At 46.3% G+C, this 144179-nt stretch overlaps 1 protein-coding gene across 3 annotated transcripts; it reads left to right on the top strand.

The window, feature by feature from the left end:
* Positions 1-2205: 2205 nt before the first annotated feature.
* Positions 2206-108694, top strand: SYK (spleen associated tyrosine kinase). Of its 3 annotated transcripts, none has more exons than XM_047762813.1 (14): positions 2206-2376; positions 51059-51504; positions 54182-54342; positions 71664-71799; positions 73823-73904; positions 74738-74781; positions 76576-76644; positions 86067-86154; positions 87786-87963; positions 92107-92316; positions 94023-94212; positions 102578-102718; positions 103365-103477; positions 107814-108694. In XM_047762813.1, the coding sequence occupies exons 2-14, from the start codon at positions 51103-51105 to the stop codon at positions 107884-107886; spliced, it is 1887 nt and encodes a 628-aa protein (XP_047618769.1). In that variant the 5' UTR covers positions 2206-2376; positions 51059-51102; the 3' UTR covers positions 107887-108694. The 3 variants fall into 3 exon arrangements, with proteins under 3 accessions (XP_047618769.1, XP_047618771.1, XP_047618770.1); XM_047762814.1 differs by lacking the exon at positions 2206-2376 and adding an exon at positions 10957-11404; XM_047762815.1 differs by lacking the exon at positions 76576-76644 and having other exon boundaries at positions 2210-2376.
* Positions 108695-144179: the final 35485 nt, after the last annotated feature.

Here is a 144179-nt window from a genome sequence, read left to right on the forward strand (position 1 = left end):
TCTTCTGGCAGAAACAAAGGTAAATTCTCTCTGAAAGAAAGTGGGCTTCACAAATAATTTTTCAAAGACACAAGGAAGTCAGGCACCATGAGTGATAACCAGTGCTAATACTCAGACAATATAACCATATAGGAGTTCCTGTTGTGGTGCAGTGGAAATGAATCTGACTAGGAACCATGAGGCTGCAGGTTCGATCCCTGGTTAAGGATCTGTAGGTTAAAGATCTGTAGGTTCGCTCAGTAGGTTAAAGATCTGGCGTTGCTGTGAGCTGTGGTTTAGGTCCCAGATGCAGCTTGGATCTGGTGCTGCTATGGCTCTGGCGTAGGTTGGCAGCTGTACCTCTGATTAGACCCCTAGCCTGGGAACCTCCATATGCTGCAGGTGTGGCCTTAAAAGGACAAAAGACAAAAAAAAAAAAAAAAAGAAAAGAAAAGCATATATTAAAGACTTCATAAGGTAGAATTAATAGAGGAAAGTCATATATAAATATATATTTACTATTTTTAGAGAAATAAAAAAATAAAGAATCTTCACTGAACAGAAGTCTTTGAAAAGAAACTGTTGGAAGTCCCTAAAACCATTTAGGTACAGGGTTTTGTTAGGAGGGCTTCCAGGACTCAGCATATAATCAGAGCTAACATTTGTTACAATGGAAGATAAAAAGCAAAGTCAGCAAAGGGAAACAACACTTGGGGTGAAAGAAGAAAGCCTGGGAGAAATGTGTTGACTTTTACGAAGATTTTTCTTTCCCTAAGTATTTGCGTGATAATTTTAACATTTAAAAAATCATTAATACATGTTAATTAACCATTAATATTATTCAAAGCTCAGAAGGACTGCAGCAGAGCTAAAGGCTGTTAGAGATGGAGCCCAAACTAAATCTCACCTCCAATTAGAATTTCCTAAGGAAACATAATCTTAGTAAAAGCAAGACTGGTCACCTCCTGCCCATTTCCAACAGTATTGCCAGAGGTTTTGCAGCAGAAAAATAGACCAATGGCTATTTCCTTCGTTATATGCGATAAAATTAAGTCCATTGGATAACATATAACCCTAATAAAAATCCTTCACTTGGGTTAAAAATTTAGTGGCAAAAATAAATGGAAGAGAATGTCCCACTGGAAAAGGCTGAGGGGCTCCAACAGAATGTAAATGTTTCCTATCAACTTAGTTTTCTCCATGGCAATTATAATCTAACAAGTATAAATTTTACTTCATTGATTGCATTTTGGCTCAAGGTATAGGTTTTTGTTGTTGTTGTTTTGTTTTGTTTGTTTTTTTGGCTGCCCCGTGAGGCACGTGGAAGCTGCCCAGCCAGGGATCAAACACATGCCATAGAACAAGCTGCTGCAGTGACAATGTGGGATCCTTAACACAGTGCTCCACAAGGGAACTCCAAGGTACAGCTTTTTAAAACAGGCACTGCCAGCCGGTGTTACCAAGAATGCAAGGGTCTGGAAACCGTATAATGGGAAAATTTTAAAGAGAGCCAACAGAAAAAAGGAGGGGAAACAGCTAGGTGTTTTCAAACCATTTTAAAGACTAAGGAGAAGGATGAAAATTTTATTACCTCCAGGTGTCAGAATTGGTTGTGGGTAAAAAGGAAGCAAGTTAAACTCACTGTCAAGAACCTTGTAGTAATTAAATGCCTCAGAAAACAGCCCTGTTGGACAGACTGAGCTCACCCAAAGGTGTGCTGTGAAATCCGACCTTTACCTAAGGCACTGGCCACCTGGCAGGATTGCATGGGCCTTCTGGTCCAGTCAGCAGGTGCGTCTTGGTTTGGTGTCTGGGAATCGACCACACAGTGAACAGGATTCTCTTCCCAAGCAACTGTACCACAAATGGGCATGCCCCTGAGTGCCTGCAGCCCTTGTAAGGATCAGGCAGCCAAAAGGTCACATGGCAGGAGGCAGGCCTGTTGTTGGCCATGTGCCCTTTTTTTGTATATGAAGGCCCCTTGTTTGAGCCTTCTGCTCCTGGACTGGGGTGTGTGTGCGGGGAAACCAAGGCGCACACCCGGCTCCTCTCCCTTCACCCCTCCAGCCTGCCACGCGGACCCCGCGGGTCAGGTTCTCGCGTGCTCTGGCTGGCGCTGCCCTGCCCTGGGCGCTGGGGGCGCACGGGGTACACGGGGCGCACAGGACGCACGGGCGGCGGGGCGCGGCGGCCGGGAGGAAGTGCGGGCTTGCCCGGGCGCGTTAAGGAAGTTGCCCAAAATGAGGAAGCACCGTACGTTGGGTGGCTGAGGCGACTCCGGCGGCGGGAGCAGCAAGGAGGAGCTGGCCGCCCGGCGCTGCGCCCGGAGCTGCCCCCGCGATCGCGCCCGCCCGGCCACCAGAGCCCCGAGCCCCGCCCTCGCCTCACCTGGCATAGGTAGGTGTGGCCGCGCGTTCCCTCGGCTTGACGCACCGGGACGCACCTTTGGACTAGGGGAGGCGGCGAGGGAGGAGAGGATGTGGCCCTTCCTCCTCGGCCCAGGTCTGTGCACCCTGGCACACCCGGGCAGGTACGCTCAGGCCCTTTGGCCTTTGAGAATCAAAGGGAAAATTTGATAGAATTTTCCGGATAAAAAACAGTGGGGTTGTGCCAGCTTTTCTAAACCTGGTTAGTGCGTCTCTGGGGATCCCGCTGCTGTTGGAGGAGTCAGGGGCTGGCCGGAGGCTGGGGCGTAGCGGCGAAGGCGCTAGCCGGGTTCCCGAAACTTAAAGCAGCGAGCGCAAAAAGTGCGGAAGCGAGTGGATCCTGGGAGGCGAGCAGGAATCCACAGGGACAAGAAACTCGGTCTCAGGTCTCACATTTTCGTTTGGCCATTTACAGAATTACTGGAAAATTCCACTGTATTTATCGAAGTGACTCACTGTAGAGATAGTTGTGCATATGCCTGCAAAGGTTTTATTTATACATTTCTTTTATTCCAGAAAGAACGAGCATTTGCATAAAAACATGAAACTTTCTGAATCACGACTAAAATGTAGCACGATCGCTTTTTCCTTTTACAATTTTCGTGGTGAAATAATTTAATTAGCTAGTGAATGATTTGGGCTACGGGAAAGTTTTAGGTAGTAAAATGTGAATTTGAGTTAAAGATTTTTTTGGCGATATGGCTTCAAAACCTTAAAACCACCTTCATAACGATTCATAGGCGCTTCATTTTTTGATTTGTTTGAGTAACAAGAACTAGAAAGACAACCACTGGAGAAGTTAGAGTTGCAAACTTTTGACCTTTTGCGGTGCAGTTCCTTGGGGAAGGGGGTCTTGTTCACTGTGCCGTGTATTCTCAGTCACCAGCCCAAGCTGTTCCCACTGACTCGTGATCAGAAGGCCTGTGGAATCCTGCCAGGTGGCCTCTGGAGAAACCCTGTTGCAGTTTATTTTAATGAGTTTGCCTGACTCGCCAAAGATTCCCATTGAACCCACGTTGACTGGAGTTGTTCTTTTTCTTCAACCCCGGAAGCACTTCAGTGTGTAGCTAAAAAGACCTGAAAATGTCCCACCACATCTGAATCTTCATATGAAAAATAAAATTGTGAGATGATGGAGAATTCCTGAAAGAAATGGAATTGATTCTAGTGTTTTGTTTGTTTGTTTAGGAAGAGCAAATGCATGGCTATTACACAGGCAACATTTTAGTTAAATGCAATTTAAATTTAGTGATATACCTCCACACCTCACCCCTCCCTGAGAAAAAAAGCACCAAGCAGTGAATGGATAGGTTTGTCTTTGAGCTAAAGTTTAGATATCAGTAAAGTATTAGGTGTTTTAAGTGAGAAGTCTTGTCTATTAAAATGATTTTATCAAGTTATTTTGTTCTGTCTACAATGAACCTTTGTTTTGATCTGTTTAGAGAAATTCTGCAGTGAAATATAAACTGATTTGTATTGTTTGTGTTTGAAGCGCTCAATATGTAGGATTTTATTAATAGTCTTAATAACTAGAATGTTTTTAGTGTTTTAATCAAGGATGAAAAGGGGTTATATTTTATGTCTTTACCTTTCCTGAGGGGTGAAATTGTAAGAAAGATCATTTTAATCACTAGATTTGCATTTCAGAGTAACTTGCTTTAGCCTGCTTTAGGTTCCTATTTAGTATTCTAAATGCACATCTGATTTCTCTGTTTTTAAACCAATGCATCACTTATGCATATCCATAATCATTATCCCAAACCCTCGTGCCAAGATATGTTTTGGAATGTAGGATTTTTCAGGATTTAGAATTCAAATTTAGAGTCTGGATTTCAGCCTTGAGAAAGATATTTCTCAGAATTTAGGAAGGTGTGCATCCATGCTGCTGCCATATGTTACACACCACTCCAACGCAGCCTGGGCAGTATCCTGTAATCCCACATGTTATTATTTCTGCACCAGCAGTGTGACTAGTCTCTCTAAGCAGAATAAAGAGAGGCTGCAGATAACTCAGTGTCAATTCACAGGTGTTGTCCCTAAATGAGGTTCCCTATAAAACTTACTAAAAATCTTGTTTTTCAGAGTTTTTGGAGTTAGGGCTACAGGGCTGAGTCTGCATTAGACTCCATGGAGCCCCCGTTTGCTTCTGAAAGCAAATTGCATTTCTGTTGCCCAACAACTCACACTTTCCAGTAATTAGATGGGTTAGTTTCCCCCTTTTCAGAAAGTCTGAAATGACAAGACTTCACTGAGTTTTCAATAGTAACAATCAAAATCATACAGAATCTCCAAGTAAAAAATAGGATATTTTATCCTTATGGATAGACCTTCAAACAGCAACATTTTTGATGGTCTGATTTTAGGGAGAGACTGTAGTAGTTACTTAAAGGAGGGGTATTATATCAGTGTTTACAGCCGCAGTGTGTCCGTGGGAGAAATACTGTTTCCTGTTCACTTTGCAGCTGGTACTATCTCTGCCTGTTATCTGTGACTAAGGAATGGCGGGGGACTTTTGTATAATCTGAGCTAATTCTTGCTTTTGCGACTTTCACCATATAGATTTTTTCCGCCTGTCCCCTAACTCACCTGCCCCTCAACACTTTCTTCCACTCTGGGTTTGCTTTAGCTGCAAATGAGTGAGAGAAAATTAGGAACTTAGGCCTTTGGGTTTTAAAAATTGTCTGCACACTGAACATTGCTTTTCTTTTAAAGCAATTGAAATCAAAAGGCAGAGCCTTAAAGAGAGATTGGAATGAAATTGCCTGACTTAATTATGTGTTACCATCTTACTCTTCCACCTTGAAATTGAACGTCTGATTTTTTTTTTTCCACTCAGAAAAAAAGAGGGGTTTTTTAAACTGAGGAATTATGGGAAGATTAAAAAAAAAAAACTAACCTGATTGGAATTTAAATAACAGGTTTATTCATTCATTTTGACTTTATATTAGCAGGGAAATTTTCTATTAGCTTATAATTTTGTCTGGCAAAATGGTAGCTTGCATCAATTTTAATGTTTTTTGCCTTTAAGAATGAATTACATAAGTTGTCTCCTATGAATCCTGAAAAGTGATTGAATTGGAATCTTAGGCATAGTCAGATTCAGCCTCTACCAAAGATACCAGTAGAAGGAAGAATATTTAGTTTCTATTACAGTAGGTTTAACAATTCAAAAAAGGGAACTTTCAGAGTTCCCTTCCTGGCTCAGCGGTTAATGAACCCGACTAGGGCCCATGGGGATGGGGGTTTGATCCCTGGTCTCACTCAGTGGGTTAAGGATTCGGCGTTGCTGTTGCCGTGAGCTATGGTGTAGGTTTCAGATGCAGTTTGGATTTGGTGGGGCTGTGGCCAAGCAAGTGCAGCTCCGATTGGACCCCTAGCCTGGGAACTTCCATATGCCGTGAGTGCAGCCCTAAAAAGCCAAAAAACAACAACAAAAAAACCTCCAAAAAACAAATCAAAACAAAAACCTCATTCTATTTCTCTCTCTCTTCTTTTCATTTTTGGCCACCCCATGGCATATGGGGTTCCTGGTCCAGGAATCAGATGCAAGCCGCAGTTGCAGCTTATGCCGAAGTTGCAGCAACATCAGATCCTTTAACCCACAGTGCCAGGCTGGGGATCGAACCTGCGTCCTGGCACCACAGAGACGCTGCTGATTCTGTTGCGCCACATGGGGACTTCAAAAATGACTCTCATGTGATTCTTTTATTTCTGGGAAACCAGGTCTTTATTTTTGGTGGCTGCCAAAGGCTGATGATCCTGAAGGTGAACGTGATCTAGAATATGGGTGATACCTCGATTACCAAGCAGGGTGGACCAAACTCTTTTATGATAGATGGTATCTGATAAGCAGCATCCTCTGTCCTGGGGGGTACCCCGCTCTGGCACTGGAGTCCTGGCTCCTGAAGCTGGAGATGGCAGTACCCCTCAGTGCCGGGCTGGAGCCCTGGAGGGGAGCACAGGTGTGGGAGGATTCTGGGCTCCCAGACTGGCACTCTTGATGTGAGCAGGCAGCACAATTGACCAGAAAAGGGTGGGGCTGGTGCCTGCATAAGGGAGGCCCGGGCCTAGATACAGTCAGTAGGAGAAGTGTGGAAAGATGGAAGAGGGCTAAGGGCCCAGTTTCAGGAAGAGCCACCATTGGTTTGTGTAGTCACACTGGGAGCATCTGAATGTCTAACAGTTAAACCTTCTGTGTTCCCACTTCATCTGTCTTAATTGCTAAATCTTCATGCTGTCCTGGTCAGTCTGACTATTTATTTATTTATTTATTTATTTGCTTTTTAGGGCTGCACCCGTGGCATACAGAGGTTCCCAGGCTAGGGGTCAAATCAGAGCTACAGCTGCCAGCCTATACCACAGCCACAGCAACGCTGGATCCGAGCCGTGTCTGTGACCGACATTGCAGCTCATGGCAACGCCGGATCCTTAACCCATTGAGCGAGGCCGGGAATTGAACCGGCAACCTCATGGTTCCAAGTCAGATTTGTTTCCACTGCACCACGACGGGAACTCCAAGTGTGGTAATTTATTAAATCTGTTTAGATTTGGTTGTCATGGAAATGTTCTAGTGGGACCAGAGTTAATCTGTTTTTTTAAACTTAATTTTGACTTATAACAATACCTTCCCAAGGTCCAGTCCTGCTCCCCCAAAGTAATCTATTAATCTTTTCGGCTATTTCTTCTAGAATTTTCTGCCCTATTTCCTGATGATACGCTTGCTCACTTGCTTTCTTTTCTTTTCTTTTCTTTTCTTTTTTTTTTTAATGTATCAGTTTTAGGCAATGTCTGCTGACTTCCTACTCTCAGAGGCAAGTGCTTGGCAGTCCTAGTCTCGATTACCCAGGATAGTCTTTCAATAATTTGGGGTTGGAGTTCCCGTCGTGGCGCAGTGGTTAACGAATCCGACTAGGAACCATGAGGTTGTGGGTTCGGTCCCTGCCCTTGCTCAGTGGGTTGACGATCCGGCGTTGCCGTGAGCTGTGGTGTAGGTTGCAGACGCGGCTCGGATCCCGCGTTGCTGTGGCTCTGGCGTAGGCCGGTGGCTACAGCTCCGATTCAACCCCTAGCCTGGGAACCTCCATATGCCGCAGGAGCGGCCCAAGAAATAGCAACAACAACAACAAAAAAGACAAAAAGACAAAAATAATAATAATAATAATAATTTGGGGTTAAGATGCTGTTTGGTGTTTACTTTGCTGTGCTTATGTTCACTGCTAAAGCACAGTGTATAATATAGTTCCATTTTCTTTCCTGTACCCTGCATTGTTTTTCCTGGGGTAAACTCATTTCATTTTGTGTTTTCTCAGTTGATCCTATGCCCAGACTCCCCGACATGAAGCTAAAACTCTCCTTGACTCAATTTCCCACTGAGTCAAATATACCAACAGCAATCTATCTGTTCCATTTCTCTATTTCTTTCTTTCTTTCTTTTTTTTTTTCCTGAAACCCTCTACCTCCTTGCACCAGTATGACAGCTTCTTGTTACATACATATTCATAACTGAAGCATATTTTGTGGGAATTGGTTGGTGAAATATATTTTCTGCAAGTTGGTTATCATACCCTGTATTTGCTTTTTGGGGTCTTAATATACCTCTTATCAACATTCATGTATCTTTTAAATCCATTGTAAATCCATTGCCATTGCTGTTGAAAACATTTCCTCCAAACTTTTTATTGCTATGGTCGTTTGTTTATACATTTTATTACTTTTTGTAGCTTTCGGAATTTTATAACTTCTGCCATTGGGATGTATTCTAAATCATGCTTAATGAAAGATTGTTTTCAGCTCCAGTTGAGCAATCATCATTTACATCTCTGTATTTGCTCTGACCCTGAAGTTTTTATTATCTGAGGGTTGGAAATATTATTTTCCTGGGAATAGGGAATCCGCAGGGCTTTAATCAGAGCGCTGGCCTTGATTTCCTTGATTTCTGAAGTGGGTGCTGTGCAATTTTATTTATTTATTTATTTATTAATTTACTAATTAATTAATTAATTTATTTTTGTCTTTTTGCCTTTTCTAGGGCCGCACCCGTGGGATATGGAGGTTCCCAGGCTAGGGGTCTAATCTGAGCTGTAGCCACCTGCCTACGCCAGAGCCACAGCTACGCAGGATCCGAGCTGCATCTGCAACCTATACCACAGCTCATGGCAACACCAGATCCTTAATGCACTGAGCAAGGCCAGGGATCGAACCCGCAACCTTATGGTTCTTAGTTGGATTCGTTAACCACTGAGCCACGATGGGAACTCCGGTGCTGTGCAATTTTAAATTGTATTCCCAAGGGAAGCTCTTTCACTCAATAAGTGAAATACTGTAGACAGAATGAAGTGGAGTATGCTGGAGAACTGTTATGGGCTGGCTCAGAGCTGCTGTGCAGGGATATGCATGGTCAGGGCCAGTGTCCCCACTTCACTGATTGTGCACTCTTCTGTGGCCATGGGATGTGGTTTTGTTTTTTTTTTTTGGTCTTTTTGCTATTTCTTAGGCCGCTCCCATGGCATAGGGAGATTCCCAGGCTAGGGGTCTAATCGGAGCCGTAGCCACCGGCCTACGCCAGAGCCACAGCAACGCGGGATCCGAGCCGCGTCTGCAACCTACACCACAGCTCACGGCAACGCCGGATCGTTAACCCACTGAGCAAGGGCAGGGACCGAACCCGCAACCTCATGGTTCCTAGTCGGATTCGTTAACCACTGCGCCACGACGGGAACTCCTGTTTTTATTTTTATTTTTATTTTTTTTCTTGCTGTTTTGGGGCTGCATCTGAGGCACATGGAGATTCCCAGGCTGGGGGTCACATCAGAGCTACAGCTGCCGACCTACACCACATCCACAGCAACGCAGGATCTGAGCTGTGTCTGCGGCCTACACCACAGCTCATGGCAACGCCGGATCCTTAACCCAATGAGCGAGGCCAGGGACCAAACCCACATCCTCACGGATCCTAGTTGGGGTTCTTTTCCTCTGAACCACAACAGGAACTCTGATGTGGTAGTTTTTAAGCCATCTTGGAGACCAGGCCTCCTGAAGTCCACTTGGGGAAACCCTGGGCGACCTCTGCCCAGGCTTGGGTGGAGGCAGAATGCTGTGGTTATTTTCAGCTTAAATGCTAAGAGTATTTAATGACCTGATTCCTGTAATGCTTCAAAGTCACATTCCCGGGATCTTTTTATCAGTAGTGGTTGAGAGTAGGGGTCTGAGGTCCCTTTGGACTCAGATCGCACTGTGTTTTCAAGCTACTCTTTTAGTCTTTGTAGATGGAAGGATTATGGAGGGTTTCATTGTCATGCATGGTGGAGACCTGGCGTGCCGTGCCCATACCTGGCCTGTGGTTGAACTGGCATAACTGTCACCGTCTCTCCCAGGAGGGTGGCCCTGGGAGTCCGCCCCTTGACTGGAGGCTAATAATAGCTCTCCCAAATAGGTCACAGATGAGTAAGTGCTGTTTCTGAAGTCAGTTTCTCTGCCCTCCAAGATGGGAGAACTTGCTATCATTTTCTTTTTGAAAAGTGTTACATTGTGTAACTGATGCTCAAGTTCTTATGCATTAGTGAAGGATTCAGATATGATAGGCAACCTTGAAACCTTCCTTGACGACTACCCCCCGCCCGACCACCCCCACTGAGGGAGGGCAACTTGGTGTGTATTCTCCTCTTTCATCTTGTGCATTCATGCATGTATGCATACATGTGTATGTTTTTAGAAGATACAGTGCTGGTGTGTGTGTGCATGTGATCTTAAAACCAGTATCATCCTACAACATTATTTTTTTAATCAACAGGGTTGGGGAAGCCCTTCCGATCAGTGATCATTATTTTATTCCAAAGTGGAAAATATGGTTGGTCGTTGATAGATAGTTAAGATTTTTTTTTTTTTTTAGTCATTTGTCTTTTTTAGGACCGCACCCACGGTATATGGAGGTTCCCAGGTTAGGGGTCTAATCGGAGCTACAACTGCTGGCCTACACCACAGCCACAGCAATGCAGGGTCCGAGCCACGTCTGCCACCTGCACCACAGCTCACGGCAACGCCAGATCCTTAACCCACTGAGCAAGGCCAGGGATCGAACCTGCAACCTCGTGGTTCCTAGTTGGATTCGTTTCTGCCATGCCACGATGGAAACTCCAGGATTTTTTTTTTCCTAATTTTGGATATGATAAACAAAGCTGCAGTGGATGTACTTTTTCTTTTGTTCTTTACCTATTTTTTACACTTTTCATTGAGTTTCATGAAACTGATGGGTTAATCTTTTTCTTAAGACAGACCTTCCGCCCTGTTCAGCCTGTTGTTCCATCCATCTAGTAGATTGTTTATATTTTGGCAAGCACGTGGGTGATCAAGCAGAGAAGGCAGTTAGTTCTTTATTTTTTAAGTGATACATTAGGCTCTTGTCTAATTTTTGTTTTTACTCATGGTGTAGCGTGGATGTTCCCCTCTTGCTCCGTGGCCTCCATCTCCCCTGGCACCTCATCATCTGTTTGCCCACTCAGTGCCTTCCCTTTGTTCCCTTTGTGGGGTTGGCTCTCCTGATGTGCTTGGTATTTCTAGGATGTGTGCCGGTCTTGTTTTTGAGGTGCCCCAGGAGGCAGTCTTTTAGGGCTGTGTGTGTCACATGGCCCTCTTGTAACCTGTCCCCCAAGAGATGGGAGGGGAGGGTGAGATGTGAGCAGGGTGGGATGAGCCAGTAATGAGTGTGCGTGTGCAGATCCGCTCTGTGTTTCACGGCCGGGGCCATCCTTGCCTCCTCAGAGGCAAGTCTTTCCTGCAAAGGGGTGTCTGTTGCTTTTAGGGGTACCGGCAGCTGAGGAGTTGAAGAGGACACGGCCTGCCTGCTCCCGCTCTGATCCTCCCCCACCCAATCCCACCCAGACTTTGTCATTTCCAAAGCACCACAACCTGGGTCTTTGCAGCAATCCCCTGCTGCCCGCACATAGGCTACGGTTTCCCTCTTCCATCGGAGCCCATCTTGCTTCACGTCTACAAGGATAGTGGTAAGTTTCTAGCCCGCCAGCAATAGGTCTCCTTTGCTCCCCAGCGTGGTTATGGATTTATAATCTATGGTATTGTTTTTAATGCTGTCTCTTTCCTCTCTCTGCATTTGTAGCTGCCACGTATGCTTGAAGGGGAAGTCCACCACTTCCTTTTTTTTTCTTTTTTTCTTTTTTTTAGCAACACCAATCAGCTGATGGTCATAGCTGTGAAGGAAGTGACAGCAAGGAGGAGGGGAGAGGAGCTCTGTAGAGTAGGGGTGGATGACAGGCTTGGGGTTTCTTTAGTCTTCTGTGCTGCCCTGGGAGCTGGGCCAGCCACTCTGTAGCTTAGGCAGGAAGTGTGTCTAAAGAGAGGGCTGTGGAGTTCCTCTTGTGGCTCAGCAGGTTAAGAACCCGACAGAGTGTCCATGAGAATGCCGGTTCGATCCCTGGCCTCACTCAGTGGGTCGCCTCAAGGTGCAGTGTAGTTCGCAGATGCGTCTCCGATCTGGTGTTCCTCTGGCTGTGGTGTAGGCTGGCAGCGGCAGCTCCGATTCGACGCCTAAGTCTCGGGTGAGGCCTTAAAAAAAAAAAAAAAAAAAAAGGAGAAGCTGGTATTATTAAGTCCATACTGATTATTAGGAAACTACTCATACCAAATCGTAAGTTTCTTAGAAGCATGTTTAAGGATGTTTCGGGATGCCCGGGGCGTTAGAGGGGGATGGAGTCTTAGGGAACATCTATTTTTTTTTTTTTTAGGGCTGCATCTGCAGCTAAAGTTTTTCTATGTATTTTCTTTTTTTTGGGGGGGGCATCTAATTCAACCTTCTGGGAGGCACTGAACCCCAGGAAGGTAAGTGATTTGGGCATGTCCAGCCCTCCGTGATATTGCTGGGATCCAAAGCCTAAAACCAAGGTGTTTCTAATCCAGAACCAGAATTCCTGTCCACTTTTCTAATGAGGAACATCATTATGGGACCTTCTGTCCTTCCCCATGGTGAGAAGGTTTCAAGTCCTATCAGTGGAGACAGGATCTTGAGAAGGCAGCCCGGGGTGGGGTGGGGTGGGGGTGGGGGGCACAAACTCAGTATGACAGGTCTATTTCACCCTTACAAATAGTTTTAGAAAGGTTATTATTCTCTTTAGAGCTTGTGTTGAGAAATTAAGCAATAAATTGTGTTGACCCTTTAAGGAGGAATTAGATAAAACATCCTGCATCAACAAGGGGTTCATATGAGAACATCCAGGCAATGCTTTTACCTATGTCTCCTTCCAACACAGATTGAGCTGATTTTCAAATTTACCACCCAAATTGAACTACAATAATTTGCTTGTGGCACAACAGGATAAGGATTCAGCATTGTCACTGCAGCCATTTGGGTCGCGTGTGTTCCATCCCTGGCCTGGGAATTTCCGCAGGCCCTTGGCGCAGCCAAAAAAAAAAAAAATGCAAGTGAACTAAAGTGATGTGAGAAGCTGGTTTAAAAGGATGCACATCAGGGAGTTCCCGCTGTGGCTCAGTGGTTAACGAATCCAACTAGGAACCATGAGGTTGTGGGTTCAATCCCTGGCCTCGCTCAGTGGGTTAAAGATCCGGCGTTACTGTGAGCCGTGGTGTAGGTTGCAGACGTGGCCCGGATCCACGGAGTCTTGCTGTGGCTCTGGCGTAGGCCGGTGGCTGTAGCTCCAATTAGACCCCTAGCCTGGATCGTCCATATGCCGCGGGTACGGCCCCAGAAAAGACAAAAACAAAACAAAACAAAACAAAAAAACCCAAAAGGATGCACATCAGGCCTGCATCTCTGTGGCTGTCCCCACACAGGGCAGAATTGCTGCTCTCTGCGCACATCTGTCACAAGGGTTTTGAGGGTCGCAGTCCACGGGTCCTGAAGGTTGGAGCAGAGCCGGAGGGAAAGGGAAATTACAAATGCAGTTCTGTTCCGTTGTGGAAACATTTGTGATACCGGTGGGATTTCAGTGTTTCCGTCAAAGACAGGGAGCTTGACAACTGCCGAGAAAGGATACCTTCTCAAAAGAAGACAGGAAAGTCATGTATGATTTCTTGGGAGGCGCCAAGACCTGCGTGATACTCTTCCTCACTTATCCCTTCTTTTTTTTTTTTCTTTTTTTGCTTTTTAGGACCGAACCCTCAGCATATGGAGATTCCCAGGCTAGGGGTCGAATTGGAGCTGCACCAGCTGGCCTACCCCACAACCGCAGCAGTGTGGGATCCGAGCCACATCTGCAACCTGCACCACAACTCACAGCAACGCCAGGTCCTCAACCCACCGAGCCAGGCCAGGGATCAAACCTACATCCTCATGGATCCTAGTCTTGTTCCTCAACCGCTGAGTCATGAAGGGAACGCCTCCCACTTATCCCTTCCAAGAAAACTTTGGATAGTGTCAAGATGTATTAACAGAAAATTGGTGGACTGGTTTGCCAGGGTGGCTGGAACCAAGTGCCACATTCATCTTCCTGCAGTTCTGGAGGCTGGAAGTCTGACATGAAGGTGTGGCCAGGTTGGTTTCTCCTGAGGCCTCTCCTTGGCTTGTGGACGGACAGCCTCTTCTCTCGGTGTCTTTACACGCTCTTCCCTCTCTGCATGTGTGTGTGTCCTCATGTCCCCTTTTTATAAGGACATCAATGATGAAGGATAAGGGCCCACCCGAATGATCTCATTTTCGCTTACTCAGCTCTGTAAAGGCCCTATTTTCAAGGAAAGTCCCATTCTGAGGTTCTGGGGGTGGGGCTGGGGGTCCGGACCTCAGCATATGAATTCGGAAGAGGGGCTAATTCACCCAGGTAGTTAAGTGGAGTCTGGCCTCTCCTTAGGGTGGCCTTGCTGTGTAGCCATCAAGAGCTTGAGGGAGCTCTCTGGTCTCACCTTGGAGAGATTTCTAAGCCAGCTGAAGGGAGCCTTGTACACAGATGGTTACACAGCGTCGTGAATGTGAATACCACGCAAAACCAAGCAAGCCAAAATATGCTCAAGATACAGTTTTTCTTCCACCTTAGATCGACTTTTTTTTTTTTTTTTGGTCTATTTAGGGCTACACCTGTGGCACATGGAGGTTCCCAGGCTAGAGGTCGAATTGGCGCTGTAGCCCCCAGCCTACACCACAGCCACAGCAACGCCAGATCTGAGCGGTGTCTGTGACCTACGTCACAGCTCACGGAAATGACGGATCCTTAACCCACTGAGTGAGGCCAGGGATCGAACCCACAACCTCATGCATGCTAGTTGGGTTCATTGCTGCTGAGCCATAAGGGAAATGCTGGCAAGTTCTTTTTTTAAAAAAAGAAACTTTTTTAAACTTTTTAAAAAACTTTTTAAACTTTTTTAAACTTTTCAAAAAAGATCCAGAGAAAAAAATGAAAAATAAGGATGATGAGAGACAAGTTCTCACAGGATCTTCAGGCAGAAACAGCCATGGCAAGTGGACCAACAGAGCCAAAGTCCATGAGGAAACTAGTGCAAAGCGAGGGTCGCCTTTCCCAGCAGCCAGGGAAGGGAGTGTGGGTCATTAATGAATGGTCTTGGGAAAACTGGCTGATAATTTGGAAAAAATAAAACCTGGATAGGTATACCAAAATAAGTTCCAGACTGAACAGAGAATAAAAATATAGTCGTGAAATCATCAGAGTACTAAAAGAAGATGGGTGAGTTTTAAAAAGAATTATACATACGGTAAAAAAATGTGGAACCATGATAGAAAATTTGATGAGGAGGATTTTCTGAAATTGTAAGCAAGTCCCTATGCAAATGACAAATACACACACATATATATATGTATATATATACACACACACACACACATAAATGAGGGGGAAAAAACCATGAGATATTTTTATTTTCAATGCTTCGAGGCAAAGGACCAATAGCCTGAATATGCAGTGAGTTCAATTCAAATTAGTGACAAAATGAAACACTCCAATAGCAAGGTCAAAGACGGGAACAAGCAGTTTAAAATGCAAATGAGCCCAAAGCAGGTGAATATGCTTGGCCTCCCTGTCATCTCACATTGATTTAAGGGTTTGCCTGTGGTGGGGAAAAGAGACCCTTCTCCTGATGAGTGCCTGTGGGGTTGTTGGGTAATATCTTCAAATGTATTTTGACTCAACAATTTCACTTTTAGGAACTTGTTACGCATAGAAAATTGACAAAAGTGGGGAAATGTATATGCATACTGTAATTCATTGCAACACTTTATTTTGTAATAGCAAAAAAAAAAAAAGGAAATATGTATCAGAGGTGCTTAAAGAAACTATAATATCCATGCATTGGAAACGTATATGGGTCTTTTAAAAAATACGGTGTCTTGGGAGTTCGTGTCGTGGGAGTTCGTGTCGTGGCTTAGTGGTAACGAACCTGACTAGTATGCATGAGGACATGGGTTCGATCCCTGGCTTTGATCAATGGGTTAAGGATCCGGCATTTATGTGAGCTGTGGTGTAGGTTGCAGACGTGGCTCAGAGCTGGCATTTCTGTGGCTGTGGTGTAGGCTGGCAGCTGCAGCTCTGATTCGACCCCTAGTCTGGGAGCTTCCATATGTTGTGGGTGTGGCCTTGAAAAAAAAAAAAAACTGTATTTTGAGAAAGACAGACATTGCACATAATGATATAGGCTACATTGGATTGTCGTTTCCTGCACATAATGCAAGTCTGCCTATACTGGTGTGTGTGTGTGTGTGTGTGTGTGTGTGTGTGTGTGTGTAAATACGCAGAGAGATCCAAAAGCAAATTGTGGGCAGCAGTTGCCTGGGGAGGGCAGTAGGGGAATTGGTTTGGAGGAAAAAAAGTGCAGTGTGCATTTACTGTGCATACAGATGTTTGCAGTGATCATAATAAAATAAAGTTTGCTGGGGCAGCGGGGAGCGAGTGGTAAGTAGGATGAGACTCAGAAAAGAACCCGAATTCAGAAACAAGCGTCAGTCTTGGGTGTTAGGACCAGTCTGTCTCCACACACAAGGAGTTAGGCTTGGAGTGGTTTGCCCAGGGCTATGCAGCCAAGGCTCTCAAGAGGGCCTGGACACAGCCCTCCCTGAGCTTGTCTCCACCACTGGTGCCCAGGCTGCCTCCAGAGTTTCTGATGTGGTCTGGCGTGTGGCCCGCCTGTGGGCATTCAATATTCAGGCCTCCTCCCCTCTCCCCCACCAAGGACAGCAGCCAAGGCTGAGAAGCACTGGTCAGAAGGTGCTGATGGGGTTGTATGGCACACAAGCACATCTTTCAAGCAGGACCCAATTTCCACCAAATTTGAGTTTACTGGTACACTGGGTAGAGTAGCGGCTGTGTGTGCCTTTGATGGTGGAGACGCTGGGCATATTAGATGGTGTATCCCCACTTTGTGTGTGTGTATATGCACGTGCATGCATTTGTGCATGTGTGTGGGAGAGAGAGAGCGGGAGGGAGGGGGAAGAGAGATTGAAAGGAGACTGAGAGAGGGAGAGAGATGGAAGGTGAAAGAGAACTCAGACATTTTTATGCTGCAAACACTCCACTCCTTGGGAACTTGTGTTCATAAAGCCTGGAGGTCCTTGGACATTTAGGAGGCAGGCATTTGAGTGAGAAGGTTAATGTGTAGGAGGTAAGTGTACATTAAAATGACTCGGAGACAATGCGTGTGCAGGTCTGATAGAAAAACCACCCCCAAGATACTAGGAATTATTTCCGTCTTTCAGATTTTTTTTTTTTTTTTAAGGGCCACATCTGCAGCACATGGAAGTTCCTGGGGCTAGGGGTCGAATCAGAGCTGCAACTACCCGCCCACGCCACAGCAACGCCAGATCCAAGCCACATCTGTGACCTATGTGGCAGCTTGTGGCAACACTGGATCCTTAACCCTCTGATCAAGGCCAAGGATTGAAACCCTCTTCTTCATGGATATTAGTTGGGTTCTTAACCTGCTGGGGCACAACAGGAGCTGCTTCCCTGCCCCCCAGGTTAGTTCTTTGCCTTACTCCAAGTCCTCTGTACTTATTTTCTGTCAGTTTGTCATCTGCCTGTTTCATGTGAAGTGTTTTGTTTTCATGAGAAGGACGTGAATGAACAGTCTTCCTCTGGGTGGAGAGGTGGGGCCTAGGTGTCTTGGTATCTGTGGCTTCTGGGCTTGGAAGGCTTTGGCAGGTGGTGATGGAGGGGCTGCTCCTATTTCAGGCCATCTGGGGACAGCCTGTGGCTGTGCCTCCTGGTGCTGACTGTGTCTGTCCAGATATACATGTGAGAGCATTCTGTGGCACTCGCACGGGGGTCCCTGGGGCTCATTGCATGGACCCACATTTATATGTTTAATAAAACTTCTAGGACCATGGCTGTGACACATAAACGTCCAGTTCTGAACGCCCCTTGGGGAGGTGGGGTTGGTGGTGGTATGAAGCAGACCAGACACATGGCTTTGATTCCATCCTTCTTTTAGCCCTTGCCACCTTGTCTGCAAACCAAGGCTGAAAATACCTGCCTCTGGGTGGATGTGGCACTCAGGGAGACTGCCCTGCAAAGCAGTCCTGGCAGAGTGCAGGAAGTCAAGGAGCTTACGTAGTCTCTGGTTACCTGGGGATTGAAAAGGGGGATGATATACAATGGAATACTACTCAGCCATGAAAAAGAACAAAACAATGCCATTTGCAGCAACATGGGTGGAACTAGAGACTCTCATACTAAGTAATGTAAGTCAGAAAGAGAACGACAAATACCATATGATATCACTTATATCTGAACCTAATATAAGGCACAAATGAATCTTTCCATAGAAAAGAAACTCATGGACTTGGAGAACAGTCTTGTGGTTGCCATGGGGGAGGGGGAGGGAGTGTTGGGTTAATAGATGCAAACTATTTGGAGTGGCTAAGCAATGGGATCCTGTTGTACTGCTGTGTAGCACAGGGAACTACATCTAGTCAGTTATGATAGAATGTGATGGAAGATAATGTGAGAAAAAAAGTATGTGTGTGTGTGTGTGTGTGGCTGGGTTACCTTGTTGTACAGTAGAAAATTGACAGAACTATAATGGAAAAAATAAAAATCATTTTTAAAAAAGCAAAAGCTGGTCTGTCGGGGGGGCAAGAAGACTTTATGGGAAGGTCACAGAAACAGAGTTGCTGTTGCCCAAGTGTCACTGAATTCCGAAGTGAGTGTGTGTCTATTGGCTGATGGTTCATCTGGGAACCCTCCTGGGTTTTAACAAACAAGCCTTAGGGAGCGTGCTGTCCTCAGCCGTCTCCTGTCCCCTGTGATTGGCCCAGGACAGCCAGCCCAGGGGGTCCTGGCAGCATGCTCACCCTGCACTGCTGAAACACTCACTGAGTGACATTATCTGGTCCTTGTCATGCACTTTTACGATGTCCAGCAGGAGACCATGCGGCAGACCTTTTGGGAGCTCTGCACTCCCAGTATGGGGCCTTCTGTTCCTTCCTCACATTGCAACATATTATAGAGGATTTGGATACAGTAAGCCAGGTATTTGGAGTAAAATGTGTCTCTTGTTAATTAAAAAAGAAAAAAACCCCTAGATCCCCAAGCTTGGTCCAAAAAGGAGAAGCATATGGAAGGAAAAGGTGTCTGGACCTGGGGTGAATGGATAAGCTTCCCTTTGTCAGCCCCATCCCCTTGGTCCCAGGAAGGTGCTGCGTGCCGCTCCACCTCTGCCCATTGGCCCAGGTGAGGACAGAGGGCCCCTCCCCAGTTTCTCTGCCAAGGAGCTAGAACTGTGCTGCTCAGAATGTCGCCACCAGCCACACGTGGCCATTTATCTTTCAAATACTTAAGAAGAAATAAAATGTAAAAGTCAATTCTAAGTCACAGTGGCCACATTGCAGGGGCCACTAGCCGCATGTGGTCCGTGGCTCTGTGTGTGGAGCAGCGTAGAACAAGCGTCTCCTGGGAGTTCCCACTGTGGTACAGCGGGTTAAGGGTCCCGTGTTGTCTCTATGGTGGTGAGGGATCTCCAGCCTGGTGCAGTGGGTTAAGGAGCTGGTGGTGCCATAGCTATAGTGTAGGTCATAGCGGCTCAGACTTGATCTCTGGCTCTGGAACTTCCAAATGCCATGGATGCAACAAAAAATAAATTAAATAGAACAAACATCTCCATCATCAGAGTATGATCTGGGGGACAGATCAGCCACCCTGTGTTACACCCAAGCCCCACGTGGTCCTTCTTGGAGAGTCAGGGGACACAAGCTTCGACCTCCTCTCACCCTTCCTAGCTCTTGATACCGCTGTGTGTGGACAGTACATCATTGTACCTTTCCATGTGTAGACCCTGGCTGCCTCCTGCTTCCTTGAGGGCCCCTGATCCTGAGAAGTGGTGGTGATGCTGGGAAGCCTGTGTCCTTCAGCTGAGGTCCTGATTCTTGTCATTCTGGACCTTTCATCCTCAACACAGCAACAGCCTCCTACTCACTGCAGTGGCCTCCCCAACACAGACGCACCGCACACACGGTAATAGGTTACTGAGGAGTCACATAGGAACTGAAGCAGTTCCCAGTTGTCTTCTTGGCACCGTCTAATAGGAATCCTGCCTTGGGGAATACTAATTAATGTATCCTTGAGTTTAAGTGCACGTGACTCGGTGTAGTTTATGAAAAAAAAAAAAAAAACCCTAGTTGTTGTGGGGTTTTTTGTTTGTTTTTGTTTTTCTTTTTAGGGCTGCACCCGAGGCATATGGAAGTTCCCAGCCTAGGGGTCAAATCGGAGCTACAGCTGCCAGCCTACATCACAGCCACAGCAACATGGGATCTGAGCCTCATCTGTGACCTACATCACAGCTCACAGCAATGTCCGATCCTTAACCCCCTGAGAGAGGCCAGGATCGAATCCGAATCCTCATGGATACCAGTGGGGTTTGTTGCTGCTGAGCCACGACGGGATCTCCAAAACTAGTTTATGGTTCAAGAGGATGTAGAGGTCATGGGGAAAACTTTGGTACTTATTAATTTCTCTGCAGTAAATCAAATTGCAACATCATTTTCTCAAGATATTTGGAATCCAAGGTTCTGTCCCTTTGAAAAGAAGATTTGAAGAGGGCGTGTATTCCTTTTCCCTGTCAAAGCAAAATGAGGGATATGTAATAACTAATTGTGTGACCATGTTCTGTTCTTTCAAATACAAGAAGACTTATTTGTGGGACCGTGCGCCACACACCTTTGCGAGTAGTGAAAGGAGCACGGCGGGCTGGGAGGCAGGTGCATCCTGGGAGAGACAGCACCCCAGGAGCCTTTGATGGGGAGGGGGTGGCAGAGACCTGCTCTAGCCAGTGGCTGCCTGGTCCCCTCGGCTTCAGTTCTGCCTCACCCTCCTTCTGGGTGGCGTGCCTGTCTCTGGAATTCCTGTGCTGCTCAATTTGAGGAGAGATAAAATACCACAAGAGAAGCAGTTGGAAGGGCTTGCGAATTATAGAACTTCCTTCCATGATTCAGCCTGACATTAGGAAGTGGAACAACGCATGTGCTATTCCCAGTCTGGCTTCACACTCCCAGCCAGCACATACGCACGGTGTGCAAGAGGGGACCCAGGCAAGGGTCTTTTACCTGAATTACCATGTTTGCAGAATCTGTATGTCTATAAAGCAGTGCATGCCAAGGGATTTATTGCACGAAAGGTGATTTCCTGAATCTTGCCTTTAATGTTTCTCCTTTTGAATTCTGTGTAAAATGTTGAATTCTTTACTCTGTCTGTTTTCTCTCTGTCCAGTGGTCTGTGCTGCTGCTCACTCATTGGTCAGTTCTGGATCAGTTGTGAGTCCCAGAACCTTCTGTATAGAGACAGCAAGTAGTTCTGGAGCAGTGATTCTCTGTCCTGGCTGTTTGTGACAATCACCTGGAGAAGTCTTAAAAAAGAAAAAAAAGGAATAGCAATGTCCTGGCCCCACCCCTGGTAATTCTAAATAATTTGGGGCTAGGACTCTGTCACTGGTACTTAAAGTACCCAGGTGGTTCTCACCTGCAGCCAAGGTGGAGAGTCACTGTCCTGGTCCAGAGCTTTGCTCTTGAACTTGCTGTTGAAGAAAGTCAGAAAGAGAAAGACAGATACCGTATGTTATCACTTATCGTGGCATCTGAAATATGGCACAAGTGAACCTATCTATGAAACAGAAACAGACTCACAGACATAGAGAACAGACTTGTGGTTGCCAAGAGGGAGCGGGGAGGGAGCGGGATGGACGGGGAGTTTGGGGTTGGTAGATGCAAACTCTCACATTTAGAATGGATAAGCAATGAGGTCCTGCTGTACAGCACAGGGAACTATATCCAATCTCTTGGGATAGAACATGATGGAAGATAGTATGAGAACAAGAATGTATATGTATGACTGGGTCACTATGCTGTTCAGCAGAAATTGACACAACACTGTAAATCAACTATAATTTTTTTTTTTGGTCTTTTTTGGCCTTTTCTAGGGCTGCACCCCTGGCATACGGAGGTTCCCAGGCTAGGGGTCTAATCAGAGCTGCAGCCACCCGCCTACACCACAGCCACAGCAACGCGGGATCCGAGCCACATCTATGACCTGCACCACAGGTCACGGCAATGCCAGATCATTAACCCACTGAGAGAGGCCAGGGATCGAACCTGCAACCTCATGGTTCCTAGTGGGGTTCCTTAACCAATGAACCATGACGGGAACTCCCATCTTACCTATTTTGGATCTTCTTTGTCTTCCCAGGACTCTTCTCTCTAATTCTTTCACTCTTTGTTTATCTCCATTTCATGTTTCTCAGCCCACTCCATCCTGTCCACCACCTCCTTCACAATGTTACTCTTTTAGCTGTTTGAAATAAAAGCCATCATGTCTTTCCTGCATGTTCCCCTGATTGCCAGCTTATTCCTGATGACTCTTCTTGCCTCCCCAGTTCATCCCCTGACTTTCTTATCTCTATTTCGAGCTACTGCTTTAACAAAGTGACCCTTCTAGGTCCTTTGATTCCATGGCTATATGTGTGGTCGTGATTTCATCCGCCCCTTGGGATGATTTTCTGGCCATTCTTCTTTGTGTGCTATTTGTTTCTCATGTTGCTTCTCTCCTTTTATTCTTTTAGCAATTGTACAGACCCAGGGTAGGTTCCTTCTCTTGGAAATGAATCATGTCAGGGATCAGCCCACGATGTGTTTTAGCCTAACAGAGTCTTTGTTTGTTTGTTGTCAGTAATGCCGTGTGTGTGTGTGTGTGTGTGTGTGTGTGTGTGTGTGTGTGTGTGTGAGAGAGAGAGAGAGGTTGGGTTTAACCTTCATTTCTTCCCAGGGAAGCTGCTAGCCATTAGAATCTCCTTTCCACCCTCAGGAGGTGGCTGGCTCCCCCGTGCCCTGAAGGATTCCCAGCTCTGCAGGCTTTGAGGTCTGCAGCAGCCCCCCCTGCCTTGACCATCCTCCCTAAGGGTCTTCATGCTCCCAGGACCAGCCATTGTTGTACTTGGCTGCTCCCCTTGGGTTGTTGTTCAAGATGAGTGGGGTCTATTAGTTCCATGGCATTTCTCTTTCTTGTTCTTTTAGGGTCATAATTTCAGAGAGAAGGGGTGTTGGGGTTGTGACATCTTTACTCTGCCAACATCCAGGCTATCTGATATTTTGATGTTTGGGCTATCTTAGGACAGGACAACTTAGAGTGTTTGACATTTTCATGGGACAACTAATTTTCTGCAGGAGCAGTTAAGAACAAACAAATAAACAGAAAACAGCTGCAGAATGACCAGAAAAGTTTGTGGGAACACTGTTTGCTTCTGCCAGCCTCTCTGATCTCCTTGTGCAACCAGGGCTGTTTTGTGGGCTGGTTTCTTGATCTGTTCATTACATTGACTTTTTGGCCACCTCTCACCTGGAACACCACTGGGAACGATGCTAGGTGCTGGGGTTATAGCAGTAGCCAAGTTTATGATCAGGTTGAAAGAAAGCGCAGGCCCAACACCAGGCCTTAATCAGACATAACCTCATTTATTCTTTTTTTTTTTTTTTGGCTGCATCTGCAGCATGCAGAAAGTCCCTGGGCCAGGGATCAAACCCTCACTACAGCAGTGACAAAACCAGATCAGTAACTCACTGAACCACCAGAAAAGTCCTAACTCATTTATGCTTCACAGCCACCATTTAAAAAATTCCGAAAGTACCATACCACTCATAATTAACGAATTCTGCCTGTTTACCACTTTTGCCTTTATTTCTCCTAAAAGAAGAACATTCCAAATAAAGTAGAAGTTGTACTCTTTTTGTGGAGAGTAACTTGCTCAAGGCCGGAGAGCTGGCTGGGTGCAAAGTCCGTTTACTCTCTTAACTTCCTTTGCTGCATTGCTTTGTGTTCCTGGCATTGATTGTGCAATGTTAGCTGTGAGGCTCATCTGCAGCAAATATCAACACCTACAATGGTAAACCAGACAGATTTTTCTCACGCTGTAGACTGAGAAGCCAAGGTGAACTGAGATATGGATTCTCCAGATATTAGTGTCTCTTCATCCTTGTCTTGATTTTTACAGTAAGCCCTACCTTTCTGTCTAGTTTCCATTGACGCCCCTTGTGACTAGTCTAGAAGCCACTCAAAGTGGATAAGGCTTGGATTGAAGACTTATATTTAGCATTCCATAGGTTCTATATGTGCAAATCCACCTACTCGCCAACATGTATTTGTAACCCCCATGGTGCTTCTGTGGTTCTCTGTGGACGTGTACAGAGCAGCAAAGTATTTGAGTCGACTAAATCGCATGTTCCCAGTGAGACTGAATAAAGGGAAGCTCTGCCTTAAGACCTCATCCTGTAAACAGTGTCTTTTTCATGATAATTGAGTAGCACGTTTTTGGGGTGCTTTTTGTTGGTGATTTTGCAAACTGCTGAAGTGCTGTCTCCTGTTCTGTGCACAGGAAGGCTGTGATGTGCCTTATGGGGGAAATACGTTGGATAAGCGTCATTTAGGCATGAGTAATGGGGCTTTTGCTGTGAGTTCAGTGTTCATGAATCAACAATATACATTAAATGAGGTCTCTTTCAGCAGAAACACACATAAAGCAAGGTTATGTATTTCTCTCTCTCTCTCTCTCTCTTTTTTTTGTCTTTTGTCTTTTTAGGGCTGCACCCATGGCATTTGGAGGTTCCCAAGCTAGGGATCTAATCGGAGCTACAGCTGCCAGCCTACACCACAGCCACAGCAATGCCAGATCTGAGCCACATCTTCGACCTACACCACAACTCACGACAATGCCAGATCCTTAACACACTGAGTGAGGCCAGGGATTTAACCCACAACCTCATGGTTCCTAGTCGGATTTGTTTCCACTGTGCCATGACAGGAACTCCAAAGCAAGGTTATGTACTGATCGATTGATGGAAATGTGACCTGGTGTTCTGAGGAAATTAGCTGTGTATTTCCCTTCCTAAAAGCAATGGCTCAGTGTTTGTTGATTCAGCATGCATGCCAACTTTATAGAAATAATTACCACAAATAATGAGAACTGGCTGTATTTTATTTCTCCTTCTTGTACAAATGAGGGAAATAACTTTTAACACCCAGTTAAATGTGACTCTTTTTTTTTTGTCTTTTTGCCTTTTCTAGGGCTGCTCCCATGGCATATGGAAGTTCCCAGGCTAGGGGTCTAATCGGAGCTGTAGCCACCGGCCTACACCACAGCCACAATAATGCTGGATCCGAGCCACATCTGCGACCTATACCACAGCTCACGGCAATGCCAGATCCTTAACCCACTGAGCGAGGCTAGGGATCGAACCTGCAACCTCATGGTTCCTAGTCAGATTTGTTAACCACTGAGCCATGATGGGAACTCCTGTGACTCTTTTTTATCAGCCATATTTTGGAAAGAACCAAACTATTGTATCATCCAGTGAAAATCTCTCAGTCATGCACTTTGTATTAGTTAATTAAATTAGCAGGTTTTTCCTGAGCTCCTACTATGTGCCTGGCACTGCTCTGGTACCAGGAGGATACCGGTGAACAGGTTCAGAGGTCAGAGCTCCACCATCAGGATTAAAAGTCCTGACACTTCATCAACTTGATTTCTCTTTAAATTTGGCAGGAGATCCCATTGTGGCTCAGCGGGTTAAAGACCCAACATAGTGTCCGTGAAGACATGGGTTTGATCCCTGGCCTCACTCAGTGGGTTAAGGATCTGGTGTTGCCATGGTTGGGGTGTAGCCCTGCAGCTCTAATTTGACTCCTAGCCCAGGAACTTCCATCTGCTGCAGGTGCAGCTGTAACAAGAAAACAAAATAGAAAGGAAACCCGGTGAGTTCGCAAAACAAGAATCTGATTCTCAGATCAGGGAAAAGAGTAGTTTTTCCTGGCTGATATTTTTAAGTAAATATGTTTCCCATATCCAGGGACTGACTTCATGGCAGGAGCCCTTCCAGTTGTACAGCTGGAGGCTGGTAATGATATACTGTAATACGTCCCCATCAGAAGGTCCTTGTGACTCAGAATGTCCATCACAAGTCATATTTGGCACAGGCTGACTTAGAACCCTGTTGGGCAGAAACCCCTCTGCCCAGCAGGGCAATCACAGGTGTCTTCCTGCAGTGGGGTCTTTACTGCATCACATAGCTCAGATGCAAAGAGGCAGTCCACCCTCAGAGCGTGCCCGGGGAACCAGTTATCTCTTTGAACAACACTCAAGGCTGAACTGCAAGATCCCACCAGAGATAGGCCCAAAGCTTTGGTTTTTATTACCTATTTGTAGTTTCTCCAGTCCAGATGCAATTTGTAAAGTAAAATGCTAATTAGCATGAGCAGAAGCAGTGCTGCCTAAATAGCCGGGCACCATGCAGCCCATGAGAAGAGAAGGACGTCCTGAGGTTGGGCAGAGCCTGTGCCTTGGGTGGGAAATGCTGACCCCAAACAGTTGTGATAAAGAACATAAGTTCCTTGGAGGGTAAGATGTTGGTCATTTTAGTGGTTGGAGGTTTCTGTGAATAGAATAATATCATAATAGAGAATTTTTGGTTGAAAGCTCAAGGTTTTTAAAGTTGTACCTTATTCTTTGATCCTCTCCACCACTTTATATGCTAGGAGGGTGTTTGGGTCCAGTTTTTCCAATAAGGTCCATAAAGCACAGAGCGTCTTTAGTGATTATTGTTGCTCTGTACTACAGAGGTGTGTCTCTGTACACTCCTGGGTATCATTCAGGCAAAGTGGGGGCTGGTGGGGGACATGCTTCAGATGTGTCTTTAAAAGACCACATTATGGAAAGTGAGTTTTCTGCTCACTTTATAATATTTTTGCTTGAAAAAATTACGTTCTTTTTTTTTTTTTTTGTCTTTTTAGGGATACACCCACAGCATGTGGACATTCCCAGGCTAGGGGTTGAATCAGAGCTACAGCTGCTGATCTACACCACAGCCACAGCAGCACCGGGTACAAGCTGTGTCTGTGACATACACCACAGCTCACAGCAATGCCGGATCCTTGACCCAATTGAGCAAGGCCAGGGATCGAACCTGTGTCCTCATAGAACTGGTCAGATTTGTTACCACCAAGCCATGATGGGAATGCCTGTTGTGATAATATTTTGTTGTATTTTTTTTTCCTGAAGTGCATTCCAAGTAAACTATGGATGTTATAAAATTCCACCCCTAAACACTTCAGTATTCCTCTCTCTCTAAAAAAAAAAAAAAAAAAGACATGATAATAATAATAGTTACCCCACCTACCGCAATCAACATTAGGAGAATGCTTATAAATATGGTGTTGTCCTGTGCTTGCTCATGGCAGCAGAACCAAAGAGGCTGGTGTGAACACATCATCCTAGGAGTGAATCTGCATAAGGAGTCCTTTCCAGCAAGTAGTGAGCATGTGCCCTGAGTTGTCACCCTCCCTGCCACTAGGACACTCACCCTCATTGCCAACTTGGGGCATTTACCAGGTGCCAGGCCACAGGCTGTGAGCACTTCACATGGACTATCAGTGGAATCCCCTCATCACTCTTGGAGGTGGATTTTCAACATGAGCCTGTTTCACAGATGAGGAAACTGAGGCTCAGCTCTGTGGCTAGAAGCAGCAGAGCCAGTGTATGACCCCAGGGACTCTGCCTTGAGCTGGGACTTGTGACCCTGTCACAGACCACCTCTCTGCCCCATGTACCCAGGCTCCTTGAAACTCTACAAGAGAGTTCTGCCTGCCTAAAATAAAGCATGGACAGTGCAGTTGGACCTTGTTATTCAGGTAAAAGAGAACAGTGAGCATTGCCTTCAAAGCACAAGGCTCTAAAATTTGCAGTTGTTGTTTCATTGGTTTAGACCTCAAATTTTGTTAAAGGTTGTGCCTAAGGAAAAGAAGGGGATTAAGATGATAAGGTCCACAACATCTCCATAATTTGGGATGAGATTATGGTTTATTAATTAGCCATTAGTAGCAAGCAACACTGGAGAGTGTATAAATGGGACATATCAAGGTTTTCTGACTGTATGATATTTGGGGAGTAGGAAATCTAAATGTTTTTTTTTTTCCCTTCTGCATTCCAGACCTGTGTGAATCATTTGAGGCAGAAGTAGTTTAGGACTGTTTCAGAGCTCCTGGGGAAAAAAATATGGAAAGGGTGAGCACTGTGTGTCAGGGAATGTTAGGTGATTTGGAGTGAAATAAGATGGACCGGATTTGAGACCTTGGAGCATCTTGGCTGCCTTAGATTTGAGATGAGCAATGTGGGTGCCTGTCTGGAAAAACCTGTAATCATATCTCACACACTCACTCATTCATTATTCATCTGACAAAGGTTTATGGACCAGATAATCACATCTGAATCATTCACTCATTCATAAATCATAAGCATGACATGGTTACGGACCATCTATTTTAGGACAATCCCGTCTGGATCATTCCTTCGTTCTTTCACTTGACAGAGGCTTATGGGCCATCTGCTATAGAGTAATCACACCTGATTTCTCATTAACTTATTCATTCATCTGACACGTGTTTCTTGGCCATATCTAATAGGATAGATACCACATAAGCATGAAAGAAAAGAAACACCATCTTCCAGTTTCAGCTCCAACAAGTAAAGAACTTAAAATAGGTGTCATTGCTTTTATTCTTAGAATAAAAAAAGCTGGACTAATTAAGAATCAGTGATTCTTCCTAGAGTATCAAAAGATGGAAGTCTTAGGCCAGATTGCCACCGAGAAATCTGGAAGAGACAGGTGCATCCAAAAAACACCAGGAAATCTGGAAGAGACAGGTGCATCCCAAAACACCAAAACCTGCTTACCTGGAGCAGAAGACGCTGCTAGAGCCCTAAAGAGATTGGAGGTCTTAAATGGTCACTTTGGTGAAATGCTGGAGGCTTAGTATAGACTCACTTGAGAGAGAGAAACTCCAGTGGGTCACAGTCTCAGAAGGGTCTCCACTTCCTTGGGTTTTCCTTCTAGAAACCTTTTTTAAGGGTATCTGGGATATGTTCTTCTGAGATGTGGTAAGATACACAGACACAGAAATGACTGTCATGCAGATATAAGTCTTTATACTCATAGATCCCTAGAAATAGGAGGCAAAGCACACCATGCAGGGCTACATGGAGAAGCACCAGGGTTGGTCAAGAGGCAGAGGGGAATATATGAACAAGAGTCTTTGTTGTGGTTTCTGCAGGAAAGAACAGGTGAGGCAGGGTAAGCAGGCTTTGGGGTGGCTAGTTCGAATGATTTTCATGGACTCTGGTGCTACCCTTAGTTCCCTGGTACCTGACCCTGGGATGATTGGAGCAGGGGGATAGTGGCTCAATATGTAATCGAAGAGGAAGGGTGATTAGTTGGTTTGGGGACAAAAGACACACTTTTAGGAGAGTCCTCTACTCTACATAAATTGGCTAGCTCTGACAGGGGCACCCTCTCCAAGATCAGCAAGGCCCAGATGTCAAAACATCAGAAATACACAAAATAAAAAAGGCATAATTCATACAAACCTTACTAGGTTCTCACAGTAAAAATTTGAGAAAGAGCCCCTCATGACTCGCAGGGAGATAGGAAGAGAAGTCATTATGGAACACACCCAGAGCCTTCTCCATAACAATAGGCTCCTCTCCAGGGAGAAGCCCTTGCCACATCCCAGCTGGAGCAAGGTATTCTTCACACTCCAGGGCCCTCCTGATGTCCTGCATCCTTGCCTAAAGGGTAAAAATTTCCACAACCTATGGTCAACAGGGATTAGGCTTCAAGTAAATTGATGGGAACATGCCAGACAAGGACAAGAGGTATGAGGCTGGAAGGAAAAAGCTAGACTAAAGAAATACTTGTGAAGGTTCTAGCCTCCCAACCTTGGCTCACTAGAAGATTGAGAATGGGAATATTATGAAATGCTTCCCTCTCTCCCTACTTTACCACTACACCAATGGGGTATAGTCTCTTAACAGGGAATTACATCTGAGAGAGCTGCAAGGCCACACTCCTCTGAGAAGGAAGTTGTGGGGAAATCAGTAGAAGGGACAAAGACAAGGATGCAGAGGAGGTGAAGTCTGGAACCTGGAGCTACAGAAGACATGAACTCCTTGTAGATCTTCAATTCCCATCACCTGATACGACAGGTCCAGTTTTCAACAGAAAATTACGAGGCAGGTTAAAAGGGGAGAGAAAATACAGTCACCACAACACAGACACAGAAAGCTCATGGAATGCAGAAGACCAGAAACAAAGAAAGAAGCTTGAAAGAAGCTAGATGGAAGAAAGAAGGAAGGAAGGACAGAAAGAAGGAACGAATGAAGGAAAGAAAGAGAAAGAAAGAGAAGGAAAGAAAGGGGAGGAACTTTCTTAAATACAGAAGAATAAGAATAAGAATTATAGCAGACTTCTTGGAGTTCCCATCGTGGCTCAGTGGTTAACAAATCCAACTAGGAACCATGAGGTTGCGGGTTCAGTCCATGGCTTCGGTCAATGGGTTAAGGATCTGGCATCGCTGTGAGCTGTGGTGTAGGTCGCAGATGCGGCTTGAATCCCATGTTGCTGTGGCTCTGGCGTTGGCCGGCATCTACAGCTCTGGTTAGACCCCTAGTCTGGGAACCTCCATATGCGGCAGGAGTGGCCCTAGAAAAGGCAAAAAGATGGAAAAAAAAAGAATTATGGCAGACTTCTCATCAAAAACAATGCAAACCAGGATTGGAAGAGTGAAAGTTTTGAAGTTTCAAAAGGAGGGGGGAAAAAACGAATCAATCTAGAATCTTATGTCTAAATTTATTCTTCAAAAGTGAAGGAGAAAAAAGATATTCTCAAACAAAATCAGAAAATTCGTTACTAGTTGACTGGCCTTACAAAAAGGTTAAAAGAACTTCTTTAGTAGAAGGACAATGGTATAGATCTGAAACTTGGATCTCTCTAAAGAAAGGAAGAGCATTAGAAAAGGGGGGGAAAAGGAAGGTAAAATAAGATACTTTGTCTTTCATATTCTTTATTTTTTTCTTTTTGGCCATGCCCATGGCATGTAGGAGTTCACAGGCCAGGGATCAAATTCATGCCATAACAGTGACAACACTGGATCCTTAACCCATAGTATCACAGGAGAATTTGTCTTTCATAGTCTTAATTTCTCAAAAAGGTAACTGTTTAAGCAATAGAAGTAATAGCATAATGGGTGATTGTAGCATATGGGTATGAGAAATGAATGGCAGCATTGTCTTAAAGGATGGATGGAGGAGTTGGGAATACTCTTTTATGAGGTACCTGTACTGCATGTGGAGCAGTGGAGTGTTATTTGAAAATAGAATTTAGATACTAAAAGTTGTAACCTCTAGGACAACCACTAAAAATTTCTAAAAGACATGCTGGGAGGATATAAAATGGAATCATTTAAAAGACTTGATTAAAACCAGAGAAAGCAGAAACAAAGAAGAAAAAAGAAAGAACAAACGAGAATAGAGAAAGATGAGTTACAAACATTGTGGATATTAATCCAGGGAAGTCAATCGTCACTTTAAATGTGCAGGGTCTAAATAAGTACGTCACTAAAAGCACAGAGACTGTAAACAAGACTGAATGATGTGCTGTCTATAAGAAACCCACTTTAAATGTAAAAACACATACAAATTGAAAGCAACGGGATGGATAAAGATATTCCATACCAAAATCAAGGAAGAAGCAAAGGAATGCTGGAGTAACCATAATAACTTTAGACAAAACAGACTTCGGAAAATAGAAGGTTATCAGGGATAGAGAGGTGGGTGCCGGAGTTCCTGTTGTGGCTCAGTGGTTAACGAGTCCGACTAGGAACTATGAAGTTGCGGGTTTGATCCCTGGCTTTGTTAAGGATCCAGCATTGCCATGAGCTGTGGTGTAGGTCACAGACGTGGCTCAGATCCTGCATTGCTGTAGCTGTGGCATAGTCCAGCAGCTACAGCTCCAATTAGACCCCTAGCCTGGGAACCTCCATAGGCCACAGGAAGAAAAGGCAAAAAGACCAAAAAAAAAAAAAAAAAGAGGTGGGTGCCATATAATGATAAAGGGATGAACTATCTAAGGAGACATAACTATCTTGAACATATGTGCGCAAAACAATAGAGTCTTAAAACACAGGTCGCAAACACTAATAGAACCAAAAGAATAGAGGAACCCACTGTTACAACTGGAGATTTCCATCACCCTCTGCCAGTAATCGACATATTAGGTAAACGGAACATCAATAAGGACATAGATGACTTGAGCATCACTGTCAGTCAACTTGGTCTACTTGACAAGTATAAGCTCTTCAGTCCGACAATGGAAAAGTACAGGCATAGACTATTTTACTGCACTAGGTTTTATTGTGCTTCACAGATTTTGTGCAACACAATTATTTTGCACATTGAAGGTTTGTAGCAACCCTGCTTTGAGCAAGTCTGTTTGTGCCATTTTCCCAACAGTACTTGCTCACTTCATGCCTCTCTTCACATTTGGGTAATTCTCACAGTATTTCAAATGTTTTCATTATTATATTTGTTATGAAATCTCTGAGAAGTGATCTTTGGTGTTACTGTTGTGAAAAGATTATAACTCCCTGAAAGCTCAGTTGATTATTAATTTTTTTAGCAAAAAAATATTTTTAACTTAAGGTAAGTACATTGTTTTTCAAGACATAATGCTGTTGAGTGTTTAGTAGATCAGTTTAGTGTAAACATAACATTTATATGCATTTCTTGAGAAGCCAAAACATTTGTATTACTTTATCATGATATTCACCTTATTGCAGTGGTCTGGACCCAAACCTGCAATATCTCCAATGTGTATCTGTACACAGTCTTCTCAAGCTCACATAGAACATTCACCAAGACAGAGCAAATTCTTGAAAGACATATAAACAAACTTAAATTGATTAAAAAATCATGCAAATTTTGTTCTCAGAACACAATGGAATTAAACCAGAAATCAGTGACAGAAGATAGCTGTAAAACCACCAGATATTTGGGGAAAAAAACAAACTTCTGAATACCCTGTGAGTCAAAGAAGAACTCTGAAGAGAAATTTTAGAATACTTGGAACTGAATAAAGATGAAAATACAACTTACCAAAATTTGTGGGATGCATCAAAAGCACTGCATACATTATAGCATTAAGTGCATACATTAGCTAAAAGGAAGATATAAAATCAATAACCTGTTTTTCCATCTTAGAAAAGAAAAAAAGAACAAATTTCTCTAAAGCAAGAAGAAGTAAATAATTAAAATTAGAGCAGAAATCACTGACATTGAAAACAGGAAAACAATAAGGAAAGCTGACGAAATCCAAAAGTGATTCTTTGAAAACAATCAATAACATTAATAAACCTTTAGCAAAGGCAAACAGGAAGAGAGAGAGGACACAAGGGACCAGTGTGGGATATAAAAGAGAGGTCATTGCTGCAGATCCCATGGACATCAAACGGACAATAACAGAATGCTGTGCACAATTCTCTTCTCACAGATGTGATAACTTAAGTGAAATGGACTAACTGTTGAAAGACACAAACTATTTTCTTTCTTTCTTTTTTTTTTTTTCCCCACTGTACAGCAAGGGGGTCAGGTTATCCTTACATGTATACATTACAATTACATTTTTTCCCCAGCCTTTCTTCTGTTGCAACATGAGTATCTAGACAAAGTTCTCCATGCTATTCAGCAGGATCTCCTTGTAAATCTATTCTAAGTTGTGTCTGATAAGCCCAAGCTCCCAATCCCTCCCACTCCCTCCCCCTCCCATCAGGCAGCCACAAGTCTCTTCTCCAAGTCCATGATTTTCTTTTCTGAGGAGATGTTCATTTGTGCTGGATATTAGATTCCAGCTATAAGTGATATCATATGGTATTTGTCTTTGTCTTTCTGGCTCATTTCACTCAGGATGAGATTCTCTAGTTCCATCCATGTTGCTGCAAATGGCATTATACCATTCTTTTTTATGGCTGAGTAGTATTCCATTGTGTATATATACCACTTCTTCTGAATCCAATCATCTGTCGATGGACATTTGGGTTGTTTCCATGTCCTGGCTATTGTGAATAGGGCTGCAATGAACATGCGGGTGCACGTGTCTCTTTTAAGTAGAGTTTTTTCCGGATAGATGCCCAAGAGTGGGATTGCGGGGTCATATGGAAGTCCTATGGATAGATTTCTAAGGTATCTCCAAACTGTTCTCCATAGTGGCTGTACCAGTTGACATTCCCACCAACAGTGCAGGAGGGTTCCCTTTTCTCCACAGCCCCTCCAGCACTTGTTATTTGTGGATTTATTAATGATGGCCATTCTGACTGGTGTGAGGTGGTATCTCATGGTAGTTTTGATTTGCATTTCTCTTATAACCAGTGATGTTGAGCATTTTTTCATGTGTTTGTTGGCCATCTGTATATCTTCTTTGGAGAACAGTCTATTTAGGTCTTTTGTCCATTTTTCCATTGATTGATTGGCTTTTTTGCTGTTGTGTTGTATAAGTTGTTTGTATATTCTAGAGATTAAGCCCTTGTCCGTTGCATCATTTGAAACGATTTTCTCCCATTCTGTAAGTTGTCTTTTTGTTTTCTTTTTGGTTTCCTTTGCTGTGCAAAAGCTTTTCAGTTTGATGAGGTCCCATGGGTTTATTTTTGCTCTCATTTCTATTGCTTTGGGAGACTGACCTGAGAAAATATTCATGATGTTGATGTCAGGGAGAGTGTTTTGCCTATGTTTTCTTCTAGGAGTTTGATGGTGTCCTGTCATATATTTAAGTCTTTCAGCCATTTGGAGTTTATTTGTGTGCATGGTGTGAGGGTGTGTTCTAGTTTCATTGCTTTGCATGCACCTATCCAGGTTTCCCAGCAATGCTTGCTGAATAGACTTTCTTTTTCCCATTTTATGTTCTTGCCTCCCTTGTCAAAGATTAATTGACCATAGGTGTCCGGGTTTATTTCCAGATTCTCTATTCTGTTCCATTGGTCTGTCTGTCTGTTTTGATACCAGTACCACACTGTTTTGATGACTTTTTTTGGCTATTTCTTTGGGCCGCTCCCACGGCATATGGAGGTTCCCAGGCTAGGGGTCTCATCGGAGCTGTAGCCGCTGGCCGACACCACAGCCACAGCAACACAGGATCCAAGCCGCGTCTGCAACCTACACCACAGCTCACGACAATGCCGGATCATTAACCCACTGAGCAAGGGCAGGGACCGAACCCACAACCTCATGGTTCCTAGTCGGATTTGTTAACCACTGCGCCACGATGGGAACTCCCACAAACTATTTTCACAGAAAGAAAACTAGTTGAATATCCCTGTCTTTTATGTTTAAACTGATAATTAATAACCTCTCTCCCAAAAAAGCACCATGCCCAGATAGTTTCACTGGTGAATTATAATGTACATTTAAGGAGGGCATGATACCAATTTTCAACAATTTCCTCTTCCAGAAAATAGAAGCAGAGGGAGAGAGACATCGGTATGAACTCTCAGGTGAATTCATATCAATACAGATGGATATATTCAGAAATACTTTATTTATATATTTTTTACCGTCTCGAAGTATCTTTATTTCATGAGAAGAAATACTTCAGATATGGCCTGGAAACAGTGGCATCCTAGTAGCAGCAAGTCCACCTAGTGCCCAAATCGTAGTTTCTAAAACCGTCTCAATTAAAAGGACCAGAGAAACCATAGATTCGAGGATGGGAGCAAGAAATACACAAATAAGCCTGGAGTATGTTGTAGCGCCAGACTTAAGGACGTGCTCAACAAACAAAACAATACCCCACGGTGATGGACGTGAGTCAGAGGGACGCAGGAGCCCATTGGTAATGCTCCCAACAGCCAAGATGGAACAGTTTGAGCCACAAAATGAAGTGGTACCAGATTATATCCTAATGTGTAAAATAAATATTTTAAAAAAGTTATTAAAGTATAGTTGATTTACAGTATTCTGTCAATTTCTGCTATCTAGCAAAGTGACCCAGTTATACATATACATACACTCTTTTTCTCATATCTTCCATCATATTCTGTCACAAGTGATTGGATATAGTTCCCTGTGCTATACAGCAGGACCTCATTGCTTATCCATTCTAAATGTAATAGTTTTCATCTACTAACCCCAAACTCCCAGTCCATCCCACTCCTTCCCCATCCCCTTTGGCAACCACAAGTCAGTTCTTGATGTTGGTGAGCCTGTTTTTTGTTCTGTAGATAGGTGCATTGTGTCATATTTTGGATTCCACATATAAGTGATATCATATGATATTTGTCTTTCTCTTTCTGACTTACTTCAGCTAGTATGAGACTCTCTAGTTGCATCTATATTGCTACAAATGGCATTATTTTGTTCTTTTTTATGACTGTGTAGTATTCCATTGTGTATATACCGCATCTGAATGCATTCATCTATTGATGGACATTTAGGATGTTCCCATATCTTGTCTGTTGTGAATATGCTTCTATGAACATATGGGTGCATGTGTCTTTTTGAATGAAAGTTTTGTCCAGATAGATGCCCAGGAGTGGAATTGCTGCACCATATGGTAGGTCTATATTTAATTTTCTGAGGAACCTCCATACTGTGTTCCATAGTGGTTGTATCAATTTACATTCCCACCAACAGTGTAGGAGGCTTCCCTTCTCTCTACCTCCTCTCCAGCAATTGTTATCTGTAGACCTTTTAGTGATGGCTAATGTCCAGGTCTGTGAGTTGGGGACAACTGTAATCACTACCTTTAGGGAGGTTGTGCAGGGCAGCCAATGCCCTGTGAGGGAGCTGCTTCTCGTTGCCATCCTTATCATCATCATCCTTCTCTCGGTCGTCCTGGTCAGCACTAAACCTCATTGTGGCTCAGGTTTATCACCTGTAAGATGGAAATGCTTTTTGCGAAGAGCCATCATTTTTGCTGGCTTCAGGTGCAGGTGGGTTCCTGTGACTTCTCTGAACACATCTTTGGGAGTCTCCTGGCCGCACCCCAGTGAACCACCCGCAGGACTCCTTTCAGCTTCTCAGGTCCAGAGAGGGTGTCTCTCCATCATGAATCTCTAGGGATGTCTCCTCACCTGTTTCAAAGTGAAGCGTGGCTGGGCTTCTCCCATCTCTTTTGCCAAGTGTGGGAGACGACACAGCCTGGAATGAGACGTTCAGAATCGTGCTTGCTGCAGTGTGTGTGGATGTTTAGGCAGATGCTTGGAACGCTCCTCCGATTTTAACTCAAAGGACCTCCCCAGAGGACCTCTGTGGAACTGTGTCTCCTGCTGGTAGCGAGAGTGACTTCCGCCAGGAGGCTGGGAGCAGGGTCGGGGAGGGCTGACACCTACACTCTGACCCAGCACTTTGGCCTTCCTGCTGTACAGACCATGTCTGCTCCCCAAGTAGCATCTTAAGTTCTCTGATAAGGCCTTTCCTAGAATTTCTCTCCTATTTGGTTTTACCTTTGGGTGAGATCTGATGCATAAAATGTCCTAGGGCTTTTTAAAAATCTAAAATAACTAAGAGTTCCCATTGTGGATTACCCGGTTAAAAACCTGACCAGTGTCCATGAAGATACGTGTTTAATCCCTGGCCTCATTCAGTGGATTAAGGACCTGGCATTGCCAGGAGATGTGGGGTAGGTTGCAGAAGCAGCTCGGATCTGGCGTTGCTGTGACTGTGGCTGCAGGCTGGCAGCTGCAGCTCTGATTCAACCCCCTAGTCTGGAAACTTCCATATGCCACAGGTGCATTGCTAAAAAGGAAAAAGGAAAAAATAAAAAAAGAATGAAACAACCAAGACAATTTTGGTATACCCTTCCTGGCACTTTAAGACAAAGTTCTTTAGCAAGTGCTATTGGGAGAGTGCATTTCCTGGTCCACCCCAACTGTTGGCGTGCTGGGTCCATTGATGAGCTCAGTCCTGGTGGGAGCCACGTCCCTGGGGTGTTGCTTCATTTGTATGTGCAAGGGCAGGAGGCCCACTGCATGGGGATCTGCACTTCTGCTTTCTGGTTGCGGCGCCCGAGGCGGGAGAAGGTCACTTCCCCTAATTATAGACGTGGTGTGGACAGGAAGTGCTCCTGCTAGTAGGGCTTGTCTTCTGCTTTCTTTCCATTTCTGCTGTTCTCCCTTGAAATACTTCTCTCCCTCTCTGTAGGCTTTGCCCCTTCCCACACTCCACGCTGCCCCGGGCTTCTGATTACGGACTTGTGCTCAAATCTGGAAAGGGCAGGTAGGTTAGGATGTGTTGGAATCTAGGAAATCCTAGAAGAACGGTGGCCTCAGATTGCTCCCCTCTGTGGCTGCCCACAGGAAGGATGCCACGCTCGTGTTTTAGCGAGTTCATGTGTGTTTTCCCTCCCATGTGGCCAGCACTCTCCCACGGAACACATGTCCTGAAGAGCCAGGGCTCCAGCGTTTGCCATCCTCATTTTTGCCTATAGTTATCGGGTAATCAAATCATCTTCCTCGCCTTCATAGCACCTTTGACCACCTATTTAAGCGATGCATATGTTTATGTCACAGGCTTATGAAATCTAAGGATACCATCATAAGCATCTATAATATTTTGCAAACGTGAGTCACCCACAATTATTCTTTCAATGACGAGAAAAAAGTGACGATGCGTTTAACGCTACAGGTAGTAAAAATTTCGGTAGGTGTCACAGTCCCCTATTTGTGTGTGTCCTTGCCTGTAAATCAGGTGGTGTGGTGTCTCCAGCAGCTGTCAGGTCCCTGTAAATTTTGTGCAACTGAGGTATGGAGGACAGGAAAGTAAAGGAGTACCAAGAGTTTTAAAACCTTCCCAAGGCACCCCCAGAGGGGACAGGAGAGGCCATGTCACTGTGAAGTCTTGCCAGGAGCCTTTGGAAAAGGGTCTTGGAGAGTCATCAGGAGCAGGACCAGCAGGTAAAACTCAGTGATTTTGCCTCCTGTTCAGCTTTCCTGTGTGGTTTGTTCCTATGGAGAGAAAGACAGTGATGGTATCAGCCACTTTCTTTTTTGTTTTTTCTTTTGAGGGCCGCACCCACAGCCTATGGAAGTTCCCAGGCTGGGGGTCGACTTGGAGCTGTAGCTGCCGGCCTATGCCTCAGCCACGACAATGCAGGATCTGAGCCTCATCTGTGCCTTGCGCCGTGGCTCATGGCAATGCTGGATCCTCAACCCACTGAGCGAGGCCAGAGATCAAACCTGCATCTTCATGGATACCAGTCAGTTTTGTAAACTGCTGAGCCACAGTGGGAACTCCTGCTATCTGCCCACACTTTCAGCGTGGGTTCTTTTGGCTGTGACTTTGTTTTGCTCTTTCCCTGGAACAGAGTGGGTGATGAGGTGGTTTTCGGGGACACCGTGGTTGGGTAAAGTTCACAGGAGGACCCAAAGGGGGCTGAGTCTACCTGGGCCTCAGCCCACTGGCAGCAACCCCAGGACATCACGAGAGGGCGTCACCCAGTGACACCTTGGGTGGGATCCCCCATGGTCCCTGGCTCCCCACTAAGTCTGGCTCACACTTAATAACTGAGTCCTCGTGCATATGTCTGGCCTTGAGGCGAGCACGCCTGTGACTCAGTGCCTGGCAGAGGAAGAGTGCCAGGGTCACCTTCTCTCCTCAATGGCCAGGTTTTCTTGCTGGGGGCTTGGCAGGTACAGCGTGGTGGACTAGGACTTTTTTCCTGGCTCTCTTCCCTGCCGTGGCTGTTGGCAACCCAGTTTTGGCTGTCTCCCGACTCTCTTTCTCCATACATCCTGGAGCGAGACATACTCAACTCCCTTTTCTCTCAGCCAGCCCCACTTGGTTAGTGAAATACTGGATTGCGGCAAAGGGTCTCAAACAGGAAAGCGTTTGAACATCTCCAGGAAGTTTTTTTTTTAAATCCAGACTTGTCATCTCTGTGTTGTACCTCTGGGTCTGAGATGGGTCGGGACCCCTATTTCTAGGGCTGAGTCTGAAGTGCAGGGTGTGGGGAGCAAGAGCTCCCGTGAAGAACCTGAATCTACTTCCCATTGCGGCTCAGAGGAAACGAATCCGACTAGGAAGCATGAGGTTGCGGGTTCGATCCCTGGCCTCGCTCTGTGGTTAAGGATCCAGCGTTGCCATGAGCTGTGGTGTAGGTCACAGATGAGGCTCAATTCTCACGTTGTTGTGGCTGTGGCATGGGCTGGCATCTGCAGCTCAGATTTGACCCCTACCCTGGGAACCTCCACATGCCATGGGTGTGGCAGTAAAAAGAAAAAAAGAGTTATTGTTTATGTATATATAATGTCTGTGATGTATGCTACTTGTGCCAAGAGATAAATATTAGGTAGGCATAGAAAAGAAGTTCTTGAATATTTTCGTGGAGCTTGAAAATCCAGATGTTGGCTAAGATACATCAGTCTTTTCCTTGATGACTTTTAAGGAGCTTCATGTTTTTGAAGGCAATGCCAAAGAACCTGGATTTGCAAGTTTGGATAATGTTTTCAAGTGTGAGAACATCCACTCTCTCTCTCAATATTAGTAAAACATCATGTTCTCCAACCTTAGGTTTTTTACTTTCTGTTTCTGAAATGTGTCTCTCTAGCTCAGACACTCTGCGCTTTACTGCAAATGCAGAACAGGGGCTACTCCGCAGAATTCGTGATGTGTGCTTCTGCCTTGGGAGACCAGGTCTGCAGCAGTGCGACTGGCCCAGCAGGCCCCAGGAGGGGCTGGGGACAGTCCTGCAGGGTGGTCTCCCAGAGGGCCAGCCAGTGTCACTCAGGAAACCAGGCAGATGTGGGGCCGCTCAGGCCTGGTCCTTAGGTTCTGTTTCTCCGTGTTGGGGCCACAGGTCTGTTCCTGTGTTGTTTTTGTATCTTTTATTTTTTTTTTCTAGTGCGATGCTGCTGCAGAAGGCAGCCCTCTGGGCCCTTAGCAGACCAGTGGAAGGCAGTTGTCTGTTTGGGGTGGTCCCACTGCCTTGCCCTGAAATTCACTTACAGTTGAGCCTCGTTATTCATGGATTCCATATTTACAAATTCTCATTTCTCATAACTAATCAGCCAGTCCTTGACTGCCACAGGAAGACTCCCTTCTCCCTCTGGGCCAGGCTCTTTCCTCTTTCTTATGGAAATTAATCAAACCCACAGATGAAGTTTTTCCTTTTACTCAAGCCCTGATACCTAATTTTCTCAACTTGAAGCTACGAAGGAAATTCCTAAGCAAATTTTACCAGGGCTGCTTTGCATTGGGGTGGCTGTGTGGCTTTGAGCATGATAAGCCAGAGTATCTTTTTGCATCTTCCTGATTTTGTTCCCCTATGTGGTGGGCCTATGGCAGAAATGGCCCCCAGATGTTGTTTCCCCAGACTACCATTTACTTCTGCCACTTCACCTTGGTCCATGTTGTGTGGGGAAACTGTGGCCCAGTGATGAGAAATCAGCCACTTTTAATGTGCTAAGCACTGTTGAAAATGTTCTCCACAGGAAGTAGAAGGGTTGCACCCTGTAGTCGAGAGGGTAGCACCTGCAGGAGCCATGGTTTGATGGGTCTTAAGAAAAGCAGAAGCCATGAAGCATAGGTCTGGGCTGGTGACAACCAGGGCAGATAGGGTGGGTTTTTTAAAAAGTACAAAGACAGAGGCTACCCCTTCTGGTTCCACGCCAAGTTTAAAAGCATTGAAAGGAACACAGATTCAGGGCAGAAGCATAATCTGTTGAAGAACACGATCTTATACCACAGCGTCATTGTGTACTGATGGGGTGGGGACCCCATGAGGTGGGGGCTTTTCAGGGCAAGTGAGAGAGGGTGGAGGAAATTCACTTACAGTTGAGCCTCGTTATTCACGGATTCCCTATTTACAAATTCACCTTCTCGCTAAAATATATTTGCAGCTAGCACATCAAGACTCACTGCACTTGTGTGGTCATTTGTGGACGTACTCAGGGCAGTGAAGACATGTATTCCCATCTGAGGTTGAACAAGGAGCTGCTTTGCTCTCTTGTCTTAGCTCACGCTGCAAATAAGCGTCCTCTCCGGGGTCTATTTAACACCATGTTTTTGTTTTGTTTTGTTTTGTTTGTGTTGTTTAAAAGGGCCCCACCAGTAGGGCTGAAGTGCTGTCTGGTGTTCCCAAGGGCAAGAAGGCTGTGATGTGCCTTATGGAAAAAACACATGGTAGATAAGCTCCCTTCAGGAATGAGTTATCGTGCTGTTGGCTGTGAGTGGTGTTCATAAGTCAACAATATGGATGATGTTTCTTTAGACAGGAGCACACATAGAACAAGGTTATATATTGATCCACTGACAAAAATGTCACAGACTCAAGGCTTGTCTTTCCTCAGGAACAATGGTTTAGCGTTTGAGAATTCATTGTTCATAGGGCCTTTTTAGAATATGACTACCATGAATAATGGGAGCTGACTGTGCTTTGTTTCATGCATAAGGTGAAAAGAAAACACAGCCAAGGGTAGCAATATTGGTGTAGTGGAGAGAGAGGAGGAAGAAGGGTAGGGAAGGATGCTGTGAAGGTTGTCAGCCTTTGTAAATCGGTCTGAACTTAGGAATTGCCTCTGATCCTGGTTCCCAGGCTTGGATACAAGGCCCTTGCTGAAATGGCAGTCAGAGTCTCTGACCAGCTTCTGGGAGTAGAAGTGGGGATGAAGGAAGCCATTCTGAGGCAGCAGCTTCTAGGCACTCCTTGGGCACATGTATGTCACCTCCCTCCTTCCTGACCCTAGGGGTTTGTCGCCTCCTCCTCCCTCCTCAGCACCAGAAAGTTTTATTCTGACTCTGCCGGAACCCAGCCTCTGGTGCCCTCCCTCCCTAGCCCCCCCCCCCCCCGCCCCAGATTTGGGGGCCTTGTTTATCAACCGATCATTCAAGTATTTATGAAGCACCCTGTTTCTCTCCCTTGACTCTTCGGCGTGCTGAATCAGTTATCTCTTGCTTCGTAACAGATTGCCCTAAACTTAGTGGTTTGAAACAGCAATAATAATTTATATCCTTCATGATGTCTGGGGGCCAGGAATTTGAGATGGCTTGGCTTGGCTCAGGGTCTCCTATGAGGCTGCAGTCACATGTGTTGCATTGTCTGAAGACTCAGCAGGGCCTAGAGGACCCTCCTCTGAGCTGGCTCCCTCCTGTGATTGGCAGGTGTGTGCTGGCTGTTGGCTGGAGGCCTCAGTTCCCTGAAGAGTGGCTTGAGCATCTTCCTACTTGGCATCTGGCTTCCCCCAGGATGAGCAATCCAGGGCCCAGGGGAAAACTGTTCAGACCTTTATAGGCTAGTGTCACACATCTCATAATCACTGGGCAGCCATCCCTCAGTCATCGTGGGAGGGGCCACCCAAGGGCCTGGGTACCAGGAGGTGAGGATCCATGGAGCCACCTTAGAGCTGCCTGCGACCATTGTAAGGCTCCAACTATAGGGTGGAGGCTTATTCTTAGGGAAGTTTCTGTTCTAGGCAGCAGAGAACAATACAGTAAACATACGGATCCTTATGGAGTATCTGGGCTAATGTCTAGGGGATGCAGACAGGGGAAAAATAGAAGATTATAAAGCTTGAGGTGGGCTAAGGAATGGGTGGCGGGGGGCATGCAGAGCCCAGCCCCTCTTCATCATGCTGACTTCACTCTGCTGGGAACATTTTCTTCCACCCACATCATGGATTCCAGAAGGCATTTTCAGCTGCTAGCCTGGGTGTGAGCAGCTGTTTTCCACTCTGGTTGCCCCCAGAAACATGAATTAAAAAAAAAAATTAGGATTTCCCATCATGGCTCAGTGGTTAATGAACCCGACTAGTATCCATGAGGATGCAGGTTCAATCCCTGGCTTCACTCAGTGGGTTAAAGATCTAGCATTGCCTCGAGCTCTGGTGTAGGTGGCAGATGCAGCTCGGATTCCTTGTTGCTGTGGCAGCTATAGCTCCGACTTGACCCCTAGCCTGGGAACCTCCATATGCCACCTCGGGTGCGGCCCTAAATAGACAAAAGACAAAAAAAAAAAAAAAGAAAGAAAGAAAATTAGCTCAAATCTTATGTGAAACACTTTGTGATGGCAAGCCTGTGTTATTCCTCTTTTTTATCTGTGGAGCTGCTGATAAGCTAGACCTACAGAAGTGATAGTTTCCAAGTGAAATGCATTTTAAAGGGCACGGGTTGTACAGGCAGCCTTGATCCTGGGATGGGAGAAAAGGATCGTGAGAGTCTAATTGGAAGGAGACATAGGTAATATGTCGGGAAGTGCAAAAGGATACAGTGTCGCTTAAGTAAAATGGGGGGAAGATAAGAGGATTCCAGCTAGATTCCATGGAGCTCATCATCTGTCAAGAGAATTCATTTCTGCATGTTCTTGGAGGGCTGCTGGTGGGGCTCCTTGGGCAGCTGGAATCAAAGCCCAGGGAAGAAATAGACTCTTTTCTAGATGTAACTCCTTAGAGGACATTGAATGCAGCATGAAGCTTTCCCTGACTGGCAGGAGTTTAAAGTAAGAAAACATTGTCTGTGGGAGTTCTTGTCGTGGTGCAGGAAATGAATCTGACTGGGAACCATGAGGTTTCGGGTTTGATCCCTGGCCTCACTCAGTGGCTTAAGGATCCGGTGTTGCCGTGAGCTGTGGTGTAGGTCACAGATGTGGGTCAGATCTGATGTTGCTGTGGCTCTGGCGTAAGCCAGCAGCTGTAGCTCCAATTGGACCCCTAGCCTGGGAACCTCCATGTGCCGCCAGTGCGACCCTAAAAAGCACAAAAAACCCAAACAAACCATAATCAGAAAACATTGTCTGTGGTTCAGTTAAAGCCTCCATCATTGTCATTTGGGAGTGTGTTTTGGGGAAGGGTACACGCAAGTACACACACGCACACGCACACACTCCTTTCCAGCCTGGGCTACTGATGCCTTTCCCTTCCCTATGCCTTCTCTCTTTTATTTGGAGCCCTTCCCCCCCACGAGGTACCAGTTGCCATGGGCAACCCTCCACCCTATCACGGCTGCACTTCGTTTCGGCTACTTTGGTGCTACCATCACCACTTTCACAGGTGTAGACCTGTGGTGCTAACATGCCCGGTCACAGGAGCTGCGTTCTCAGCCCATCCAGCTCACAGGCTCTGCTCTGCACCCCAGCTCTGCCGCCTCTGGGCCCTGGCCCCACTTACCTCCACCGGGCTCTGTTCTTTTGCAACCTTCCCTGTCCTGTGCTCAGAGTGATCATGGTAATAAACAAGATAAGGGATAGCCTTTCATCTAATTTGTTGGTGAAGATGCGAGAGCAATGGAAGGAACATATCAGATTTGTCGGCAGGCCAAACCCCTAACACAGTGGCTTCCAGTCAGGGAACATTTGGGGACCGTGCCCCCAGGGAACATTTGGCAGTGTCTGGAGATGGTTGTCACAATTGGAGGATGGGGGGGGGGGGCTGCTGGTCTTAGTGGATGGAGGCCGGGATTGCTGCTACCCAGACTACAGAGGACAAGACGGCCCCACGGCAGAGAGTGATCCAGCCCAGATGTCAGGAGGGCCGAGGCTGAGCAGCCCGGTGCTGATGTAATGCGAGGTGACAGATGGAAACAGGCATAATCGACAAAAGGAGTGAGGGGGCAAGTGGAGCAGTTTTAGTAAGTTAATCAGTGGCCAGGGGTGGGGGTATATCTTGACTGCTTATGAAAAGAGCAGCTTTTCATTCATAAGAAGCCTGATGTGAATACCGGGAACTGAGGCCACCCAGGGCCACCAAGTGCAGCCCAGGAGGGGCCTGGGCACTGGTGCGTTTAGAGCTCATCGGTGGCGGCATCAAAGCCAGCTACACCTTTGAGGGGGTCCTGGACCCAGTGGAATTCTGTGGGTCCAGTTGACCAGGATAGTGAACACTTGCAGATGACGTCTGGTGAGGGAGGACGTGGGGATGTCGGAGCAGGGTGGTGAGCAACCCTTGAAGATGGTTTTGGGGAAGCAGAACCGGAAGAGTTCTGTGTGTGCCGTGGGCTCCCGGAGGGTTGGGGCTGGGGGAGGAAGGTCTGCTGAGAAAGCCTTTTCTTTCTTTCCTTTTTCTTTTCTTTTTAGGGCCCTACTCACAGCATATGGAGGTTCCTAGGCTAGGGGTCAAATTGGAGCTGCAGCTGGCAGCCTACACCACAGCCACAGCAAGGGGGAATCCAAGCCGAATCTGTGACCTACACCATAGCTCACAGCAACTCTGGTTCCTTAACCCACTGATCGAGGCCAGGGATCGAACCCGAGTCCACAAGGATAGTAGTTGGGTTCGTTACTGCTGAGCCACGACGGGAACTTCGAGGGAGCCTTTTCTGTTAGCTGCATCCATGCCATGCTGAAACCGGTCCCTTTAGGATGCAGTGAGCTCTGTGCATACACCGAGCTCCATCAGCGGGGCTGGAGAAATCTCGAAGGGGGTTGGATGGGAGTGCTCCAAGGTTTTCTGACTCTGGCACCAGGCTCTGCACCTGGGCAAAACAGCAGCTGCCCAGTGAGGACTTATATGACTAAAGCCATGAGTATTTCCTACAGAAACTCTAAGGAGAAACGATGAGCACATTTCCACTTAGCACATATTTTTTGAGTACCTGGTGAGCCCGTAAGTTTAGGGGACATAGGTCAACCCTTCCAGACCTTGGAGCTTATACTTTAGGGCCAGAAAGCAGGCTTGTGATGAATGTGATGAAGGAAATCAACCTTTTCAGGAGATGAAGATGAACAGGGGCCTGCAGCCACCTTAGACTTGGCCACCAGCCTGCACGCCTGTGAGGAGGTGACATGAGATGAGACCATGGGCCTGAGAAGGAGGAAACCAATGGGGGTGGGGGGAGTGCAGTGGCCAGGCCAGGAAGAAGGGTGACGTGGCTGGACGTGCTGAGCATGGGCCTAAGTGGCCAAGATGAGGAGGGGGCTCAGGTCAAACCAAGGAGTGCTTGAAGGCCAGGTGGGGAGGGAGGCTTTGGGATGTGACCAGAGAGGGAGGTGGCTTGCCCGTGTCACCCTGCCTGCTGGGTGGGGAATGGACCATGAGGAGGGCCAGGCAGAAGGAAAACTAACTAGGTAAGGCTTCTATCCATGTGAGGGACAGGTGGTGGGCCTTCCACCTGGGAGTGGCAGGGGACACAGAAGCCATGGTTTTGGAATACATTTTAGAGGAGAACTGATGAGCAGTCCCTGGAGACAGCTGGTTTTGTATATAAGTTCATTGGTACCTTTTTTTTTTTTTTTTTTGATTCCACATGTAAGCAGTATCAAATGGTATTTGTCTTTCTTATTTCACTTATGATGATCTCTAGGTCCACCCACGTTGGTGCAAATGGCATAGTTTCATTCTTTTTATGGCTGAATAGTATTGTATTGTATATGTGTGTCACATCTTCTTTATCTATTCATCAGTTGATGACCACTTAGGCTGGTTCCATGTCTTGACTATTGTGACTAGTGCTGCAGTGAACACAGGGACGCATGCATCTTTTTTGAATTACAGTTTTGCCTGGATAGATGCCCGGGAGTGGGATTGCTGGGTCATCTGACAGCTCTGTTTTTCACTTTTTTGAGGAACGTCCATACTGTTTTCCACGGTGGCTACACCAACTTACATTCCCACCGACAGTATAGGAGGGTACCATTTTCTCCACACCCTCTCCAGCATTTATCATTTACGGACTTATTAGTGATGGCCACTCTAAGGGGTGTGAGGTGGGACCTCATGGTAGGTTTGAGCTTTAGCATAAGATGGCTTTACATACGGTGAAAAATAACTGGGAATGTTGAAACAGACCAAAAGAAAAATAGGTAGCAAGTTCTAGGCACTGTTGAGGAGACTGTTATCCCAATGGGTTTTTTTTTTTTTTTTTTTGGTCTTTTTGCCTTTTCTAGGGCCGCTCCTGTGGCTTATGGAGGTTCCCAGGCTAGGAGTCTAATCGGAGCTGTAGCCACTGGCCTATGCCAGAGCCATAGCAACGCGGGATCCGAGCCACATCTGCGACCCACACCACAGCTCACGGCAACGCTGGATCCTTAACCTACTGAGTGAGGCCAGGGATCGAACCCGCAACCTCATGGTTCCTAGTCAGATTCGTTAGCCACTGTGCCACAACAGGAACTCCCCCAGTGGGTGTTAAACAGAGTTTGAGCTACAGACTTCCCCTGGGGTCCAAGGAAGATTTAAGCAATGCCTGTGAGCAAGTGCAGGTGGGGAGGGGGGGTGGTCAGTGGACACATGGAGGGGCGTACACAGCATGGGGAAGCTGCTGTCTAGACCCACTTAGCCTAGTGAGCGAGACCTAGAATCTGAGGAACAGAGCTGAGAACACTGCAGTGTGTGGTAATGCAGCTTCTCTGGACGGTGGCTGCAAACGAGGTGACCACCTCCTGTCCCCAAGACCAGTGTTGTGGAGAAGGTTCCAGGTGTTGCCTGGTGGGACCTGCTCCTGAGAAGGCTTAAGCAGGACATCACAGATGTGGTTCATCCTTCCCACACAGAAGAGCCCAAGAAGCAATCCTCAGCTGTCCTTGAAATAAACCATCGCTGCTGTCGAAACCGCTACCGACAGCAATGGCCCAGTGCATCTTTCTCAGGCCCTCACCCAGCATCATTTCCAACACAGGAAATCACATGGTCAGAAAAGGTCTGCTCGGCCAGGCCTTGCTGACATGGAGGGCGGTCAGGCCTTCAGCCTCCGGGGGAAGCCGGAGAAGTGCATCCTCCTGGGCGGCGAGTCTGAAATGGACCAATCAGAGCCATTCATGGGCCTGGAGGATGGGCCCGGCCAGCTGCCTCTTGGCCTGTCCCCTGTCTTGTCGCATTGATTCTTGTCCACCCGAGAGGCACAGCAGAGGGCCAGCACCCATGTAAACAGTGGCAAACTGATGAATTTTAAAAGTGTTGGTCATTAAGATTTATATAAATTTTAAAAATAGTGATTAACACAATATTGTTTTGGAAGACTCGCAGTTTTCGTTGACCCCCATGAGGGGTGGCTGCTTTGGAAGAAGTGCCAAGCAGTGGGGGGAGCTGAGCACGAGGGTGCATCTGAGGCTGGTGTGCAAGACAGCGTGTCCCACAAGCAGAGAGAGCATGTGAGCAAGGAGGCAGGAGAGGGCAACTGTGGCCTGGGGACCAAGCCTGCTTGGAATGAGGCTGCTGGGCAGAAAGGGACGGGGTGGACTGCAGGGCGCTGTGCTGTGGGGCTGCAGGGCAGATGAAGCAGGAAGCGGGGGCAGGGGAGGTCCGGGCGGCAGGCCAGCGTGTTTATAGCCATGTGGCTGGGGTGATGCGTTAGAATGGACAGTGGTAAAGGATACAGAGAGAACAGAGTACACCCCAAGGCCATTTGGAGGACAAGCCCAAGAGAAGACAAGGACTCTGGAAGGATTCTGGCTTCCTGGAGGGGGCAGCGCCTGGGCTGGGGAAGGCAGGCAGGCAGTGCATGGAGAGCTCAGTCTCAGATGCTGTCAGGGGCCCGGCATCAGCATCACCCCAGTTGTTGGCCCTGCAGCTTGACTGGCCACGGTGTTTAACAGAGTCCAGATGTGACGCATAGGTGCATGGAGGACAGAGAAGTGCCGAGCCTCAGGGGACAGGAGCTGGAAATGCAGGTGGGCTCACAGCCCAGAGCAGATAGGTGAGGCCCTGAATGTCCTATTGCAGGAACAGAGCGAAGCATAAGAAAGGAGTGCCAGGGGCTCACTCTTTGGGGGGGGGGGAGTGAGGGGCGGGGGCCGAACCTGCAACAAAATCGGCACAGAGGGATTAGCCTGAGAAGAAGAAAGAAGCAGAAAAGAAATATTGCTCCCCAAAGACATATCAACTCACTATCTCTCCAGAGATATTTTCTGGCTAAAAGCAGAAGTCTTTGGTCAAAGAGCAATTGTGGGCTGTAATTTTAAGAGAAAACAAAACCTGGCTGAGAGATGAATGTTCAGAAGCTTCAGCAAAGAAAAAGGAAGCATTGCTAGTCAAAAGTTAAGAGAAACAAACAAGAAAATTATTTGTACATTCAAACTGTAATAAAACCCCACTCACTCAGGAATATTGATTTGACAATATTGCCTGGGGAAAATTCTGTTCCTCTACAAGGCAGGTATGTTCTACAGCCCTTTTGGGGTGATTCATATCGAGAAGAGGCTGTTTCACATAGTCGTGTGTGTGTGTGTGTGTGTCTGTGTGTTTGTGTGTCTGTGTCCCTGTGTGTGTCTGTGTGTTTGTGTGTCTGTGTTTCTGTGTTTAACATGAAAGGGTATGTGCTTTGCTCCCGAGATGCACATTTGCAGTCAGTTAGATACATTTCCATTGATGAAAAGCCCCCTTTGGTTATAATATACACCATTTTGGATACTTTTTTGGACTGGCAATATAGATCCTTCTCATCTACAAACACAGCTGCTCAGTCTTCTTGTCAAAAGTGCATTCCCTGGGAGTTCCCGTCGTGGCTTAGTGGAAATCAGCCTGACCAGCATCCATGAGGACACAGGTTCAATCCCTGGCTTTGCTCAGTGGGTTAAGGATCTGGCGTTGCTGTGAGCTGTGGTGTAGTTCGCAGACGCGGCTTGGACCCGGCGTTGCTGTGGCTGTGGCGTAGACCAGCAGCTACAGCTCCAATTCAACCCCTAGCCTGGGAACCTCCATATGCTATGGGTATTGGCCCCCCCCCAAAAAAAAGACAAAAAAAAAAGTGCATTCACTGACTTCACACATCCACCCAAGCGTGTGCCTCGTCACATGTGGAACCTGCACTATTTCTTCAGTATTGGCCTTGAGGATGGTAGGAAGCGGGTGCCAGGAAGTGGTCTGGAGGGGACACCCTGTCGCCAAGGCCTGGGGCTCTGGGAGGATATCAGTTTTCATACCTCAGGGCAGCTGCTTGCCCATCCTGCCTCCTGGCCAAACATTTTACGTGGTACATAAACGTGGCCAGCACTTCTCTCTCTAGTGTCCAGCTATGGGCGATGACACAGTTCCCCCCCCAATGTTCAGGCAGAAGGAGTCCAGCCACAGCTTCAGCGCATGTAACTGACTAGCCTGTTTCTTTCCAACTCTCTTCATCTGGTGAGAACAGAGGCCTTGTCTGGGTTCTGCCCCTGTGCCCCACTGCCCACTGGGAGAGGTTTTGAGCCCTGTTTTGCAAGGGGACTTCTCTTTTTAGTCGGTTAGAATGCTCGGTCCCCACCAAAAAAAAAAAATGGGTCATGTTGGTTCAATGCAGGTTTTCTGGTTCAGTATTGAGAGGGCGTTTTTGGAAACCTAATGATTATGTGGGTGGAAAGGATGAGGGCAACTTCCAGGGCACCCAAGTCCCACAGGGAAGAGCTTCAAGGACTAGCGGGCCAGGACTGGAGGGTAGGTGCTCTCACAACTACCTGCGCCGGGGTCCTGACCTCTGCCCCATCTTTGTTTTGCCAGGTGGACCCCTGTGTGTGCCGTAGGTGTCAGGAGAAGGCGCAGGCATGGCAGACAGTGCCAACCACTTGCCCTTCTTCTTTGGCAACATCACCCGGGAGGAGGCTGAAGACTACCTGGTCCAGGGGGGCATGAGCGACGGGCTCTACCTGCTTCGCCAGAGCCGCAACTACCTGGGTGGCTTCGCGCTGTCGGTAGCGTATGACAGGAAGGCGCATCACTACACCATCGAGCGCGAGCTGAACGGGACCTATGCCATCTCGGGCGGCAGGACCCACGGCAGCCCGGCCGAGCTCTGCCACTACCACTCCCAGGAGCTGGACGGCCTCGTCTGCCTGCTCAAGAACCCTTTCAACCGGCCGCCAGGGGTGCAGCCCAAGACCGGCCCCTTTGAGGACCTGAAGGAGAACCTCATCCGGGAATACGTGAAACAGACATGGAACCTCCAGGTGGGCGGCGGCGGGAACCCCTCGGCGCGCGCTCTCCGGAGTTCCCGGGCACTGGCGTTCACGCAGGCACCCAGCTCCATGAGAGCCAGGCAGTGGGGCCCCAGATAAGCACCCTTCTCCTTAGTCATCCACGTGGGCCCCAAAGTGCCTCACTCCAAGAAGACAGCCTTTCCTCTTTTGCGGTCGCATTTTCGAGGGTGGCCCTTTTGTGCCAGCGATGTGGGTTTCTCCACCGCAGGAAACCACTGTCACCCAATTCATGCTGGGCCTCTTGGAGGAGGCATCCCAAGAATATACTGGTTTTTATTTACCTGAGAGGGTCATACTGTACACACTTTTCGGCTTTGATCCTCTCGCTAGATGACATCTCTTGCAGAACTTTTGGTGGCAGCAGATACATGCTGCATCAGTCAGTTACTGACTGCCTGAGAGTCCCTTCTATGCACCATAACTTATTTAACTAGTGCCATTTAACCAGTACCCATTGATGGACAACTTCGGTGCTTATACATAATGCTGCTAGTAACATCCTTCTAACCCTTTTTGCAATATCTACAGGATAAACCTGAGCAGGTTGCATGTGCCACAGAGAATGATTTGGACATGTTGATAAGCTGTCATCCCGAAAGGTCTCAGAGCTTGTGACAGCTTACATTCCTGCCACACTCTCAACAGCACGGATATCAGGAGCCAGCAGGCTGATCGACGGCCTCCTGCTCCGACTTAATATGTTCAACCATTTCCTTCCGTTTCCTGGATGTATGCCCCGGGCATTTTTCTGTGTTGGCTGATCCACAGGGATGTATGACAGCTCAGGCCTTTTCAGGATTCTGTACACCGATTCCTATATTGCTTTAATAGGTTCCACAATGAATGCAATCTTGCAGATAGATAATAATACTATGAGTTCAGTATTTTTCATTTAGTATTAATTGGATATGTCTTAAACCATCCTTTTTAAAATTTTTAAATTTTTTTTTCTTTTAAAAAAATTACTATTACTGAAGTATAGTTGATTGAAAATGTTTCTTCATGTTCTGTTGTATAGCGAGGGACCCAATGACACACATTTCCCTGTGCTATACAGTCGGGCCCCATTGCCCATCCATTCCAAATATAACAAATATAGCAAACTGCATCCAAAAAACTCCCCAAATGCCCATCCTTCCCACCCCCTCCCCTTTCCCCCCTGGGAACCTCAAGTCTTCTCTCCTTGGCCATGATCTGTTTTTGTTTTTTTAGATAGGATCATCTGTTCCTTTTTTTTTTTTTGCTTTTTAGAGCTGCGCCCGCAGCATGTGGACGTTCCCAGGCTAGGGGTCAAATTGGAGCTACAGCTGCTGGCCTACACCACAGCCACAGCAACACAGAATCTGAGCTGTGTCTGTGACCTATACCACAGATTATGGCAATGCTGGGTCCCTGACCCACTGAGTGAGTCCAGAGATGGAACCCGCATCCTCGTGGGTACCAGTTGGATTCGTTTTCACTGAGCCACAACGGGACCTCCTTCTCTTATTCTTTTTTAAGTCAGATAAGTCAGGTTTGTTGAAGAGTAACTTACAAACCATGAAATTCATCCTCTTTAAAAGTGTCCAGTTCTATGATTTTTCAGCAAACACATGGCACATGTAGTCATCCCCCCAAGTCAAATATGCATTTCTGTCCCTATAGTTTTTCCTTGTCAAGAATGTCATATAAGTGGGCTCCACAGCAAGCAGTCTTTTCAGACTGGCCTTTTATACTTGGTGTAAGGCATTTGTGAGTCAGCCATGTGTCAGTGGTCCATTCTTTGTTATGGCCGAGTAGTATTCCACACTATTGCTTTTGCGTTTGCCCTCTGCCTGCTTTGAACTTGATGCCTCTTTGGTACATAACTGTTACTGCTTTTGTTTTTCACCCCATCTCTGACGCATGAAAAGATTTCCAGACTCACCTTTTCTTCTGTCTTCCCTCCTTGCATCCATCTCCTCCTTTGGGTTGGTTGTGTTTTGATTTTTACTTCTTCTGGTTCTTTTTGTAAGTTAACAATTAACTTGGGTTCTTCATTTTCTGCTGGGAAGGATCTCTGTTTCTCTCCCCCTGGAATGATGAGGAAGAGAATTCACGTGGCTGTCCACCTTTTTTTCTCCTTTTTCTTTCTTTCTGCTTTGTCATTTCTGCATTGTCAAGGGCCCTCTCCTTTCTGTGATCTTACAGGCAGCAGCATGCATGAGCCCTCAGAGTGAAACCTTGCAGAGGCAGACAGAAAAAAGCATGCCATCTTAAGGCTTCCTGATTGCTGTTAAACGATCAGGGTCTAATACAGAACAATCAGCTCTCGGAGGAAGAGGGCAGGAAAACCATTCTTGAGACCTCATGGACTATACCAGAAGGTTTCTAGCTCGATGTGGCTTTTCTTTTTTTTTTTTTTTCTTTCCATTTTTTTTTTAATTACTCAAATGAATTTATCCCATCTTCGATGTGGCTTTTCAAAGGCCAACCTCTGTATTCTAAAATCTGTTTTCTTAGTTATACACTTGAAGGTACTTAAGTAACGTAGTAGATCTATCGGCTTTATCTATCGAATGAGCAAATAGATGAGATTGCATTTTCCCGTGTCAGGCTTAAGACGGACTGGAAACGATTTCTTGTCACTTGCACTGAGCATGGCTCCACTCTCCTCTCCTCGTGGCAGGGTCAAGCCCTGGAGCAGGCAATTATCAGCCAGAAACCTCAGCTGGAGAAGCTGATTGCCACCACAGCCCATGAAAAAATGCCCTGGTTCCACGGAAAAATCTCTCGGGATGAATCTGAGCAGACTGTCCTGATAGGATCAAAGACAAATGGGAAGTTTTTGTAAGTATTCTGTCTTTCCCTTCGCTCCTGAGCACCAGGCCTACTGGGGACAGTTAGGGGTAACTCAGCCTCCCCACTCCTGGACTCCTGGTGACACTGGGAAGGGATCAAGTGCCGTCCTCTGAGACACACGTGTTGGTCACGTAGACATCTAAAATCAAAGCCATCCCATGGAATTCTGCATTTAGCCAGTCGCCCCCAGGGTGAATACTCCTCTTGGGCACTGAGGGACATCATGTAAAGAAAATCTATTCAACCTCATTTTCTGCTTTTCACGACAAACACGGGATGTGTAACACTGTCTCTGGCTCGCCATCCAAGCTAAAGATGCCGCAGTGTGTTTGCTTGCATTGGCCCTGAGATCTCAAACTTGACTTCTCCTTTGACTTGGAGAGGAACGTCCCTAGGGTGGAGAGTAAAGAGAATTTGCTGGGAAAGGTTAGTGCAGGTGCTTGATCGCAAGCACGCATGCAGACACCAGCCTCATAATCTCGGGAATGAGGTGTGGGCGTTCCCTGGTGGGCTAGTGGTTACAGATTCAGTGGTGTTATTGCTGTGGCTCCGATTCGATCCCTGGTCTGGGAACTTCCACATGTTGTGGGTGTGCCCCCCCAAAAAAAAGAAAAGAAAAGAAAAGAGGTGTGCATCTGGAAGTCTGTTCACTGTTATCCTCAGTGGTCAGTGCACCTCCATCCTGGAGGTTCTGGAGACACAGGTCATCTCAGGGTGCGGTCACTGGTCCAGAGGAGGGAAGGAGCTGTCTTGGGCAGGTGTCGACCTTATCCCCCAAGGTGCTTCCAGCTGAGTCACACTCACCTGTGTTGGTCACTGCTCAGTGATCACCACTCCCTCCCCCCGCCCTCCGAAGAGGGTTTGACTGGGTGCCCCATCCTCATCTTGGACACTGACCCAGCAATGCAGCCCCATGACCAGAAATATGGAGTCACATCATGGGCATTATAAACTTTTCCTAGAAACAGAAGTGTTTTCTCTGAATAGCCATCTAAATAAAAATTTTCTTTAGACTTTACCGTAATAGTTCTTATTTAAGAAATAATTTTAGGGAGTTCCCATTGTGGCTCAGTGGTTAACGAACCCAACTAGTATCCATGAGGGTGCAGGTTCGGTCCCTGGCCTTGTTCCGTGGGTTAAGGATCTGGCATTGGGGTAGGTCAGCTTGGATTCTGCGTTGCTGTGGCTGTGGTGTAGGCTGACAGCTACAGCTCCGATTCCACCCCTTCGACCCCTACCCTGGGAACCGCCATATGCTGTGAGTATGGCCCTAAAAAGACAAAAAAAAAAGGAATGATTTTAGGAGTTCCCATCTCGGCTCAGTGGAAACGAATCAGACTATCATCCATGAGGATTCAGGTTCAATCCCAGGCCTTGCTCAGTGAGTTAAGGATCCAGCGTTGCCATGAGCTGTGGTGTAGGTCGCAGACAAGGCTTGGATCTGGTGTTGCTGTGGCTGTGGTGTAGGCCGGTGGCTATAGCTCCGATTGGACCCCTAGCCTGGGAACCTCCATATGCCACAGGCGGGGCCCTAAAAAGACAAAAAAGAAGAAGAAAAGAAAAAAGAAAGAAAAGAAATAATTTTAAACACAGTACTCTTTTTAAAAAAGTGACCTAAAAAAAAATACACAGCAGGCCAGGTTGGCACACAACATGACTGGTATGCAGTAGCAGCTGCTGGCAGAAATCCTGTGGCGGGGAGGCATTTTTTTCCCCCTCAGTGTGGCATTTACTAGCTCATTTTCCCCTGAGGTTTGGACTTTTACCACCTTCTCTGGAGTGATTTCCATCAGCAGTGTCGTGGGACTGCATCGCAGCCTCTTGGTGTGCTCTGTCAGCCCCACGTTGTGTTGTCGGAACAGCCAGGCCAGCTGCCCTCTCATAGGTTCCCACGCCTGCTCCCAGCCAGGCTCGCTGGGGGACAGCTGTGCTCAGGGAGGCCGTGTGCTCCCCCCTTAGACAAAGGGAGCACCCACCCTGGGACGGACTGCAGTTACGGAGTCCTTCCCGCGGGGTCTTCTTGTTCCTCATCCAGGTTTTCCTAAAGAACACGTCTCCTGCCCACTTTCCCATCATCTAAAACAGCTTGTCCCTCCGTGGGTCAGCATTTCCTGGTGTTCGCAGCTGTATGAGGCACTGGACGCCAGTACCGTCATGGGCACTGAGCATCTGCCACGGGGAGCCTACATCTCAGTGGCAGAAGTGGCCACTGGACAACGGAACAAGAGCTGCAAAGTATGTCAGAGCACTTAAGGACGGGACTAGAGCCTGCCGTGGTTGAGGTACCTGGGTTCTGTTTTATGCTGGGTGGTGAGGCAGGAGACATTTGAGCAGGGACCTGAAGGCAGCTGGGAACCTCCTGACACAGGAACAGCATGTGGCAGGAGTGTGCCAGGCCACCAGGAGGCCACCGTGGCAGATGCAGAGTGAGAGGGGGAGGATGGAGATGAGGGCCAGGCTGCCCAGGGCTCTCGGGCAGTAGGAGAACTTTGCTTTGGACAGATTGGTCCATCCACCTTTAGGAAGGTATTAAGGCAGATCCAGCTGAAGCTCAATGGGGTTCCGTCTGGCTGGGTGCAGGGTAGAGCCAGTGCAAAGGTGCAAAGGTGAGCACGCTCACTGACCACACTGTGTGTGTTCGTATCCATTTGACCCAAAGTGCAATGTCCATTTTCCTGTAGTGATTTTGGGACCTGCCCCTTCTTCTCTGTGAGCAAGGAACCTTTTGTGCCTGTTGGAAGAAGGCATGGCCTGGGTGCTGACGTGCAGCCCTGCTGCTTGGCTTCGCTCTGCCCCAAGGTCAGGGCCAGGCACTGTGTCTCCTGTGTGTGCAGGCAGGCTCTTACTGTTGGCAGCAGCAGTTCATTTGTATCCTCTGTTGTCCCCAGTGAGGAGGAAGGCAGATTTCAGGATACGTGGTGCTGCACTTGGTCAAAGGGCCTGACACCAACTGTCTCTTACCCTGATGTTGACAGTTCTTTGTCCATCCGCCCCCCCGCCCCCTTTCTCTTGAGGGCCACACCCGCAGCATATGGAGGTTCCCAGGCTAGGGGTCTAATTGGAGCTACAGCTGCCGGCCTACACCACAGCCACAGCAATGCGGGATCTGAGCCGCATCTACAACCTACACCACAGCTCATGGCAACGCCAGATCCCCGATCCGCTGAGCAAGGCCAGGGACTAAACCTGCATCCGCATGGATACTAGTCAGATTCGTTTTCACTGCGCCACAATGGGGACTTCCTGTCCAACCCCATCTTGCTGCTTGATTTTACCCACTTGGGGTGGATGATAACTGGTTGTCCTTGCTTACAGTCTGCACTGGTCCATTCCCAGCCCTTCTGGACACCGTTTGGCTCCAGTTGGCCACCTGCCATGTGCTTCTCACACACCCTCTGCTCCCCTCATCCCTGCAGACTCCGAGGTGCTTATTTCCTGTGTGACCCTATCAGAGACTTTTCTTTTTTTTTTCTTTCTTTTTTTTTTTTTTGTCTTTTTGTTGTTGTTGTTGCTATTTCTTGGGTCGCTCCCGCGGCATATGGAGATTCCCAGGCTAGGGGTCGAATCAGAGCTGTAGCCGCTGGCCTACACCAGAGCCACAGCAACGAGGGATCCGAGCCACGTCTGCAACCTACACCACAGCTCACGGCAACGCCGGATCGTTCACCCACTGAGCAAGGGCAGGGATCGAACCCGCAACCTCATGGTTCCTAGTCGGATTCATTAACCGCTGCGCCACGATGGGAACTCCCCTATCAGAGACTTTTCAAGGCTGGTGGCCTTCCCAGGACCTCCCTGTAACAGACATTAAGAACCTAGGAGGCTTTCAGATCCAGAAACAGAACCTAATCTTTGTGATTCCTAATCTGGGCTTCATTAGATTTAAAATAAGTTAATGCATATCAAGCGCTTTGTAGAAGGCTAATAAATATAAGTGATTTTGTGTCATTAATAAACATAGGAGGAAAAGCCAAGGGACCCCCATGGCTGATGGAAATGCCTGCACTTCCCATTTAGGAATAACTTGGAGAGTCAAGTGTGAAGATTCATCTGGAATCTCTGATTTACATTACAGTTCAGTGTAGCAAGACACCCTCCTTGGGAAAACAGTACTCTTGCTGCCCACAGAAAACATGGATGGAAAGACAGCATATTTCAAAAAGTCTGAGACCTAGATGAGGTTCTAAATCTTCACTAAGGCAAAAAATAAAGGAGTTCCTGTTGCAGCTTCATGAATATGAATCCAACTGGTATCCATGAGGTCCACGCCTTGGATCCGGTGTTGCTGAGGCTGTGGTGTAGCCTGGCAGCTACGGCTCTGATTTGGTCCCCAGCCTGGAAATCTCCATATGCTTCGGCTACAGCCCTAAAAAAAGCAAATAAATAAATAAATCCTCACTAATGCAGCTTAAAATGCAGATGGTATGTCCTGGAGATTTCTAACCATCCAGAAGGACTGTGCCTGGGGAATGCTGGCCAACTCAGATTTGTTTGTTTTCCTCTTGAATTATGGCATGCAGTCCATGTGCAGTGGCAGAACCCCTGAGCCAGAAGGAACCTCACTGCTAAAGGTCTAAGTCCCTTGATTTTTGCACAAGGACTTGGGCACAGGAGAGCTTACCCCAGGCTGTCAGGCAAATAGGAGCTGAGGGCTGGAATGCAGGGTCCCTGAAGTGGCAGAGCTGAGAGGAGGCAGCAGCAAAAGCCACACCCAGGGTGTGCATAGTGTGTGGTTGCCTCTTCATTGTCAAAAATTTGGTAATATTTTCTGGGTATCAAGAAAGAAAACAGAGGAGTTCCCGTTGTGGCTCAGCAGGCTAAGAACCTGACTAGTGTCCACTAGGACAAGGGTTCGATCCCTGGCCTCGCTCAGTGGGTCAAGGATTTGGCATTGCCATATGCTGCGGTGTAGTTCGCAGATGCGTCTCAGATCCAGCATTGCCGTGGCTGTGGTATAGACTGGCAGGTGTAGTTCTTATTCAATCCCTAGCCTGGGAACCTCCATATGTCACAGGTGCAGCCCTAAAAAGGGAAGAGAGAAAGAGAGAGAGAGAGAAAGAGAGAGAGAGAGAGAGAGAAAGAAAGAAAGAAAGAAAGAAAGAAAGAAAGAAAGAAAGAAAGAAAGAAAGGGAAACTGAGTCCTTCCTGTAGGTTCACAACTCATTCTGAGTAATACATGTATATTTTTAGGATTGTTGTCAACTCTGGGAAAGGAAATTGGAGTAGCAGAGGGGGTCTTCTCTGGCTGAGATTAAATATCTCTTACAAATCGTACAAAACCCTATGGCCACGTGGTCACATTGCTGGGCCCTGCTTGGGCCGGATGAGGCCAAGGGGACGGGCCGTGGTCAGAAGCCTCCGAGCATCCCATGCAGAAATATCTCACCCTATGGTTCATGCAGGGCAGCTTAGAGCTCTGGTGCACAAAAGCTTCCCTAAGCACCCATCATGTCTGCTGTGCACCCTTTATGTCATCACGTAATGTATCTCAGAATGAAAAAGTTCTGAAAATTCCATGTTCTGCAAATGAAAAATGATAGAATTGTCACTATCATCGTGTTTAGTACTCAGGTAAATATTTTATTGATTTTTGGCTGAAAGTCCTTACAGGTCGAGCGAGTTGGACGTGACCTTTAAAATACACAGATAAGGAGTTCTTGTTGCGGCTCAGTGGGTTAAGAATTCTCAGTGTCCAGGAGGATTCAGGTTTGATCCCTGGCCTCACTCAGTGGGTTAAGCCAAAAGCTGCAGCTTAGGCCACCCATATGGCTCAATCCAGCATTGCTGTGGCTGAGGCGTAGGGCTACAGCTGCAGCTCTGATTCAACCTCTAGCCTGGGAACTTCCATATGTCGCAGGTGTGGCACTAAAAATTAAAAAAAAAAAAAAAAAAGCAAATAATGGCTCTCCAAATGCTTGAATCAACATCTCACAGAAAAGGAAGAATTTCAGATTTGTCAAATGAGTCATCAAACCCATATCACCGAGGCCATATTCACTGTCGTTCCTACTTTCTGACTTTAGAAAGATGCTAATTAAAAAAGAAGCTACAGGGGTCCCTTGTGGCACAGTAGGTTAAGGATCTGGTGTTGTCACTCCAGTGGTTCAGGTCACTCCTGTGGCATGGGTTTGATCCCTGGGCTGGGAACTTCCACATGGCCCGAGTGTGGCCCAGAAAAAAAGAAACTGCAGGAATAGCTTTTCATTCCACAAAATATTAATGCATTCCACCAGATGGGTGCCATGCATTGTGATAGGACTGTGACAAACAACATAGGTTTTGGTCCCTGCTCGCACGATGCTTACAGCCTAAGGGGAGATGTTAAATTCAGAAAGATGTGGGGCAAAGCGTGTGGTGGGTGATGGGTAGGTAGGTCCTATTCCATCCATTACGGTTATCGCTTCTAATTAGTGACGCTGTTGACTGTTCCAGTGGTGTCTTTATTTTACTTCCGTTCACTTGTTTACTGTCCATTGGTCTCACTTGTTCTGAATGTCAGCAGTGCATTGCCATGGATTCTACCACTCAGAACAGGGACTCAGTGGTAGGCATCTTTCTGGGGAAAGGGATGTTTCAGCTGTGCTCTGAGCAGTGAGGAGAATAGAATTAGTGAAGAAAGAAAAGAAAGTGGTCCCAGGCTGGAGGACGTGTCATTGCAGAGTCCTAGAGGTCAGCTCTGTGACCCAAGTGTGGCCTGGCCAGGAGTGGGCCAGGAGTGACAAACTGTGATGGGGGAGGCAGTCAGACCAGACAGGAGGTCTCTACTGATCCTAACAGGTGGAGCAGGGAATGGATTGTCCACTTGGGGAGTGAGAGGAGGCTCCTAACGTGATGGGAGCGGGGATAGCACTGTCTTGGGGTCAACAGGACTGTCGCAGGCTGGATGAGCATCCTATTTATGCGCCAACTGTAGGATTTGCCAAATGTTCCTTAACCTGGCTGATTCGATCTAGCTGAGGGTGAGGGGGTGGAAGGGAAGGCCTGGAGTCCAGCAGGAGGGAGGAAAAGCTATAGCAGGACAAGTGTGTGTGTAGCAGGGAGGGGTCGGTATGCCTGAGATACTGGGCAAGAGTGGTGGAAGGTGAGAGGTGGCATCACCGGTGCTGACTGCAGGTCTTATTTTGGAAAGGCCTGGTGAATGCCAAGCCAGTGTGGCCATTTGGATAGGAGGTGGAGGGTGTTGAGGGTGAACCCAGGAGAGAAGGGTTTCGGGGTAGGGGTGACAGAATGTCTAGGGAGTAGGTGCTGCTAAGCCAACCCTCCCGGGCCAAACGGGCGGGGCTCTCAGATAGGGGAGACTCCTGAGGTCCTAAGGAAAACTCTGCCCCCGGGCCTGCCCCCTAGGGAGTGAGGAATAGGGATGAGGGTTCTGCAGAGGGAGAGCTGGCAGAGTCAGGTCTCAGATCAAGCACAGTAGTTTGCAGATGTCAAGAACCAATGTTGCCTATGCAGTAGCTGAGTGAGGTGGGCGGGGGGGGGGCAGGAAGGGGAGAACTGAGGCTGAAAGGTATCCGGGAGAGTGGGGCTCTGAGAGTCAGAGAGGCACACCTGCTGGGGAGTGTGCATGGAGGATGGGAGATGTGGCCTGTGGGCTTCGCTGGTCCTGAGGTCATAGAGTGCTACATCCCCTGCGCCCTTTGCTGGCCTGTGGTTGTGGTACGTGATGGGTGGGACTCCTTAACACACTCCTTTCCCATGACAGCTCTTATTGTAACGTATTCAAATCCTCCCAAGTAGCCTGGGGCCCTATATGCAGAGAGACAAGACAGTGCAGAGGCCTCTGGAGCAGGTACCAACTGGGGGTGCCATTTGCCCTTCACAGGCCCTCAACAGTCAGCCACCTTTCCAGCCCCCCTGGGACAACTGAGTCCCCTGTGTGACATGTTCTTAGGTGCTCTGCAACATGAGCCATTTGCCGTTTTCCAGGCAGAGTATGACACTCTCATTATTTTCTCCCTTCCTCTCTTCTTTTCCTTTCTCTTCCCCACTGTATTCTTTTCCATTACAGCCCTATACCCCTCCCATCGTCTCCTCCCTTACACACACACACACACACACACACACACACACCCCATGCCTCTTACATTGCCAGCCCTTTGGGAGGTCCTCTAGGAGAATCTGCAGGTACAGCCAAGAACAGGCAACATGCATAGGTGGTCCAATAAGGGTATAACCAAGTGGGCCCTAGTAGATTTGGTGACAGTGGCTTTCTGAGGAAAAGGTTGCGTCCACTCAGAATCACGGATGTGCAAAACCACGTGACCCTTGTCCAGGATGAACCTGGCTTGGGAACCCCAGATGACATACCTGCCACCCTTGACTCTTAGAATAATACCTTTGACCAGGGCCCTCCCCACCGACCTCATCCTGTGGACTGGGTGGCAGGTGGATGCCTCTCTTTGGAAACAGCTCTTAGTAATCCTTTTCAGTGCAAGTACAACTTGGTAATAAGGTAGCCATAAAAAAATGTGTTCATGGTATGGCACGTTTTTCAGAGACATTGAGATCAATTGTAAGAATGTACACTTATATTCCCAATGAACAGGGAACAAATGTAAATTAGGAGAAAGGATGAAGAATGCAAGCAGAGCCTTCAGTTGGGTTCCATAGGATGGATATAAAGTCCAGAGCAGATGATGTAAGCATTAGTCCTCAACCTTCTGTGTTTATGTGAACCACCTGGAAGCTGGTTAAACCCCCCTGCCCCACTGCCCACCAAGTTTTTAACTCACTATGTCTGGGTAATGGCTCAGGAATTTGGATTTCTAATAAGTTCCTAAGTGATGCTGAGGCTTCTGGGGTGGGGACCACATTTGAGCCTGTTCAAGGTGCTGAATGCCTACCTAAGCTATCTGATTAAGAATAGTGATCATTTAAGATTTTCCAGGTTCACTGAAGGGTCTGTAACCATGTGTGCAGTAGGGGATGTTCCCATGACACACTGCAAATGCTGTATTATTTGACTGGTTGAGACAGAGTTAACCTTGAAACTGCTTCTATTTGTAGAAACTTTAGTTCAGACAAGCATAGCCACCTAATAATGCTGTGATTTAGACAGTTTAATTCATCTCTCTGACCTCAGTTTACTGAATGATAAAAAGAGGAAACTAGTGTGTTACCTGAGTTGTTATAGAGATGAACAAGATAAAAAGTATTTAAAGCTAAGCCAGTGGTTGTCCTCTATCTGTACTTCCTACAATCATGGATTCTTTTCTTTTATCCTTCTTTCATATTTCTTCTTTCAGAGGCTCTTATTAAACATATGTTAGACCTTTTTAATTCATCTTCTGTATTCATTCTTATTTTCTGTTGCCTTTTCTCTGTGTGCTGCACTATGTAATGTTCTTGGATTTGTCTTCCAGTTCATTAATTTTCACTTCATCTGTATCTAATCTGCTATTAAATTCATCCACTGTTTTTTCCGCACTAATTATGTTAAAAAATTTTTTCTAACAGTTCTATTTGTTATTTCTTAAATAGTCCTATACATTTTTGAGATTGTTTGCTAGTTTTTGTGATTCCATCTTTTGGTTCTTTGAACATTTCACTTTATATTCCGTAAATAATGATTTCAAAATGGAAAGTCCTTGGCAGTCTATATCTCTGTCTCTCCTGCTCTCTTTCCTGCTCTGCCCTCTCTCTCAGAACGTATTGTTCGTTATGTTTCGGGTAATCTTTGTGCATTAGTATTTGATTGATATTCATCTGCAGGACTCCTGAACACCCTGTGCTGGGAATGTTGACTTCCAGAGTTGAAGAGGTTTTCTTCCCAGTCCTTGCTTTCATGGGGCAATCTCAGGTTTGGGTGCCCACCTTGCTGCTGGCCCAGGATGTTGTTCTCCTGTCCACTGCAACATTGATATTGGTGTTGGTCCTTAGGTGAGACTCACATTTTTTTTTGGCTTGTATTTGCTACTCATTTTCCCCGGCTCAAGTTTTAACTCACTTTCTATTATAGACTTAAATTTTGAAAGCAATCTGTGGGTTTAGGAAAAAACCTTACTCTGTTCATTGACGAAGGAGACTGGATGACCCTCATATGCCACAATAAAAGCTGAGTTCTGTGAGCACTCTCAGGTACCGGAATCCTTGATCAGAGTGTACCATTTTATTTGACATGTGTGGTTGTGTTGCCGCAGGTCTGCATGAAGAGACGAGATGTGTCTGAAGTCAAAAGTTTAAAGGGGGTTGTAAAGTGATGTCAGCGTCACTTCGTGGTCTGCCCAAGGTCCCCATGAAGCTGGAGGAGAAGCAGCGTGACCTAGTTTCACCTTATGATCTAGAGCCAAGGGAGAGAGAAGGGAATTTGTGATGAAACTTTTAAAAAGGCAGAGGTGTGGAAGAAGAGCTTGACCTGTGAACACATTTGGCCCTGTGTTCCATACTGATCCTGCTTGTAGGGAATGCTCACGTGTCTCGGTTTTTCTACAATACAAGGCAGAAGCACCAGAGAGTTGCATTTTCTTTGTCTTCCATGGCTCATGAGGGCAGGTACCTCTCCCGACTCTAGGGGAGGGGCTCTTGGCATTACACTGGCAAGCACACTTCTGGGCATGACACTTTCACATCCTCTCCTTGCCAGCTCTGCAGCTCTTGTCTTGAGAAGCCCCTCTTGGGCCCAGGCGGCAGTATCTGACCACCTGATACGCTGTCGGCCCCGGAAAGGAACCCTTCCCTGTCTCTCTGTACAGCCCATCCCAGCCATAGGCACACAGCTCATCCCAGCACCCTCCTTCCCCTCTAGCCAGCCGTGCTCTGCTGTGCCATGGAAAAAAACATGCATGGGACAGGAATGCCTGGTGGGCTAGCATGCACCCTAGACATTCTTTTCTGTGTGCGGCAGACACATGACAATGTCCTGGGACCTTGGGGGTCACCTTGAGGGTTCTGCCACCTCCCAAGTCCTCACTCCCTCCTCAGTGTCTGGGCATCATTACCAAAACGTTTTCTCTGATCCGGGAGGTTATAGGAGAGCCGAGAAGGAGTTCAGCCCCTCCAGGCGGCGCCTGGCACAACACTCTCCCCACGTCAGCTGTGCCAAGCGCCTCGTGTCTGTGAGCTGCAAGGCCTGATCATTGCAGAGCCTGAGACTGTCCACCCCCAGAGGCACGGTAGCTCTCTTGCCCTCTCACCAGCGACCTCAAGTCTGTCTTTTTGCCTTTTTAACCTTTAAAGCACTTGGAGTAACCACCACCAGATGTAGTTTAGTTCCTAATGCTATAGTTGGGAAAAAATACTTCTTCTTTTTTTTTTGTCATTTTAGGGCCACACCCCCAGCATTTGGAGGTTCCCAGGCTAGGGGTCGAATCGGAGCTGCAGCTGTTGACCTACACCACAGTCACAGCAATGCCAAACCTGAGTTGCAGCTTTCAGCAACACCGGATCCTTAACCCACTGAGTGAGGCCAGGGATTGAACCTAAATCTTCATGGATACCAGTTGAGTTTGTAACCCACTGAGCCACAGCGGAACTCCCGATGGTCTTGAGGCCAATTTGGACAACTTCACAGTTCAAAGCACTGAAGTCCTACACCCTCTAGTAGCAAGATACACATCTGTTGTGAGCCTGCTTCTTCCAAGAGGCTCATTAAGAAAAAATATTCTAGGGCTTCTCAAACAATTGACCTGGAGGGCAGAAGCCAGCAACCCCAGGAGAGTCTCTTTGGGCATCTGTGTGACAAACCTCATGGGTGTCCCCAGGGCAGAGGGGAGCTTTCTGAGGACCAAGAGGGGGCCAAGATGAGGAGCTATTTTAGCTTCCAAACCAGTATTTTCCGTATGTTAGAGTAAAAATAGCCCAGCCCAGGATGCGCCTGCTGCCAGCAGACACTTCACAGTTGCTGGCCGTTAGTGTCACCAAGCCTCTGGTCTTTGCCACCTACAGATGTTGGGCCTGTGGGTTTCCCTTCTCTGCCCTCGTTTCCTGCCAGCTGCCTTGGGGGCTGCTCAGACTGCATGTCCAGGGCCTGTCCCTGTATTTTCTGGTCCTTAGGCTGTGCTCACCAGGTAGCTGTCACCGCTGGCATCCTGGAAGTTGGCTGTCTGGCTCTGGCTGGAGCTCTGGGAAAGAAACTCCTCTGGGACCTGTTCTCTGGGGAAGCCAGAAGGAAATGTGTGCCTTTGCAGACATCCCTGTCTAAAAGCTAAAGATGCTCTATTTCTGCCTTGCACCAGCTCTCTTTTAATGCTGTTTTTATTAGGAAAGATTAAACACACAAAAGAGTGCATCACTGTACAGGTGCAGCTTAATGGATAAATGTGAGGCAAACGCCACTGGAGTCAAGAGCTAAAACATGACCAGCATCGCAGAAGGCCCTTCACTCAGACCCCAGCTCTTTGAGGACACCACTTCCTGCACCCTGTGTCCAGCATGTCCTAGCTTTTGTCTTCTCTTCTCTTTCTCTGCCACCTAGACCCTAGGTGTACATCTTTCAACAAAAACATTTGCTTTTGCCCGTTGGGGAGCTTCATGTGTACGCAGTCACAGTCTATGTTTTAATGCTTGGGAGAGTCATCTGCGCCTTGTATCATTGCCATTGGTTCATTCTATTCTGTGACATCCTGTGGCCTGAAGACCCAACTTCTTTGCACCTGTGCGGTCGGTAAACACTTGGATTGTTTACAGTTTTTGGCAATCACAGATAAAGCTATTAGAAGCATCCTAGCACATTTTATAGGTGCAGAATGCACACATTGTGTGTATCTTGGAGTGGATTGCTGACCCGCAGGGGATAAATAGGTTCAAATTCAAGAGAGAATTCCAAATAATTTTCCAAAGTGATTGAACCAATTCAGGCCCCCACTGGTAGGATTCAAGGGTGCCTGTTACCTCCCCCCGCCGCCCCACTTCTCAGCAATATTTAGGATTTTCAGTCTTTTTAGTTGTTGCCAGTCTGAAGGGTATATGATGGTGTTAATTTGCATTTCCTGATTTCTAATGAGGTGACTGCACCGTCTCCCCGAGCATTCTGCCATCCTCTGTCTCAGCTTTAACAACAGGAGTCCATCAAGGTTTAAGGCAAAATGGACAGGTGGAGACTGGACATGGATCCAGAAAACCAGAGTTCAGTTGGTCGTTTCCAGGACCCTGAGGTCCAAGACTCAAAGGGCTCTAAATCAAGGAGAGCAGAATTGTGGAATGGCCTGTGGACATCGCTGTCCCAAAGTCCCCTTTTATATGCATATGCATAAATTCTTAATGCTTCATAGTAAGAATTTTTGTTGTTGTTGTTGTTGGTTGCAAAGGAAAGGTTGCTTTATTCAGGAGGTCAGGAACCTGGAGAGAAAGTAGACTCATGTCCAAAAACCAACTCCAAAGATTCTGTTTGACTGTGAAAGTTTTGCCTTTTTGCCTTTTTCTAGGGCCGCACCTGCGGCATATGGAGGTTCCCAGGCTAGGGGTCCAATCGGAGCTGTAGCCACCGGCCTATGCCAGAGCCACAACAACTTGGGATCCGAGCCGTGACTGTGACCTACACCACAGCTCACGGCAATGCCGGATCCTTAACCCACTGAGCAAGGGCAGGGATCAAACCCGCAACCCCATGGTTCCTAGTCGGATTCGTTAACCACTGAGCCACAATGGGAACTCCCGACCATGAAAGTTTTTAAAGGGAGACTCATTTGGGGGGAAGGTCAGAGTCTTCATTATCTTCCCCTGTGTGCAGACTTTCTTCTGATTGGTTGGTGGTGAGGTAAGAGGGTGGGATCCTGTGCTCAGCATGAAGTTGCCACCCTCCACCAGGATGGGGCCTTAGTTCCTAGAGAAGAGCTCAGAGGTAGTGTTATGTATATTCCTTGAGGAGGAACTAGGACCCTGCCCCATTTTTTGCACAATTTTTTTGATGCTAAATATAAACAGATTTATTTTTATAAATTTAATTGTTATTGTTATTTCCCCCAACACACTTTTTTTCCCCCACTGTACAGCATGGGGACCCAGGTACACATACATGTGTACATAAATTTTTCTCCCATTGTTGTGCTGCGTTGTAAGTATCTAGACATAGTTCTCAGTGCTACATGGCAGGATCTCATTGTAAATCCATTCCAAGAGAAATAGTTTGCATCCTTTAACCCCAAGCTCCCAATCCCTCCTACTCCCTCCCCTGCCCCCAGGGCAGCCACAAATCTATTCTCCAAGTCCATGATTTTCTTTTCTGTGGAAAGGTTCATTTGTGCTATGTATTAGATACCAGATATGAGTGATACCATATGGTATTTGTCTTTCTCTTTCTGACTTATTTCACTCAGTATGAGAGACTCTAGTTCCATTCATGTTGCTGCAAATGGCATTATTATTATTATTTTAAATGGCTGAGTAGTATTCCATTGTGTATATACCGCATCTTCCTAATCCAGTCATCTGTTAATGGACATTTGGGTTGTTTCCATGTCTTGGCTGTTGTGAATAGAGCTGCAGTGAACATGTGGGTGCATGTGTCTTTTTTAAGGAAAGTTTTTTCCAGATATATGCCCAAGAGTGGGATTGCTGGGTCATATGGTGGTTCTATGTATAGATTTCTAAGGTACCTCCATAGGGTTCTGCATAGTGGCTGTACCAGCTTACATTCCCACCAATAGTGCAGGAGGGTTCCCTTTTCTCCACACCCCCTCCAGCTGTTGTTATTTGTGGACTTATTAATGATGGCCATTCTGACTGGCATGAGGTGGTATCTCATGGTAGTTTTGATTTGCATTTCTCTAATAATCAGTGATGTTGAGCATTTTTTCATGTGCCTGTTGGCCATCTGTATATCTTCCTTGGAAAAATGTCTATTCAGATCTTTTGCCCCTTTTTCCATTGGGTTGCCGGCTCTTTTGCTGTTGGCAGTGTATAAGTTGCTTGTATATTCTAGTGATTAAGCCCTTGTCAGTTGCATCATTTGAAACTATTTTCTCCCATTCTGAAAGTTGTCTTTTTGTTTTCTTTTTGGTTTCGTTTGTTGTCCAAAAGCTTGTCAGTTTGATGAGGTCCCATTAGTTTATTTTTGCTTTTGTTTCTGTTGCTTTGGGAGACTGACCTGAGAAAATATTCATAAGGTTCATGTCAGAGAATGTTTTGCCTGTGTTCTCTTCCAGGAGTTTGATGGGTCTTGTCTTATATTTAAGCCTTTCAGCCATTTAGAGTTTATTTTCATGCATGGTGCGAGGATGTGTTCTAGTTTCATTGATGTGCATACAGCTGTCCAGGTTTTCCAGCAATGCTTGATGAATAAATTGTCCTTTTTCCATTTTATGTTCTTGCCTCCTTTGTCAAAGATTAATTGACTGTAGGTGTCTGGGTTTATTTCTGAGTTCTCTATTCTGTTCTATTGGTCTCTCTGTCTGTTTTGATACCAGTACCACACTGTCTTGATGACTGTGGCTTTGAAATATTGCTTGAAGTCTGGAAGAGTTATGCCTCCTGCTTGGTTTTTGTTTCTCAGGATTGCTTTGGCAAGTCTGGTTTTTTTGTGGTTCCGTATAAATGTTTGGATTGTTTGTTCTAGTTCTATGAAAAATGTCATGGTTAATTTGATAGGGATTGCACTGAATCTGTAGATTGCTTTGGGTAGTATGGCCATTTTTACAGTATTAATTTTTCCAGTCCAGTAACATGGAATCATAGTAATAATTGGTATCATTTTTGACCCCGCCAAACTATCTTATTTGTTGGCCCCTGAGGGTTATGCGGCTTATATATTAAAAAAAAAAAAAAGTGTGGCTAGTCCCGCGTTATCAAATAGCTTCTGCACAAGATAGGCTCAGTTCTCCTCTGTATAAAAATATGTTTTACTTTTTCTGTGTGGTTATGTTTTGGCCTTAATGGGCCATGTGACCGTGAAAGGGAACTTATGTTTCAGGGTGACGGTGAGCCGGCTGGGAGGAAGGAGCTGTCTTCACAGCACAGAAGGTTTTAGAAGCAGCCCTTGCTGAGGCTGAGGCTCTGGGTGTGCCCTGCCACCCACACCAGCTGCCCTGAGCCCTGGGGCGTGGAGGGAACCTGTTCCTCGCGCACAGCCAAGCACGACTTAAATTTATTTTTAAAACAAAGTTCCAACCCCACACGACACAGCGCAGCCCTCAAGTCCTGGGGTTAGCTTTATGAGATGAACCTATGCAACCAGGAAAGTGTGCCTTGTCAGCTTCCAAAGCCCGGCTGGTGGACGTGGCCTCTTGCACGCAAGAGGAGGCATCAAAAATTGCCCTACAACATGGAAATCCCACGGCAGCTTAGCACATTTGAGCTTTTCCCAAACTACAGTGCAGTGGGCAGCAGGCCCCCTGCATCACAGCGGGTATCTCTATTCTCAGTATCCAGACTTACAGGTCCCATTCCCAGGATAAGGGAAAGGGGTGGCGCCAAGGACCACCCGATGGGACGAGGAGGCAGAACCTGGGCCACCACTGTAGCCCTCGTTTTGCTTGCTGGTCCCCACCCTGCAGTGGTTGGCACATTCTTCTCCTACTGACTTTGTCAGACAGGATCATAGGGAACAACATTTTATTTATTTTTATTTTTATTTTTCTGTCTTTTGTCTTTTTAGGGCCACACGCACGGCATATGGAGGTTCCCAGGCTAGGGGTCAAATCACAGCTACAGCTGCCAGCCTACACCACAGCCACAGCAACGCAGGATCCGAGCCGTGCCTGTGACCTACACCCCCATTCACGGCAACGCCAGTCCTTAACCCACTGAGCAGGACCAGGGATCGAACCTGCAACCTCATGGTTCCTAGTCGGATTCGTTTCTGCTGTACCATGATGGGAACTCGAGGAACAACAGTTTAAATCCCAGTCCCACACAAAGGAGGGAGTGAAGAGGGAGCTGGGGTGTGGGAACTTCCACCCCTCCCCCCATCTGGTGTCTAGAGGGTTCCCAGTTAAGATGCCCTGCAGACACCCCCCCCCCCAGGCCACACCCTGGGCTGGACGGTGGTGGAGTTGCACCGCCTGGAAGCTGACCCTCACGCAGACCTCACTGAAGAGAGGAGGTGAGTGTGGAAGGCTGCACAGACTCCCCGGTCCGGGGATGCTGTGGGTCCCATGTGCTGTTGCCCTGAGCGGTGCTGCTGCTCCAGGAGGCAGGAGGAATCACCCCCTAGAGCCCGGGGCTCTGATGTTGGGCTTGGCTACTGCCAGTCCCCCAACCATAGCAGTTCCCTGTCTAGAGCTCGCAGTGTCCCTGAGCTGTGGGCTGGGCCTCCCTGGGTACGAAGCCCTGGACCCCAAGGTCGAGGTCAGGACACGGGTGCAGGCTGCCCTCCCAGGATGTTCCTCCCCACCCGCGGGAGGAGTGCTGGTGATGCTCTGGCTCTTCTCTTCCAGGATCAGGGCCAGGGACAACGGGTCTTATGCCCTGTGCCTGCTGCACGAGGGGAAGGTGCTGCACTACCGCATCGATAAGGACAAAACTGGGAAGCTTTCCATCCCCGGCGGGAAGAACTTCGACACCCTCTGGCAGGTGCACGTCACCCTTAGAAAAGCGAGGAACCGGCTTCTGGACCTTGTTGGGAATGCCCCCCTGTGTCTTCGCAGGGACCTGCCCAATCAGGACTTGCTTTTCTGCCTCCAGGGTCATGGTCATTACGTTAGGTGACTGAGGGCTCCATAGCTTGTCCAGGGCCCCGCAAGTACCCGCCCAGGACTGTGCTCAGTTTAATAGGACACACTGCCTTGGGACACTAGAAGCATTTCTTCCTTTTCTAATTAAAAAAAAATTTTTTTATAGCCACACCAATGGCATACGAAAGTTCCCGGGCCGGGGATTGAATCTGAGCTGCAGCTGCATAGTTGCAGCAATGCCAGAGCTCTTAACCCACTGTGCTCATCTGAGGGATCGAACCCATGCCTCTGCAGTGATCCAAGCCACTGCAGTCAGATTCTTAACCCCCCGCACCATATAGGGAACTCCGAGAAGCCTTTCTTCTTAAAATGTTCTGCCTGGAACCCAGAGCAGCCTTTTAGACAAATACACATGAGAGGAAGATACGTTGGCTGGGAAGGGAGGGATAGAGGCAGCTCATCAGACGGTTCTTTGAGTTGTGAGAGACTAAATTAAATATAAAAGTCAGGTGCCATGCTTGCTGCAAAGTGAATCTTGCTACAAAAGTGAAGGTGTCCATTTCTGTAGCATGTCAGGGCTGGTCCGATTGGAACATTTATTATGAGGGTGGATCTCATGCTGTGTTCTTTCCACAATAAAATAAAATGTAAGAAATTCCCACTGTGGCACAGTCCTTAAGAACCTGACAGCAGTAGCTTGGGTCACTATGGAGGGGTAAGTTCGATCCCCAGCCCAGTGCAGTGGGTTAAAGGATCCGGCCTTCCTGCAGCTTCAGCTTGATATCAGTCCCTGGTCTGGACTTTCTGCATGCTGTGGATGTGGCCACAAAAAAGAAAAAGAAAAAAAGAAAATTAAAAAAAGAATATTCTGGGAAGGATAACATATATTCATTCAACAAACATTCGTATAAATAGGTAGGTAAGTTTCGAGAGGAGCAGGCAGGAGCAAAGCGTCCTTACCTGGAAAAGGCACCAATACACAGATAAGAAAGAAATACCAGATATGAAGATTTTACCTTGTCTGAAGAAGAAATATCTGTGTGAGAAAATAAAATGTGGAAAAGAAGACTGTCTTTCCATTGCATAATTTTGACTAGATATACATAAATGTACTTACAATTAATTTATTTTTAATGTGGAAATCAGACATCACAATTCATTGTTTTCTGAGAGCCATTAGCCAAGGTTGTCCATGTTCTGTCAACATACGGCCATTCTCCAAAGAGTCAGCTTTCTCCATAGCCCCGCTCTTAGGTCCCCTGTCCTGTGATGTCTTCTCTCTGAATCTTTTGGGCTGGATTATTCAGTCCTTCCAAAGCCTTTGCTTCCAGCACGATTACAGCATTCATAGCTCCACATCATGATTCATTTATATCACTCTGCACCAAGAACGTCAACCCCTCAGTGGTAGGAAATGTTTCATTCACCAGTTTACCTTTTGTCCTACCTCACAGCCTAGCACACGGCAGAATGTTTGTTGAATGACTAAATAGAGGAATGAATGTTAGCGTGCTGAGTTCATTGTTATAATATCATATGGATATAGGAGAATGTAAACAAATAAACGCAACTTACTACTTAAAGAAGAAAGAAAGAGAAAGAAAGAAGAGGGGGAAAGAGTGAAAGAAAGAAAGAAAGAAAAGAGTCAAGAGAAAAGTCTAAAAGGGAAGGTAGCATGTGGATTTCTGTCAAGCCTGAGCTGTAATAAATTCACTAAGTAATTAAAAAAAATCAAAAACAAGAACAACAGCAAAAGAAGTCTGAGGATGGAGGGATCGGGAAGAGCAACAAGGAATCACTTTCTGTTGTTAAGGGCTGTCCTTTAAAGTCCACAAGGGGCGTCATCTGCTCCTCTGCTCTGGGTCAGAATTTTTCCATTTCCTGCCCCCATTATTTATTAAACTTTCTTTCTCCTTTTTCAGCTCGTGGAACATTATTCTTATAAATCAGATGGTTTGTTAAGAGTTCTTACAGTTCCGTGTCAAAAAATTGGTGGGCAAACGGGTAAGTAGCCAAGACATGAGAGTCTCACTTTTTCAGATGTTGATCAACCTCATTTTATTTATTTTTATTTTGCTTTTCGGGGCTGCACTCGTGGCATACGGAAGTTCCCAAGCTAGGGGTAGAATTGGAGCTGTCGCTGCTGGCCTACACCACAGCCCGCAGCCACGCTGGATCCCCGACCCACTGAGAGAGGCCAGGGATCGAACCTGCATCCTCATGGATACGAGTCGGATTCATTTCCGCTGAGCCACAAGGGGAACGGCCGTCAGCCTCATTTTATATTTGGTCTGTTGCGAATGCAGGTGGGAATGGGTCTTGTTTTGACTGATTGATTTAAATGAAGTCATATGGCTCCAATTTTATACATATTGTTTACCAAAAAAATAGCCAATAACTTTGACTTAAAAAAAGGAGATTCATTTAAATTGCTTGTATGAGAAAGGTAAGATAAAAAGAAATGCATGCAGAAAGTGGGAGCTCAGCAGGTTAAGAACCCAACAGAGTCTCTGAGGATCCGGGTTCTATCCCTGGCCTCCCTCAGTGGGTTAAGATCTGGCATCACTGCAAGTTGCAGTGTAGATTGCAGATGTGGCTCACATCTGGCATTGCTGTGGCTGTGGTGTTGGCCGGCAGCTATAGCTCTGACCCCTAGCCTGGGAACTTCCATATGCCACAGGTGCGGCTCTAAAAAGAAAAAAAAAAAAGAAAAGAAAAGAAAATGTATCTACTCCTCAAGCAGTAATTTTTTAACATTGATTGGTCTGCAAGGGAAGGGGGGAAATGTGTGGTTTTTCACTGACATAGCAGTAATTGTCCCTGTTCTTTCTAACCAGGAAATGATAGTTTTCGTCCACAACTTCCAAGTGCTCATCCTGCGGTAAGTGTTACTTAGCAGTGCTGTTAAAGGCAAAGCCATTGTATGTTAGCAAAATGAAAAGCATGTTTTTAGATAACGGGAGTAGTGGTAACTGTTATTTTTTCCCCCCTTCCCCCTCCTTTTTAAAAAATTAAAGTATAGTTGATTTCCAATGTTGTGCCAATTTCTGCTGTACAGCAAAGTGCCCCAGTCATACAGATAGTAATTGTTTCAATCACCCTTGATGAGCTGGCATTGCGGGTGTCTGCTAGAGTCAGCCTATTTTCAATTCCAAGCCAGCCAGCTTAACTTCTCTGGGAGATTAGATTCCCTCTGTTTTTTAAAAGTGTCCAGAATGACCATACAACCCAGTTCCACATCAGAAATAGGTCTCCTGGCAGATCTGGGAAATGGTAACACATTGCTGGGGCTCAGGTCTGACCCACCAGCGTGGAGCCGTGGGCATGACGCTGGTGACCATGTGGGTGATGTGGTAGCGAGCCTGGGGTGTAAGATGTGTCACTGAGGTTGACTGCCCCACTCTTTTGGTTCAATCAACCAAGACATTGTTATCAGAAAACTCCCCCTTTCCAGGAGAGCTGCTCTGGCAATAGCTTGGTGGAGGAAGCCTTGGGATATAGGGGTGCTCCGTGCCATCACACAAGAGAATGCCCTAGAGAAGGATAGAGGTGGGGGCTGAGCCAGAACCCACCACCCCCTCTGTGTCAATGGGAGGTGAGAATGTGGCCCGACCACACTTCCCCACATGGGTTTGCCCAGTGTCCACAAAAAAGAGAGAATTCCAGCTCCTTCCTCCCTTCAGACTCTTAGGAGCTGATATACAGATTTTATATGCAAAGCAGGAATGATGCCCTACTTTTTCGAGGCATGGACCTCACTGTGCACCTTTGATGAGGTGTGAAATTTCACCCATCATGAGCTATGCACTCTGTACCTCATTTTCTGCCTATTCACCCTTAAAATCTGCAAAAGGCAGAATGTACATTCTGCACGAGGTAGGAATCATTAACTGCTCAGAAGCTGTACCTACACTGGACCACAGAGGCTCTTAGAGGTGGCACTTGTCAGATTGGGGGAACCTGGAATTTGCTAAACTACCAGTAAAATTTGGGATCAGCCATTACAATATAGCACCTTTACAGAGTCATCATTTTATTTTACCCTTGACACAGCTCGTGAGCCTGGTGATTCGACTTCAAGGTTGTACCCACCATGAGACAGGTTAATTTTCCTCTAAGAGGCATGAGGCTTAGGGCTGAGAACTCTTAAAAGAATATCAAGCCCTCTATCTAGCCATGCATCACCTAATGGCTTCAGAAAGACCATTTTGGAGAAACTTTTTATTGACTAGGAAAATAGGTACAGGAAAAAAAAATGCACTTTCCACAAAAGGTCCAGCTCAGGAATTTTCCACAAACACAATGGAATCAGAACCCCAAAGAAGGAGCAAAATTGGGCACACAGGTTTACTTTTTTCTTTTGGGCAATTTGCCTTCAGTTGTGACATGATCATTCTGTATAAAATGTGGGTTATTTCGTGGGAAAGCTCAAATTTTATAACCTTCCATGGAATATACCACCAAAGTACTTTTTCCAGATCCTTCTGCTCCAGTGGCAGGCTTCTCCTGAAGCTTTCCAAATGATCAAGGGTTTCCCCTAGTGCCTCCCCATCAGCAGAATCTGGAGGGGACGCGTGTAATTAAAGAACAGGGTAAAATAGCATATGTCGTGTAAGGTAGCCTGCGTTTGTTTTCTGAAACATTTACTGTTCCTCTTTGCCGTTATGGTTTCTAGACTTGGTCAGCGGGTGGAATAATCTCAAGAATCAAATCATACTCCTTCCCAAAGCCTGGCCACAGAAAGGTGCTAAAGCGTCCCCTGCTTGCTGTCCCTGACTAAGTGGTAGGACTGACCCGCACTCAGCACCCACGCGCTGCCCTCCGGCTGCCCCTCCGTGTGCACTGCGGCTGCTCTTCCTGCTGCGCTGGCCTCACGTCCCTGCCATGTGGCCCTCACGGGCAGCCCTCATCCCAGTATTCACTGTGCTTTCCATGTGGGTCCCAGTCACTCTGCTGCAAAGTCCATCACCGTCAGCGCGCTCCCTCTGCTGAAATGTGCGCTTGGAAGTCGTTTGGGTCCGTGTGATGGGGCGGGAGGGAATTCTCAGATGGGAAAGTGTTTTCAAAGCCAGCCAGGTTACTTTCGAATTGCCAGAATCACATGCTGCAGTTATATAATTTATGTAGATAAATTATGTGTTGGAAGAAATTTTAGGGTTGTGTGGGACCTGCCCAGTGATGACACAGGGCCATTTACTTTCTAAACATCGAGTGCCAGAGTGGCACTCTAGAGTTCCAACACAGAACTTTAAACATAACATGGTTAGAGACAAGACCGTGTGTGAGGATTAGAAACACCATTTTAGGAGTTCCCGATGTGGCTCGGGGAAACGAATCTGCCTAGCATCCATGAGGATGCAGGTTTGATCCCTGGCCTCACTCAGTGGGTTAAGGATCCGGCATTGCTGTGAGCGGTGGTGTGGGTCGCAGACATGGCTCGGATCTGGTGTTGCCATGGCTGTGGCGTAGGCCAGCGGCTACAGCTCCAATTTGACCCTTAGCCTGGGAACCTCCATGTGCTGCAGGTGCAATCCTAAAAAGTCAAAAAAAGAAAACATGATTTTAATTTGAGACAGTAAAGCTGACAACAATGCATTTTCATATTTTGCCATATGATTGGATTGAGATAAATAAAATAAATTCTTATTTAATGACTTATCTATAATAAATCGCTTCCCTCAATATGTATATATATGTATAAGTGTATATATGTGTACATATATATACACACATGTGTGTGTAATTATAATACATAAAACATGTATAAGGATTGCTTACATTTTTATATATATACATGTATTATATTTATGCATGTTTTATATATATACATGTTATATAGATGCATATATATAAAATATGTATAAGGATTGCCTTTTTGACTTTTATCCTTGTGGTATAAAATTGATTATTAATAAGTCTTTCCATTCTTGTTTTGGTACTTCTGAAACATTTCAGCATGTAATTGGGCATCTGTTCGTGAAGCGGGTTGCCTAAAGTCCTCATTAGAAACAATGGGAATAGAAAGCATAAGAAAGCCTTGCGATTTCATTCTCAAGTGGACAGGTCTGTTCTACATGCTCTCTGTCTCGTTGACCATAGAACGGAGAAGTGAGTTGAATGTGGTGTTTCAGGGGAAAATTGTGTGATAAACCTGAATGGAACACCTGTTTGGATGTCACCTTCATAGTCAGTGTGGATCAGCTCATGGGCAACATCAGCCACAATGGGGCTTTTGAGAGGTGACAGTGAGGGCTGCCCGTGTTAGGATGGCACACAAGGAGCCCGGGACCAGGCAGCACATGCTCTGTGTCAGTGTTCCGTTTGCCCTATGGACCTGGTGTTTGTCTCAAGCCACCAGGGCCAGTAGGTGATCACTGGCCTTGAAGAAATCAACATTCCCCAGGATCCAAGGCAAAGTGCTCCACATTGCCACCTTCCAGCACACCTAGCCCTCAGCCCTGTCAGCATCCACCCCTTCTCCTTGGAGAGAGCTCACTCAGCTGCCAGGATAGCATCTCACCGGACCATGGTCCAGGGGAGATGGGCCAGCTGGTCCTCTGTCAACAGAGGTGGTTTAGAATGTGTTCTAGTTCAGGGTGCTTTCCAATCATGAGTCACCTTTTCAAGAGTCCTTAATCCAAGGCTGTACTGACAAAGCTTCAAGGAACAACTCAGGGTGGGATACCAAGCATGCATGGTGCCCCATTAGCCAAGAGCCCTCAGTCCATGTGCAGTCCCAGAAATGAGCAGTTTCATTGCAAACTGAGTAGACACAGCATTGCACATTTATCTTAATTCTGTGGTTTCCCAGGGCATCATTCAGGGTTCAACCAGGGGAGCATGACAGGTCAGAAATTTACGCATAAAGCAGACCTGGCACATACACACTTATACACATACACACACACACACAGGCACGTATGTAACATACACATACATATTTATACATACACCTGTCTAGATGCATGTACACATACACACATAGATTTATCACCAGGACTTGACTTACACAAGCAAAGTGCCCTGCACACAAGTACAGGTCAACAGGGAGGTGAGATGAGCGGGGTGGAACCTCTCAGACAAGGCCATAGCTGTCATTCACAGCCAGGGTTCAGTCCTGCCTCCCCCCACCCCCTACCCCCCAACACTCACTCTGCCCTTTCTCTCTTAGGAAAGCCTCAACTCGCTTCTAAGCACCGTCAACTGATTAAGCCAGGCCCACCCAGGATAATCTCCTTCAATTAAGTCAACTAAATAGGGATTTTAATCACCTCTGAAAAATCCCTCTGCAGTACTATCAAGATCACAATTTGATTCGATAACACAGGAATGTAGTTCAGGCTAACTAGATTGACACATCAAAAAGCCTTCACCCCCAGGAAGCAGTAACCCAGCACTTTGAGGAGACGAGCCCTACTCTCACCCCTGTCCTTGTCCCAAGCAGGCTGAAGTCAGCTCAGGTCACCCACAGTGACTAAAGAAATATCCAGAAAATAAGTTTTAGCAGATCTTTAAATGAAAGAAGAACATGTCCAAAGCAAGCTGAAGAAAATATCAGTAAGGCTACCTACAAATAAAATACAATGCATGGATAAGATCATCAAAAGAAAGAAAATACATTTGAAATAAATATTAGTAATACTGATATGTATATAAGGTTAATAGGTTAATATCATTAATATATAAAGAGAATCTATAGATCAATAAAAGTTTTAACTATCTAACAGATTAATGGACAGAGGATAGTTGAGGGTAAAGCAACTATAAATAGCTCTCTCTCTTTTTTTTTTTTTTGTCTTTTTGTCTTTTTAGGCCTATACTCATGGCATATGGAGGTTCCCAGGCTAGGGGTCTAATCGGAGCTGTTGCTGCCAGCCTACACCACAGCCACAGCAATGCGGGATCCGAGCAGTGTCTGCAACCTACACCCCAGCTCACGGCAACGCCGGATCCTTAACCCGCTGAGCGAAGCCAGGGATCGAACCCAAAACTTCATGGTTCCTAGTCAGATTCGTTAACCACTGAGCCACAACAGGAACTCCAGCCTCTTAACATTATTTAACCAATTTTAAAAGATAATTAAATATTAGAAACTAATTAATCTGAGTAATACTGTAAAAGTACTTTAAAAAATTATTATAGCTTATTTACAATGTTCTGTCAATTTCTGCTGCACAGCAAAGTGACCCAGCCACACATCCATATGCATCCCTATTTTCACATTATTCTCCATCATGCTCCATCACACGTGGTCCTATATAGTTCCCTGTTCTATATACAGCAGCATCTCATTGCCTATCCATGCTAAATGCTGTAGTTTGCATCTATTAACCCCAAACTCTCACTCCGTCCAAATACTGTGAAAATACTTTTCTGACAAAAAGAGGGCTGTTTTCTATTTAAATTTATAGCAACATTGAAGTATGCATTGAATTTCCCTAAGTGCCCCAAATATCAATAGTTAACTGATTGAAGGATTGTGGGATTTAAGCAGTATATTAAAAATATTTTTATTACTCACCAGAAATATTTTAGGAAAACCAATGCTCATATTTGCACAAGCAGCAGGGGAGTTTTCCATTATTTTACCAGTCCTGAGAAAAGACTTGTGGGAATTATGTCAGATATCCCATCTGTTCATCCAAGGGACACAGAACTTTCCTAAATTTGTTCATTTGATCAGTATAAATGGTTGTTTTTGTAATGCAGCCACGGAAAGAACATGTTAGAACATGAATTAACCCTAACCTGTAGGTAGTTTTTGACAAGTGTGCTTTGATTTGCAGAATATTGTTAATCAGATCATTTAAAATTTCATTATACGTTTTTCTTTTTTCTTTTCTTTAGAGATTAGTAACATTTTAACATTTAACTTATAAATGGATTTAACTGAAGAAGACAAATATAATTCACCCTCTTCTCATTCCCACCGCACACTTACTCTGAGGGCTGGTAGTCCTGACCCGAATAAAATTCCTCCTATTATTAGCATTGGAATATTTTTCTTTGCTACTTTAAGTACACAGACATAGCCTTCTGTTAAGAAGAACAATTGGCAGAGTTTGAGCAGCAGCCTTAAAGACCATGACTCTTTGTCCCAGTTCCAAGGCACGCTTTCTAAAATGAGACATAGCATCCACATTTATCTTCATTGTGGAGAAATGTCCCAGAATTTCAAATGAATACCCATTTTTCATGTCTTATTCCAACACCTACATTGAGGACTGGACTATTTAAAGACATTTTAATGCATGATTCACTCGGGTTTAGCTAGGAGAGAGAAAGAAAAAATTCTAAAATCAGACCTGTTTACTTCTGGACCAGACCCTTGAGAAAATGTTTCCACATCCTTATAAAGGGCCAGATTTTATTTTATTTATTTATTTATTATTATTATTATTATTATTATTATTATTTTGTCTTTTTGTCATTTCTTGGGCCGCTCCCACGGCATGTGGAGGTTCCCAGGCCAGGGGTCTAATCAGAGCTGTAGCTGCCGGCCTACGCCAGAGAAGGGCCAGATTTTAGATCTTTGCTTCTAAGGGGAGGGAAGATGAAGTGGGAAAGTCAAGTGTTTCTTGGCATGGAGCCGAAGCCAACCTCAGATTAGCTCACGCCCTGGCCAAGGAGAGTGTGCCTTCCGGCCGTGTAGCTGTGGTCCCCATTAGGACCAGTCATTCCCCCAGAGAGTCAAATCCTGTCTGATCTGGGCAGCCAGCGTCTCTCAAGCCTACTGGCCCCTTTTGTCACTGCCGTTGTGACACGTATGTTGTCATCTTTATTACTGCTGCTTCCTGATTTGAAAACATCTTTTAAGAAATCTGCAAATGAAGATCTAAAAGTGAACCAGTGGACATGGCAATACTCCCAAACCAGGAAACTTTGAAGTAGCCTACCAACTCTATAACCGCAATATGTTTTTTTTTCTCTTTTATTCACTTGTGAATCATAGGCACTCAATGAATATGTGTCAAATATATTTTCTACTGTCAGTTAAGCCTGGCCAATATGAGAAAAAGCATTATAATTTATAACCTAAATTGATTTTCTTTTTATTACTGTGGAGTGATCTGTTTTTACTCAAATTTATAAAAATCACAGATTACTCCTTGGAAGTGGAACTCTAAGATAGCTAGTGCCATCTAGTGGTGTCCTGTGGGTTTGACTTCTGTTTCGAATATTAGCAAAAATAGGGAGAAAAGCAGCAGTGAACATTTCATTTACACCTTGTTCTCTATGCAGAAAAGGTGATGCTATTTATTAAGGCAGAATAAGTGATCAAATGCAAAGCAGAAAGAGTATCATCAAATGATAGAGTGGACCAGCAATGTTTTTCATTACATTGAAATTTCTTGAGGCGTTCCCATTGTGGCTCAGAGGATAAAGAAACAGACTGGAATCCATGAGGATGCAGGTTCGATCCCTGGCCTCACACTCAGTGGGTTAAGGATCCAGTGTTGCCATGAGTTGTGGCATAGGTTGTAAACGTGGCTCAGATCTGACATTTCTGTGGCTGTGCTGTAGGCTGACAGCTGCAGCTCCAGTTCAACCTCGAGCCCTGGGAACTTCCATATGCCACAGGGGTGTCTGTAAAGAGAATTCTAAAAAATACTTTAAATTCTAAGTACTAACAATACTTCTATAATTGATCATTTTGCCCTAGAGCTCATTCTTAACAAAGCCTTCACATTCTTTTCAACTGGGCATTTGATTCAGAGGGTTTCTTTGGGAAAGAGGAAACTTCACATAAAGATGAATCTTCATATAAAGTCAATATGACCCCTTTAAAAGACACAGCAGAAAACCTCGCATTTCTTCCAAAGAACCTTCTCTGGAATGCAGCTCCATCTTCTGTCCCAGTCAGGGCAAGAAGGGCTGAGGGCTCTGGGCAGGGAGTTCAGGGCTCTGGCTGGAAAGGCTTGTGACCACATGGTGGTCTGCGTGGGTAGCATTGAAATGAAACTCTGAGCCACCTCGGCTTGAACAGTGGGGCCCTCCCTTCCAAAGGAGGACCCTCCCTTCCAAAGGAGGACCCCCCCTTCCAATCTGTTTCGTTATCTATGGCCAAGACAAGCTAGGGGTGAGCACCACACAGTCATTTGGAGTGTGTGTTCCTGTGTCCAGGGCTTTAGGCAGACTCTCTTCATCATACTGATTCTTTTTTTTTTTTTGTCTTTTCTAGGGCTGCACCTGCAGCATATGGAGATTCCAAGGCTAGGGGTCTAATCGGAGCTGTAGCTACCAGCCTACACTATAGCCACAGCAACAACAGATCCTTAATCCACTGAACAAGGCCAGGGATCAAACCCACAACGTCGTGGTTCCTAGTCAGATTCATTAACCACTGAACCACAACAGGAATTCCCATCATACTGATTCTTATATCTCAGGCCCTAGAATCCTTTTCAGTACTTTTTACACCCCGACGTGTTTTTAAGTTCTTCCCCAGAGGATTCATACATTAGGTAATTGCATTCGGGCTCAATTGTAACAGGCTTTAACGAAGTCCTCCTGCTCTGGAGAAGATTCCATCAGGGGGGAGGGGCTGCAGCCCCAGGATACGTCCCTAGATAGGCAAAGGGTGGGAGGTCTTCAGGTCAAGAGAAGGCGGGCTGTGCCCTCTCTTGTCCGTGATTGGCTGGTCCTGGTATCTTGAAGTTTTGTCTTTGGATTCAGAAAACTTCCTACCTGGAGGGAAAAATCAGAAAAGTTGAAATGAGAGTCAATATGAACCTAAAAGGGAATTTTTTTTTTTTTTAACCTGAAAACTATTTCCTTCTTGGAGTTTCATTACCAGAAGGAACTGAGAAGAGCAGGAGGCTGGCAAGCCTTGGGAATGACAAGTTTTTCCTAGGACCGTTCTGTTGAGTCAGGGTAATGATACCACACATGAGACATGAACTTGCACCACGTCCAATAGTCTTGTCATGATACGCAAATTTTTAAAACAGGCACATGGTCATTTGGAATTATCCACATCCTTAATATAAAAACTTGAGAGAGAACTCACTTTATTTTTTTTCTTTTTAAGGCTTACCCTTGGCACATGGAAGTTCCCAGGCTAGGGGTCAAATCAAAGCTGCAGCTGCAGGCCTACACCACAGCCACAGCAGCACAGGATCTGAGCCACATCTGTGACCTATGCCACAGCTTGTGGCAATGCCACATCCTTAACCCACTGAGCGAGGCCAGGGATCAAATCCGCATCCTCACGGACACTACGTCGGGTTCTTCATCCACTGAGCCACAGTGGGAACTCTGATAACTCACTTTTAAATCACATTAGTATGCACTTACATCTCCCAGGTTGAAGGTTATCTTCAATCATTCATTCATTCATTCGTTCATTCGTCATGTGTTTGTTCACCACATTTTCGTTGAGCACCAATGGTGGGCATGGCAAAGCTCTGATGCAGTGACTAAATGGCTACGCCTCCTGGAACTTATATTCTACTTTCATTCTTGATATATCCCAGCTACTTCTATTAAACAGTTCAATAACAATGCTGAGCTCGTTGTCAGAAAATGGATCTGACGACATCTCATTGACATATAAGAGCGGATGTCCTTTCGCCTGTCAGAAGGGCCTTTGCCACAGAGAGCAGTGGCTCTGCAGAGCTCTGTAAGCAGCAGGAAGAAGGTTTCGGAGACAAGTGGCCAAGTGGCAGCAGTGATGCTCTGTGACTTGGTTACCGGACTTTTGGTTCCTGGACCTGGGTTGTCAGGAAGGCAGCTAAAGACTCAGTGTGTGCCGGGAGATAAGTGACTGTGTAAAATTAAGCTTAATGTCTCTGTTTCTTTATATGTCTCCAAAATCTGGCAGTATCTCATTTCTTCCCGGCCAGTGTTTGGGCACTGCTAAGGGAAATGGATATGTAAAATTTCCACTCGACTCAGGCCAAAAGGAAAAAAAGAAGTTCGAATCACCCGTGAGCCAAATGTTTTAAGTCGAGGGCGAAGGTGGTTCAGGCAGACTTGAGATAGAAACTTTGGAAAGGGAAAGGTTATAGGTGTATAAGAGTAGATCCCTCCTCCCGTGATTTCCTGCTGCAAATCGATGCAAATCACATAATAGGGAAGCTTGCCATTGATAAAGGCCCGCAAAGCTTTGTTTTGATATACTTGAGTTACCTGCTCTGGGTAGAAGGAAAACTACTTTTCTTTGGATTAACAAAAAGAGGCTTCCCCAACTGAGCGGGGTCCATGACGAGGAGGAGGAGGAGGAGGAGGACAGAGATTAACAGCAGCAGCACTGGGCCCTGGGCTGGTGGCAGCCGCTTCCTCTTGGGCCCTCTAGCTTGCTGAACAGTGCCACCCTCTGACATCTACCCAAATGTTGCTACATCTCCACAGCTGATACAGATACAGGAGGATACTAGGAAAGCATAGATGCTTTAGAGTTGGAGAGTGGGTAGAAGCTGGTGGTGGATACTTAATGTTTTTATTTTTATTTTTTGTCTTTTTGCCATTTCTTGGGCTGCTCCCGTGGCATCTGGAGGGTCCCAGGCTAGGGGTCAAATCGAAGCTGTAACCACCGGCCTACGCCAGAGCCACAGCAATGCGGGATTTGAGCCATGTCTGCAACCTACACCACAGCTCACGGCAACGCCAGATCCTTAACCCACTGAGCAAGGCCAGGGATCGAACCTTCAACCTCATGGTTCCTAGTCGGATTCGTTAACCACTGAGCCACGATGGGAACTCCCTTAATGTTCTTTTTAAATAACTTCCTTATAATATAAAATGAATAATGTGAAACGAATCCAAAGGGATAGTGAAAATCCTCAGCATCTTTTAGCAGATATATTTCAAATATTTAGAAGAAATATTTGAAAGAGCGTGTACGTAGGAGGCAATTCCACCCAAATAGTTATGCTTAATTCTCCCACAACACCCCCTGAGACTCTTGCAGGCCCTGTCTGTTGTAGGAGCATGAGTTTTATTTAACCCTCCCAGCATCCCATCAGTTGCCCGAAGAATGAGATAAGCCACGCTGCTCTTTGTTTTTGTTATTTTGTTCCCTGTGTCTCTCTCTCATTCTTTCTTGCATAAGTCTTCTCTGCATAAGTTTAAATGTGATTATTTGAAAATAAAAATAATTATACAGATCAACTCAAGAGCGTTATCCAGGAAGAAAAGTGAGCTGTTATCATTTGTGTGCCTCAGGCCTCCTCGCCCCAAGGGAACCGGCCAGAGAGTTTGGTGTCGTACAACCCTTATGAGTCAGACCGAGGGCCCTGGGCCAACGAAAGAGGTGAGACATGCACCCTCAGTCCCTGGATGTTCATAGCACAGAGGCGCTTCCTACAGTCAGGTTGCAGCGTGGGCTGCACCATTCACCCCACTGTCAGCGGCTGTGACATAGAGGCGCTTAGCAGTGAGTGCCCTTGTCATCTGGCAGATGCCACGTGTCTGTGAGCGGTGGTGTCTGTTGCCTGAAAGGGTCTGAGTGGCCTCCCTCATGATAAAGTGGCTGTGTTGAAAATAGCCTCCAGTCCTGCTGCTTCAGAATTTCTCATCTCTTTGCAGCAGTAACTGATATTCGTCAAGCTTTTCATTGCTAAGTTCCTGTTCTGGGAAAGAGGTCGGGGTCCATGAATAAGTGTCAGCAGGAGGCGCAGTCACACCTGGCTGGTAAAAAAAACAAAGGACTGGGTGAACTGTTGGAATTCTGGACATGTTTAGGGAATTGTGGTGATTCTCAGAGGCCAGGAGAGAACATGGTCGGGAAGATGCCACCTTGAACTCAAGAGCCCTCTACTAGGCTTATCAGACATGCGGCCTCTTCTTAAGTTTTCTAAGTTTTGGGTTTGTTTTTTGGTTTTTTTTTTTAGTTGTTGAACTTTGTTTATCACTACCGAAAACATACCCCTAAACTTAGTAGTTTAAAGCAATCATCATTTAAGTATCCCATGCAGGTCAGGAATTTGGGCGAGGCTCAGCTGGGCTTCTTGCAGGTAGATTGGGGGTAGAGCTGGGTCAGCAGGGGCAGAGGCTGCACTGAGACTAGGGCCCGGGCTCTGGGAGCCAGCATCTCCCTATCTCCACAGAGCCTCAGGGGCTCTCCATCTGGCCTCTCCACCTGGGCCTCCTGGAGCCTTCTCACAGCATAGAAGGGGTCAGGGCAGTTGGACAACTTGCATGGCATCTGAGGCTTCCAGAGCCAGATTTCCAGCAAACCAAGGAGCAGGTGCCTGGTCTTGTATGCCCTCACTTGAATATATCACAAACATCACTTCTGATCTGTTCTATGGGTTGACATGATCACAAAAGCCACTGAGGGAGGTGACATAGATGGCACCTCTCAAAGAAGGAAGGTCAGAATTTTCAGACATAGGTTAAAGCCCCCATCGGCCCATTAGGAGGGCCCCATCCATTTTGCCTCTGTCACGAAGACTCTTTCTCAGCACATTAGTGCAAAGGCAAGGGTCCCATGGAGTTCCCGTTGTGGCCTGTTAAGAACCTGATGTCGTCTCTGTGAGGATGCAGGTTCGACGCTGGCCTTCTTGGTGGGTTAAGGATTTGGTGTTGCCGCAAGCTGTGGCATAGGTCACAGATACACCTTGAATCTGGTGCTGCCGGGGCTGTGGTGTAGGCCAGCAACTGCAGCTTTGATTCAACCCCTAGCCTGGGAACTTCCATATGAAGTAGTGTGGCCCTAAAAAGAAAAAAAAAAAGAAAAAAGAAAGCAGAATAAGGAACTTCTTCCTGCCTGACTACCAGCTGGGAGAGACTTTTCCTTGAGGCTCACAGGAGCCGTAACTGCCCAAGGTAACCACGTCTTGAGTGAGGTGTGCCCCCCGGGGGGTGGGGGGAGCAGGGGATGGTGGCAAATTTCACGGGGGATGCAGCCCCACTGTTGTGCGTTTCCTGACTGCATTGCAGAAGCCCAGAGAGAGGCCTTACCCATGGACACCGAGGTCTATGAAAGCCCCTACGCAGACCCCGAGGAGATCAGACCCAAGGAGGTCTACCTGGACCGGAAGCTGCTGACCCTGGAGGACAAGGAACTGGGCTCTGGGAACTTCGGGACTGTGAAGAAGGGGTACTACCAGATGAAAAAGTAAGTCGGAGCTTTTCACCGTCACATCGTGTGAGCTCGCATTGGAGAAACCACCGCATATTCATGCATTGTGTTCATTTAATCCCAAGCATGAACTGTCACTTGGCATGGCTAAATTCTTTGTTATCAACAGCATAGCTTTTGTTCCTTTCTGGTACAATTCCCATAAGAGCATCCATTATACATTCACTAGGTATATAATAATTATATATGTATGTATTAGGTTAGAGGTATTATTATGTGTGCCATAGAGAGACTTAGGAAGTAGAAATAGGCAAAACATAAGAAAATAAGTCATATTTTACCACCCACACACCAGTATTGTTAACAAACCCGAGTGGCTATATATATATATATTTTTTTTTTTTGGTCTTTTTGCCTTTTCTTGGGCCACTCCCGCGGCATATGGAGGTTCCCAGGCCAGGGGTCAAATCGGAGCTGTAGCTGCCAGCCTACGCCAGAGCCACAGCAACACGGGATCCGAGCCGTGTCTGCAACCTACACCACAGCTCACGGCAACGCCGGACAGTTAACTCACTGAGCAAGGCCAGGGATCGAACCCGCAACCTCATGGTTCCTAGTCGGATTCCCTAATCACTGCGCCATGACGGGAACTCCATATTTTTTTGATCTTTATATATATATATATATACACACACACACATGAATATATTTATTATTTAATTAAAATGCAGTCATTCAAAGATAATGTAGTGCTTCCACTTATTTTCTTTGAATTTTGAAAATTATGTCTCATTTATCTTAGAAAATTCTTGATTATAAGTATCACTAGTTTAAGTATTCATTTGCCTTATCCTATAATTGCAATTAACAATACATATTATACAACAATTAGAACTGCTAAATTGCTAAAAATCTCTTCGTACTTCATTTGGTCTTTAGGAGGCATCCCACATCCAATGTTCAGTAAAATACTGGTTTCTGAAGTCCTTTGAAAGAAACCCTTTCTTTGAATATCTGTATTCAAATTAGTGTGTTACTGATATGAACATAGTTGGGAGTGGTTGTTTGATGTTATTTATTTATTTTTTTTTTTGGCTTTTCGGCTTTTTAGGGCCACGCCCATGGCATATGGAGATTCCCAGGCTAGGGGTTGAATTGGAGCTGTAGCTTCCAGCCTACACCACAGCCACTGCAATGCCAGATCCTTAACCCACTGAGCAAAGGCCAAGGATCAAACCCGCAATCTCATGGTTCCTGGTCAGAATCATTTCCGCTGTGCCATGACGGGAACTCCTGATGCTTTTTAAATTTAAGGAATTTGTGTTTTTTTTTCTTGAGTAGCTAATTTATATGATTCAAGGGTCAAAATATAGACAAAGGTACATATGCACGAAAACTTCTGCTTTTATTCCTACCCCTTCCACCATATGTGTGTGTACCGTGTTTATATATATATGTGTGTGTGTGTGTGTGTGTGTAGATGATTGCTATGCTTGTTTTTTGAGCTTTTTTCTTGGTTTTTTGGTCTTTTTAGGGCCACACCTACCACAGATGGAAGTTCCCAGACAAGGAGTCAAATCAGAGCTATAGCTGCCTGTCTACACCACAGCCACAGCAACATGGGATCTGAGCCACGTCTGTGACCTACACCACAGCCCACAGCAATGCCATATCCTTAACCAACTGAGTGAGGCCAAGGATCGAACCTGTGTCCTCATGGATACCAGTCAGGGTCATTAACCCTGAGCCATAATGGGAACTCCTGTTATGCTTGTTTTTAAATGTGTGTGTGTGTGTGTGTGTGTATGTGTGTGTATATCTCATAGTTATTTTGCAAAATGAACATGAATTATCCTTGTTAAGACATAATTTTTCTCAACTAGTTCATGTTACTTAAATTCCTCACTTATTTAAATATGTAAATTAACATAGACCTGACTATATACACATAATTTCAACCAAAGGTTTGGGGAGAAGAAAGGCCATGTAGGTCAACTGGGGACAAAATGATGACTTTACGATATTGAGTCTTCCCAGAACATGACCCATCCGTCCATTTACTTTCATCTTTAATTTGTCCCCAGTTTCTCTTGGCAATGAGGTTTAGTTTTCTGTGTTGGGGACTTGCACAATTTCTTTGTTGGCTTCACTCAGAGGTATTTAGTACTTTTTATGTGTGTGTGTGAATTCTTTATTTTTATTTATTTATGTATTTATAATTTTTTTATTTTCCCACTGTACAGCAAGGGGGTCAGGTTATCCTTACATGTATACATTACCATTACATTTTTTCCCCCACCCTTTGTTCTGTTGCAACATGAGTATCTAGACAAAGTTCTCAATGCTATTCAGCAGGATCTCCTTGTAAATCTATTCTAAGTTGTGGTATTTAGTACTTTTGATATGAATATGTATGGTATAATTTTAAGATTTTATTTGCTATTCCTTGGCGTTGCTTGAATGCAGGAATATGACTGGTTTTATCTGGTGGCCTGATGCCCTGCAACCCTTTCTGAAGTACCCTGTTATTTCTTACTTATTATTTCCAGTAGTTTATCTGTGTATTCATTGACCCAGCATCATGACAGTTTTATTTCATCCTGTCCAATCCTTATAATTTTGTTTTTCTTCCTTGCCTTATTGTATTAACTAGGAACTATGGTTCAGTGTTAAAAGTGACAATAGCCTTATTCCTCATTCCTTAGTTCAGGGGGAAAACTTTCAATATTTTACCATTAGGTTTATTGCTACTTTTTATCAGATTATGAAGGTCTCTTTTTATTTCCACTTCTCTGAGAGATTTTCTTTTAATCATAAATGTGTATCACATCTTTTGTGTCCTTTTTTTCTCTCTGATAGGACCACAGGCTTTTTCTCCTTGATTGTGTTTATGTGGTGGATTACAGTGGTTGACTTTCAAATGTTAAGGCCATCTTGCATTCATGGAATAAACCCACCTTGTTGGTGACTTATGTATTCATTATATCTTTTTCAGAAGTCACTGAACTTAAGGTACTAATATTTCCCTTAGAATTTTTACGTCTATGTTCAAGAGAGATAGCAATAATTTATTTTTTTGTAATATCTTTGTCTGGTTTGGACATCAGGCTAATGCTGGCTGGCTTCATAAAATGAGTTGGGAATGTCCCTTCCTTCTTTTGTTTCTGGAAGAGTTTATAGGTGTTCTTTCTGCCTTAAGCATTGGGGAAAATTCAAGATCGAGAGGTTTGCTTGTTAATTTTGATCCCTACCTCACACCACACACACCACCAGTTCCAAATGGATGGTAGACTGAAATGCAAAAGGGAAAACCATAAACTGTCTAAGATAGCACAGGAGACTATTTCCTTGGTCTCAGATGTGGGGGACTCCTAGGATGCTAATGAGATTCTCGTGTTCAATGTGTAAATATCCTTTGAGTTCTACACTGGATCTATATGTGCTTCAGAATGTAGATCAGACTTACTCTGTTATTCTATTGTTTTACCTATTTTATTGGATAGCTCTGTTTTTATTCTCCCATTTCAGAGTTTATATCACAGAGAGATGCAGTTTTTCAAATCATACCCAGTTAAGTTCCATTCATATAGCCCTGCTATATCAGAATATTTTCGAGAGTTCAAACATGACCTATGTGATATTTTTATTAGCAAATGGAAAAGTTTCATGCAAACTTGTTGAAGTGTGCTTAAAATGAACAAAGCTCAGTTTTATAAAGTGTTTTATAAATTATGACCTTTCACAGCATATGCTTTTTAATTCTGCCTCTAGAAATTCTTTGTAACGTATATTAAGGGAATGTTGTATTCACATACATTGTGCATAATCTGAGATGGTAAATCTCAAGCTGTTACTGGAATTTTTGTACGTCATCGTTTGTAAGGTTTGTTTGGAAGTTCTTTACATATTCTACTACATGTCAGCTTTCTACTTGGTTGGGGCATTCTTCAGCACTCTCCCATCATTTCTAACTAATTAGGTGTTACTTTCTTTGTCTATCACATGAGAGAACATGATTGGACAATTAGTCATGTATAACATGGTTTCTTAAGACACATTTCCACTTTGTGGCAGGTACTTCCGTAGCACCATTTCTAGCATGAGAATTATACTTTACAAAAGATAATTATCTACACATGAGCTACTTGGAAAAGCTTCTTCTTATGGTTTCTTTGGCAGAGTTGTGAAAACAGTGGCTGTGAAAATCCTGAAAAATGAGGCCAATGATCCCGCTCTTAAAGATGAGTTATTAGCAGAAGCAAACGTCATGCAACAGCTGGACAACCCTTACATAGTTCGCATGATTGGAATATGTGAAGCCGAGTCCTGGATGCTGGTTATGGAGATGGCTGAACTTGGTCCACTCAACAAATATTTACAGCAGAACAGGTATGCTTGCTCATGCTGGAAGGGGCAGAGCCCACCTGCTCAATGCACATTTTAGCCTGATTTCTGCAGGAAACCTTGTCTCCCTCCTGGTCTTCCCAGGGTTGGTTCACACCTTGTACAAGGAGGCAAGAGAGCTGTAGTCTTCAGATCAAGGGCTCTTTAGCTTTTACTGTGCAAAGGAAAACTCTCATCCAGCAATTTAGTCTCCTCTGCTCATTCTGTGTTGGTCTGGTAATCGAATCAGACAGAATATCTTGGCAAGTAGTGTCCCCTCACCAGGCAGAATGAATGTGCTCTTTTTCAAGAAATATTTATATAAACACTTTAGGAGTTCCCGTCGTGGCACAGCAGAAATGAATCCGACTAGGAACCATGAGGTTGTGGGTTCGATCCCTGGCCTTGCTCAGTGGGTGAAGGATCCAGTGTTGCCTTGAGCTGTGGTGTAGGTCGCAGACATAGCTGAGATCTGGCGTTGCTGTGGCTCTCGCGTAGGCCAGTAGCTACAGCTCCAATTAGACCCCTAGCCTGGGAACCTCCATATGCCACAGGTGTGGCCCTAAAAAGAAAAAAGACAAAAAAAACCCCCACATTTTATAAGAGCAAACATGGTGTTTTACATGTCTGACTGACCTCTTTATTTCCAAGAGTAATTACTTCTGAAAATATCCCTTGCTATGAACTGATTACAACCTTCAACAGAGAAATCATGCTGTGCTTATTTACAACCATAGTTGAGATGCAGGAACTCATGTGGAATAAGTCACAATAATAGCCACGGATTATTTTATCCCTCTTGCTACATTGCATGTGTACTTTTCTTAGATTGTGCCTTTTCTCTGCATAGAAGGGAGGTGTTGTTGCTTCATTTCGCAGGTAAGACACTGAGACTCAGTGTTGGTTTTGTTACCTGTCCAATAGTGAAATGGGGATCCAGCCGAAGCCTGGCTTTCCATGAGCCAGGTGGACCACCCGATTCTACGGCTTTTATTGCAATTCGAAGCTTTCCTTGGAAATTTTACCGTTTGAACACCAGGAGAATGCTATTCAGTTTTGAAGAACTAGGTTAACTTGATTACTTGTCACCATTTGAGACTTTTGTTTAAGAAGAATAGGATTTAAAAAAAAAAAAAAAAAAGGGAGTTCCCATTGAAGCGCAACAGAAATGAATCCAACTAGGAGCCATGAGGTTGCAAGTTCGTTCCTTGGCCTTGCTCAGTGAGTTAAGGATCTAGCATTGCCATGAGCTGTGGTGTAGGTCGCAGACTTGGTTTAGATCCTGCATCACTGTGACATAGGCCAACGGCTACAACTAGGATTGGACCCCTAGCCTGGGAACCTCCGTATGCCATGGGTGCAGCCCTAGAAAAGACAAAAAAAAAAAAAGTGTTCCTGCTGGGGTGCAGTGGGTTAAGAATCTGACTGCAGCTACTCAGGTCGCTGCAGAGGTGTGGGTTGGATCTCTGGCCTGGTGCAGTGGGTTAAAGATTCTGGTATTGCCGCAACTGTGGCTTAGGTCACAGCTGCGACTCAAATATACAATCTCTGGCCCAAGAATTTCCATACACCGTGGGTCTGGCCGTTTAAAAAAAGAAAAAGAAGAATAGGAGACGAGTGGGTTTATATTGTGTCTGCATGAGGAGCATGGTTGGTTGTTCCTGAAATGGACTGCTATTCCCTGTCACTGATGACACATCTGTGGCTTTCAGGCATGTCAAGGACAAGAACATCATAGAGCTGGTTCATCAGGTGTCTATGGGAATGAAATACTTGGAAGAGTGCAATTTTGTGCACAGAGATCTGGCTGCAAGGAATGTATTGTTGGTTACTCAACATTATGCCAAGATCAGTGACTTTGGACTCTCCAAAGCACTCCGTGCCGATGAAAACTACTATAAGGTAGGAGCAACTTAGCCAGTATTCAGAGCAGCAGGTAGTAAAAATCTGGTGTTGTCTTTATTTTATTATAGTGGGTTTCAAAAAGCAATTTCCCTATTTAAAAATAAATATGTAGGAAAGAGTCTTTTTTTTAATTGTAATACTGAATTTTTATTGAAGTAAAGCACACTAAATCAAACCAATTACAAAGATACATGAGTCACACCAAGAAAACATTTTCAGTTATGCTGACAGCCCGAAATGCTTTTAATTTTTCAAAGACAGTTTTCATGCCATGGAAAAAATGCTCATGATGTTAAAATGAAAAAAGCAAGATACAGTACCATATAGGCAGTATGAGCTCAACTATGAAATAATTTTAATATTTATACATTGAAAAAAAAAAGACTGGAAGAAAATGCACCAAACGTTAACTGCAGTTATCTCTGTAGCGTGGGAGAACAAGATACTGAATTTTTTACTTTTTGGAAATTTTCAAATTTTCCAAGAAACCAGTATTTATAAATCAGAAAACTAGTGTAAAAAAGTGAACTTAAATGTTGTAGGAAACAGTCTTTAAGCCTTGACTCTATGGTTTAAAAAATGGAAATACTCTAATATATCACAACTTGAGATTTACTCAGAATAATATCTTCCAAACTATGTTCCAAGGAACCATAGGGAATCAACGTATTAATGATGATTCATTTGGAAAAAAACAAGAATAGAATTCTTTTGTTAAATTACTCTGGAAAATATGTGCTGAACAGGTTGACTCTTGTAGGGTTTTTCAAAGCCCCTCTCTGAACCCCCGTATGTACTAATAGCAACTAAAAGAAGGGGAGGAGTTCCCCGGTGGCACAGTTGGTTGAGGATCCAGCACTGTCACTGTGGTGGCTTGGGTTACTGCCATGGCACGGATTCTGTCCCTGGCCCCTGAACGTCCATATGCCATGGGTGTAGCCAAAATAAATAAATAAAGGGAAAAAATAAGAAAGTCCTCATACAAACTCAATCATAGTGTGTATGTAGAGTCTATGTTGATCAATTGAAAAATAAAATAGGATTGAGACCAAGTCGTAGAAGAAGGTGCCAAGAACAGATTCCCAACTCGGGAGGTCCCTGGAAATGTCCAGCATTCTCACAAATAGACCCTGAAGGTCCAACTAGTTAATGGCAGGATGGGATGCTGTGGGATTGCCCTGGATGTCACATCCCAGAGTGACTGGAGAAGCTCACCTAAGTGACCACACCCACCCCCCCACCCTTTCTCTGAGAGGCCAGCCATGTGGACCTGGCAGGGGGCAGCATCTAGCAGATCTTGGTCAGCTACAGGTCAGGATGAATGATGAGCAATAGGAGTAGAGCTGCCATCACAGCTCCTCGCTCCATTCTGCATAAAAAAGTTGGACCCTGAGCAAAGCTGCTTCAGATATGAGCCATCATGAGAAAAGCATCCATCCTGGTCTCTCCCTGTGCTATACAGTAGGACCTTGTTGTTTATCCATTCTAAATGTAATAGTTTGCATCTACTAACCATGATGGAAAATAATATTTTAAAAGAATACATATATGTGTGTGTGTGTATATATATACACACACATATGTGCGTATGTGTGAGACTGAGTCACTTTCCTATACAGCAGAAATTGGCCCAACATTGTAAATCAGCTATATATATATATTTTTTTTTTCTTTTTGCCTTTTCTAGGGCCTCTCCCGCGGCATGTGGAGGTTCCCGGGCTAGGGGTCGAATCGGAGCTGTAGCCACCAGCCTACACCAGAGCCACAGCAATGCAGGATCCGAGCCGCGTCTGCAACCTACACCACAGCTCACGGCAACGCCGGATCCTTAACCCACTGAGCAAGGCCAGGGATCAAACCTGCAACCTCATGGTTCCTAGTCAGATTCGTTAACCACTGCACCACAACGGGAACTCCTCAACTATATTTTAACAAAAGATAAATTAAAAAATTTAAAAAGAAAAGCATCAAGTGAACCCTTGACATGGACTACTGGGAAATGGAGCAAAGGGAAAAATAGCTTAGAATAACAACTGGAGTACACATCAGAAAAAAATAGATTTTAAAACTGGAGACCCTTTGGAACATTCACTTCATCATGATAATTAGAGAGAAGAGAAAATAGACTATCTCAAGCAAAGACTCAAAGAGATGGAGAAGTAGAAGTAATAAATAATCTGAAAACTTCGTGCATTAAAACAATGCCAAGCATGTATTTACTCACAGTTCTGCAGTGTGGGCAGGGCTTGGTGGGAATGGTGCATATGTGCTCCACACAGTGTCTTGGGGGCTGGTGCCGGGGGTGGGCAGGAAGATTTATTTCCACTCTGCTCACTTGCACAGCTAATGACTGATTTGACATAGGCCATGGTCTGGAACCTCCCCTGGGCTGTACCCTTTAAACAATAAATAACTTATCTGCATGTGGCCTCTCCATGTGTCCCTGGGCTTCTTCACAGCATGGCAGTTGGGTGTTCAGAGCCAGTTACTCAAGAGACAGGAAGTGGAGGCCGCCAGGCTCCCAAGTTCAGGACCCAGGACTGGCTCAGTCATGTCCACTTATTCTATTGGTAGAGCAACCACAGACCACTCTTATTCAAGGGAGTGGGGAGGAAAGTCAGAGAACAGAGGGCCAATTTTTTTCAATGGCCACAGATATTAAATAACATACCATTGAAAAGTAAACTAGTGAGTCCCTGAAAATCAATAAAGAAGAGGAAGAAAATGTAGAAGACAATATAGATGTAAGACAACAGATTAGGAACAAGATGATGCAGTAGGAGACTCTAGCACTTGCCATTATGTGTTGTGCAACCAGCCCCTGTCACTACAGAGGCACCTGCAGCCAGCCCCCACAGCTAAGTGTAGGAGCAGCACTGATTCTGGCCACTATCAACACACCTGCCCTGGTTCCTAGCTGCTGGAGCACTAGTGAGAGCAGTTAGGCAAGAAAAAGAAATAAAAGGCTTATAAACCAATATTGCCTCAATTTTAAAGAAGAAATAAAAAGCACCCATACCTAAAAGGTAGGGTAGAATAGTTTCTATTTGTAGATGACATGAAATTACATGGCTGACCCTTGAACAACGCGGATTTGAACTACCCAGGTCCACTGACACATGGATTTCTTTCACTAAGTTCATGTTACTGTACAACACAACCCACGGTTGGTTGAATCCTTGGTTACAGAGGGCCAAACCGTAAGGGTTATACATGGATTTTTTTTTTTTTTTTTTTTTTTTTTACTGTGTGGAATATCGTTACTCCTAACCCTCACATTGCTCAACAGTCGACTGTATCCAAAGACCATCAGAAAAACTGGGAAAACTAATCAAATTCAGTAAAGTAGCAAGATACAAAATCAACATACAAAAATCAGTGGCATTTCTATACACTAACAGTGAACTACTTGAAAAAAGAAATTTAAAGAAATCTCATTTATAATTGCATCAAAATAATAGAACACTTAGGTATAAATTTAACCAGGAAAGTGAAAGCTCTATATACTAAAAATGATAAGAAATTGATGAAAAAATTGAATACATAAATAAATGAAAAGTTATTTTTTGTTCATGGACCAGAAAAGTTAATATTGGAGTTCTTTTCATGGCTCAGTGATTAGCAAACCCAACTAGGATCCATGAGGATGTGGGTTCAATCCCTGGCCTTGCTCAGTGGGTTAAGAATCCAGCATTGCTGTGAACTATGGTGTAGGTCACAGACATGGCTTGGATCCCCTGTTGCTGCAGCTGTGGTGTAGGCTGGCAGCTGTAGTTCTGAATTGATCCCTAGCCTGGGAACCTCCATATGCCATAGGTGTGGCCCTAAAAAGCAAAAAAAAAAAAAAAAAAAGAAAGAAAGAAAGAAGAGTTAATATTGGTAAAATGTCCATACTACCCAAAGCCATCTATAGATTTAATGCAAATCGCTATTAGAATTCCAATGACATTTTTTACAGAAATAGAAAAAAATAATTCTAAAATTCATATGAAACCCCAAAAGACACTGAATGGCCAAAGCAGTCTTTAGATAGAACAGAGCTGGAGGCTTTATGCTTCCTGATTTCAAACTATAATGCAAAGCTATAATAATCACAATGATGTGGCACTGTCACAAAACCAGATACGTGGACCAATGGAACAGAATCAAGAACCCAGAAATAAAGCCAATGCATGTATAGTCAACTAATATTTGACAAAGGAGTCAATAATATTCAATAGGAAAAGACAGTCTCTTTAATAAATAGTGTTGGAAAAACTGAATATTTGGGAGTGCCCATCATGGCTTAGTGGTAATGAACCCAAACACTGATCCTTGAGGATGTGGGTTTGATCCCTGGCCTCACTTAGTGGTTCAAGGATCTGGGATTGCTGTGAGCTGTGGTGTGGGTCACAGACTCAGCTTGGATCTTGCATTGCTGTGGCTGCAGCATAGGCCAGCAGCTGTAGCGCTGATTCAACCCCTAGCCTGGGTACTTCCATTTGCCTCCGGTGTGGCCCCAAAAAGCAAAAAAATAAATTAATTAATTTTAAAAATAAGATTAAAAACTGGATATTCACATGTAAAATAATGACACTGGACCCTCTATTATAACATTCACAAAAATTAAGTCAAAGTGGATTAAGGACTTAAATGTTAAATCTTGAAATCTTAAAACTCCTAGGAAAAAAACATACAGAAAAAGCTCCTCAACACTGGTCTTAGCAATGATTTTTTTGGGATAAGACACCAAAGCACGAGCAGCAAAAGCAGAAATCAACAAGTGGGAATACATTAAACTATAAAATTTCTGTACAGCAAAAGAAATAATCAGAACAAAAGGTCAGCCTAGAGAATGGGAGGAAATATTTGCAAACCATCTAATCCAATGATTGGTAATTATCCAAAATACATAAGAAACTCATATGACTCAATAGTAAAAAAAAAAAAAATCAGATTTTTAAATGGGCAAAGGATCTGAATAGGCTTTTTTTTCTGTACTTCTGTGACAAAAGAAAACATACAAATGGCCAGCAGGTAAATGTAAAGGTATTAGACATCACTAAGCATTAGGAAAATGCAAATCAGAACCACATTGAGATGTCTCCTCCTACCTGTTAAAATAGCTATGATCAAAACGTTTAGAGGTGGCAAGTGTTGAGTGTGTGAAAAAGGGAACTCTTGTGCATTGATCGTAGGAATGTAAATTGGTGCAACCACTATGGAAAGCAGCATGGAGGTTCTTCAAAAAATTAAGAATAGAATTACCATATTGTTCAGCAGTCCTACCTCTGTTATATATCCAAAGGTAATGAAAGCACTATCTGGTAAAGATATCTGTACCCCATGTTCATTGCAGTGTATTTACAGTAGCCTACAATAGCCAAGACATGAAAACAAGATCCATCAACATATGAATGGATAACAAGGGTGCTGTGATGTGCATGTATGTGTTGGCTTAAAACTGTAGGCAGATACATGGAGTATATTCAGCCATAAAAAAAGAGGAAATCCTGGGAGTTCCCGCCCTGGCTTAGTGGTTAATGAACCCAACTAGTATCCATGAGGACATGGGTTGGATCCCTGGCCTCTCTCAGTGGGTTAAGGATCTGACATTGCCCTGAGCTATGGTGTAGGTTGCAGATGCAGCTCAGATCCAGCATTGCTGTGGTTGTGGTATAGGCTGGCGGCTGTTGCTCCATTCAATTCAACCCCTAGCCTAGGAACTTACATATGCCGCAGGTGCGGCCCTAAAAAGACAAGGGGAAAAAAAAAAAAAAAGAAGAAGAAGGAGGAGGAAATCCTGCTATTTACAACAGCTTGGATGGGCCTTGAGGCATTATGCTAGGTGAACTATCTTCAAGAAAGACAAATATGCTATGATCTCGCTTATATGAAGAATCTAAAAAAGCCAAACTCATAGAAACAAAGTTAGATTTTAGTTGACAGGGGCTGGAGGTGGGGGAAATGAGAAGATGTTGGTCAAAGGGTACAAACTCCTAGGTACAAGAGGAATAAATTCAGGGATCTAATCTACAGCGTGGTGCGAATAGTTATCAGTGCTGCCTTAATATACTTGGAAGTTGCCAAGAAAGTAAATCTTAAATGTTCTCACCATTACAACCACAAAAATGGATCATTTTTTTAGGGGAAGGATGCCAACTAACTTTATTATGTAAACATTTTGCAATATGTACGTGTGTGTGTGTGTGTGTGTGTGTGTGTGTGTGTCTTTTGTCTTTTCAGGGCTGCACCTATGGCATCTGGAGGTTCCCAGGCTAGGGGTCGAATCAGAGCTACAGCTGCCGGCCTACGCCAGAGCCACACAATGCCAGATCCTAGCCACGTCTGCGACCTACACCACAGCTCACAGCAACGTCGGATCCTTAACCCACCGAATGAGGCCAGGGATCGAACCTGCAACCTCATGGTTCCTAGTCGAATTTGTTTCCGCTGCACCACGATGGGAACTCCACAGTATGAACATGTTTCAATCATCGTGTTGTCCCCCCCAAAATGAAAGTCATGTTAGAAGCAGCAAAAAGAGACTGAACACAATTGAAAAGGTGGGAACGTGGAGGATTTCTTTAGGAAAACAAAGTGAAGTGGAAAACCATGAAGGGTTAAGGAAGATTGAAGAGAAATGATGGTGGTGGAAGCAGATTAACTCAGCGCTCGGAGAACTATAATGATGGCATGAATTTGTGCAGCCCCAGACTGTAAACACAAATGCCCTTTGATCCAGCAATTCCTTACAAGTAGTCTCCACACTAGGAAAATACAGTCAGTAATGTTCATTCTAGCAGGATGTGTAATAGCAAAACTCAGGAAACTGCTTAATGACCTCTCAGTGGGAGGCTGGTTAAATCAGTTGTAGCAGATTTAAACAAAGCATGCCATTAACTCTCCTAAAAGGACTTTCTTTGCCTATGCTGACAGAGAAATAGCTCTATGACACATGGTTAAAGAGAAAAATGAAAAAGCAAAATGCAAAAAGTGGATGCAGTACTGGGACTACCCTTCAAAAAGTTTATATTACCTATTACCTGTATATAAATTTTCCTGGAAGCATTCAAGAAAAGCTGTCAAACATGCTGTCTCTGTTGATGAAGATTTGGAATTTGTGATGGAGAGAGGCTCATTTTTCATCCTGTTTAGGATTTGTCAAAGGTTTATCTTGTGGTCAGTTCAAAATTCAGAATAAACTTGGAACAACACACGTGACTAGTTTGTGGACAACTTTTGAAATTAAACATCTAAAAATAATGCATACTTGGAGTTCCCGTAGTGGCGAAGTGGTTAGTGAATCCGACTAGGAACCATGAAGTTGCGGGTTCGATCCCTGGCCTTGCTCAGTGGGTTAAGGTCGGGCGTTGCCGTGAGCTGTGGTGTGGGTTGCAGACATGGCTCGGATCCCGAATTGCTGTGGCTCTGGCGCAGGCCGGTGGCTGCGGCTCCAATTTAACCCCTAGTCTAGGAACCTCCATATGCCGTAGGAAGCGGCCCTAGAAAAGGAAAAAAGACAAAAAAAGAAAAAAAAAATGCACACCGTGAATGAGACAGAAGTAGAAGCAGCGTGTCATTTGGAGACGAGCCATGGCACCTACGGTCTCAGATCGATCGATATCCCTGAGTTGTCCCCTTCTGGCCACTGTAGGGCAGTTCATCTCCCTCCTTTTGCCCCAAGAGATGTCACCCAGGCTAGAGTGACATCCACAGGCAGTAACAAGAGTCACCCACACTGCATTGAACCCCAAGCCTCAAAGAAAGGGTTTTACTTGGTACGATGTTGATGTCTTTACTACCCACTTGCTTTTTTAGAAAGTTTAAAACTTTGTTTTAAAGGATACTAGCAAACCATCTACCCCCCACATAATTAGTGCTGGCTTAAAACTGTAGACAAATGCACACTAATAACTACATATATTAAGAGCAGTCCAGTATTTTTTGGAGCATAACCATGAAGTCACATTCAAGCCTGATTCCTGCATTGCCCACTAGGCTCAGTGAAGCTATAGGAGTAGCCAATGGAAGAGGTGAGAGAAAGAGACTAAAAGATGCAAGAAACTCAGTCTGAATCCTTTTTCTTTCCTTTTTTTTCTATTTAAGGCTGCACCAGTGGCATATGGAAGTTCCCAAGCTAGGGGTCAAATCAGAGCTGCAGCTGCCAGCCTGTGCCACAGCTCCAGCAACAGCAGATCCGAGCCGTGTCTGTGACCTACACCCCAGCTCATGGCAATGCCGGCTTCTTAACCCACTGAGTGAGGCCAGGGATCAAACCTGCAACCTCATGGTTCCTCGTCAGATTCGTTAACGCTGTGCCATGAGGGGGACTCCCAGAATTGTGTTCTTAATGGGACGTCTCTGTTTGCTTGGTTTTCAGGCCCAGACCCACGGGAAGTGGCCCGTGAAATGGTACGCTCCGGAATGCATCAACTACTACAAGTTCTCCAGCAAGAGCGACGTCTGGAGCTTCGGAGTGTTGATGTGGGAAGCGTTTTCCTATGGACAGAAGCCGTATCGGGTGAGCTCCCGGAGCTTCGCTTCCTAATTACGCAGCCATCAGAACAGATGAGCAGTGCATGATCTTTGCAGGACCCTGACAATCATCAAATCTGGACACTCTTTCTGGGTCTTTATCTTTTGAAAGTGGACAGTAAATATAATCTCAGTTTATTCTAAATGGAAAGAGATATTTGCAGCTGTCTGGACAGTACGTGTTTTTCATTGATGCCCACGTATAAATGGGCATAAAATATATACCCGCATCAACATTAATTAGAGTGGAAATAGAAATAACGGCTATTTCCATTATCAAGTGTGTGGCTCGCTTACTTTTTTCATCAAAATATATATACTGAAAAATGCACAGATCCTAGGATACAGCTTGATGAATTTTCACAATTGGGGGACCATAAAACCAGCCCCCAAATGAAGAAACAGATCAGAACCCCAGAAGCCCCCTTCTCTCCCTGCACACACAAGCCTTATCCCAAGGGGTGACCCCATGAGGCTTCCAGCATCACAGCTTAGGTGCTTCCGTTTTTGTATTTTATATGATTGAAATCACATAGCATGTGCTCTTTTGTTGCTTTGGGAGAGTGGGAGGTATTTGTTTTATTTGCTGAATGATGTGTTGAAAAACCTCGGGAATATTTTGCATGTTTTAGGGGATGAAAGGAAGCGAAGTTTCTGCTATGCTGGAGAAAGGAGAGAGGATGGGGTGCCCCCCGGGGTGTCCGAGAGAGATGTATGAGCTGATGACGCTGTGCTGGACCTATGAGTAAGTACCCAGCCCTTCCTGCTATTTAGCCCAACATGTGGGAGGCAGGCGCTATTGCCAGGCACCAAAAAGGAGCATACATTCTGTCTTGGAGTTCCCGATGTGGCTTGGCAGGTTAAGAACCAGACATGGTGTCGCTAAGGATGAGATTCAATCCCTGGCCTCGATAAGTGGGTTAAGGATCTAGCCCTGCTGCAAGCTGTGGCGTAGGTTGTAGATGCGGCTTGGATCTGGTGTTGCTGTGGCTGTGGTGTAGGCCAGCAGCTGCAGCTTCGATTTGACCCCTAGCCTGAGACCTTTTATATGCCACTGGTGAGGGCCTAAAAAGAAAATAAATAAATAAATAAAGGACTTCCCATTGTGGCTCAGAGGTTCAAGAACCCGACTAGTATCCAGGAGGACACAGGTTCAATCCCTGGCCTCACTCAGTGGGTTAAGGATGCACCATTGCCGTGAGTTGTGGTATAGGTCACAGAGGTTCAGATCTGGCATTGCTATGGCTGTGGTGTAGGCCAGCAGCTATAGATCCGATTGGACCCCTAGGCTGGGAACCTCTATATGCCACAAGTTTGGCCCTAAAATGACAAAACAAAAATTAAAAAATAATAAAAAATAGGAGTTCCTGTCGTAGCTCAGTGGTTAACAAATCCAACTAGGAACCATGAGGTTGAGGGTTCGATCCCTTTGAGGGTTCGATCCCTGGCCTTGCTCAGTGGGTTAAGGATCCGGCGTTGCCGTAAGCTGTGGTGTAGGTTGCAGATGCAGCTCGGATCCCGCGTTGCTGTGGCTCTGTCATAGGCCAGTGGCTACAGCTCCAATTCGACCCCTAGCCTGGGAACCTCCATATGCTGTGGGAGCGGCCCAAGAAATGGCAAAAAGACAATATATATATATATATATATATATATATATATATATATATATAATATATATATATATATAAAATAAAAAAAGTGAAAAATTAAAGATTGCTGCAATGTCCCTGTGCTGCCTCAGCACCAAGTCCTCTGCCTCCAGGTGCCCCATCCTCTAAGAGCCCTGGGCATCTACTTGGCCCAGACTCACCACCCAAGCCTGCAGCATGCCAGCGTGCAGCATGCCTACCCTGTCTCTGGTGCTTGGAGTGGTGGTCAACAAGCCTCAGCAAGGCCCATGCTCTGCCCCACAAGAGCCTACAGTTCAGGGGAAAGGCAGGCAAGCCACAAACAAGCTAAAAAATAAGGACATCTATACCGTGTTCTCAAAAGGTAGCAAATCCATTGACAGCTCAGAGCCTAGGAGGACTGAGAGCCAAGGGGGCCTGCACGTGTGTAGGAAGACCTCCCATGTTGGGTAGTTTCTCCAAAAGAGGACTTGAAAACTGATCTGGGGCACAGCTGGATTCAGAGAAGCAAATACAGATTATCTCTGTATATTTTCAAACCATTTTGAGGGTTTTTTTTTTTTTTTCACTGTCACCTCCATTGTAGTAAGCCACCTTCACCAAGGAGATAGATAGATAGATGATAAATGGCTAGATTGATATATTGATAGATAAATTGATCAGTCAATATGTATGATGGATGGATGGATGGGTGGATGGATGGATGGATGGATAGATGGATGGGTGGATGGCAGGCCAGATATTTTGACATACAGGGATATATGTGTACCCTTAGATTTACCACCGATGCACTTTATCTCCTGTCCTGCACATACTCAATACCATGAATAAGCACTGGTTGACACTTTTCTCACGGATGTTGCAATCCTGGGCTAGACCAACAGGAAACAACCCCCATGTAAAATGCATGATTATGCACTGTGGTGGATGCTATAAAACAAACCACAGGGAGCTTTGAATGAGTGTCATACTTCCCCTGGGGCATCCCTGTTGGCCTCTTTAGGAAGAGGCCTTACAGCTGAGAACTGCAGGATGGGGAGCTTGAGTGCAGGACACAAGGAGGGAGGAAGGCAGCTGCTGGTCATAAGGGTCAGAGCAGAAAAAGCACCCCAGGCCCCCGTAGGTAGAAGTGGGCAGAACACCAGCACACACACCAGCCACTTGGCCACCCTCCTCTGCAGAAGCTCAGCATTGTCCTGTCTTCCTGGAGGCAGCCTCCCCTCTGGTGTAAAGGGGAGACTCTCCCTGGGAAACCTGATCAGGCGTCTTTGCTGGGGGCCAGTCTGCATTCCTGTTTCCCTGCACTAGTTTGTTTGCTTGGTGCTAGACTGCTGGGTGCATGAAACCCTCACAGCAAGACTCAAAGGGACTCTTGGTGCATTTCGATCCCCCTGGATGGAGCAGAACACCCTGTTTTGCTAAGATGAGGAGTCTGTGTTCTTTGGCTGGAGAAGTTGGGTAACAGGAGGGAGCTTTTCCTCTCTGTGGACACAGGTTTCTGCATGAGGTCCCCCATCCCAGGTCTGGCCATCACTACCCCTCCTGCAATACGCTTTGGTGGTCAGAGACATATTTTCCCACCGTGAGGCAGAGGAGGCATTCATCTCCAGGCGTGACCACAGGTGGCTGATATTTTCAAGCAGTTGTGTTGCGCGTTCTTGAAAACTCTAGGTGCAACCATTTACTTGATGCCACTTGATAAAATGACCCATTTTGGTTTTGGAGACACCATTCTGCCCTTGTAAGTGTGAGTGCTGCTTGGTCCACATGTGCTGTCCTCGCCTGCTTTCTCAGACCTAGACTGAGCCATGTGAAATTGCAATTGTTGCAGGTCAGAGAGGCTGATTGTGGACAGTTCTTGCAATTTCACTTAAGTTCTGTTTCACTTACCGGGCAGTTTTACATCTCGTAGAAGAGCCCAAAATCTTGCAAAATAAGAAAAAGAAAACTTCCAAGCAAGGCTTGAGTCTCAGAGTTTTAAGAAATACTTGCTCCCAGCTGATCCTGTTCAGCATTGTTAGAGGAAGCAGAGATGTCTGTAAAAGTTTATTTAAAAAAGAAAAAAAAAGTGGAGTTCCCATCATGACTCAGTGGAAACGAATCTGACTAGTACCCATGAGGACATAGGTTCAATCCCTGGCCTCGCTCAGTGGGTTAAGGATCTGGCATTGCCATGAGCTGTGGTGTAGGTCGTAGATGTGGCTCAGATCCTGCATTGCTGTGACTGTTGTGTAGGCTGGCGGCTATAGCTCTGATTCGACCCCTAGCCTGGGAACCTACATATGCTGCAGGTGCAGCCCTAAAAAGACAAAAAAAAAAAGTTTGTTTAGAGGTTACAGATTGTTCAGAAATTTTCCCTGTAGTTTCCATGCATCATCACCTCACCTGCCAACAGCAACAGCAGTAAGGTTTTGCCACAGTAGGGTTTAATAATAGCATCATGTTTTCAGAAAATCCATAACCACACGATGAGGAGGGAAAGTCGAAATTGTGTCCACAATTTTTTTTCTTACTGAGATTATGAGTCATGAGTTCCCGTCATGACTCAGTGATAAAGAACACGACTAGTATCCATGAGGATGCAGGTTGGATCCCTGGCCTCGCTCAGTGGGTTAAGGATCTGGTATTGTTGTGAGCTGTGGTGTAGGTTGCAGATGCGGCCTGGATCCTGTGTTGCTGTGGCTGTGGTGTAGGACAGCAGCTACAGCTCCAATTCGACCCCTAGCCTGGGAACCTCCATATGCCGAGGGTTTGGCCCTAAAGATAAAAAAAAAAAAAAAAAATTATGGGTCAAATGTTAAATATATGTCTGTAGTCCACTGACCAACTCAGTATTTTCAGACACATCCTGTTTTGCTAGATCATAAGGGAGGCAGTCTCTGAAGCTGGGGTTAAAAGCTCCAATTTTTTTTTTTTTTTTTTAGAGCCACACCCAAGGCATATGGAGGTTCCCAGGCTAGGTGTCTAATTAGAGCTGTAGCTGCTGGCCTACACCACAGCCACAGCCATGCCAGATCCAAGCCATATCTGTGACCTACACCACAGCTCCCAGCAACGCTGGATCCCCAACCCACAGACTGAGGCTAGGAATCAAACCTGCGTCCTCAGAGATGCGAGTCAGATTTGTTTCCACTGAGCTGCAACAGGAACTCCAAAAGCTCCTATCCATGGGTGTAAAACTTCCACATCTTTAAGGTGGACATGAGTCACCCAGGGTCCTTGCTGGATGCAGATGGGGCTCTGTAGGTCCGGGTTGGGCGCCCACCGTGTTCCCCATAGGCTTCTGGTCACCTGTGCCTTCGAGCAGGGATGTGCTGAGCTGCAGGCTCATGAGGAAGCCAGCAGGGGGCGCAGCCACTCCACTTGCTGTTGGCCTGCAAAGGCCCCAGGTAGTGATCAGGGCTTTTTTCACCAGCACTGAAAACACGCAGTGATGCCTCTCTTTCCTTTCAGCGTGGAGAACAGGCCTGGATTTGTAGCGGTGGAGCTGCGGCTGCGCAATTACTACTACGATGTGGTTAATTAACGTCTCCCACGCCCGTCCGTGGCTGCCTTTGAGCAGATGAGCAGTCGCAGGAAGACCATTCCAGTGCCTTGATTTTGAGTCTCCATCTCCCTCTGCCCATCAGGAGAGCCAGCTCAGGTGGAGCATATCCGTGACTGTTGGTCCCCAAAGCCTGTCCCCGAACAAGCCTTCCACAGAGCAGACGCCTCCCGGAGGAGGCCCGGCTGGATGGATGGACACCAGGATTGCAGGACCTGTGGATTCATGTTTCTTGTCTGGGTGGCAGGTTATTTGCAGGATCGGTTTCCAAATTCCTTTCTGTCTTTCCAGTTCTGGGGCTGTGGGCCGCACTGGAATCACCATAGGGGGTTAAGCGCCCATTAGCTGCTCTTTCGGTGGCCAGAGGGTGCCACTGGCCGGTGATGCCTGCGAGTAGGGAAGGAAGGAAGAGACGGGCTTTGGCTGCCACTGGAACGTGGCTCTTACAGGTCCCAAGACTGAGTCCTGCCACTGGAAAGCTTTCCCCAATAAAAGTGCTTTGAGGCTTAAAAAAAAAAAAAAAAAAAATCAAGCTGGACCAGTGCAGTTTCTAAGCCAGTAGCTCAGTTAAGGGAAAAAAAAAAAAAAAAAAAAGTATGGATGCTGCTTTTGCTCTATGTGTTCTGAGGCAGAAGACTCGCGTCTACATTAAAAAAAAAAAATTTGAGCTGTTGACGTGTTGACAATAATTGTCATGGCTTACTTCCCCCCATCCCAAAGCCTCTCTCTTGCAGACTCTGAAAACTGTACTTGGCTAGAGACTAATAAAGTTCTCCATGGAGACCCGGTAGGGCAGAGGAAGTCCATTATCTCAGGTCTGACCGGAAACAGATGCTAGAGAGCTATAGGCTGTCTGCTTAGTGTGGTCCAAGCCTGCTCTCCCCAGAGAGGGGGCGCCGCCGGAATTCCCCGACGTCTTCTGTGCTCATAGCGGGGGACAATCTGTGGTCACTCCCATCGAAAGATGAATTTCTAAGGCAAATATTAATTCATAATAAACCCACCGACCCTGACCCTCCCCAAGTAAGCCTCACTGAGTGTGACTTTGGGTTGAAGATACAAGACGCAAGAAGTCTTTTCTAGTCCCAGAGTCTTAGTTAACCCTTGACTAACGTTTGATCTCCTGCAAGTCATCAGCCCGTTGATAGCACTTTTGCTGTGGCCCTTGAAAGTCGGAGAGAATTAGCCATCATTCTTAGCTCAGTCTAGACACAGACACTTAGGCTGTCTCACCTTCAGCTGCACGTAAGATATTTTAAAGGGTACATTCACGGGCATTCCTGCTGTGGCGCTATGGATTAATGATCCCGTTTGTCTCTGTGGCATTGCTGGTTCGACCCCCTGGCACAGCCCAGTGGGTTATGGATCTGGCATTGCTGCAGCTGTGGTGTAGGCTGCAAGTGTGGCCTGGTTTTGATCCCTGGCCTGGGAGCTTCCCTATGCCGTGGGTGTGGCCAAAACCAAAAAACATGCTATAACAAAAAACTTTAAAAATTGACACAACATTGTAAAATACCATACTTTAATAAAAAAAATTAATAAGATAAAATAAAAAATAAAAAAATACATCGTGCATCCAGCCTATGGTGGGGAAAGGAGACTGAACTCCTAACAGGGAAACTGGGCATGGAGGAAGCCAGCCGTTGCTGGCACCCCAGCTTAGCCGGCAGAAGGCAGGAGTCCACTCTCCCCCACTTTCTGACAGCATCCAATCCAGAGCAAAGCCTTGCTTACTTAAAACCTCCCCAGATCACCCAACCAAAGCCCAAATACTCTACAAAGTCTTTTCTTTTCTTTCTTTTTTTTTCTTTTCTTTTCTTTTCTTTTTCTTTTTTTTGTCTTTTTTGCCTTATCTAGGACCACTCTGCGGCACGTGGAGATTCCCAGGCTAGGGGTCCAATTGGAGCTGCAGCCACTGGCCTATGCCAGAGCCGTGTCTGCAACCTACACCACAGCTCACGGCAACGCTGGATCCTTAACCCACTGAGCAAGGCCAGGAATCGAACCCACAGCCTCATGGTTCCTAGTCGGATTCGTTGACCACTGAGCCCCAAGGGGAACTCCACAAAGTCTTTTCTAACAACACCCTCATACTGAGATGCCCCATACTGTATGATGTGTGTTCCCTTTGCTGCAACGAGTAATAAACCCAATTTGTTCAAAACAAAAACATTGAGAAGCCACCCATGGTTTTTTTTCACTCTTTTTTTTTTATTACTCACTGAATTTTAATTACATTTATAGTTGTACAACAATCATCACAACCAAATTTTATAGCATTTCCACCCATGCTTTTTGGAATGGGGCCACCTGGTGGTTTAATCACTATGTTAACGCAAAGATCCCTATGTGCTAAGCAGATAGATGCTCAAAACAGGGTCCCTGAGATCCAGAAGATCAGCGACCCCGTCTCTGTGGTCAGGCTTAGGTAGAATCATCCGAGGGAGGGTTTAGTACGGCGGCGATGACAGCTGAGAAAGAGACCACCCATCCATCCATTCTGCTGCATTCCAGGTGACCTCCTGCCCCAGAGTGGAGCTATAGCGAAGGCCACACACTTACAGGAATGAGGGGCACGCCTGCAGTAAGCACGTGGCGCTCCCCTTTCTGGTGTGGAGCTCCCCACCTCCACGCTGACTATCAGCTCCCCGCCCCCTCAGGAATCTGGGGGTGTGGAAGATCTAGAATGTGAGTGGGGGAAGGCGGGGAGCAGCCTCACCTTCCCCGAAGCCAGCCCCAGAGGCAACGCCGTCTCCACTCTGTCCCTGCCTGTACAAAATTCCCACTGTGAAAATCCCCCCCCCTTTTTTTTGGCCATGCCCATGGAGTGTAGAAGTTCCTGGGCCAGAGATCAAATCTGCGCCACAGCAGTGATAACGCCAGATCCTTAACCGCTACCTCAGCAGGGAACTCCCTGTGCAAATCTTGTGTAGGGATAAGTTGTATCCCGTGTTAGGGATAATTTTCCTTCCCCCTGGGGTCACAGAAGAGGGCAGTACGGAAAGGCATCTTCATGCAAGAAGAATTTCTAACATACAGGAGCAAATTTGGAAGGTCAAGGCTTCCTGCAAGGCATCTGTGCTGCCCTCATGATGGTTCCAACTGTGCCTTCACCTGGGTTTGGGCTCATTCCATGTGCCTCTCACCTTCCCGGCCATGTTTGGCAGGAACACGTCAGACACACAGCCCTTGCCAGCACCGATTGTCTGCTGAGGCCACAAACACCTGTCCCCTCCATGGGACAAGAGGTTTCCATGACAGAAACATAATTCGTTCTGTGCTTAAAATGATTACCAGTGCTTTTTGTTTGGACGTCTTTCCCTGCACGTGCCAGCACCAGCCTTGCCTTTGTCTGTGGGATGGAACTTCACACTGAAACCAGCCCAAGGACTGCAACTCCACCTGGTTTTCACACCGGCTTTGCAGGACCCCAGACCCCCCAAAGAGCACACTCCACCAGTTAATCCAGGCATTGTATTTTCCCTCCATGTCAGAAGAACAATCATTTTTTGTCCCTGGACTTTTTGCAACTGTGATTTTTAATAAAAATTTAAAAAGAGCTTTGATGATTTTCATGCGTTATTAAAATGTGATAGGTTTACACTGTCAAATACTCTGGGTCCAACAGCATTGTCAGATGTGCAACGTATTGCAAAAAAAAGTTAAGGCCCCAGCCATGTCCTAAAAAGGTGGGTGTGTGCAGGCCCATTGGAGCGGATCTGCGAGCTTCCGCTGTACACAGAAGGAAAAGGCCAGTCGAGGAGGGCCCTGGCCCTCCGTCATTCTCTGTTCATAGGCAGGATCCCCCACCCTACTGGGAGGTGAGCTGACAAGACAGAAACCCCCAAAGGGGCCAGAGCAGGGTTGTGGCTGGTGGGTTCCCTTTCTCTATGCGGATGGCTTAGGGAGCATTGAGGGTCTCAAGGAAAGAAAACCAGAGCGCTCTGGGTTTTTTCGTTTGTTTGTCTGTCTTTTTGCCTTTTCTAGGGCCGCTTCCCGGGACATATGGAGGTCCCCAGGCTAGGGGTCTAATCGGAGCTGTAGCCACCAGCCTAGGCCACAGCCACAGCAACACGGGATCTGCGACCCACACCACAGCTCACAGCAATGCCGGATCCTTAACCCATTGAGCAAGACCAGGAATTGAACCCACAACCTCATGGTTCCTAGTCAGAATTCGTTAACCAGTGCACCACGACAGGAACTCCGTGAGCCCTCTCTTTTAAAGGAGGTTACACACATGGACAACACATACATGCAGATACATTCCACATACATACACAGAGCCACTGAATCTGATTCCCAATGCCCACTTCGCTGCCAATGTGGGACAGACATCCTGCCTGGGGATATATGTTGCTGGCCTTGTTCGCATCTCTTCCACATGCTCTGGGCCCAGGGTAAGCACTAGAGTCTGTCCTGGCCACCAGCCTCCTTCATAGCCCCACAAAAAGTCCTCCTGCTCCTGACAGACCGAGGTTTCGAGGAGAGCTGGGTTGGCTGGCCTCACGCTTTCTTGGTGGCTCCAAGACCCAGACAGCTCCGGGATGGGAATGACACAGGCTGTCAAAGATCCCCTTGGCCTGTGGCCCTGGAAGCAGTGCATGACAGGCGGTAGCCATCACTGACCTTGGGCAACTCATACAAACTCAGCCTGCCGAGGTACACAACCACAAGTGAGAGTTACTACGGCACTGCGTTGACACATGTAAGTGTGAGGTGCAGGCTTGGGGCCATGTTCTGAAAATGTCCTTTGAACTATATTCTGTATCTTGTAATAACCTATATTGAAAAAGAATATTAAGGGGTTCCTGTTGTGGCTCAGTGGGTTAAGAACCAGATGTAGTGTCTGCAAGGATGAGGGTTCAATCCCTGGCCTCGCTCAGTGGGTTAAGGATCCAGTGTTGCCCTGAGCTGTGGTGTAGGTTGAAGACGTGGCTTGGATCTGGCATTGCTGTGACTGCGGTGCAGGTTGGCACCTGCAGCTCCGGTTTGAGCCCTAACTTGGGAACTTCCATATCCTGAGAGTATGGCCCTAAAAAGAAAAAGAATATATATGTGTATGACGAAACCATTATGCTGTACATCCAAAACTAACACAACATTGTACATCATTTATACTTCAATTAAAATAATAATAAAATTAAAAAATTAAAATGTCATCAGGCACCCCAGCCTGTGCCCTTGCGGCTATGGGCTCCCTGGGTGGTGGGGGTTCTGCAGGCCAACAGGTGGCGCTGTGTGATGGCTCAGGAAGTGACTTGGGAGCCTTCAACCCCTGGGAGGATGCAGAACGTGTGTGATCATTGGAAATAGTGATGCCAAATGGCTTTATGGTTAAAGTGAGTTCGGACAGAGAGAGATTTTAAGAGCTGCTTGTCCTCCAGGGTGAGCTAGGGACTTCAGAATCATCAATAAACGAGTTTCCATTTCAGGGAAGAAAGGAAGCATTTTGGAAGAGCTAGACTGAGATTTTGTTTCTCCATTCCCTTTCAGTTTGGAATAAATGATGCTAGTGTTTCCCACTTTAGGGACCAGTTGCTTCCTTCCCCTGGACTCTGGCTTGTGGCCTCAGGATGGAACTCATCCCTGCCTCAGGGAAACCAAGTCCTCATGAATTGTGGCCTTTCTCAGGCACTGGGAACTCAGCAGAGGCAAAGTACCATCACGCACCCCCCCAACCTCGCCCCGCCTCACCCCTTCTCCTCCCTGCCATCCACCCAGAGAGAAGCCCAGGAAACATCTCCCAAGGGTCCGCCTGTGAATGTTGAGTCTGGAAGACAGAGCCGTGCTATGCACCCAGCAGTTCCCTCATCAAATAACTCTGGAAAACACAGCGAAATGCACTCCCACGTGAGGACGCCAGGGCCCCCTTAGCGCAACATTCATGGAATATTGCAATAGAGAGACTATGCACCCATTTTTTTCTAACTCATCATTTTCCCAACTCCTTTGAGCACACAACCACTCTTAGGCTCAATGCCTGTTAGCACGAGGAAACGGGTGTTCTTCACACACTTTACGAGACACACATTTGCCACACAGGAGGGCGGGATCTCCACAGCGGGTGACTGTGCTCTTGAGGGGAGGTCATTCTGCCCATGAACTCAGCCAAGGAAGAGGTTACCATGCTTTTATTAGCTGAAAAACCAGCCTTGTGCTGTTCTCAAATGTGGGTTATTTATATATCACGTTCCCTCCCCCTACCTCCCACCACACCCCAGTACACATATAATCCATCTTTCCTTTAAACAAAAAGGAATTAAATGATAGCCTTTGATATGGAAGATGGACCCAGGGCACATGATTTGATGTTTCACGAGAGCTCTTTTTAAGAGCTCTCTTTCTTATTTGGTAGTTTTACAAAAAGTAACCTAGAGGAAGAAAATGAACACATTTTCACCAACTCCAGTAAGCATCCATCCACCTGGACGCCCAAGCTCTGATGCATCCAGTCCCGGGCTTGTTGGAACTCATCATCTCACCAGCTTGGCGTTGCTGGTCCCTGCCCCATATGGGGCGTTCACTGACCAAGCAGTGCTCTCAGCCCACATGCCTCTCTGCTGAGGCTGTTTCCAGGAGCTGTTTTTTTGTTTTGTTTTTTTTTCTTAAACCAGGCGTTATTTTGCCAAAGCCATGAGTCATACGACATTACGCCTTTTGAAATCTCTGAGGTCCTTGAATGACTCAGTTTTCCATGACTGCCATTCAGCTGTGGAACAGTGAGTGGAAAATATATCATGTTCACAAACAACTCTTCCTCATTCATGAAAATGAAGTGTCAGTGTCAGGTACTGTTGATTCTCCACAGCTCGAGTGAAATGACATCATGAGTTTCTATAAACTGCTGAGGATGTCAAAGCTCTTTGGAAAAGAGGGTTGAAAATACTCACTGCTCATGAACAGCAGCTCTGAGTTCCTCCTTCCCTGACAAAGGGGCAGAGGGAAGCCTCTCCTTCACAGGGAGTGAACAGGTAAGGAAAGGTGGGAATAATCATTGATTAAGAAAACCGGTTTGCAGGAGTTCCTGCTGAGGTGATGCGAGTTAAAGATGCAGCATTGTCTCTGCAGTGGTGTGGGTTTTATCCCCAGCCCCATGCAGTGGGTTAACGATCCAGCGTTGCTGCAGCTATGACATAGGTCACAGCTGCGGCTCAGATTTGCTCCCCGGCCTGGGCAGTTCCACATGGGGCAGGTGCGGCGGAAAAAGGAAAAGAAAACCATTTTGCTAAGTTCAAGTCCTTATCAGGTGAGTTGTGCCAGAAAGAAAGTGATGTTTCACAGCAGGGGGCAAGGCACTGCACCCGCTCTGCGTTGCCCCTGGAGGTTCTTGGAGACCATCAAGAGCAGCGTCTCCTCTAAAAGCTGGATTGAGAGTCCTCGTGGATAAGGGACTTGAACTTGACCCTGTGATGTAGGGTGGGATGGAGGAAGGGGCCTCCAGTCAGTGGGGAGCCTGGAGCAACATCCCTGGGGTTCATAGGAACCTTCTCGTTCTGGAGACCTCAGCCTCTGGGCTGGTTTAGGAAATCCTGACTCAACATACTTCATGACCATTCTCTGGACTTCAGCATCCTCATCTGTGAAAAGAGGAAAAATCATTCCAGTCCTTGCTCTCTTAGGGATGCTGATGGAGAAAGAAGGGATAAACAGAGCCTGATAAGCATCCTGGGTGTGAAACCCGCAAAAAAAAAAAAAAAAAAAAAAAAAGGAGTAGCACCTCCTTTCAGACTGAAGGCCCCTGGGAGAGCACGACCTCTGGACGCTGGATGTGGTCCCAAGGATGCCAGGGAGCTCTCTGCCTGCCAGCAGCGCCCAGATGAGCAAAGGTCCCCAGCAGCACACTGCCGCCCCAAGCACCTGTCAGAATTGAAGGCCATGAGCTGCCCTACAAACCCCCAGCCCACCACCTCCCTCCCCACTTCTTCTTGTTTTTGTCAACATTCGGCCCAAGAACAAAGACAACAAGATGCTTGATAAGCCGGTTCCACTGACCTCCACTGGGTACTTCATGAGATCATGTACATGGTGGGAAAAGCAGGCAAAAGGGAGGTGACTTAAACGGGTAGCAGGACACTGGGACCCAAGCAGACCCCCCTCCAGTCAGAGGAGAAGATCGCTGCAAAGAAAAGCACCCCCCAGTTTAAAGCCGCACACACAACAAACAGCCGCGTCAATCGACTTTACCGGGCCATTAAAACATTTAGACACTTTTCATCCTGGGCCACTCTTCTCTTCAAATCAGTATGATGTCCATTCCTGCATGCTCTGCTATGAGATTTTTTTTCCCTCCGCGTTATTCCAGTGCTTTATTCTTGTGCCCTGAGCAATATTCTCCTCTGGGCTGCTTTCTCACGGAGGGCGAGGGGTTGCCTTCAAGTGCCAGCGAGTCCATTCTATTCTGAGTCCCTCCTGCTGTGTGTTATCATTTGGCAACCCCATGTCCAAAGTTGACTCATGGGGCTGTATCCTTTTGTAATGCTCCCCAGGGATGGTGTGTGTGTGCGTGTGTGTACGAGAGAGAGAGACTCTGTGTCAAACAGGTGTCTGTGTCTTTTTTTTTTTTTTTTTTGTCTTTTTGCTATTTCTTTGGGCCGCTCCCGCGGCATATGGAGGTTCCCAGGATAGGGGTCCAATCGGAGCTGTAGCCACCGGTCTACGCCAGAGCCACAGCAACGCGGGATCTGAGCCGCATCTGCAACCTTCACCACAGCTCACAGTAACACCGGATCGTTAACCCACTGAGCAAGGGCAGGGACCGAACCCGCAACCTCATGGTTCCTAGTCGGATTCGTGAACCACTGCGCCACGACGGGAACTCCTGTGTCTTTTTTTTTTTTTTAATCGGACCTTCTTGGATGTTGAATACGCCTCTTTCTGTTATCAAAATCAGCTTGATCACTGCTTTTCCCTCTTCAGTCCAAAGTGCGCACAACCGGCTTCCCCACTCATTGGCATGGACCTTGGGCCTGAGGCACTGTCCCTGCCATCTCTGTAAGAGCCAAGCATTTCGGTGAACAAGGGAAGGTCTGCTTTTCCTACACCTCGTGGAGAGGGGCCCCTGTTCTGGCCCCTCTGGAGTGAGAGGGTGGGGCCGGTGCTGGGAAGCCCCAAGTCTGGCAAGAGGTAGGTCCACAAGGAACAGGTGGCATATTTCTACATCTGCAGGCGCTTCCTCAGTGGAACCTGAACTTTTCTTTTTTAGGGCCGTACCCGCAGTTCCCAGGCTAGGCGTCAAATCAGAGCTGCAGCCGCAGCCACAGCAACGCAGGATCCCAGCCACATCTGTGACCTACGCCACAGCTCATAACAACACTGGATCCTTAACCCACTGAGGGGGGCCAGGAATCGAACCCTCACGGACGCTATGTTGGGTCCTTAACCCACTGTTAAGAGAACTCCCGGAGTTCCCGTCATGGCGCAGAGGTTAACGAATCTGACCAGGAACCATGAGGTTGTGGGTTCGGTCCCTGCCCTTGCTCAGTGGGTTAACGATCCGGCGTTGCCGTGAGCTGTGGTGTAGGTCGCAGACACGGCTCGGATCCCGCGTTGCTGTGGCTCTGGCGTAGGCTGGTGGCTACAGCTCCGATTCGACCCCTAGCCTGGGACCCTCCATATGTTGCAGGAAATGACAAAAAGACAAAAAAAAAAAAAGAGAGAGAGAGAGAGAGAGAACTCCCTCTTCAGGGATATTTTCTATCTTAAGTCTGAAAATAATGACCTTTTGAGATGGCTGTGATGATTAACTCCTATTTTACAAATGGAAAGGCCGTGGCTCAGAAAAGAGCATCAGCCAAGAGGCCAACCCAGACGTCCTTGTCTTATGCCCCTGGTTCCCTGGCCTGACTGCACAGTAGAGTCAGCAGGAACCTTGAACAGACTGAAGCCCAGGCTCCCTTCCCAGAGCATGGTTGCTTTGATCTGGAATAAGAACCGGGGGTGCCTGGGCATGGACAGTCTTTAAAAGTGCAACCTGTCCCCATTGTGTGACCCATCACTGGTGCTCCTGACCTGGGGGGACTCGAAACCATTTGGGGTCCTAGAACAAGAAATTAAGGATCAGAGCTGCATCTGGGTTCCAGTAGGTTGGGTTTCTCCACTGGAGGCTTGTGGCGTTGACTGATGTTTTCTCAGATGGGTCGTTGAATGTTGCCAGGACAGTTCTCTGGGGAGCACCAGCAGTCCCCAAATGGCTCAGTGAAGACGGAAGTTCTTGAATTGTCTTGGTTGATAGAAATCTGACGTGGTGGTTTTGACTATTAAATCTCATCATTTTTCTGTGATTCGGATTCCAAGCTTTTTCATGGAAGAACAGGGAAATCTTGAACATGGAGACGTCAATGTCATGACCAGCCTGTCTGTGTGGACTCAGCAAATTGGGGAATGACATGGAACTGAAATGCCTCCTTTGCTTCCTCTCTGTCTGCAGAGTCTGATAAATAGGCCAAGGGAAGGCCTGAGAAGGCGTCAGAAGCTGTTGTCAGCCCAGGAGGACTCAGAGGAACCTGTGAGGTCCGGGCCTCCTTGAGAAGAATCTGGGAGATCTCAGCCTCAAATGCCATGACCAGCACCTGTGGCCCTAGGTGACTTTCAGGGTGACCAGCAAAAGGCAAAACCCAAGGTCTCTTTGGGTCTGGGCTGCGGCCTGAGTAATGACAACATTTGAAAGCCCCTGGGTGAGTCTGATGTGCAGCCTTCAGGAGAAAGATGCTCCTTGGATGTTCAGGGTGCTGGGGGTGCAGAAGCACCTCGAGTTCTATGGGGTCTGAATCTTGTCTAGTCCAGGATCTTTTGAAAGAGTAGACCATGTGAATGTACTTGGAAGTTACAGAAGGGAGACCACAGGCTCATGCACTGTCATCAGAGGGGCTCCCAGGGCCTGAAGTCATAGCTCGGGTTCCCCAGGGGCCAGAATTCGTCCAGTGGGAAGTTCAAGGGCCTGGCAGCTTCATGAGGGCGGCTCGGGATGGGTGTCCATCCAGATGGGCTGTCCAGGTTTGTGAGTCTGGCCCACCTGGGACAGCTCTGCTGGGCCATGTGAGCCCCGAAAACTGCCATGCCCCTTCCTCTGGCCATTCCTGATGGATGTGAGCTCTGCAGCCCTTGCTGACAAATGCCGGCCCCCACACTCCATCAGAGTTGGCTTCCTGAAGGACTGCCTGCCTCGAGGTCCTCCAAAGAACCCAGTGCACACATGACTTCATACCTGCACGCCTGTGCTGCAGGGAGTGTGGACTGGTGTGGGGTCAGAGGGCACATGCAGCTTAGATACTGGTAGCTGATGTCCGATTGTCCCCAGGACTCCATTGCATGTCGCCTTGCCCGTCCACTTCTGCTCACTCTGGCATTATGCCACTTCCCGAGGCCTGAGCCAGGAGAAGAGCCTGGGTTCCTGCTGTGCAGAGCCCCCTATCCTTTGGGCCTACAAGGTTGTTAGCCTGTATCTCAAGCTGTCTGACAAGGCTCACGGGCACCAATGGCTGTCCTGGTTGTGGACCATGTCCACAAGGCCCACGGGCACCAGCTCTAGGTCCACCTGGGTGTGTGGGATGGCAGCTCTGTGCAGTGTCATGTTCGGGGAGGTACCCCCTCCCCTGGCAGATGGGTGATTCCTTCTGAAGCCAGCAAGTGACAACTCGGTCAGGTTGTGCTGGGCCCTGGGCACACTGTTATAATGACCTAATGAACTGGGGACAGGGTGGGGTGGGTGAAGGGCAGAATCACCGTCCCCAGGCGAGTGTTATTGCTGAAACCCTCAGGCGGAGGGGCCTGCTCTCAGGAATCTAACGCTGTAAACCTGACCCGCTGGGTTGAGGTTACCCGTGCCAGGTCCATGCCCAGGGTAATTTTTTAGATTTCTTTCCAAGTAAAAACCTTGCCACCTGACTCAGAGGGGGTTTATTTTATTGGGTTAAACCTCTTTTTTTAAAAAAATTAAAATATAGTTGATTTCCAATGTTGTGCCAATTTCTGCTGTACAGCAAAGTCACCCAGTCATATATATACGTGTGTGATAAGATGAGAAAAAAAAGTACATATATATATACATGTACATATATGCATATATATATGCACATTTTTTTCTCATCTTATCTTCCATCATGCCTCTCTTAAGAGGTAAGAGGGAAGAAAAAGACGGGAGAGACAAGAGGGATGACCATTGTGTCAAGTCTCTAGTTTAGGTGGCCTGACCCTGACTGTGGCAGGAAGGCAGCGGGTTCCCCAGGGCCCCTCCCACGGACAAGGCTGATGCTTAGGGTGCCCTTTGCCTCTGGACAGGCGCTGTGTGAGGCCATTTCCCAAGTGTCCACTAGGTGGCAGCCTAACACCTGGGCATGAGCTCACCAGTCCTGCTGACAGTGACTGAGGTTCTGCTTATTTTCACAAAAGCCTGAAAGTCGCCAACTGGATGCAGTATTGGAAATCACATTTCGGCGTGTGTAAAAAGATGTAGTAAGTGATTTATTTTCGAAGTAAGTAGTTGGCAGCTGGCTACTCGATTCAGGGAAGCAATTTCTGATCTTTGCCATTAGGTATTGGCCAGCTGAGAGGAATTTAAATTTCTCTCTGTCCTGTTAAAAGATCTGCCTGCCGTGGGTTCATGCCCACTGGCTTGACCTTGAGGTGGGCTCATTTTGATCTGGGATGCTGCATGTTTGAGCTGGAAGTGCCCCTCATCCAGGCTTGTTCATTTCCAGCCGACAGTCCTTGGGAAATGAAAGGCACATCACATATTCCTAGAGAAGGCCACCCAGACAACAAAAATACTCAAGCTGCTTAATTTGGGCTCAAATAGTCCAGGCTTTTATTTCTTTCTTTTTTTTTCTTTTCTTTTTTTGGCCATGCCTGCGTCATGCGGGATTTCCAGAGCCAGGGATTGAACCGGAGCCACAGCCGTGACAATGCTGGATCCTTAACCCTCTGAGCCACACAGGAACTCCAAGGTCCAGGCTTTTGATTAAGAGAACGACTGGAATCTATGAATTTACTACAGAGTCAACATGGTTTGGTTCTAAGGAGGTAGCACAGAGTATCTCTGATTTAATCCACCCTGTTTTACAGGGGAAGCAACTAGGTCCTCAAAATAGGTGTGGACTGAGCCATGGATCTCATAACCACTTGCTCGGAGCCCTCTCTGCTCCATTCCTCCTGGGTCATCGAGCCTCAGGAAGCAGAGGAAATTCCACTGCAGGGCTGAGCTGTCATGTCTGGATTCCCGGACACAGAGCAAAGCCAAAGAAGAGCCACCTCATGAACACGCCCCCAGATACTGGAAAAATGTCAAGAGAAGCGACCGGTGACACTTCTAGGCTGGCGAAAAGAGATGCACTTCTGCATCTTTTCTCACCTCCTTCTAGTTAAGTGACAACTGACCCACAGGTAACACTACACAGAGGGCGTGGATTTTGACCCCGAATGAATGTGCTTTGTCCACCCGTTTCCCCTGCACCAGGGCTGACTGCTACGAAGTGTTTCCAGCGACTATGCTCAGGAGTTGAGTCCTAACCCTCCTGCCACAGCGCCTCCAGGAAAGTTCCAGTCCATACCTGGGGAGATTTGGCTTGGGAAGTAAGCGTTTATATTCTGACCAGGGCATCACACTTTATCCCGTGTTTCTGCAGCATGAGAGGGTGAGGTTAGATTTGGAACTTAGGCACAGGCTATGGAAGGGCTTGGAGGAGGAGAGGCAAGCTTTTACCACAGAGGGTGGAGGCTCCTCAAACTTTACTTCCCAGGCATCTAAGGAGCCTGGCCCTGCGTGATGAGTCCAGGTGACCCTTAGCACCTGGGGGACAACTCCGGGACTGGGCTCCAAAGCGTAAGGGCAACTGCCACTGTGCTTTTGCCCGGGATTCCCAGGTTGGAGGGCCGTAGGGCTGTCAATCCACGTGGACCCCAATGGGGGTGCCCTGTGCCAGGGTCGGGGGCATGGCTATAACTCAGGGCCAAGCATGGGCCTGGCCTCTTTGGATGGTCCAGGGGGAGTCACCAGACCACAGGCCCAGCACAGAGCCTGCTGCTGCCACACAAATACAGCCTGACCTGCTCCCACACGAGCAGAGCTGCCATTCCCAGAGCAGGTGGTCAATATGCACTTGTTCCTATTTTGTTGTCTTTTGGTTTTGTTTTTAGGGCTGCACCCAAGGCATGTGGAAGTTCCCTGGCTAGGGTTCGAATCAGAGCTACAGCTGCCCGCGTATGCCACAGCCACAGCCACGCCAGATCTGAGCCGCATCTGCAACCCACACCATAGCTCACAGCAATGCAGGATTTTAACCCACTGAGCGAGCCCAGGGATCGAACCCACATCCTCATGGATACTAGTCAGGTTCTTAACCTGCTGAACCATGACGAGAAGACCTGTTCCTGTTTTTACATGGCTGGATTCGGAGATTTTACTGTATGTGTTCTCTTTCCAGCCACAGAGAGAATGATGAAATAAGATGTGTTCCCTCATCCCTTTCATCCCCTTAGCACTTGACTCAGCCCTTTACCCTCTAAGGCAAGTCCTTGACCATACAAACGGGAGCGCTACAGGAGGAAATCTTTTTCTGCAACGATCTTTGGCATGTCGATGGCTCCAAGGCATTTTAAGTCAATGACCCCCGCCTCCTGTGTTCTGCTCAGCAGAAGAGTCTGTGGCTGAATTCTTAGGGAAATCTGTGTTGATTGCAGTCCCCTCTTGGTGGTCGGAAATCATACAGATGAGCATACTAAAGGAGGTAAATCAGCAAGAGAATGGCGAACAACATGTGATCTCACTTAGATGTGAAAGCTAAAATATGACACAAATGAGGAGTTCCCGTTGTGGCGCAGTGGTTCACGAATCCGACTAGGAACCATGAGGTTGCGGGTTCGGTCCCTGCCCTTGCTCAGTGGGTTAAGGATCCGGCGTTGCGGGAGCTGTGGTGTAGGTTGCAGACGCGGCTCGGATCCAGCGTTGCTGTGGCTCTGGCGTAGGCCGGTGGCTACAGCTCCGATTTGACCCCTAGCCTGGGAACCTCCATATGCCACAGGAGCGCCCCAAGAAACAGCAAAAAGACAAAAACAAAAAAGATAAAATATGACACAAATGAACTTATTCACAAAACAGAAACACCCTCGCAGGCATAAAAAGCAAACTGATGGTTACCAAAGGGGGATACGGGAGGAGGAGAGAGTAATGAGGATTTGGGGTTAACAGATCCGTAGGACTCCGTATCAAGTCGATAAGCCACAAAGGTGACCTATATCCAATCTCTTGTGACCAACTGCAGTAGAAAAGAAAAAAAGTTAAAAGCCCAAACTGAAAAATAAAATGAGATGCACAGAACTCCTGCAGCACAGAAACCTGTTCACGTGACCCGGTGTGTGCCCCGGGGTCCTTGGCGGGAAGCCATCCTTCACGCCCCGCCGGGCTCTGCCCGCTCTGGCCTCCCTCTCTGGCCTGTGCTCTCCCAACTGGAAAGTCACCCCACGCCTCCCTCCCCATAAATCTTTCCCTCCTTCCACTGCCGCCCGCCCACTCCCTCACATTCTCCCAGCTCTCACAGTGCCTGTAACACGATGTACCATCCAATTGGAGGCATGTGTTTTACGGACATTCGGCTGTAAGTCCTTTCAAGCAGGAGTCACGTTCTGTTCCTTCCTGAGCCTGGACCTGCGCCCTGAGATCGAGCTGAGCGCGCACCTGGCCCGGCGGCCAGCATCCCCCGGCCGGCCGGCCGGCTGGACTTCTTCCCAGTGCTTTGTTGCTACGGGTACCCTCCCCCTGGGTAGCCTGGCTGTGTTTGATCCATAGTGCCTCTAACAGGGGAAGGAGGAAGGGATGAAAGGCAGAACCCCAACTCTCCAGGCCGTTTACCAGCTCCTAACCGTTTACTTGGCCACGGTGACTTATTTGTATATTTCCATTTTGAAGAGCCAAAAGAGACATTTCCATGCCATGTGTGTCTGTGTGTGTATCTACTGACGTGTATATGCCTATGAATATGTCTGCATATGTGTGTGTCTGTGTGCCTGTGTAAGTACACGTCTGCCTGCATCCACGTGTGTCCATATATATGTGTGTCTGTGTCTGTGTAATGTATGTTTATGTATGTGTGGTGTGTATGTCTCTAGGTATCTGTGTGTGTCTGTCTGTGGATGTTTTCGTGCGCCTGTGTGTGTCTCTGTTTGTAGTTTTGTGTCTGTCTCTCTGTCTCTAGATATGTGTCTCTCTGTCTATAGATATTTGTGTATACCTGTGTGTGAGTCTGTTTCTGTGTGTGTGTCTGTTTAAGCTTTGTGTCTGTCTGTCTGTCTGTAGATGTGTGTCTCTGTGTGTGTCTGTCTATAGATGTCTGTATATGCCTGTGTGTGTGTCTGTTTTAGCTTTGTGTCTCTGTCTGTAGAAGTGTGTCTGTGTGTCTGTGCGTGTCTGTCTGTAGATGTTTGCATATGCCTGTGTGTGTGTCTGTTTAAGCTTTGTGTCTCTGTCTGTAGAAGTGTGTCTGTGTGTCTGTGCGTGTCTGTCTATAGATGTCTGTATATGCCTGTGTGTGTGTCTGTTTTAGCTTTGTGTCTCTGTCTGTAGATGTGTGTGTGTGTGTGTGTGCTGTCCACGAGCACATGAACCCGGGGTATAAACTCAGAGGTAGTCTAACCATCATCTGATACGGGTAACAGGAGTTTTCCAGGTGGCCCAAGTGTCCTTCAGTCCTGGCCACGTCTGTCACAGCCTCCCCCACCCACTCTATCCTCCTGGGCTTCCTGCTGGGCCACGGGGTCCAGGTGCCAGGCAGCAGGACACTTTGTTCCAACATGTCCTCAAGCTGCATCCCACCTCTGCGGGGAAAGCCCGGCTGAGGTGCATCTCTGCACGTCTTGGGAATCTGGCCTGGATCCAGAGCCAGCCCTGCCAGTTCTGTGAAGAGACAGCCTGGAGTTTCACAACCAGCCCTTTACTGCCCCAGGATGCCGGCGTGTCCGCTTCCTTTGCTTTCTAGACCAGAAGAGGATGAGATGCAGCCTGGGCTACCCGACTGTGGGGAGGCTGTGGGCCTTCCCTGCAAGGCCTCACCAAGTGGGGAACCTGAAGAGGGAGCCCTCAGTGCCACATCTAAGATGGCACAACCTTGGTCAACAACAGAATCCTTTCCCAGCTTGGCCATCCCGAGTCATGCCCACTTTCATTTCTTCTAAATGAACTCCTTTCTCTTGTTGGAAACCTCAAAAATTCCCCTTTACTTTTGAAATTCCAAATTAAACATGGTTAAAGTGTATTCTGCTGTGAACTTGCCAGGACTTTTAAATAAGTCCAGTTACCTCATTTGCAGCACCTGGTACACAATTTAAATGTGGGACCCTTGTTCAAAAAGTAGGAAAGCAGAGAACTTGAAGATACCAACATGTAAAGCTTTCCTTTCCTTCACAGTTTTTCTGGATTTGCCGTGGTGTTTTTATTTAATGTTGTTCCAAATAGAGAAAAGTTAACATTTTAAATTATTAGCATGAATTTTAGCATTCCCCTTTATATGGCACAATGCCAGTTTTAAATGCAAATACAAGAGAATTTAAGTCACATGAAGAACCACTGAAATTACATAGTTTAAGAGAGAGTGTGGAAAGAAAGGAAACCTTTGGGCATGTACAACGGAACAGCCACTACCAAGAGCAGTGTGGAGATGCCTTTAAAAACTACACATAGAATACCATGTCATCCTACAATCCCACTCCTGGGCTTATATCTGGAGAAAACTATAATTCGAAAAGATATATGCACCCCAATGTTCACTGCAGCACTTGTTACAATAGCTAAGACGTGGAAGCCACCTAAAAGCCCATTGACAGATGAATGGATAAAGAAGATGTGGTACACAGATACAATGGAATGTTATGCAGCCAAAAAAAAAAAAAAACGGAATGAAATAATGACATTTGCAGTACATGGAGGGACCTAGAGATGATCACGCCAAGTGAAGGAAGCCAGACAAAACCAAATATTTGATATCACTTATATGTGGACTCAATCTAAAAAAAAAGACACAAAATAACCTATTCACAAAACAAAAACAGGCTCGCAGACATAGGAAGAAAACTTATGGCTGCCAAGGGGAAGACGGAAAGGGATAAATTAGGAGTTTGGGGTAACCTATACACACTACTACATGTAAAACAGATAACCAACAAGAACCTACTTATAGCATGGGGAACTATACTTAATATTTTGTAATAGCTATAAGTGAAAAGAATCTGAACAATCATTATATAGAGAGATGAGTCACGTAATCACATATATGTATGAATCACTGTGCCCTATACCTGAAACTAACAAACACTGTCCATCGACTATACGCCAATTAAGAAAAGAAATTAGATAGTTTATTTTGTAGCTCATACATATGTGTGTATGTCACTCATAGCAGAATCTTGGAAATACCGCGCAAGACTCACGCACGCATTTTCAGTTTACGTACGGACACTTTGGCTTAGTGCGGTGGAAGGAAGGGCTGGACAGGAAGGTGCTTGCCTTTCCTGTGGCGCCATCCCTTTGGAGTAAGCGATGGGCTGATACAAGGATGTAAACAGGTGAGAGGGGATCGGCCAGGATGCCTTAGGGGTTCACGTTGCTGAGAAAGCTGCTGCCTTCCATGTGCATTTCAAGCAAGTTCTGGTTCAAGTGGAGACCGTGGCTTTTCAGAGCTGTCAGTGCCCCAGGCTCGGCTGGAAAGTCACACACTTAGCTGTACTCGTTTTGAGTCTCGCTGAATGAACTCCAAGCATCCTGGATGCCCAGCAATCCTGTTGATGGAGAACCCTGAACTCGAATGTAGCAGCAAGAAACTGGCAGACACCAGTGCTACGCGATGTCTTCTCTGCTCACACACACACTCTGTTATCCCATCAGACCTCACTTAGGAAACACAAGTTCAAAGCTGAAATAAGTGACAGTTTCTTTCCTAGTTCTTTATCATAGCAAGCCCTTCTTGTTTTATGGATGGTTTGTACCCTTTAATCTCCTTAACTCTATTAATTATAATTACCTTTGAGACTTGGCTGTATTGGCTCTTTCTGCTCATTGAGTGGGATTGTCACTTTTTCATAGGGCTCATTTTTCTCTGATGTCTGACAGTTCTTGGCCCTCCACTGGTCTTCCTGTTGGGGAATCCTTGATTGGCATGATTGTCTGTGCCAGGTTTTCTCATTTGTAAAATAAAGGCCTCAGGTAGCTCAGTGGTTTTCAACCCTCTTTAGCTTTGGTACATGTTGTCAAATAAACACTTATTTGTGGAAGCAGAGTGTGACACTGTGTAAATGGCGATGGTGTGACAAAATTTGGAGTAAGTGCCAGCCCTAGAGGCACCACATTGGAGCTCCCTCCTGTAACCCCACCTCAAGGTGGACTTGGGTGGGACTCCTGAGCCAGATGACCCAGCAGCCGTGACCAGACCTAGTGGCGCAGATGGTCATTTCTTTCTTTTTTCTTTTTTTGTCTTTTTAGGGCCGCACCTGTGACATATGGAGGTTCCCAGGCTAGGGGTTGGAGCTGCTGGCCTACACCACAGCCACAGCAACAGCAACGTGGGATCAGAGCCGGTTCTGTGACCTACACCAGGGTTCATAGCGATGCCGGATCCTTAACCCACTGAGGGAGGCCAGGGATCGAACCCGTATCCTCATGGATGCTTGTCAAGTTTGTTAACTGCTAAGCCATGACGAGAACTCCCAGATGGTCATTTCTAATTGAAATATTGTATGATCCCTTGTGGAGAACAATAGCCAGACTTGAAATCTGCAAAATCCCTTCCCATACCTTCCTTCTGGCTTGGTTCTAGAAATGGAAACATCCCCCTGGCAGATACACTTGCAGTGACTTGAACACCCTTGCACGTTGGATGAGAACGCACCTCCCACCAGCAGCTTCCAGATAATGTCCTGACAAGGAGAGTTGGTCACCAGGGAACACAAACTTCAGTCTCTTTCCTTTAAGTGGACCTCCTGATTTCAAAGGGATCCCTTCCAGAAAAGACTGGGCTGAGCTCCAATCGTGGCCTCTGCGTGTAGTATCAAAGTAGATGCTATAAATCAGGAAATTCACAACATTCGATCGTAAAAGAGCAAAATGGCCTTTTTGGCTTGACCCCAGGCTGCTCTTTCCCGGCCGCCACGCCGAGAAAATTCTAGGTAGGATGCAGTTATGTGGACCTGCAGCCCAGTTTCTGGTCCAGAAATAAGTCAAAGTGTCAATGGGGAAATACCTGCTCTTCTTAAAATAGGTCCGTGTGTCTCAGTGTTGTTTTTTTTTCCCTTAAGTTCACTTGAGATTCGGCAAGAGAAATGAGGACGTGAAAGTTTTGAATTGGTTTGTCCTCTTTTATCTCAAAGAGAATGGTTCTTTTTTTAAAAGGGTTTCTGGAAGGGAAATTGAACGCATGCCTCTTCAGAGGTTAGTTTTACACGAATCAAGCTAATAATGACAACCACAACAACAGTAAATCCTGGATTAGAACCTCAAAAGAAGGTGGCCACTGGAAGCCCCTTTCCTTGGCTCCAGGAGGTTTTCAGCTCTCATCCTCTCCCAGGATCCTCCTCCTAGAACCCTGGGACCGAAGGGTGCCCCTCAAGTCTCTGCGTCTTTATATACTCCGGCATCGTTGTCTTTCTGCGTGCATTCTGGAAGAACCCTGGATCTTGAACATTAAGGGCCAAAGGGCTCCTGGGGGGGTTCCGCTCTTTGGGACAATCGAAAGGAAAATGTTGAAAACAGCGACAATGATATTTTTCTTTTTGTTTTCCCTTTTGTCAGCCAGCTCAAAACCCTGATCCCTCTGTGGGGAACATTCGGGGTTCCACCGCAGCCTGCCCTGGCCATCCCCTCCTCTGCCCAGCTGGTGCCTTACAGCTCGTGGAGAGGAAACACAGAGCAGAACACCAAGCAGGAGGGAAGCGCCAGTGGACGAGGAAAGTAGTGTTTTTAAGGGCCTCATCTTTCCAAAAGCCCACAGTGGTTGTCCGATCTGCTGGCCCCATGAGAGATGCAGTTCTTGTTTTTTCTTTTTTAGGGCCACACCTGGGGTTTATGGAAGTTCCCAGGCTAGGGGTGGAAGAAGAGATGCAGCTGCAATCTACACCACAGCCACAGTGACACTAGATCCGAGCTGCATCTGCAACCTATGTTGCAGCTGGAGGCAATACTGGATCCTTAACCCACTGAGTGAGGCCAGGGATTGAGCTTGCATCCTCACGGGGACACTATGTCAGGTTCTTAAATCTGAGACACACACACACACAAAGGGAGCACATTTCCTAAGTGCGTGGTTTGTGGAAGTCACACTAACAGTTTGACCCATGCATCCAGCCCCAGAACAAGTGAGAAGCACCAGGGAAGGATCATAAGGTTACAGCCAGCCCTGGGGCCATCATCATTCTGACTTCTAACAGCAGAGCTTAGTTTCCCTTGATTTTGTTCTTTGCATAAATGGAATCACACAGTCTGTACTTTCTGTCCAGCTTCTGCGGCTCATGTTACATTTGCAAGTTTCTCCTCCGTGTTGTTTCATGAGCTTGTAGATCACCGTGTCCTCATTCCAGAAGGCGCTCCCTTGCTGGGAAGGGTGGGAATGTAAGGTGATGTATGAGTTTCTTCCTCTGCTGATGGGTGCTTGAGTGCTCACTCCCACTCGCTGGGGAGAAAGGCCAGTGCTTTCAAGAGTACTTTCAGGTTGACTCAGCTGCTATTGTCTAAAGAATTTAAGAAACTAACCAAACCTGACCCCATTAAATGTTTAATTCTCTCAGTACAGGAGGGGAATAAAAGCCACTTCTGGATCCCTGGATCACGGCCCCTTTCCCTCTTTCTCCGGGGCAGGAGGTATGGACTGAGCTTATAAGGATCTTAGCATATGGATAGCTGGGGATAACTGGAAACTGCTCCCCCATCCCCACCTTCAAGTCACTGCAACAGCTCATCAGAAAAGGAGGGATGAATGTGTGGGAGATGGGAAAGGGAGCAGATGACTTCACTCAAAGGGAACATTTTTCAGAAAACTCTGTATGCTTGACTCCACAGACGTATTTCCAATCTCTCTGCAGAGAAAGTGGGAATAGGCTGCTCATCCTCTCCTCAAAACCGTCCTTGGATTCAAGGAGTCGGCCAGAGGTCAATGCCAGGAAGCTCCAAAGATGCCATGCCATTTGAGGAAGCCCAGGGCCATGCTGCCTAGAAACTTCGGACCGGAAGTCAATGCCCCCCTCCACCCCAAATGGAGTAAAGGAACTATCAGAAGCCTTTGACATTGGAGAATTCAAAATTCTGGAGTCTCATATATTTTGGTTAATGCAACTATAACATGATACTACTTCTGTTGAATGCATGTTAACTACGTGCCATTTTCAGAGTTCCCTTTGTGGCTCAGTGGTTAACGAGCCTGACTAGGATCCATGAGGATGCAAGTTCTATCCCTGGCCTCACTCAGTGAGTTAAGGATCCCGTGTTACCGTGAGCTGTGGTGTAGGTTGCAGATGGGGCTCGGATCTGGCGTTACTGTGGCTATGGTGTAGACCCGGCAGCTGTAGCTCTGATTAGACCCCTAGCCTGGGAACTTACATATGCCTCCAGGGCAGCCCTAAAAAGCAAATACAAGCAAGCAAACAAACAAAAAACCTACATGCTATTTTCTGATATTTGCAGGTTCCAGGGCATTTTCTTTTTCCCCAAGAGAGCACCATTTTATAAATGTATTCAATGAACACAAAAGTAAATGGATCTGTTTAATGAAGGAGGTGTTTCTGCTCCCAGATTGACCTGGCCTCCAGCTGGAAAGTTGCTTGAGTTTCAAATGCAAGTCACTCCCCACTGCCCCACAGGGCAGTTGCCTTGATTCTCGGGTCTACAGCCGGGTCCCCCCTGTCCCAGGAGATCTGTTGCCCAGGCAGGTGCCTTATTCTCATGCAGGAGGCCGGCTTTCCTCTGGGGAGTGTGAGTTGGCTCACCCCAGGCTCAAAACAGTTTTCCTGGCTACACTAGTGTGGCAGTGTCCTAAATCCAGAGTGTGCGGGGCCCCCTCACCCCAGGGCAGGGGACCTGGGGCTTGAAGGCTGCTTGGATGTCTTCTGGCCAAGTTCTGTCTTGTCCAAGTCTCCTCATGTGATCCATAGCCACCCATGTCCTTGTCACTGTAAAACTTCCAATCACGCTCTGTTAACTCTCAAGACAGCGTATTGAGGAGTTCCTGTGGTGGCTCAGTGACTACTATCCATGAGGATATGGGTTCGATCCCTGGCCTCGCTCAGTGGGTTAAGGGTCTGGAATTGCCGTGAGCTGTGGTGTAGGTCACAGGTGCAGCTCAGATCTTGCCTTGCTGTGGCTATGGTGTAGGCCAGCAGCTGTAGCTCCAATTCAACACCTGGGAACTTTCATATCCCACATGCGTGGCCCTAAAAAGCCAAAAAAAAAAAAAAGGAATATTTTCAGATTTTTTTTTCTTTAAAAAGAAGCATTTTGATATTTTTTCTGATTTCCAAGCCAATAGAGACATGTGAGAAAAAGTGTTGCTGCCACAGAAGGATTGAGAAACTTCTTTCCTTCTCAACTGAGGGAACTGAAGACCCCGAATAAAAACAGCAGAAGGTGCAGCACCTACGTCAGAACTGAGAAAGGGCTAAAACCATCCACCAGGTCAGAAGACTCTAGGGAAAACATTCAAATCTCATTGCTAAGTGCATTATCCAGGGAGGAAGGTAACAGAAACCCCTTCTCTGATGTAATGTTGACACAGGGCCCATTAGGGATGGAATAAAACCTACCCAAGACACAAGATTGTGTCTCCTGATTCAGGAGGCAAGTTGACGGCCCAGACATAACTTCTTCTCATGGTCCACAGGATTTGAGCTTAAAAGACAAAATAAATATGGAGAATGTATAGGCAGAAGGCTGACCTCACATTTGAAAGTGCCCCCCTTCCTGTGTGGCAGAAGCTCACCTTGGCCTGGGCATTTTGTAGGAAGAGAACCTGCAGCGTTGAGAGGTATTTTTTTCTCCCCTCCACCCCAGGTCCCTTCCTCTGCCTGTTAGATGTGTTCTCAAGGAGGATGGTTTTCATGGAAGGAATTTATCAAAAAGAAAGAGTCCATGTATAACCTTTGACCAACAGGAAGCCCACTGCAAGAAAGTAGTATCAAAAGGCAAATCTTCCAGTCTGTCAGAGAAGAGCATTTTGACATAAAAAAAAAAAATCATTTAAAAGGGTTTGAAAACCCAAAGACTTGTAAGGAGGGCATCACGGTTGCCATAAATAAGAAATTGAAGAGGTAACAGGTGAGGAACGGGCCTACCCAAGGCTGGGTGATGGGGTGGGAAGGAGGACCACCTGGGGTTGTGGTCACAGCATCAGAGGAGGAGGCTGCTGGGCCCTGTGGGACGTGAAAGGACAGGGTTGCAAGTGGCCAAGGCAGGACCGCCAGGCTTGAGGGAGCAGAGCCCGTGCCTGCCAATGTCCATCTCCTCCAGGGAGCCTGGAGCACATATTCTGTGCAGAGGAGTTATACATTAGCAGCCTCCTGGCCACTGAATAGCAGAGCACCCTGCAATGGTCCTGTTTCACTGGAGTGACCCTCGGGTCTGCCTGAGGACCAGCCTCAGCTTATCTCAATAAGCCCAGGTGGCTCAGATACTTCTGAGCCCTTGGAGCAATGGTGAGTCCTTGGGTATGCAGGAATCATTGCTATGGAGAGAAAAGTTAATTTTATGGGCCGATTTGCCTGGGCCATGGGATGCCCAGGTGTCTGCTTAACTATGATCCTGGGTGTGTCTGTGAGGCTCTGTCTGGGTGAGATAAGCCTCTGGATTGGTGGGCTGAGGGAAGCAGTTTGCCCTTCCCAGTGTGGCGGGCCATGTCCAATCCGTGGAAGGGTCGAAGAGAATAAAAGGGTGGAGGAAGAAAGGATTTGGGCACTGTGACTGCCTGTCTTGGAGCTGTGCCACTGTCCGTCATGCACTTGGAAGAGGACCATTGGCACTTCCGGTTCTGGGGGTTTCAGACTCAGATATCAGCTCCCCATGCAGAGAGCAGGTGGCAGGAGCTCTCAGCCTCCGTTACCGTGTGGACCAATTCCTCAAAGAAATCTCTATCTGTCCATCCATCCATCCATCCATCATCTATCTGTCATCTGTCTATCATCTCCTACTCGTTCCGTTTCTCTGGAGAACTCTGACGAATAAAATCTCTATCACTTGTTCTGCTGGTGATAAAGAAGAGACTCTAAGCTCCTGCCCTCCCCCTCCCCCATGCCACCATCATTTTGCTCCCCTGGACAGAAGGGGCAGAATGGACTGGAAGCCGAGAAATAATACCAAGCTCATTGTCACGGGTGGGTTGGTTAAGTTCTTTAGGAGTCAGAGCAGCCAAGCTTGAGACTTGGCTCTGAAATCCCAGCCAGCAGCTGCCAAAGCGGGCCTGAGATCCCTGTAGGAAAAGGCAGCCAGGAAGGTAAACTTGCAAAACTGAACGGCAGGCGTATTTGGTGCACAGCACTGATGGCTGTGGGGCCAAGATGGGGGCCTGTGAGTATTTGTGTGTGTGTGTGTGTGTGTGTGTGTGTGTGTGTGTGAAGAGGGCACAGGCCAAAGGGCCGATCTATACAAGACGGGGTTTGGGGAGGTGAATGCTGTTGCAATTGAGTTCCCCCAAAATAGACTCTGATTTGCACAGGAGCAGTATGTTGGTGGGTGCTCTCGCTCCCATGGGGAGTGAGGGAGCAGGTCAGGGTAGAGGGACAATTTGAACTCTGGAGGCAGCTGCATGGAAAGGTGTCACCAGGGGCCCTCTGTCTTGCCCCAGCGGAGGAAATGGGGCTGGGGGCTTCAATGCTCCCCCGTGCACACTGGCTGAGGAGGTTCCTGGGGGGCCTTAGCTAGAGGCTGCGGCAGTGTGGGGTCTGTGTGTGCACAGAGCACTGGAGGATCACCGGTATCCCTGAAAGACCATGGCTGGAGGTCCCCTGCAGGAATTCTTATATAGTTCTGGACCCACTGGGGCAGAAAATTCCAGAAGTGCCAATTGGCAGTCCTTCTATAGACGTTAACCAGGATCTGGGCTTTTGAATAAAGACATATGGTGTAAAAGTTTAATAACACAGTGACAGTTGCAACTGAGCAATAGAAAAAGTAGCAGTTTGTGTACTATATCGTATCTATTTCAGATTTAAGACAGCCATCTGCAGAAAAACCCAAAAGGGCCTACATTCCTGCCCCAGTCAGGGTCCACTGGAGCAGGCCTGGCACATTTACGCTCATCTTCTCAGTAAGACAAAACGACCATCCATGATAATCATGCAACAGACAGAGTTCGCATATGAACCAAAATCTGAATTTACCAAGCAAAAATATTGCACTCACAGTTTTAACTTGGGCTGGTTTGGAATTTTAAACACAGACAAAAATGCCAACTGGCTACAGTGAGGAATTCAGTTCTGTTTCATCTTTTTTTTCCAATCACTGGACCATCCTGATGCATTTCAGATCTGCTGTTTTGACACAGGGGCAACATCGTCCCCCAGAGCTGGGGATCCCAACTGTGCCTGAAGTGAGCTTGAATAAGCAGAACCCTTAAGAATGTGCTTTCAGGAGTTCCCATTGTGGCGCAGTGGTTAACGAATCTGACTAGGAACCATGAGGTTGCGGGTTCGGTCCCTGCCCTTGCTCAGTGGGTTAACGATCCGGCGTTGCCGTGAGCTGTGGTGTAGGTTGCAGACGCGGCTCGGATCCCGCGTTGCTGTGGCTCTGGCGCAGGCCGGTGGCTACAGCTCCGATTCAACCCCTAGCCTGGGAACCTCCATATGCGGCGGGAGTGGCCCAAGAAATAGCAACAACAACAACAACAACAACAAAAAGACAAAAAAAAAAAGAAAAAAAAAAGAATGTGCTCTCAGAGCCAGGGTGTAGCTGGGTCCAAGTGTCCAGGATCGAGACACCGTCCAGGGTCCTCTGACTCGGTATGATGCTTATTAAATGGTCAGAAATGACCACGTGCTCATCTGTAGCTGACCTTACATCCCCGAGGCTCTGGGAACTGCAGTGGGGCTTTAGAATCTGCACCGACAGATTTTCAAAGGAAAGAATATGTGATCACTGACATTGTTTAGAATTCCCAGTGTGTGGTGACAATAAAAGTTTTTTTTTTTTCTTTTTTTATGACCACACCTGTGGCACGTGGAAGTTCCCAGGCTAGTGAGCCAATAGGAGCTACAGCTGCCGGCCTGCACCACAGCTACCACAAGGCCAGATCCAAGGGGCAGCTTCGACCTATACCACAGCTTGCAGCAACGCTGGATCCTTAACCCAATAATGGAGGCCAGGGATCAAACCCACTTCCTCACAGAGACTACATCCCTATGTCAGTTCTTAACCTGCTAAGCCACAAAGGGAACTCTAGGAACTGGTGCCGTTTTTGCAATCAACCCACCAGACTCCCATTTTACAGAAAAGAGAGGTTCGGAGGAAATTCAGTGACTTGCCCAAGGTCTAGTGTCTCGGAGACCTGAACATGGATTTTCTGCTTTAAACTCATTCTTCAGTTCTGGGTTCTAGGCACACCAGATGCTCTCTCAAATATTCCTGCTCTCTCTTTCTTCACCAAGCATCTAATCACCAAATCTATTTCCCGGTACCTCCGCATCTGGGCTTACCACGGTGACTTTGGGTCCATTTACCTGTGCATTGACCCAGCAGCCCAGAGGGGCAGCTGATGTTTCTTGTTGAGCAAGAACACCCATCTGTGGTTAAATACTGACGCTGCACAAGCAGTATGGTGCTTCTGAGTCAAACATAATTCTCCATCACAGAGGGAGCAGACTGGCTCTCTGCTCTCCTTTAGTAAGAGGAGATTAGCATCCTTAGTCCGTGAAGAACTGTGTGGGCGCTCTGGCTCTCAGAGACAGTGGACACTGCAAGGCTAGGTGGATACGGAGATACTGGGTGACGAACAGGAAAGTCCAGGCTCTCTTCAGAGATTTTACAAATAGGAACAGAAAGAACTATTAGAGTCTGACTCACCCGCTGTGTAACTCCATCAGAAATTTCCAGTGCAGTTACTTAGGCTGCAAATCAGACTCAGAAGACCAGATGCCTTATAAGGTAGGAGAGAAGATTCAAGTCTGCCTTTCCCCTTTGTCAGCTGTTATGAAGAGATTAAAATGTGCTGCCTCACGTTTACTAAAAAGGGCAACTAACAATGTCATTGACAAGGGTTTCAATTAAATAGTACGTTAAGACGAAAGGAAAACTAAACATAATTTTATAGACTTCTTTATTCCATGGAAAAGTGGCACTGTTGATTAAGTTAGAACAGGACTTGGCAGACACCAGCCTGGGGCTTCAATCCAGCACACTATGTGTTAATTCATTATGTTTTGTGGGAGCCCAGCAACGCCCCCTCATTTAGAATCTGTCAGTGGCTGTTTTCCTGCTACACAATAGGGTTGAATAGTTGGAATGCAGACCGTAAAGACTAATTATTTACTCTCTGGCCCTTTACAGAAAACATTTACCAGCCCTGATCTGAACCCTCGAATACCAGTTTCCGAAAAAGGGCCTGGGATGTGACAGACAGGTATATCTGTGCTGCTGTCTGTGGGCTTAGCATCACTTGCTACTCATCAGGCCACCAGGGCCAGGGGGAGTGGTCACTTCTGGGGCAAGTCGGCTCGGTGGAATGGCATAGAATGGAGACCCCGCTGATCCCCAGGCTGGAAAGCACACCGAGATGACCCTTAGCGGACCAGTCAACTAGAGTCGCAAAGAACCAGTTCAACCCAGATCTGCCAATTCCAAATAACACAAAGCCACAGCCTATGCCTCCACGTATGCGAGGCACCTCTGTATCGGAATTACTGCCTGAACCTTGTGCTGTACAGATGGAGACTCTGTCATGCTTGGGGAAGGGCCAACTAGCTACGAGAGCAATGGACAAGCCAGTTGAACCTTTCAGGAAGCTCAGCTAGTCGCCCAAGACACACTCAGAGAGGGTTAGACCTCAGCTCAGGCATGAAGGGTTATCTGGATCTGAATATACAGGGGCTGCTGGGGTTTCGATCATCTCCAAGGGGTGGCTGCCTCTGAAGAGTCCAAAAATGACAAAGGGCCTCCTCAAGCTTGATTTATTCCAGGGTTCACATCCGTCTGGGTGGTCCTGGGCCTGCACTATTGGCAGCCTCACCTCTTAGGATACCCAAGACTTTTGTTCAACATGAGTCCATCCCATGACCCTCTCCCCAAACCTCTGGGTCTGCAAACTGGGAGTAGGACTGACCTACCTGCCCAAGGAAGCTGGTGGTTTAGGCCCAGGACCCTGGAGATTGGCCTGATGGAACAGTCCAGGCGATGAAAGTAGGGAGCAGAAGGGAGGCGAGGCTAAGAGTGCTTGTCTTAGGAACTGAGCAACTCTGCTGCTCCCACTTCTTACTCGGTGGCTGTCCTCATTCCTTTTCCTTTTTGTTGCCTTCTTTCCTCCATCTCTCCTCCCAGCTTTCCTTCCCTTCCCTATGTTAATGGCCCTACCCCTGGCCTGGACCTTATTAACAGACCTGCCTGTGCACCAGCTTCTCTTTACCCATGCATTCGGCAGAACTGTTCTTACTGTGCCCTCCCAACCTCCCACTTCCCAGATCTTTCAGAGATGCTGGTGGGCACATCCCAGTCCCAAAGTATGAGTCTACCAACCGCTGCAAAGGTCCCACCCTCTTTCCGGGGTCAGATCAGGCTTGGACATCCCAGATCATTGGGGAAACTTCTAGAGGCCTCTGAGGAAGGCTGTCCTTGCTGCTGAGAAGAGGCACCAAGGGGAGGACGGGGAAGGAGCAGTGCCTCCCATTTCACCATCTGCTGCTGTCTCAGGATGCGGGGCCAGGCCAGGGCAGCAGCTTGTGGGGAGCCCACGCACGGTGGGGCCAACATGCTAAGGAAGGTGGAGAGAACTGCAGTTCTCAGTGAAGTTACTGGTGATGAACTCATTGCCTCTGGAATCAACCTGACTGCAGGATTTGCAATATTGTGAGAAAATACACTTCCTTTGTCATTTAAGCCATTTTGAATTAATTTGCATGTTACTTGCAGCTAAAATCACCTTGGCTGAAACAAGCTTTGGAGTCCCTGCCACCTCAGGAAACAACCATCCCTGAACCTGGGCATGGTGGCCTCTACCCCGTAGTCTCCTGGAGGGGCATATATCCCACTCCCCAAAGCGAACACATTCCCTAAACCCATACAAGGCATCACTGTGGGGTTTTTTGTTTGTTTGTTTTGTTTTGTGGCTGTACCCCTGGCATATGGAAGTTCCCAGGCCAGGGAGAGAATCCAAGCTGTAGCTGTGACCTACACCACAGCTGCAGCAATGCCAGAGCCTTCCTTTACCCACTGTGCCAGGCCTGGGATCGAACTCGTGCTGCTGCAGAGACAATGCCGGATTCTTCACCTGCGGTGCACCAGCAAGAACTCCCATTGCTGGATTTTTGAGCTTTCGTGTTCTTCTGCCTCACCCTCTCATTTCTCTTGCCATGTCCAGAGATATTGCAAGTATTACTTAAAACAGAATCACCAAACTTCTGCTTCTAGTAATGGTGAATGAGGTCATTTGAAATAGAACTCCTGTGGAAGTCAAGATAAAAGCTGAGTACGATATGAAAAACATGAGTTTGAGAGCAGCAGAGAATGACAAATCAGGTCGAGAATTACTGAGCTGGATCAGAGGGAAGCGCTCAAAGAGGCTGCTTTTTCTCCGGGTGTTTTTCGGTTTCAGAGAGGCCAGGTGGGAGGCAGGGTAGTATACTTAACAGACTCAAAGAGGAGCAATTAAACTCAAAATATGAACAGACTGCAAAGCCAAGGAAAAACTGGTTTAGGTCAGAGAAAACACTTTTCACTACATTGTGCTGGGTCAATTGGTGATGCACGTGGTGAGAGAAGGAAATTGGTGCTGCTTCACCCACATACGCATTTGTAGGTCTAACTATAAAAGGCAAAACAACACTGCTTTCAGACAAAAATATGAAAGAATATTTTCTTGAACACAGGAGAGAGAACGCGTAAGCAAACGAGATGCAAAAAGCATTATCCATAAAGGGAAAGATTGCATCAATGGCTCTGCAATAATCCTAAGACTCTCTGGTACCAAAAGACACCAGTAGGAGGGGAAAAGATGAGCCCTAAAAAGAGAGGAGACAGCTGCAGTGACTGGACCTTACAAAGGGCTCTTTCTCAGTGTATTTAAGGGACTTCTATAAATTAATTAAGAAAATGACAGTCAAATAGAAAGTTGAGTAAGAGACTTTAAATGGGTAAAGCTATGAATAGCCACTTAAGTTTAATAATCAAGCACAGTTGGAGTTCCCACTGTGGCACATTGGGCTAAGAATCTAACTGCAGTGAGTCTGGGGGGGAGTCACTGTTGGAGGCATGGATTCGATCCCCAGCCCGGGAAATTCCATATGCCATGGGTGCAGCCATAATTTTGTTTTAAATCAAATAAAATTAAAATCACAATGTGATGGCCCTACATGCACCAGAATGGACCAAAATGGAAAATCCTGACAGCACCAAGGCTTTCATGTGACGTAAAGAGACAGAGCTCTCACACCCTCTGGTAAGAGTCCATCAGCACCATCATTTTGGAAGACAGCTTGGCATCATTTATCAAAGTCAAGCATATAAATAACATAGGACCCAGGAGATGTGTATATATATATATGTACGTTCCCAACAGAATTGCATGAATATTTACACAAGACTCATTGCAGCAGTATGTGTTCCAGCACCACACTGACAATAACCCCAGTGACTATTAAGAAGAGAAATATGTTCCTAAGTTGTGCTAGACAGGAATGAAAAGGAAGGATCTATAGCTAAATATAGCAAGCCAGATACCAAAGAATACTTCCTGTGTGCTTTCATTAAGATAAAAATCGGAACCAACTAAATGAAACCACAGTATTCAGTTGCTAAGGGAAGCAAGGAAGTGATTTCCATCCAAGCAAGGTGATTGTTACCTTTAAGGACAAGGGCAAATGGGAGGTCCTCCAAGAGTGGCAATGTTATCCTTCTTGACCTGGGTATTGGTAGTGCAAGTATTTACTTTGTGGTAAGTGACCTTGGTTCTGTGTCATTTTCTGGTTGTGTTTTGTATTTCACAATAAAAGGAGGATGAAAGGAAGATATGCATCAGCACCATTCAATGAAGCTGCAGGGAATGGTCTGCCTGGCTTCCTACTCTCTGGGCTCAGCATTGATGCTCACCGTTTACTCGTAGACGAAGAGTCCAACAGGGTGTTGCATTTTTCCCAGTGGACACTGCCAGTATCGTAACTGGTCACCTCTCCTCATTGGGTTGTCTTTTTTAGGGCCCCACCCGCGGCATATGGAGGTTCCCAGGCTAGGGGTCAAATCGGAGCTGTAGCTGCCGGCCTACGCCAGAGCCACAGCAACGCCAGATCCAAGCCGAGTCTGCGAACTACACCACAGCTCATGGCAAGATCCTTAACCCACTGGGCGAGGCCAGGGATCAAACCCACAACCTCCTGGTTCCTAGTTGGATTCGTTTCCGCTGTGCCACAATGGGAACTCTGCGTCTCCTCATTTGGTTTCAGTGTAGGAAGCTTAGGACATCGGCAACCACTTGAGATGCAATTGCAAGCTTTTCTGTGAGCTGATCTTACTTAGGGCTTTCTTATTTTTTCCTATTCTTTTGATCCTTTCTGATTATGGTTATTTTAATCATTTTATCTTTTTTTCAACTTACAGTAGTTTTTACAAGTAATACTGTCTCAATTGTCTAGTATTGTGCAACCAACACTAAAATCGAAGGAGTTAAAACCATGGTGATTGATTACTCCTCATGACTCAGCTTTCTGGCTTGGGTAAGAGGACCTGCTGGGACTAGATCCTCCAAGGTGGTTTCTTCAGGTGGCTGAACATTCGTTCCCTCCATGTGGTTTTCCCAGCAGGGTAGCGGCATCTTTTCACATGAAACTCAGGGCTCCAAGAGACGGTGCTCCACGAAAAGCCCAGCCTAGAAGTTCTTACCAAGTCTGTTTGTCATACTTGCTGATGGTCCATTGTTCAAAGCCAAGCACGTGGACAAGTTCACTGGGAGGGAACAAGAAAAGGATGTGAATATTAGGGCTCATCAGGGCCCACCAAAATGAATACATGCCCTTCATCATAAGAAGTCATCAATACATAATAAAAGTGAATACATTGGAATAATCAAATACTTATATTTAGGAATACATATGGCAATGAAAAGACTTTAAAAATATTTGTATATTTCTGTGCACATTTTCCTTTGACGGTTTGGCCAACGGCTCTCTAGGGACAAAGCTACGCTGTGACACACTCTCCTTTTGTTGCATAACTGGTTAAAAGCTTTCCAAGTGTAGGTGTTTTTATGAATACCGCAACACTCACACACATCAAAAGGGGGAGCTCCAAGTGGTAGGTCTTGGGGGCCATGGATGTACCATTAAAGGACATAGACCCTTCAAAAAATGTACGGTGAGCTGAGAAATCAGTGCCTGAGATTGAAGGATCATGTTGCCTTCCCTGAAGCCTGGCTCTGACTCAGCACAGCCCCTGAACCTCTTGGAACATTCCTCCTGATCAACCTGCCCCCCATTGGAAATCCCTGCCTTGGTATTTGACAGAGGCCACCCCCAAAGTGTAGGAATTACTGGGACTGTCCATCTGAACAAAGAAGAGCATGAGAAAGCCCAACAATAAGGCATCAACTTCAGAAAAGAGACAGTGTAGCCTGGGTGGAAAGTACCTGGGCTCTTCAAAACTTTGAATTGCTAATCTGTGATCACCCAGGGGGTGCTTCCTGGAAAGCCTCTGGTGGTGTCCCTTCCCTCCCCACCTTCCTTCCCAGGCAATTCTGAATCTGGTGCGTGGGTAGCCAGCAGAAAGCTCTAGGCTGCATGTTGCTCATGCTGCCGGACAGCACAGGCTGCTGAGTTATTCCTTTTGGGATTTTCCTGGACCTGCCAGTAAGTGCTCACCATCACCTCCGATCCTCCGCCTGCTGGCCTGGGATGGGTAGCATCGCTTCCGTGAGATGGAGTGGTCCCCACCCAGGATACTACCAAAGGCATCTTATTCTGTGTTCTACATAAGCATATGCTTCATGAATGATGCTGCAGGGCTGTTTAAACAACAAATAACTGTACTTTAGAAGTCCTTTCGGGAGTTCCCTGATGGCCTAGCAGTTAAAGATCCAGCATTGTCACTGTTGTGGCTTGGGTTCCATTCCTGGCCAGGTAACTTCTGCATGCCATGGGCATGGTTTAAAAAAAAAAAAAAAGAGTCCTTTCATTTGGCCAAAGGGAGAGAGGGAACCAACCCAACCATATAGGATTACCTTATGCCAGATGCTTTATTTATTACCTGACCTAATCCTCACAATACTTGAAAAAGAAATTATTGTGCCTATTCGCACAGCTCTGCAAACTGAGGTGCAGGAAGGCTAAGTTACAAGGCCAAGGTCAAATAGCTAGCAAGAAGAGGAGGACTAAATCTGCCTCTTTTTGGCTGGTAGCCTAGCTCAATTCTTCCCACTTATTATTCTCTCAGGCATGGCGCCTAGCCCAGAATTCAGAAATGAGCTTGGGCTAGTGTCTAGAACAGTACCATTCCATAGACATATAATGCAAGTCACGGATGTGAGCCACATAGGACATTTTGAATTTTCTAGTAGCTACATGGAAAAATTAAAACAAAATAAGATGAATTTTAGTGGTATATTTTATCTCAGTATAAGAAAATATTATTTCAAACACACAGCCAAGGTGAAAAATTACTGGTGAGATCTTTTACTTTCTATTTTTACTCTATACATCCATCCCAACTTGAAGAAGCCACATTTTAAACATTATCAACCTTGTGGGTGCCTGGCTATCCTGTTGGACAGTCTTACACTGAGATATCATGGCTTCTCAAAAAGTTGTCAAACCAGTGTTGATTGTAAGGATGTACTTGTTCTCCAAAACACGTAGGTACAAGGAGAAAAAATTAAGACGATAAATATGATCAAAATCAATCAAAAGTAATGCACCACACCTCCTACGAGTTCACAAAACAAAGCTGAAAGACTTGGGTCCTGCCTGGCCTGCAGGCAGGGTTGTCTCCAGCTACCAGGATTCCTTTCAGGAAAAGCCCCAGTAACACTGGGAGAAACATACCTGAAAATGTTTCTGATGAGTGTTCTGCACTGTCTAAAGTATTCAAGCTATTTTGAAAGAAAGAAAACGGCTGACCTGGAAACTTAGGGAGACTTTTTTGCTGGGTTTTGTTTTGATGCTCGGGGGAGTTTTAGGAGAGAAAATGGATCATCTATTTGATAAGGATAAAGACATAATCAGCACCAATAAATAAGACCAACAAGATTAATGAGGGTCACCTTTGGTTCTGATTCACGACAAAGAGTCAGAGTGACAATGATTAGGATGAATATGCCTGCTGTGTTTTCTCCAAGGATTTTCTTCCATTATCTGTGACGCGAGAAGGCAGAAAAGAGTGAATGGAAACACTAAAGCACTGGGAGTCAAGATTTTTGCTGGTTTCCCAACAGTGAAAAACAGAGCTGCCGGGGGAAGCCCTCCTCTAATCTAGTTGGAGAGGTCAAACAAAAAGTTCGACTTGAGTAACAGGCAGCAAAGACAAAAGTAGCTGCAGTGTCTTTAGGACCAGCCTGGAGATCACACAGCCTGGAGAAAATACACCGTGGGATGATGCAGAAGGAGGGCTTCGAATCAAACAGGTGTTACAATAATGGCTAGAGTCTGGTTACATTTATCTATTGAGTACATTGTATGTGCCAGGTTGTGGGTGCTATAGATACAATGATGTTATCTTTAAAGAATTTAAAATATACTCCAGTGCAGCAGTCCTAAGCACTGAAAATCTTGAAAAAATACAGAATGTTTACTTGTACCTCATAATACAACTAAAACCATTTTTATGCTATTTAAAGAGAGAGTTTCCTAGAAAAAAAATTCCACTTGGCTTTATTCACCTAAGTATCGTTTCCTGATTACGTTTCCTCACTGAGTGTATACAACGTTAGCAGGTGCAAGGTTCTCCTAGAGGGAGTGATGTCTAGGGGAAAACACTCAATGTCTTATGATCTATTTGCAAACCCTTTTCTCTCGAGAAATCATGGCTCTAACAAAAACATATCAAGAAACAGACTTAGTGTCTATCTTCAAGTGATCTGTGAAGTACCAGGAGGAACGTGGCAATCTAATAAAGGAGAGCAGATCCACCAAAACAA

This window comes from Phacochoerus africanus, chromosome 15 (genome assembly GCF_016906955.1).
Source record: "Phacochoerus africanus isolate WHEZ1 chromosome 15, ROS_Pafr_v1, whole genome shotgun sequence".
Taxonomy (NCBI): domain Eukaryota; kingdom Metazoa; phylum Chordata; class Mammalia; order Artiodactyla; family Suidae; genus Phacochoerus; species Phacochoerus africanus.

Excerpts from the sequence above, each read along its gene's own strand:
- SYK (XM_047762813.1), top strand. The coding sequence starts at position 51,103 with ATGGCAGACAGTGCCAACCACTTGCCCTTCTTCTTTGGCAACATCACC. Across the intron at positions 94,213-102,577 it reads CCGATGAAAACTACTATAAG|GCCCAGACCCACGGGAAGTG; the intron begins GTAGGAGCAACT and ends CTTGGTTTTCAG. Across the intron at positions 102,719-103,364 it reads ATGGACAGAAGCCGTATCGG|GGGATGAAAGGAAGCGAAGT; the intron begins GTGAGCTCCCGG and ends TGCATGTTTTAG.